This window comes from Mya arenaria, chromosome 13 (genome assembly GCF_026914265.1).
Source record: "Mya arenaria isolate MELC-2E11 chromosome 13, ASM2691426v1".
Lineage (NCBI taxonomy): Eukaryota > Metazoa > Mollusca > Bivalvia > Myida > Myidae > Mya > Mya arenaria.
In genome coordinates this window covers 65,876,952-66,021,130 of record NC_069134.1, presented here as the reverse complement: position 1 = coordinate 66,021,130, position 144,179 = coordinate 65,876,952, and the positions used below count along the sequence as shown (strand labels likewise).

Genomic DNA, 144,179 nt, shown 5'->3' with positions numbered 1-144,179 from the left:
TAAAACATGTTTTTAAGAATATATTGATAAGGATCTGTTTTGAATGTTCTAGAATGTTATAGTTATTACATGCATCGATGTTTTAATATACACACGATTTTTATAAAATTTGAGAGAATTTAAGTTCTTGAGGACTTGTGGTTCGTAAAATCTCGTTTAAATACACACGCTTGAGTAGTTCAGAATAAAAAAAGTAAACGTGCATCATTTGCATTTCTTAGAATACCAGACATGTAGATATGTGTCTATTGATGATAAAAAATCATCGCAGTAGGTATACATATGATACAAAGGATACAAAATTATGCTTGTGGTGGACGAGAACTCTCTGAAATATGAATTGGAAAATTATCTAGTTAGAAGTTTTGTTAAGTAGACTCAATTTGATATGACACTTGTGCTTAACAATGTAAACTTATCCAATATTTGAGTGTCATTTGTCTATCGAAGATGAATACGAAGTTATGTTTGTTTACGTATCGACGAGAACTCTCTCAAATATAAATTGGAAAATTATCTGGTTAGAAGTTTTGTTAAGTAGGCTCAATTTGTTATGACACTTGTGCTTAACAATGTAAGCGAACCCAATATTGTATTTTGATCTCCTTTCGATATTATTGGATTTGTAATTTGAATGTGAGCAGGCCGCATCGTTACGCTCTGTTCCTTGCCTGGATTGTTCATTCTCAGGAAAGCAACAGAGTTCCGGAATAACTAATACATATAGTTTGCTAACGATTGGTCTCCAATCCAGTCTAATTGAATATCAGGACACATGTACGTACAGTTAACCTGGGCGTCGACACAGAGGCAATCGTAGCTGCTGTTGTTTGAGAATCATAGAAACATTGAAACGATTCGGTGAGTCAATACTTTTGTTACAATTGATAATAATTACGTGTGTGTTGAAAAGTTCGAGTATTATCTGTATATAAAGCACCTGAAAAAACAACCTAATAGATGATAAGAGTAGACAGAGGACAGTTATCAAACCGTTGCCTGTGCATACTGCATGCGGGCGCTACGATAATGGAGCTGTTTTTGCTTCGTGGCTTGATAACAATGATGCAATGATATAAGAAAGCAAGATGTACAAGTCAGAATGCATATTGAACAAGACAGAATGCAAGATGTACAAGTCAGAATGCAAGCTGTTCAAGCCAGAAAGCAGTATGTAAGTGTTGCTTTAATGCCCTATGATAAATACAGGCGCAACGGGCATGGTGAATCGATCGCGAATGGTCTTAACAATAACTTGAAGAAACGGGCTCCTACGACAGTATCGCCTTTGGCTTTTCTGCATATTGATTGATTGATTGGTTGATGATTATTCAGGTAAAGCAAACCCAATATACAGTGTTGCAAGGCAAATAACAGTGTATTAGATGCTTACATTAAGCAGTTCTTAAAAAATACAACACACCAAATTCAAACAATTTATAAAATTTAAGAAAAACGCCACAATTATGGAGAGGGCAATCCGCCAGTTTATGCATGCTGCTTTATGATATGCTTTATCTTCGTTTAAAAGTGCATCCGTTTGATGTTAAGTGCCTACATGCGATTGCGCTGCGCATGTTTATAATTAACTTCCTATTAGTCTATGTGTACAACCTTGAATGTATTGCTAAGTGTTTACGTCTAAATGAAAAGCGCTATACGTGAATTGTTTAGTCTTAACTTACTTCTGTGTTTATCACAATACACAACTTTTACTACGACTACGACTATAACTACTAAGACTATGTCTACTACTGCCACTGCTACTACTGCTGCTGCTGCTACCTCAACTACTACTACTACTACTACTACTACTACTACTACTACTACTACTACTACTACTACTACTACTACTACTACTACTACTACTACTACTACTACTACTACTACTACTACTACTACTACTACTACTTCTTCTTGTACTACTACTACTGCTACTGCTACTGCTACTGCTACTGCTACTACTACTACTACTACTTCTACTACTACTACTACTACTACTACTACTACTTCTGCTGCTGCTGCTGCTGCTGCTGCTGCTGCTGCTGCTGCTGCTACTACTACTACTACTACTACTACTACTACTACTACTACTACTACTTCTGCTGCTGCTGCTGCTGCTGCTGCTGCTGCTACTACTACTACTACTACTACTACTACTACTACTACTTCTTCTACTACTACTACTACTACTACTACTACTACTACTACTACTACTACTACTACTACTTCTACTGCTGCTGCTGCTGCTGCTGCTACTGCTACTACTACTACTACTACTACTACTTTTACTACTACTTCTACTACTACTACTTCTGCTGCTGCTGCTGCTGCTGCTGCTGCTGCTGCTGCTGCTACTACTACTCTACTTCTACTACTACTACTACTACTACTACTACTACTACTACTACTACTACTACTACTACTACTACTACTACTACTACTACTTTCACCACCACCACAACCACCACCACGACCAAACCACCAACCCACCACCACTCTACCACCACCACCATTCTACCACCACCACCACCACCACCTTCACCACCACCACCTTCACCATCACCACCACTAAAACCACCACCACGTCTACCATCACCACCACCACCACCACTCTACCACCACCACCACCACCACCACCACCTAAACCATCACCACCACCACCACCACCACCACTACTACTACTACATCATCATCATCATCATCAAAGATTTTCGGCTGATGATTTTGACGAGATTGTCCACATCGGAAGGGATTTGTAGTCTGTAGTTTACGCTATATAGAAGCTGATATTTGAAAGCGGGGGAGCTGAATGCCTGACGATTAGGCCCCTGACCCATCTAACTCCTCGAAAGTTGTATTTGTTAACCTTTGGCGGCACTGCAAAGCATACACAAATGAATGCATAGTGATAATCACATGTTACCTCGCAACGACTGTGCATTATTCAGTTCGTCTTCATCTACACACTTAAAATTACATTACGCAAATCCTCTTCTTATGCTTCTAAGCTGACATATTGATCCTCGTAAATATGTGTGATAGTAAATACGATGGTTTATTCCTTTATTAAGAACAGCTTAAAAAAAACAATGATGCATAGCATCAAGTCGGCGCGAAAAAAAATCAGAAGAATAACGTGCATGAAGGTAACCAAAAAAAGGTTATTATTTCAATGATAACTTGTTGGGTATATATATGTCCGAAGGACATTATGTTTGATAATATTGGTACAATATTTTAAACCCGGAATTATAGATATTCTGGGTTTCCCAAGCTAATCCTCCGGTACAAACTAAATTATACCAACAATATACACACGTTACTTCGGAAGAAATAGAGTCAATGGTCTAATACATGATTTCAATAGCATGAAATTTACCTTTTATTTGTACCGGCATGTTATGTGAATTCCGGGCTTTTATATATTGTATTAGTTTCTGTGAACACATTTTACTCTATGAGTAAATAGCTGCTTAAAATACTATACATTAAAAGGGAATTATCTGGAATTCATTCTTTCGAATGACATTTTCAAAATAAACAATTAAGCTCAATGTTAATTTTTCAAAATTCGCAAACTTTTCAAAAAATGATAATCAGGGTTATTATAGTTTAAGGTTTCATTATCAATTAAAGTGTAAATTCTTATAAAACACATTGAACTTCACATTGTATCGTGCAATGTGAAAGATATCGTATGCATTGGTCTGCAATTTATGAAATGGTCCGTTAGTTGGAGCAATATCTTGAGTAATATCAAATATACTTATAATAAAGAAGGGTACATTTCAGATACGATGAAATCCCATTGTTTCGATCGGAAGTTTTAAGTGAGAAAAGTGTTTGGGGTTATAACGGCCATTCTGACTTTTAATGTACATTTCAGATAAGATGATATCACATTGTTTCGATCGGAAGTATAAAGTGAGAAAAGTGTTTGCGTCTATAACGGCCATTCTGATTTGCTGTTACGTGATTGTAAGCAACTGGCGATGGAAACTACGAGAAGAAACCGAGTATCCAATCGAAGAGTGGATGTACCACCCCCTTATTGCTTGTGACGGGAACTTGAGAGCATTTGGACATGAATTTGTCCGGATGGGTAATGTAAAGGTCCAGGGTATCAATTCAGCTAAGGATAAAAGTCATAAATTTACAAAATTTAGATTTGCCATACCCTGTAAGGACAAAATACCATACTATAGATTTAGATACATGGAAGAAGGCCCGTTACAGGAATGGATGTCAGAGTTGAGTACGTTTCCGACTGATCAGGTTTACTCTGTGTCAAGGACCAGACCAACATTTGTGATACAAAGGATAGAAGCTCACAACTTGTATCATACATTATGTGAGTGGTTTAATGTGTTTATGGTCTCAAAGTTTTTGGTCTTAGACCCTTCGTCAGTCGACATCTTGCTCCTAGATGATCGACCCCTGAGTCTTCTGGATAATACTTGGGATCAGTTATATGGAAGCATTTATAAGATTAGAGACATCTCCCAGGATGACGTCTTCAAAACTCTTGTTTGGAATATTATTGGATACAACAGCCCATTGAATTTTCACAATTTACGAAGAGTCCCACTTATAAACGAATTTCACAATTTTTTCTTGAAAGCTTATTCAATTGAAGAAAAGAGGAGTTTTGATTGTGGAAAATTAGATGTGACAATTATTTGGAGGAGGGACTATCTTACTCACCCAGAACGACAAGAGGAAACGCAAGGCTTAGTCCATAGAAAGTTTAAAAATGAAGATGAAATTTTATCTGTTGTAAAATCTGTATTTTCAAATGCTCACATTAAGACTTTGATTCTAGAAAATCTTACAATGAAAGAACAATTAGAAGTAATGTCAAAGACGGACGTTTTGATTGGCATGCATGGAGCGGGTATGGCTCATATAATGTTTTTACCTAAACATGCAGTTGTGCTAGAATTCTTTCCTACTTACTGGGGATTTTTAAGAAATTTTAAAGCAATTGCAGATTGGAGAAATATTAAGTATTTTGGATGGAAAAACAAAGATGAGGCAAACGAATATAAAGGATTTTACACAAGAATACCTAAGCAGATTGTACTAGAATATGCCACAAAAGCAAAATCACACCTTTGCCACGAGTAAAACAATTCAATTTAACTGTATAATTTTTATGATATATATATATATATATATATATATATATATATATATATATATATATATATATATATATATATATATATATACAAAAAAACGTTGTTCGTATCATTTATCTTTTTTTCTTCTTTTTTTTCTCTCTCTTATGTGTGTCGTATAGTGTAAAATACATGATTGTATGCATGATTGAAACAGCATAAACGTGAATGCTTATGTGTCCTCCATTTAAAGGCAAATTCTGATGGGGATAGAGCCATGATACACGTTTTTGACGTCTAGTTTATCTATTGCGTATTTACGTTTATTATTTACATAATCATCTTCTGTCGAAAATACTTAAATATTTACCTGACAAACAATTTTAATCAGACAAAAGTCACACGCTGCGTTTTCTGATTCCGTATAAAACCATGCCTACTTTTTAAATTATCGTACTTATTTGGCATCCACTCTGAATGTGTATGTGCATTACATTTAAAAACGTGAAGTACTGAATGGTGTGTTTGGCTGTCAGGCATGATGCTGAAACACCGTGTCCTTGTACCTGTCGTCATGCAAGAAACCTGTCCATCGTTTTTCTATCCTTTCTCAAATAGTAGACCCTTCCTTCACCAGTGAATAGGTAAACGTGGAAGCACCTGCCATTTCTGCCCTTTATTAAGTGATAATTCAATGTTGTTTTTGTTAAAAATATCATGTGTACTGTGTAAATAAACCCATATCTACGGTGGGGTGGCATAGATAGATAGATATATCTTTTATTTCCTCCAGATGTGAAGAGTATAACAAATGTACAAGAAAATGAACAAATTGAACGATGCATATAGAACAGATATAGATGAATACACTAATTTACACAACAATGGACCATCAGAAATATATTCATATTGTACAAATGCAAAGAAGGACATAATATAACCATATACGACTGTTTATATAACATACTTGCGCAGAATATATATGAAAATCACCCGTAAGTAAAGAGAAAGACTTTTTGTATCAAAAGAAAACAAAAAAGGATTTTATAACTATAGAGTGCAAGTCTTAGAAAGGAAAGACAACTCTAGATTTGCAATTTGCGTCATATTAATGTAACAACAACTTAAGTTATTGAATAATTATTTATAGTAGATTGCAAAATTAGAAAGCTATACGAAAGAGAAATTCTAGGTTTCAATTTGCATCCACGAATGCTTATATATAATATCACTTTAAGGGAAAACTATATCAAGATCTTAATTTATGTCTCCGGACTGCTCATCTATTGGAAATATATGACCAATTATAATAAATAAATCATACGAATATATATATATATCTATAAACAAACATGGCAAAAGATCACTATTACAGAAAAACCATTATTATATGCGCAAATATGCTGCTATTGGCATTTTAGACACTCTAATGCTAACATATTTTACATACTGCACGAGCCAGAAAGAGACAACTAGACGGAGTCGTGCATAGTCCACCAGTAACAACACGAATTATCATAATGCATTGTTCAAGGGGTGTACATTTCAGAAATGTCATGTATTCAATGATTCCAATTTTTTTCATACAAATACTGCATATATTTTGAAGATCGCTAAATTGTGGACAATAGCACAGGCGATGAACAACAAAATTGTCGTTAATGCAGTGACACTTTGAGCACTGATGCTGAAAAGTTCGCGATGATAATTTCCCCCACTACATATAGTACTCTTTTAGATAATTCAGCACTATTTTTGTCGTTTACTCTCGCAATTTTCCATAGCAATGAAGGTTGTTGTTCATTCATCACGTATGTGAGTAACTGTTGTAACGGCGGTATGCGAGCGTCTCGTCGTACGTTCACGTTTCTCAAACAAAGTCACACACGAATGCAATATTCTTTTCCAGACGTGCTTAGTAGGAAATGTTCCTTGTCTGATATATATGTCCAGATATTCAAGCAATCTATATTTTTGTAAGAGTCTGTATGACTCGGGGATATAACCCTTTGACTGGTGTTCATAGTTCATATATCTTATAAACCTATTATTAAACACTGTCTTTGGTAAATAATTGTTCGGAATTGTAATGTAATTCGTTCTACAATCGTACCTCAAACTTGAGTGCTTGTAAGTAATCGTCTGTAATCGTCTATAATCGTGCCAAGCTCTTTCCGTAATCGTGGTAATCGGAACTAGACTGTGGTTAATACATATAGGACGTATAGTAGTACAAGCGTACATAATCTGTCGTACCTACACCCATCTGCCGTCGTAAGACAATCGTCACTTTATATTAAGAAGGTGCAATAGGGGCCCATAGTTCTGCGACTTCCAACGAATAACCAATTTTAATTACTGTGTAGGCTACGATTCATTCCGTTTGATTGTAGCCGAATCAAACGGAATGAATCGTAGCCAATACCGTAATCAGTGTATGTATACCACGTGATAACTTACGTCATATATGCTACATCAGAAGTCAACATTTTGTTTAAAATGAAGACTTAATCAAAGATAACTTTTCTTTTACAAAACCATTTTAAATGAAACAAAGGGCAGTCTACGGCGCTTAAAGAGCCCCGCCTTCGATTTATTACCGGAGTTTGATAAGGCGATTAGTTTCATCAAACACTTCGACAAACCATTTTCCAAAATATTGTTTTGTCAGTGCTCCGTCAGACGGCCGTATTGTGAAAAAGTTTGTCGAAGTGATTTAAGAAACTGAACTCTCAATCAAACTCTGGTAAAAGACCGAAGGCGGGGCTCCGTAAGCGGCGTAGACTGCGCTATGTTTCATTAAAAATGGTGGAAAAATAGGAAAGTTCTCTTTGTTCAAAGTCTTCATTCGAAGCAAAATATTTTCTTCCGACGTAGCATTTATGACGCAATTAATCACGTGGTATACACACACTGGTAATAGATAGACACAGATTCAATACGATTTATACCTCTACGATTAGTCGAGGCGGGTGAAATAGGGATTTAAAATCACGAAAGTGACTCTCATGCTTAAAGATTTTTTATGTAACACCTCCTCTTTCATTCTAAAAACCCCGATTCATTTCAGAATAACCCATGAAGAATATTTATACTGATTTATACAAATATTCAAACCATTTGCTTAATTCTATAGTTGACATAACTGTATCGATCATCTATTACAAGAACAAAAACATCTCCCTTCCTCGGTCGATTTTGAAACAAAACGCCCGAGAAATTAAACACCTTAAAGGCATCGATCTGCCGACATCCGAGAGAGCACACCTTACAGATCTAGACTATTTATATGGCAGCTCCTGAATTATTAATATTGATTGGTGATGGACGACGATATCTTATTACCCATAGTTTAGATTTATTCGAATCTATTTTAGCTCTATCGTGAAGACAGCTGTCTTTTTTAAGAAGTCAAGGGAACTTTCCACGGGTGTAGCGCGAACCCTCGCCCTCTTTGTTAGGGAGCAATAACCTTAACTCTACACCACGCGCACAGTGCGCTTACTTGCTACTGAACGCATATAACGGCCGTCAACAACAGTGCAAAAAAATGGTTTTAAGGCCCAAAATATAAAATGTCTTAACATTTTATTTCAATCACTACTATATCTGTATGTATAATTCACATAAACGCTTAAGCAGCAATAGTAGTACTTATACCTTTATTTACAAGTTCTTCTTGAAAGGGTTTTTGTAATAAGGCAAATTAATTTTCACATAGCTTTAAGAAAACCATCTCATTGACGGCAGGTACGTTCTTTGTCTGTTTGTTGTTGTTGCTGCTGTTGTTACATAGTAAACATAGACGCCTTTAAATTGCTCTCCTATACCAAGCGTATCTTCATGTTATTTCTCTTTACAAAAAGTATTATACAAAAAACTATCTGCATCACGTCGACTAGAATATTATTTCATTTCAGTTCAGTAATATTTTTTCCAAGTGAAATGTTCTTTCAACTTATATATATCTAAGACGTATGTACGTTTTAAAATAGTGAAGTTAGGCCCATCTCTCCCATATTCGTATGGTTAATATTTGCTTAATGCTTTCTCTGCATACACTAGTATATATGTATTCTGCATTGACCTGATTTATCGAAACTTCTTAAGCTATACAGACTTTTAGTAGCTTGTTTTGTTTAGCAAAATTTCTAAATTTTAACCTGCTTTGATCAACAACATTTCGTTTTTCGTGATTATCGGACAAATAACTTACGTTTCCTGCATATTAGGACTTAGACCTTGCATTTATTTGAAAAAAAGAGTTGAAAATCAGTATGTTTTGTATAAAAGACGTGAGAAACGTGTTTGTTTGTTGTTGTTTTTTACATTTTTTTACTCGGTTTACCGAGTTTCCACAAAACACCCTACCATCGGGTCGGAATGAACCTATCTTATACTCTCGGCCATGGAAGATACTTATAATCTGTGGTTGGAGAACGCTATATCTCGTATTTCGCAAATATGACGATACAAAAACTATAGCACTAGGGCGATAATGTTTCATCAATTTCAGCAAATAAAAGAACAGAAAAAGTGTTGTTATTCTATGAAAGTTCAAAACATTATTTATTTGTGATACATCTTATCCAAAATAATTAAAAAGACCCGTGATAGCGTGAGAGAAATCAATTTTGACATCACAACCAAATTTCCCAGTTTCTCACGTCTTTTATACAAAACATACTGATTTTCAACTGGATCACTGCGCGCGTATCCATGACAACCACGTGCAATCGCATATCCACACGCAATTATTTTCACTAAGCACAAAAGAGTTCCAGCAAAAAATACATTATTTCTTGAAAGATGCGTGAAAACTGTTTTCTGGTGACATTTGAAGCGAGAAATAATAAACTAGCGTTCTAAATATTGCCGCAAGACAAGGTTTCCATGATGCGCTACAGACGACAGTCTTCAACAAGGGAGGTAATTACAATGTGGTGACCACTAAAAGAAGTTCCATACGGGCATTTTATCTTCGCCCTTGGGCAAGATAAGAATTTCTAGCATGGTTAAATTAATGGATCTACTTATCTGAGGTGGGAGAAAAGTAGATCCAAATATCTGGCCATGCTGGAATTCCTTTTCTTGCCGACTGCAAAGATGAAAGACCCTCGTATGTTAAAATCTAAAATACATTTAAACTATATTTTGTTCCACTGAGGGGTAAGAAAAAACATATACTATAGCCGCTCGTTTAAAGTAGGTTCCCTCGCGCAGTGTGTTGTGCGAAATCTCGGGAAACCTCGTCAGTGCATAATGGCGTGATATACACACCCCAATTAAAAAATAAGGACATGGCATCTCTAGAACAATTCAAGACACAATCACAAGAAAACACCATGTTGACCATTGACCCGACTGTCAAAATTGAGTTCAAATACATAACCCTTCCGCCAGGGAGTCAATCGGCTACAAACAACTAATTTTCAGACTTCCACAAGCTATGATTTTTCCAATATTTACATTGAAAACTATGAATTTCTGCATTTGAATGTCAAATTCAGTCAAGTTCTCTACAAAAAGAACATTTTTTGCTTCTTTTTCATTCAATTTTAATAAAATATTGATACTTGAACACAAGCACTCTTTTTTTCTGTATTCACATCCGGATCTTGGTCAACGGGGGGCAGATAACTGTGGTCTTGAGCCTAATACCCTACACTCTCAGCCATGCATGATACTTAAAAACATAGAGCTACAAGGAGCTCTTTGCGTTTCGTTCTGACGCATTTGCGTCGCGGCATCGCAGACTTTAAAATGAAAATTCCAAACATTTACGACATTTTTATCCATCGTAGTTTGAGTTAAAGGAAATAATTAAATATTGTTTCGAAATACCTGTTTCAGTTTTACGAATGTTGTTACAGTCATAATCTAATATACTGATTTTGCCTTTCACAGGAAAGAGTGTCCAAAAATATATTTTCCCATATTTAAAAACAAAGAAACGAAATAGGGGCTTTGGCTTAATTGTTTTATTTTGCATATCTGAAAAATAAATAGCTACTGTCGATCTTTTGAACAAACAAACTTGTGTGTGGCTATATGATATCAATTAAGAAATTAAATTATGTTTACTGTTTATTGCAAGCGCCTTTGTAGATATTTTAATAAGCGATTCGCTTAAAAAATACATTATTTCTTGAAAGATGCGTGAAAACTGTTTTCTGGTGACATTTGAAGCGAGAAATAATAAACTAGCGTTCTAAATATTGCCGAAAGACAAGGTTTCCATGATGCGCTACAGACGACAGTCTTCAACAAGGGAGGTAATTACAATGTGGTGACCACTAAAAGAAGTTCCATACGGGCATTTTATCTTAATGATAAATTAGGTGAAATAACAGCAGAGAAAATAATTTAAGAAAAAATAAATAAAATAGCAACAGTGTAAACTATTACACAGCAACTCTATTTCCTAGCACAACGGTTTTAACCTTTAACCTTTGACCTTGACTAAATATAGATTAAAATAGAACTCGCCAATTATAATACGTATGACAGAGCCCATAACTCTAGCTAAAGCAATGTTTATCGCGTACACTATTTTCAGCATATATTTATCAGGATTTGTTAAGAATGTTATAGAATTTCATATGAAGTCATTGCATAGAAATTTCAAAATAAACAAGATTCTTATAGAATTTAAGACAAAGTAATTGGGGGCGGTTTTTTTTCGTTTTATTCATACGCTCGTGGATTCTATTCTGATAAGCAGTGGCGAAGCTACATAAAGGCCTTGTAGTCCTGGGTGTACAACTTTTTTGAAAAAAAAATGACAACATTTAATGCAATAAAAACTAATAACGACTCAAACACTTTTAACAACTGAAAAGTTTGTTTAATTTTAACCAAACATTGGTGTTTATTTAAACTACATGTAGGGTGTATTGCTTAATTTTATTGTTATCATTGCAAAGTGAGTATAATGCACATACAAATGTCCCCAAACTCACAGAAAACCTTCGGGCCTACAAATTGTTTTAGGCCTAGCTACGCCCCTGATAAGCATGCAGCATTTGCATCCTGCAGAATATCAGACAAGGCGCCAATGTCTCATTATCGTAGGCATAAACGATACCAAGTTATGTTTGTGTTGAAATCAACTTAGGCTCTCTGAAGTATTAATTGGAAAAATATGTCGAGTTAAGCGATATGTTAAGTACACTTGATTTGATACTTGTGCTTGACAATGGAAGCTTTTTTAATTGTTTGCAATTTCCTATCAAAACTATTTGCTTTGCAATATGAAAAGAAGCAGACCGCATAGCTACGTTCTGATTTTTTAGGAGTTGAAATCTTAAAGAAAGCAGCATTGTTTTTAAATAATATATATATTGTTAACGATTATTCTACATGCACAGCCCACACGAACAACATGACTCAATACATTTTATTTGACCATCTATGTGTGCTATTGCAAAGCAAGTGGAAACAGCTGTTGTTGGCGCATCAAAGAAACATCAATACGATTCGGTGAGTAAAAACGTTTTTTACAACTGATAATAATTTAGTGCTTGTTGAAAAGACAGGATTTCATCTGTACATGAAACACCTGGTGAGAACAAATATTGATATAAATGTCAAGACAAGATTAGATAAGATAAATTGTAATTCCAAATATGAACCATGTAGTATAACATACTATAAATCACAGTTTACATAATGCAAGAAATAAATGACACAATATTTAGGCAACATTTTATTTCCATTTTCAAGTTAATGTAAATAAGGCTTACACTCGATTTAAAAAAAAAAAAAAAAAGAAATTTTCATTTTATGCTTTTCTGAATTGTATGTTTTAAATGAGATGTTTTATATTGTTCTGATCTAGTTTAATGAACGAAACTTTTTATATTGTTCTGATCTAGTTTAATGAACGAAACTTTTGGTCATCATGAATAAATGGTTACTTATATTCAAACTTTATAGTAAAGCATGATAATGACTACTGAGAATAATGTTTGTAATAAACCTTAAAAAAGGATTAGTAGAACTGTTAAAACTGGAAAAATAGCAAAATGAGTATTATAAGTCTTGAATCATCTATTGACAAACATAAATCTCTACTGATAACCTCTCAATTAGTATTAGAAGATATTCAATATGAACATTATGTACATGCTATTTATAAACTATTGTATTTATGTAATTAACATTGTTTTCTTAAACTGTGAGTAATCAGAACAAAGGCCAACCATACTGCATGCGAGCACTACTGGAGTGTGAATTGATCACGAATTGTCTTAGCAATAAATTAAAATGATTCCCTTGACAACATCCGTCAGTAGCCACTCTGCATATTAACTTATTAATTGATTGATTGTTTGATTGATTTATTGTTTGAAGTTTATTCAGATTAACACAAACTGTATATACATTTTGAAATACAAATAAAAGTATATTAGATGCTGCACATTAAGCAGTACTTGAAAATACAAGCCAATATATCTAAAATGCATTAAATTCAGGTTAATGCATGCAACTTTATGACTTGTATCATCTTTGTTTACAAGTGCATTTGTCTAAATGTAAAGTGCCTACAAACAATGGCGTTGTGCTTATTTGCAAATGACATCTGCATTTGTCTATATGTACAACTTATTGTTGCCTTCAATGTATTGCTTAGTGCCTACTTCTAAATGATAAAATCGAAGATTGTGTTACAGTGTAAGAACACTTTTACTGCAGGTTGGCTTCTATTTTGCTTCAATTTTGTGCGAACTATGGTGCCAGGAGTTTTTACTCCCGATTGGGACTTGTGCATATTTTGTTACACACACCGTTAGAACATTCTGGCACATGAAAATGTAACTGTTGTTTATAGTTCATACACTGTTACACAACAAAATTAATAAGCGCTTCACCACTGCATCATCATCATCATCATCATCATCATCATCATCATCATCATCATCATCATCATCATCATCATCATCATCTTATTATTATTACTATTATTATTATCATCATCATCATCATCATCATCATCATCATAATCATCGTCTCGTCATCGTCGTCATCGTGTCATCGTCGTAGTCGTCATCGTGTCATCGTCGTAGTCGTCATCATCATCATCATCATCATCATCATCATCATTATCATCATCGCCATCATCATCATCATCATCATCATCATCACCACCATCATCATCATTTTGTTAAAGTGATTCCAATGATGATGGTGATGTTTTAGAAACGATGTTGATTTGTTTTTCTCGGTTATTTCTATGTTTTGTTGTTGTAGCTAAATTTGAAAACGAGGTAGTCTTTGTGGCGCTTCAAAGCACTATGCGACGCTACAATGCTCACTCTGATATAAGCATACCAATATTAACATGATAATCCGCCCCGTTAATAAAAAAATCTTACATAACTATCAACAATTAACATACATAGTAAGAAAGTTGCGATCATTAAAATAAGAGTCTTTACAATCGTGTTTTATGATGGTTTAGAGATAGCGCTTTATGATTCTCGTAACGTACTCGCAGTATCATTGCAAAAATGAGTCGTACGAGACCTTATGCTTATGAAAGGTATTGCGTCGGTGAACTTCCCTCCCTTGCAATGAACAAGGGACAATTTAAACCACTTAATTACTCATAGACCATAGCGACATAAAATCCAAACAATTAACTTAAGTTTAACTTCAATGCATTACATCAATATACGTAACACTTAAAACAGCATTATGCGTATATGTTTATCCTCTCTTTGAAATTTTAACTGAGCGGAAATACTGATTCTCGTAAATTTGAAATGAAGTTAATGCGATGGTTTAGTTTATTATTATTAACAACTCAAAACCGCTTTTTATGCACATTTAAGGTAGATAAGATGAACTCCCCTGTGTAAAGTTAGGAAACGTGTTTTAGGCTTTAATGGCCATACTCACCTGCGGTAACGATTGGAAGCAACTGGGGGCTGAAACTACGAGAATAAACAAAGTATCCGTTCGAAGAGTGGATGAACCTTCCCTTGTTGCCTGCAACAGAAAATGTATTGTCCGACTGGGGAATGCAAATGTACAAGGCTACGATTCAGCAAAGGATAATCGTCATAACTATACAAATCTTAGGTTTGCCATACCTTGTTAAAATAAAATCCCACAGTATAAGTTAAGATGCATGGAAGAAGGCCCGTTAGAGGGAATGTATGTCAGAGTTGAGCTGGTTTCAGACTGAACAAGTTTAGATAGAAGCTCACTACTTGTATCATACCGTGTTTGAGTGGTTTAATGTGTTACCCTCAAGTCATCTGCATGATACTTTGGTAGCATCGATAAGACTGGAGACATCTCCAAAGCTGACATCTTCAAAACTAATTATTTGGAGTATTATTGGATACAACAGCCCTTTGAATTTCACAATTTATAAAAAAAAAATCATGATTACCTCTTGAAAGCTTATTCAATGGAAGAAAAGATGTTAAGATTGTGGAAAAATAGATCTGACAATCAGTTTGAGGAGTGACTATCATACTCACCCAGAACAACAACGGTTGATTAAAACCTTTGTCCATATAAAGTTTAAAAATGAAGATGAAATGTAATCAGATGTAAAATCTGCATTTACAGAGGCACACGCTGAAACAGTAATTCTCGAAAATCTGACCGAATAATTGGAAGTAATATCAAAGACGGACTTTTTGATTGGCATGCACGGAGCGGGTATGATTCATAAAGTGTTTTACCTAAACATGCAGTTGTGCTAAAATACTTCCCAACATACTGGGGATTTTTAAGAAACTTTAAATTTATGGCAGAGTGACTCTTATTCCCAAATTTAATATACCAAAATCGATACAATTGTTTTGATTTACCAAAACGGATGAATACATATTGAAAACTATTGTTTTAATGAAGGATATCGTGCTTAATTCAAAGAAAGGTGCCGAACACACGGTATTGTTACCTTATGAGACGATAGTTGATCACTGTAAATCTTCTAGGACTCACCAATCATTTAATGTTTGTGCGTTTTCAGCTATCAAATACACGGTTACAATCTTGTTATCAGTAGTGCATTATTTAGTCAGTAGGAAAAGGTTTATCACTCAAAAGTTAGGTTTGTTATACACGTGTTTGCATTGATTTTAGATACGAATGCCACTTGAAGAATTTTTGGTTGAAAAACAAAGATGAAATACATTAAAAATAACGGGTTTTACACAAGTTTGCCTAAGCGGATTGTACAAGAATATGCCACAAAAAGCAAAATCGCATCTAAAACTATTTCAATTTATTGTAACATTTTTATGAACACACATGTACAATAAAAGGTTCTTTTCAATTATGAAATTATTATTTGTCCTATGATTTGTTGTTCTATGGTGTATAAAACACAGGACTGTGTGCATTTATTTAGTTAAACACCATTAAGGTCGATGTTACTCCTCCAATTAAAGACACATTCTGATCTAAAGGATAGGAATTTTGTATTGCTTGTCTGACGTCCTTTAGCAAGTTCATACGGAACATATGCTGTTTATAATATACTGCAATATTCTAGCCATGCTGCTGTGACTCCGCCTACCTCATTCAAAATGACTGATAAGGCTTTGGCCTCTTTGATACCAGTTATTTGTTTGCTCTGCATGTATGCCTTAGTACATATTAAAAAAGGGTAACCATCCTTCGGGTTTTGTCTATTTATAATCACATTAAGGGTCTGTCTTCTTACGTTTTACATGTAAGCAAGAATATTACATATAACTACAAGGATAAACGAATTTACGCGTAAATAAATGATAATCAAAATCAGGGTGCCATAAAACAGAAACAGAATTGCCGCTTAAATCACGAAAAACATAAATATGGCTGGTTTACCTCCATTCCCGAGTTTTAGTTATTTTGATAACGAGACTTCCGTAGAGACAAAATAAAAAAGTAGGTCTCTATGTTAGAAAACCCTTTTGTAGGAATACATTCTGAATAAAATAATAAAAGGAAGAAGGCATTGTTGATACATTTTGCAAGTCTAAAGTCTTAACGAAACAATATATATATATATATATATATATATATATATATATATATATATATATATATATATATATATATATATATATATATATATATATATATATATGAGTTACACTAGTGACAATAACGATGCAACACAGGAAGTCTTTACGAACTACTTTCAGCCATAGCAAAACAATGACTTTGAACGAAAGCAAGATCTGTTTGCAAAAAGGCTTTGGCAAAAAGCTGAACTGTGCCTATTCATTAAAAAAGCAAGCGAAATTAAAATATCAATAATACCGTGTTGAATTTCAAGGTAGTTGCATGCAAAATGTCTTCGTGAAGAAAGCTCTTATAATGTTATCTTGACAATGACCAGAAGAAGTATGGACAAAGCAACACTTATGTCTTTTGTTGAATGTCTTAATTCTGCACTGAAGCATGCAATCATCTTGTGTTGATTTGTTATGTCGCATAGTTTAAGTCACGGATTTCGGGAAGAAAGTACCTGCTACATAATTTTATATATTCAACTATTATGTTGATTCAGATGTTTTCAGCAATTAGCCGACAACAATGCAATTATATAAAGCGAAAAGGTTGAGGTTCTATAACGTGGAACGCGTTTGTATATACCCGAAACGATATCAGAAATAAGTTAAAACTTTAGCCTTTGAGGACATTTAGGGTGAGTAAAGTCACAAGCTATTCTGCGGGGATCCTGGTGGTTTCTCTAGATGAACAATGTAGTCAACGAAATTTGTAAAAGCTGCATGGTCTTCAAGGCAACAACGAAAGACACAACAATGTATCCAATCAAATTTTGTCCATTCTTTGACCCAAATGGGTATAACATGGCCCTTATAGACGATTACAGCCGTTACACTGTCGTTTTAAAGTGACCAAATCTCACGGAAAGAACTGTTATTAGACATGTATACTCGGTGTTTGCGATGTTTGGAATAAGGCTAGTTGTGAGGACAGACAATGGTCATATCAAAGCCACGAATTTGCAGAAAATGCAGAGTATGCAGGATGTAAACATCGAAAACCCACCTATGCACTAAATGGTTAACGAGCTGGTTGGAACGTCCAGTCAACCACTTTAAAAAGCGATTCAGGGGGTCGTTCATATCGAACACAAATGCACAAGACGACAAATTTTTGCTGAACTGCAGAAATTCTTCGCATCAGACAAGTAAACTTTCACTATCAGAAATAATGTTCAACAGAAAACTGAAAACCAAAACTTCTAAAACTTCAAGTACCAGTCAATGATAAATAGATGAGAAAATAAATGATAAATCCTGGAAAGTTAGAAATAAGCAATATGCAGATAACACGCGTCATGTAAAAAGAGTTGGTTCAACATTGGAGTCAAGGTTTTGTTACACAAAACCCCAAACGCCATATCATTAAAAACGGGATAGGTGTCCGGAAAGATCTACACTTACAACCAATAGTATAAATTTCTAATCTTAAGTTGTTTTTTTGACAACACTGATTATCAACAAGAACCTGTTCAGCATAAGCGTCCTACCAATCAAGGCGTTGCATCGATGACTGATATAATATCATCCTGTGATGTAAGTCAATGCCTGGCATATCTAATATTAATGGGTCATATTAAACCGATAATTTTAGATAAGTGTTAGTTAGCCAATTAAAATACCCATTTAATAAAAGCAGAGAAAATTAAGTTTAACTCAGGACACCAAGCATCTTGTCTTATTCGAGTAAGCAACCGTGTTAATCAGAAATCCATTTCATGAGAATATAATTAATTAAACCCTCGCTCCAAGATTCCGACCTGTATGCGTGTCATGATAACACTAAATTGCGAATAAATTGTATTTGATGTTTACCTAACGTTCCATTTATCATTATCACAATGTGAAGCAAATAAACATTCGGACATTTTCTGTACTGCCAAGGATTGATAGATTGATAAGCATGACACCTGGAAAGTAAACATAAGAACGTTTCAGATGTCAGCCAGTGCCTAATAGTTTGTGTTAAATTGGGTGCAAATGGTCTGTTGTTTGGAATTGATTTATTCAAAACGTTAAAAAGAAATTGTTATGGCAGCGTGTAATCTCTGATGCCAGATTTTGAAGCATCCTGCTTTTTGTTTGCTTTATTTATTGTTTTATAAAGTTTGTTTGATGTACATTATAGTTTCTCGAACTTAAGACATATGGGGTGCAGTATGCTAGCCAGGCTGTGTTGACTCCGCCTACTCACCTTCAGTATGCATGATAAGGCTCTGGCCTCTTTGATACCATCCTTGGGTCTTGTCTATTTACAACTCTTTTAATATATGGTCTGCTTACAATATACAAGTAAGCAAGAACACTCAATTCATATATACATTTTCTATTGAAAATACTACATATTTAAACCTATAAATATAATTGGTCGGAAATTGTTCCGAACGAAGAAAAGTACCATTCTAAACACTACGTGTTTTGATTCCATGTCGAACACTGGACTATTGGCTGATTATTCAGAACCTAGTAACACTTAACAGCGTGATTAACGACATTGCTGAACGTGGAACATTTTCTGATATGCTGTCTTATTTTAATACAACCAAGTACAGCTGAAACAGCAGTCTCAACTTTTGTTAATTATAATATGATTATAGGTCACAGGTGTTTCTTTTTGTTTGAATTCATGTTAATTTTTATATCCTGTTGTGCATGCTATGATAATTGTTTTGATGATCATAAGCTGTATATGCTTGTATCTAAATAAATGTTCTGTTCTGTTCTGTTCTGTTTAATTCAATTTCAAGAGCAGTAACTTAAAAGTTAAAAATGATGATACGTTGTGGCTTTAACAAAGTAAAGAACAATAAGCCCAATCACACTGCACCGGATTTTCAAACTCAATCATTTTTTTTTAAATTTCAAAAAAAATCTTATAATTCAAAACTTTTTTTTTCACAATTTCGATATTATAATTTTTAGTTCGGAATTATAAGATTTTTTTTTATTGAGTTTGAAAATCCGGTGCCAGGGCCCAATCACTACTTTTTTATGATCATTCATTACCATATTTGTACAACTACTGCTCTCCAGGTACAATGTACATTACATTATTATCATTGTGGTACTGAATGTAGGTTCTGTGTTCTTGGTTTCTCAAAGCATTGCTGAAACACCATTTTATTTAAACTACCTCCAGTGAATAGATGTGGCATATATTTACAACCGCGGTCATTTCTCTTCTTACACCATAACTTCCTCCTAGGTAAATCAGCGACTTGTAAGAGACAACAGCTTGGTTAATTACGGTTCCACAGTCGCATATACAGCTCCTGCGATTATTGATTTGCCGACGAATATCGCATGTTTTATACTGATCAATTATAGAATGAATCTTCTCGTATTTCCACACACGTGTTTTTTATCAAAGCCAATTAACCTCAATAGTTATATAAGAATAAAACAATTGTTTCTTACGTTTCAATACAAGCTTTGTTCAAATTAAAATTCCAACAACAACACAAACAAGGAGCTGTCGTACATTCAGTGCACAAGGATGTTTAACTCGTTTAATTGACTTGGCGAATGGGTAAAAAGTCCAATACAATGTTTTTTTGATGTTTTTTTCGTTAAATTATTACATAATATTTTTCTTTACCATTTGAATGATATCAAAATAATCTAGGATCACCGGGCATCCGAAATCCAAATAAGACACTAACAGAAACTATTTTTCCAAAATGTTTTTCGTTGAATGCATACAGTGCCACAGACTTTTGTTGGAGACAATTTCAGGTTATTTATTGTTATTCTGAATTTTACCAGCTATTCAAAATATGTAGCATCGACATACTAGCTTTTATTTTAAAAGTAACATTGGCTTTCGGTATATAATTATTTATAATCATAATTAGTTACGATGTTGAATATGATAGTGATGCTAGTTTTGAAAGAGAACTGTATATTATTTTCATTTTCCTCCTGGAAAGAATTGCTTGATGAACTGTTATGCAAAACATTCGACTAGCAAGGGTGAAGTTAACATCGAAATAATAGCGTTTTTATTTCATTGTTGTGATTTTCATGAAAAAATAAAATACACATGTAGTTGTTTGTCCAGTACAATTAACGAATATCTCTGTTCATGTAACATGTTTACCATACCGTACTACAACACTTTCAGTGCTTGTATTGATGTTTGTGCTGTTTTGTTTACCAACATACGAGTGCAAAGTATGTTCCTGTTGAGGGTTGTGAGTGGCCTTGTTTCCGTATATTTCCTCAGAAGCACTAGTCATTCACCAGTTATGGCTACGCATTAGAGGAATCAGTGCATGTGTGAATATTTTAAATTGATATTATATTTAAATAAGTACTCCGCTGTTTGGCACAACTTAATTGTTTTGCTGTTTTAATTTCTTCCAGGTATAAACTATTTTATGTTTGGCATACGTGACATGAACTAGAAAACATAAAACTCCGACATGTGTTTTAAAATCATACCCAAGGGGTCAGGATCTGAGACTTGTTGTATAGTATAGGATTAAGGATAATATCGTGGCTGAAACCAGGAGGCAAAGGAATCGTGTCTTAACAATATCTTCTCACCTGTGCGTTTCAAATGATGTCAGTCAATTGTAACCACGCCCTCCCCCAGGTTCGGGGGTATACCGGAGATACCCGGGGAAATGGGCCGTGTTTTTACCTTTCAGGTGGCCCCACAGTGCCGGGTGAATGCGGTGGATTTTTCTTCGCGCAAAATATAGCGGGGAATGGGCCTTACCTAGGACCTAGGGTGCGGGGGCATTTAGCGGGGATTTTACCATCAGTTTGTCGGTTTACCGGATTTTACCCGGGGTTGGCTGGCCGAAATACAAAGTCCCCGCTATTCCTTGGACCTGGGGGGGGGGGGCGTGGTAACAATTGACTGGTGTAATAGAATTATGATTTCTGTTAACTTGGCTTTCTATCATTTCTATAGAACTACCGCTAAGTCTTTGTTCCTACATTTCAAGAAATTAAAGCTGCACTTTCACAGATTGAACGTTTTGACAACTTTTTTATTATTTGTCTTTGAACGAGCAAATGTTTGCGTTTATATCTGCAAAACAGATCAGATCGCAGATTTTCATATTTCCGCTCCAAAATTTATGTTTTATGCATTTTTCTTAAACCGTTAGTAACGGTTTAAGCCATAAAACATTAAATTTGGAATGGAAATATGAAAATCTACGATCTGATCTTTTGCCGTCAGTCTTATATCACTGTTTTGCAGATATGTACGCAAATATTTGCTAATTCTTAGAATAGAAATATAAAAGTTGGTAAAGCGGTACATCTGTGAGAGTGCAGCTTTAAGATATGGCAACCGCAGAGGTTACACAAATAGAAAATCACTTTTGTTAATAGATAACAATAGATAGTAAATATTGATATATATGGCAGTAATTCTTGGAGATTACTGTCTTGGAAATTATTGCGTTCAGATGTATAAAGTATAAACCACAACCGCTCTTTTGAATTTATTAACTAAATACGTTACACAATTCATGTAAGGGAAGTAATTCAGAACAAGTTAAACCTATTGCGCTAGAAGTTTTCGTTCTTGTAAGGTTCGAGATTGGTAATATTTACGTTGAAATGTATTCGATAATAGTGAACGTAGTTCGATAGAGATAAGTCGAATAAAGATAAAATCATGAGTTTAAAGTGACACTCTTATTCAAAATCAAATTATACACTTGTACAACAAATATAAGTGATAAACCTTTTCTTACCTACTAAACAATGCATTTATGGAAAATATTAATTACTGATAACAAGACTTAACCGTGTATTTAATAGCTAAAAACGCAAAATAAAAATGATTGGTGAGTGCTAAAATATTTAGTGCGATATACTATCGTCTCATAAGGTATACATACCGTTTTTGGCACTTTTCTTGTAAGTTAAGCTCGGTTTCCCTCATAAGAATCATTGTTTTCGGCCTTTGTTCATCCTTTCGTGATATATTAAAACAGTTCTATTCATTATGGTAAATCTTATTTAGAAGTAAGAGTGTTTCTATAAACGTACAAGAGAACTTTATTGAATTAAAATTGAAACTTCACGCTCCAGCACTGGGGCAGTATTCAATAGAATCATTATTCTAAAGCTTATCATTAAGTATGCCTCAGTGATTTCATTCGGTTCATTGGCCAGTTATTTTACAGTCCAGTCAAAACAAACAGATTCTACTGTTTGAGTATGTAATAACGTTGGTTATTGGATACGGCTCAAGGACTCATATTCATTGACGTATTGAGTCTGAGTTTGAATCACAAACTACAGAGTGGTGATCTTTTTCACTAAACAAAGCGTCTTTAATAACCTTCAAAGGTAAAATTAGTTTCACATTCAGGAACTTTATCATCAACACCGCTGCATATTCGTGACCGCTATTCAAACTTAAATGTGTCCCATGCCGGGAAAGCCGGTGAGAAGCGCGCTAACCGGTCGTCTAAGAGAAACGAGTGTACGGACCATTACGCTAAACGGACAACCCGTTGGTTAGAAGTAAGTGCGCTAACTACTCCATTTTTCGGACATCCGGTATTATCTAATGGCACTGAAAGCAAAAACACATGATAAAGATCATTTATGATGAATTTAACAAAATATATATATTGGTATTATTTCATTAGAACAGTAAATTCAATAATAATAATAATAATAATAATAATAATAATAATAATAATAATAATAATAATAATAATAATAATAATAATAATAAAGTTATACTACTACTACTACTACTACTACTACTACTACTACTGCTACTGCTACTACTACTACTACCACCTACCACCACTACCACTACCACTACTACTACTACTACTACTACTACTACTACTACTACTTCTACTACTACTACTACTACTACTACTACTACTACTACTACTACTACTACTACTACTACTAATAATAATAATAATAATAATAATAATAATAATAATACTAATAATAACAATCATAATAATAATAATAATAATAATAATAATAATAATAATAATAATAATAATAATAAACTAACATTATAATGTCTATAATATTGCATGTTTAAGATTTATCAAATGTACTCTTAAGATTAACACCAATACTTCACACGCCAGTAAAATAAGTTTGTATCAAATCATAACCTTCACCTTAGACCCACTTAGTCCAACTGACCTCAAAATAAGTAGGGTTCACTCTTTGGCCATAACTAACATGCCTACCAAGTTCATGTCTTCCGTTATTTGTCGGAAACAGACTTTCATCTTCAAGTCACCTCGAACATGACCTTTGATTAACTGACCTAAACATCGAAAGGGCAATTTTTCTGGCTTTGACCACTTTACCTTTTAAGTTTTACGTCCACGGACTTCGCCAACCGTAAATCCGTTGGGACGGGCGGACGGACGGAAAAATTGACGGACAGTCCGATAACGAAATGCCGTCCTTTACGGGCATAAATAATATGTGAATAACATTAATTACATTCGAAAGGACACAAACAGTTAGTAATATTAGAGAGATTAGGGAGGCTATAATTCATGCGAACTGTTTTGTATCGGAATTCCTTTAAGAATGCTCTTACGTATATAAATCCAGCTAGTGCCAGCTCAACTTATTTGAAAGGATTCACGGCTAACCTTGTGCGAGAAAGGCAGTTATAAATGGTTAGCTACGTGTGCAGAATGGGTGAAAACGATTCTTTATACAACTCTAGTGAATGTCTAAATTCCACTTCTTGCAGCGGGATATATCATCAAGGAGGATTTGATAACCCGTTTAATAATCCAGTAACGAGAGCAATATTTATTACGTGTTATATATTCGTGTTTCTATGCTGTGTATTTGGTAAGTATAATTTCATGCACGTTCTTAATATCACATTGACATGCTTTAGGTTCATGTTAAGTTATATTGATAAAAATATGGATCACTTGGAGTAATTCCATGAATAAATTTACATTTTTAATCATTTGTCATGTAATGTGTGACATGTAAATCACAGTATATACGTACATAATGTTTTCAAATCTCCAGAGGATGACGTTGGGCAAATAAAGCCTTATGTTTCCCATCCTTTATTTGTAATTATCAGACAATGTCTTAAACAAATACCATAAAAAATATATTTTAATTTTTATTTTTTTTTCACATCGTTTAAAATGCGGGACTTGTTTTAACTTTGATAAACATATTGAAGTACTGATTGTATCAAATAGATTCGTACCCGTTTTATTATTTAACTCTAAAAATTTATAATAAAACTTGTACTAATCAAACCATAACACTGTCGTAAGTCATATACTGATACTTGTAGACTTTTATGAATTTTCAAGATCGTATTCCATTTACTTACTAATTTAGAATACAAATACATCAAACTGTTCCATACTGATATTTGAAAAGACCGTTTATGGAAAAAAAAAACATGTGGAGATATTTTCCATTAGTATACATATATTAAATAGTACATTCACAAATGGACAAAAATCCAAACAAAATTTACATTTTTTATAAAAGAGAAAAGTCATCAAACATTTGATACTGATATTTGAATATGTCGCTGTCGTTTATTTCTGTAAAAGGAAATATGCACAACTTTGTAAAAAAGGGAGTCGCTGTAGCTCTAGTGATGGCGCTGTGGAGAAGTGTCGGCGCTTTCGAGGATGATTTGCGCTGAACGTTGATGTGATTAAACGACTTTGGAAATAATATAATAGGATGCACATTCTACTATGCATTGTTATGCTTTTTTACATATCTGTTGCGGAAACAATAGGATATGAGAGTTGCATACACTGAGGTGAATATCATCCCGAAAACAGTAGACCTGGTGCCGGTATTTCTACTATCTTACTGCCTCTTTCAGGCCCGAAGTCCTCGAAGCGAAATTGGATATGTTAACCTGTCATAAGAGTGCAGTACTATATTGATTTTAACATAGGTCAAGTCATACCGCGACAAACCTTTCCTGCCGCTCGAATACTCGTGGATTTATCTGATTTTGTTCATTAAATGAAATGAGTCCTAAGGCCACACCAAATTAATGTTTAGTTACTCGGATTTTTGCCAAAACAAATTGGAGCGAGCGAGCGAAAGAATAAAATAAAATAAAATTTTGTCAGTTTTCATAAAAACCGAAGCGAGCGAAGAGCGAAAAATATATTTTTCCTTATATTCAATATAAATAAGAAAGATTGTTCAAAATAATTGCCCTTCAACCCATTTTAATGCCATCTTGAACTGAACCTCTAATGGACATTGGGAAAATGTTGGAATACATACTATTTATTCATCCGTGTTTAGTACAAACATTATATGGATAAATCTAATTTCTTATATAATTAAAACGTACTTTAATATGACATTCATTCATAATAATAAATAACCCTGCTTTTAGTAAAAAGTTTGAAACGACTTATATAAATCTACCTGAATCAGTTTAACATAATATGCAACTCTATTTAGACATAACTTAGGATTGATTTTGGATTTGTAAAAAATGATCACTTACACAATGGCATCATCAAACATCAGACTCCATATAACATAGACTAAATTTTGTTTTTATTATCACAGGAAATGCAATGACATGTGCTTATTAAAACAAAAAGAACCAGGGTATTTTTCAGAGTACTTTTTTTGGTTATTTAGATGTTTTTATGCACCAGCCAATTGTATATGCCCCCCCCCCTAAGTCCGGAATAGCGGGGACTTTGACTTCCGGTCTCTCAAAACCCGGGTAAAATACCCGACCTGCAGGGACACACTGCTGGTAAAATCCCTGCCAAATGGCCCCGCAACCCTGAATACTATGTGAGGCCCATTCCCGACAATTTTCAATATGAAGACAAAACCACATTCACTAGGCACTGCAGGGCCACCTGAAAGGTAAAAACACAGCACATTGCCTCTGCTGTCCCCGGTTTACCCCTGGAACAAGGGCGAGGGGTGGGCGGGGCATTGGTTACAATTGACAAGCGCATTACAATCCCTGATTATGTTGCAAATAAAAACAAAATACAAGGTGATAAACTTAGGCTTACTTATGTTGAGGTATATCCAGACCAGTGTTTATATCGCTATTTGTGAAAAGATATTTGTTCAAAACTGTTGCTTTGTAAGAATTTGATAAAAAATGAGCTTGATACAATCATCAATTTGGACCAAACAATGACTCATGTTCCAGTTAAGTTGACCTGTGACATCTTCAGCATCGTCGTAACGAGGTAAAATGTTGGTCCCTTGTATTATGACTTGAATAAAATAGTAATAAGTTGATCATTCCGATTTCATAATGGTTGCTTTAAATAATGATCCTTTAGTGTATGAGACGATCAACAATGACTTCAAGCATGCTCAAAACATATTTATTGTCAAAAATAAGATTTAATTTCCAAACTTCGAGCCACATTGTTTATACCGGAAGCGGCCATTTTGATTGAATTTATTGAACCCATGCTAAACCGATCAATATACAGTATAAAAACACTACGCATCGGTAACTTCCCTTTACAAAAACACGAAAACTACCGTAGAAAAATTATACGTGATTATTTTTAGCCTTTTAATAAATTATTACCTGAAAAAAAATCTGCTTGGCGATCAAAATATTTTTTTTACATTTTCAAAAAAATAGGAGCGGTACGAAATATCAATTTGGTGTGGCCTAAGAGGAGTTATAGCACCGGTGCAATAGGTGGTCGGGTTAAACACGAAGTACCTTATATCGATATTGAGCTTTTTGTAATACAAATGCTGGCTTTTACTTTTATAATTAACCTTGTCGCATGTCTTTCAGGACAAACAAAGATGAATCAAGGGACACGCAAAATGTTCGCGTGTGATACTTGCGGCTCCCCATGCAGCTCTAAATGACGATGCACATTGCATATCAAATACTATTATCACAGCGTGTTCAGGCATTAAACTTAATTACAGTGCAAAAAATATGAATTGGAGAAATCGTGACATGCCTTCAAAGACGATACAATTAAATTTAAGATTTTTAATCGGATAATATAAGGAGTCATATATTTTAATGAATTTGGAGGCCTGCCATAAAAATTACAGGCACCTTGCATGACATTCACATTGATATACAGCTCCAGTGTACCGTGACACTGCTCACAAATAAAATAAGTACAAGTCAAAATCTTAATTTTACTTCGATTGCAAATAAATAATACTCGACATCGCCACCACTGTTTCACAACGCTATAACCAGAGCAACATTGCCACCGCCTTTAACAATATGTGAACGTTTCTTTTTTTCATAAGTTTGATATGTGCCGATGTAAGTACTATACATGACAGTTCAATTTGCATCCGCCAAACTGTTCTTACAGTGTATCTGTGCAACGAAGTGTAGAAGAAAGATAGCAGATCCCTAGATATGGACAAGACCGAATCGGGAGTAAAACTTCTAGCACTACATTTCGCATAATATTGAGACAAAATCGTAGCCAGCCCGTAATAAAAGTGCTATTACACGGAATGACATTCTCCGATATTCGATAGATGTCAATTAATTTTTTTTGGGCGCCCATTGGCTACTGTATCATATAATTTGAGAATTCCTTTTAAAGCCTGTTCACGCGCTTTGGCTGTTTTATGGTTGTCCTTGGCTGCCATGTGTAACGATTTAAAGTGCATTTTAAAAGCCAAAGCGACATCAGTTAAAGGTGATTGCAATTCCCAGTCAGATGGAAAATGCCTTTTAGTATTTGTCGAAGTGTTCGTTATAGTCCCAGTTGAGTTAATTCAACTAAAAATATGGTCCTATAATTTTATTTTGATGATCATTTTGTGAATGACTTTAAGGTTCGAATCATTGTATCACATTAACGTTGTTCCTCCTTTCTGCGTTAGAGACTTTTGATTTACACAATAGATGGAAGAAACGAGAAGGATATGAGAAGTCGGCGCTCTTGATGGAGTGGACTTTTTTGTATAGATGTTTGCATGTTACGAAAATATACTGGATTGTATATTGAGCTTAAAGTAACAATGCATATTTCTTTCCTTCTGGCCTACTAAGTTATACATTGACAGACAAATTCGTAGAAAGAGATTTTTGTTAAGTGGGAAAGGCAGGGAAGGGTATTGTAACCCTAGGAGTACCAACTTATATTTAACAACAATAAGAATTTCCCTCATGAGTTAACTGCAAATCATTGAAAATTACACTAAAGCGACAATACAATCTTGTCCTGAACTAGACAGACAATTGACAGGGACACCGACTTTGGGATACGGGAGTGTTATTTCACATATCGGGAAATGTGGGACTGAGTGTAGCGGTGCGGTAGAAGTTTCTTTTTTTAAATAAGCCTGGGAGGTTTAGCTCTGTTAAATTAATCAAATAAAGAAGAAACATGAATACCTTACTAGCCTCTATATTAAGTTTCTCTATATCTTGATATTTTCGTGTTTTATCTATAACTGCTGTGTTTCTTTTAATGTTTGTTGTTTCCATTGCCGCTGTGAATAGATAAAACATATATGAAAGCAAATACCAAAAACAAATCTACCGATCTCATCGCAAACGTTTTCGCCAGACACTAAACATATCAAGGATAGAATGAAATAATATCCCCGTTCCCTGATAACATCTTGTCAGCACTATTAGTTTATCATTTTCGGTATGCTCATTTCAAGGCTGTTTGCATCTATTTCTTTCGCTGTATGTGATACCCATCCGATGTCGTTCCGTTGCTCCTCGTCTAGTTCAATTATCATGTAAATGTTTATTTTATGTTGTTATTTAATGGCGTATCCGTCGAGTATTCACTGACAAAAATGTTTGCTCGTCCATGATTTAAAAAACAACAACAACATTTGTTCTCTGATCCGGAGATTTGGTTTTCCATAAGATGTTTCTTTTAGAAACATCGTACTCTATTACTCAGTGGTCTATTATTGCTAGTTTTGTGTTTATCCTCTAAATTTAAAATTGTTTGGTAATCTCCGTCTTTTGTATTATGAACCCCGTCGTTTCAAATGCCCCCGCGTCTCTAGTGGTGTTGTTGACACGGCTGGAGCCTGAGGTTTTTATGTCCCCGCGTCTCTACTGACATTGTCGTCATGGCTGGAGCCTGAGGGTTTTATGTCCCCGCGTCTCTAGTGGTGTTGTCGACATGGCTGGAGCCTGAGGTTTTTATGCCCCCGCGTCTCTAGTGGTGTTGTCGACATGGCTGGAGCCTGAGGTTTTTATGTCCCCGCGTCTCTAGTGGTGTTGTCGACATGGCTGGAGCCTGAGGTTTTTATGTCCCCGCGTCTCTAGTGGTGTTGTCGACATGGCTGGAGCCTGAGGTTTTTATGTCCCATCATCAAACACCTTTCATCGCGTCCTGTTTCTAAGTAATACGTCTGTAGTCTTGGAACATTTTTTTTAAAATAATGTCATCAGAAACACGGCACTTCTTACCAGACGTTAGGAGACAACCAGTCAGCTTTTATGGGAACTGAGTGTAAAAGCTAGACTCTATTCTCTAAGCTCAGAATATATGTTTAAAACTGGCATTTGGAAACTAACCTTAAGCATTTATTTATACACAGACAAAAGTGTAAATTAAGTTTATATATGTATATGAGATCACATGCACCAGCAATGGTATTAACAGGCAAGTTTTATCTTTACCAATATTGGCAGCTGTTTTTTGTTTTGATTATTAAAGCTGCACTCAGATTTACCGTCATGACAACTTTTTATATTTTTTTTGGTCTAGGAATGAGCCAATATTTGCGTAAATATCTGCAAACCAGTGATATAAGACTGCTGACAAAAGATCAGATCGCAGAGTTAATGATTTATGGCTTAAACCGGTTTAAGAAAAATACATAAAACATCAATTTTTGAATATAAAATCTTCGATCTATTTTTTTGTCAGCACTCTTATATAACTGGTTTCCATGGATTTTCGCAAAAATTGGCTCGTTCCAAGACAAAAAATAAAAAAATGGTCAAAACATTCAATCTGTGAGAGCGCAGTCTTCAAGTCAAATGAGTCAAACATATTCATGCATTGAACATTTAAGTGATATTTTGGAGCTTTTTAGCTAGGCAATTTGAGACCACGTAGCTGTTAATTGTTATAAATAGATAATTTACATTTATAAAGGCAATGGTTTATGTTAAACATAAAATTGCTTTAAAATTATTAGAAACATGAGCCCCTTTAATAAATTACATGATTAAAAATACATTTTTTTAAACTGTTGAAGGCAAATGTCATTGCATGTTTACATTAAAACTTATTTTTATAGGTTACATATGTCAATAGCTGATTTAGAGAATTGTAGAGTTTATACTTATTTACATGATAGTTTAAATAGGGTGGAAATAGAGATGCGAATATATATTTAAGAAATCAGGTGGAAATAGAGATGCGAATATATATTTAAGAAATCAGGTGGAAATAGAGATGCGAATATATATTTAAGAAATCAGGTGGAAATAGAGATGCGAATATATATTTAAGAAATCAAAAGAAGCAGTCCTACAGAAATTGTACATGACAAAACCAGTTACTCTTACAATGATCGCGAGTAAAGCATATTATACTTATAAATAAAAAGAAAGCGATGAATGGTTTTAGGCTCGGAACGCGTGTTTTTCTTTCTTTTAAAATTATGTTCACAAGCAATACAAAATGAATCCAAATATTATTTTGAGTGGCCCCAAACTGTAACCGATAGTATCTGTGTATTACAGGTGTCTGACATTATCTAAGAATAGGTAATGTAAATTGATGATATTTTAATACAATTAGCTGGTTTCGTAACAATATCTGATCAATCTATATATACTAGGATATATGAACATTGGTTTCACCAAGCAAATATATTGCTGTGTAAAGTTAGTCGCATGACACGCGAAATTGCCTGATGACATTTTGACAATTTGTACTAGGTAAAGTAACACATCTCCATTTTCTGATTAATTATCTATATTTATATATTCTCTGTGTTCCTCACCTAGATGTGTTTTAGATTCTTCGGCTTGTTTTCAAATTCTCGTTGACGTTGCAATCTAATGAACATCATTCACGATACCTGAATTTGATTAAAATTGCGGTACTAAAGTCTGTAGGCCTGTGGCCTGCAGCCTAAAACCGCAAAATCTACCTAACAACATGAACTACTCGTTTATTCAAGAACACACGTTAGAAATTTGGCTTGTTCCTGACAGCGCATATCTATAACACATTGTATTGAAATGTAGTATTTAAGTAAGTATTGCATGAAACATACTTTTATAAAACTAGTACAATTAAATATTAAAGACAAACAAATTGTTTCGAACTCATCACTTATGTTGCCTAATACCCTACACAGTATTATCCCCATTGTCGAGCTGTGGCAAAGGAAAACTTACAATATGCAGAATTCATTTACTGTGATTGCGTTTAATGGTTTGCTCCTTTTGCAATGTCATTTAAACGTGTTGATTCCATGATGTTTCCTGACCATGTTTTACCATTTTTCCAATTCATTTACTGAAATCAGTAAGGTGTTCAGAAAAACAATTGCCTAAAATTGTTTCAGTATACTCAACAAAAATGACTTTCGAATACTTGTAAACTAAGTATGTTACCATTAAAGAACGCAAAATCTTGTTGATAAAGATGCCTATGTTTTCCACTTTTTTGATCGCGCCGACAAAGCATCAACGTCTTATCTTGTTGCATTTTTTTATATTCTACATTCCACCCTGACAGACGAATGACACGAGGTGTATTACGAGTAACGCTATGTCACTATTTTAATCAATGTATAAACTACAAGTACAAGTAATTTTTATGTCATGTATTACAAAAAAGTAAAGATTTAAGTAAAGGAAATTACGAATGAAACAAATTTAGACCAAGGCTACCTTCCTTTAAATTTTACTACATGTACATGAACACATGAAATTATGACATGTTATAATGCATATATCGACTTTTAAGTGTGGACTTTTGCTAAAAACCAATTTGAATTAAGCGAAATTAAAGTGGAGAAACGCATTTGCATACTGTATTTCTATTTTCATAGCATTTAATTGAATTGCATATTGTTTGTGAGGCTCCTGCGATTTAAACATTTTTGTTATAATAGTAAAGCTGCTTGTTTACAATTATGCCCACAGATAATATAAGACATCTTTTCAAAAAGGTGTCCGCAATTATGGCCAGTGTGAGGTGTTAGTCGCCAACTACTAAAATGTGATGCACAATACAAATGGTCGACAATTTCATAGTCAACACGAACAAATGACCATTTTAGCGAGTCAAAACGAAATCTGCGATTATCGCAAATGTACAATGCAACAAATATTACTTAAACAAACCAATGGTACGTATCTAGATATATAACAAATCTAAAATACGATATTTCCAATTCAATTATGAATTCCGCCACCGAAAACGAGGCACCTCTTAAGGTGACACTCTTATTCAAAATCAGTACATACACATGTTAAACAAACATACATATTGAGTGATAAACCTTTAACTACTTACTAAATAATGCATTTATGGAAAATATTAAGTACTGATAACAAGATTGTAACCTTGTATTTAATAGCTCAAAACACAAATTTATTAAATGATTGGTGAGTGCTTAAATATTTAGTTTGATCTTCTTTCGTCTCATAAGGTAGAATTACCGTGTTTTCTGCACCTTTCTTCCAATTCAACTCGGTATCCTTCATAAGAACCATTGTTTTCAACATTTTTTCATCCGTTTTGGTATATTAAAACAATTGTGTTCATTGTGGTAAATCTTTCTTGGGAGTAAGAGTGCATCTTTAAGCAAGTTTAATTAATGTTTATGCAAATACCGATACCGAACGCCAACAGGGAAACGCATTAAACAACTTTAAACCATGTGCGGTAATATAATCACAGGATGAGAGCTTTTTTTTCCGAACACATCACTTATGAAATAGTTACCACAAGTAAGGATAAGACAGTTCGAATGACAAACGCTGGTATTTGAAGAATGAATCTTGCACGGTGTTTTAGAAATTGATCTGAACACGACCATGTCGTCCTGGAAGGCAGCACTAGTGAGCGGATCTATCGACGAGCCATGGATCCTATTATGCAGCGCCGGTGTTTGAAGAGAACGGATCTTGTGACGAGCCGGTGATCCTTGTATGCAGCGCCGGTGTTCGATGAACGGATCTGGCGATGAGCCGGTGGTCCTTTAATGCAATGCCGGTGTTTGATGAACGGATCTGGGAATAACCCGATGGTCCTTGAATGCAGCGCCGGCGTTTGATGAACGGATATGGTGACGAGCCGGTGGTCCTTGAATGCAACGCCGGTGTTTTATGAACGGATATGGTGACGAGACGGTGGTCCTTGAATGCAACGCCGGTGTTTGAAGAATGGATCTGGGGATGAGCCGATAGTCCTTGAATGTAGCGCCGGTGTTTGAAACCGGTGGTCCTTGAATGCAGCGCCAGTGTTTGAAGACTGGATCTGGGGATGAGCCGGTGGTCCTTGAATGCAATGCATGTGTTTGAAGAATGGATCTGGTGACGAGCTGGTGGTCCTTGAATGCAATGCCGGTGTTTGAAGAATGGATCTGGGGTTGACGAGCTGGTGGTCCTTGAATGCAATGCCGGTGTTTGAAGAATGGATCTTGGGATGAGCCGGTGGTCCTTGAATGCAATGCCGGTGTTTGAAGAATGGATCTGGGGATGAGCCGGTGGTCCTTGAATGCAATGCCGGTGTTTGAAGAATGGATCTGGGGATGAGCCGGTGGATCTGGGGATGAGCCGGTGGTCCTTGAATTCAGACCGTTGTTTGAAGAATGGATCTGGGGATGAGCCGGTGGTCCTTGAATGCAGCGCCTGTGTTTGAAGAATGGATCTGGTGACGAGCTGGTGGTCCTTGAATGCAATGCCGGTGTTTGAAGAATGGATCTGGGGATGAGCCGGTGGTCCTTGAATGCAATGCCGGTGTTTGAAGAATGGATCTGGGGATGAGCCGGTGGTCCTTGAATGCAATGCCGGTGTTTGAAGAATGGATCTGGGGATGAGCCGATGGTCCTTGAATGCAATGCCGGTGTTTGAAGAATGGATCTGGGGATGAGCCGGTGGTCCTTGAATGCAATGCCGGTGTTTGAAGAATGGATCTGGTGACGAGCTGGTAGTCCTTGAATGCAGCGCCAGTGTTTGAAGAATGGATTTGGTGACGAGCTGGTGGTCCTTGAATGCAATGCCGGTGTTTGAAGAATGGATTTGGTGACGAGCTGGTGGTCCTTGAATGCAGCGCCAGTGTTTGAAGAATGGATTTGGTGACGAGCCGATGGCCCTTCAATGCAATGCCGGTGTTTGAAGAATGGATCTGGGGATGAGCCGGTGGTCCTTGAATGCAATGTCGGTGTTTGAAGAATGAATCTGGGGTTGACGAGCTGTTGGTCCTTGAATGCAACGCCGGTGTTTGAAGATTGGATCTAAGATTCGGTGGTTCTTAGATGCAAAGCATACAGACGCGGACACGTGGAATAGACTCAACAATGTTTTTTCTTCGCTTTTTTCTTATGCGGACAGCAATGTACATGCACGTATTTCCAGCGTTTTAAGCAGCGCTCTTAATGACAAGAAAACAATTTACGGTGCGTGGAAAATACCCCATTATAAAGACATCATAGGCATTAGTAACAATTTTATATAAACGCCCTTTCGTATTTTTTCTTAGAACATGAAGGTACCAGACACAGTGTTGTGTTTTGAATGATAGTTCAGTGATTAAGGTACTCGTTTCAAGATTATGCTCCACAGCGCATGCGGAGCACCTGCGTCAAACATCGCTTAAGTAATAAATATGTGTTTTTATGATAGACGTTTTGATGCTGTTTAATCTTTTATTAACCGAATGCATTTCCGTCGATGGAGTGTTGTGCAAATTCACAAATTTAAACTTTGGCACATTCATTGATATCGTAAAAATGTGCTGAAATCAAGAAGGTGTCCAAACGCCGATTTTAAACGCTGCGGACAATATGCTGTTGTACAAGTATGCCTTTTCTCGCCATATGTCTTCTTAGACAGTTTCAAACAAACATTCTTAACCATTATTTACTATTTATTATTTAGTTATACATCAAGTTATAATGAATTAAAAAACAAAATAAATAATTTGTTGTTACATGTTTTATATTTACAAGAACTTGCTGGTATTAATAAAGAATATTGAAATATATTAATGTTAGAACACTCCTAAACGGTTCTGGTTTTGCATATATATTTGATGATGTTCAAACTATGAATTGCCTGGTTTTCTTCAAATCATAAAAAGTAGATTTATTGAAACATTTAAACACAAAATGAGTGGATCATTAAGTAAATGTTATGTACTACAATGTACAATAACTTAATAAATGCATTTTATTATTAATAACATTTGACAAACCAATGAAATAGCGCTCTTACATTTGTAGATTGCGAATTTCTGTCCATCCATTAAAAGCGTAAACAAGTAATTTACTCAGTAATGCAGTAAGATATAAAGAATTTTAAACACGTGTTTTGTTCTGTGGTTTACATAAATAGACATGAAAGTAGAGCGGCAAGCGCAGTATTGTACTTTTTCACTACGCTATATATAAATTTCTCGGGGACTTTTTTGCCGATAATTGGTAACCAATGATAATAAATAATAAGATGAAACGTCAATCATCAGATTAATCAAATTTAATTATGGTTTATAAGATGTGCAGCTATGATTTCCAGAACTAATTAGCTAGTTTCTGAAAATGATGCTGGAACAATATTGCACATGCTTTTGCACCGAGGCTACTCAGAAACCAGGGCTGGTATTCTATACTGGTCTTAACTGGATCTAAGAACGATGTAGCTAATCAGATTGCTTGTTATTTATGACTGACCAATACAGTGAATGAAGTCAATGTATGGCCATAAGATTGACTTAAGTTACAAATTGAATACCACCCCAGGTCTGCAATTTAGTACACTATCAGAGCAACTTTCTAGTGGATACTTCTCTGCCGATATTTAATCGTTAAAATTAGCGACAACAATTACCATTTGGGACATGGGTTCCAAAGAGGAACGGATTAGCACATTGCAAAATTAGATCATATTTCCTCAAAAACGAATTACACCAGGGTGACAACTTAATACAACTTTATTATTTGCCGCGTATATATAATGTCAATTTGATTATACATTTCCATTACTAAACAACATCTTAACCAAAATGAAAAATCACTAAAATCTGGCATAATTATACAAAATGAAAAATGTGTTGTTCTTTAATCTGTAAGACAATGTGAGAGCTTGTTCCATCTAAATCAAAAAGCATTCCTCAAAATATGTTGCAAATAATGAAAAGAAATATGTTTAAAAGATTCAACTGAAAAATGCAATATTACAATGTGTCGCCCTCGCAGAAATGATTTTATTATCGAGCTTCATGCAGGAAACAATCCATTGCTTTATGCTGTTCTTGTCAAATATGTCACTAAAACTGTGTCCAATGTACCGTCGTCTTTTAGTTGTCTTCTTTCCTCTTGCGTTAAATTCTAAATATCAAAGCAATGCCTTCGGTACTATGTTCGAGTACATTCCGATTTAAAATTAAGACTTCTGCACTAGTGGATTTAGGCTCGGGCGCGCCCGGCGCGTGCTCACTCTTCAATTGTTCAAGTTCACTGTGTTTTTGGTCAGTATTCTATTTTAAAACGAAATGACTGCACATAAATGCACTATCACAGACTAAAAGGGCTTAATCTTTCCTAAAGACCGTAAGCCTGCATTTACTATTAAAACAACCTGAGCTTGTATTTCTTTGGAGGGGTCATGCTTTCTTAGTTGCGCACACAAAGAGCGCTTCCTTTTATACCAAATCCTTATAAAGCCCCTGTTCTGGCATTTAAAACTGTGGTATTGCTGAACCTTGAAAAGTAGGTTACATCTAAATTAATCACGTAATGTATTTTTATCAATTATCGTTCAGAATGTTGCTCAGCAACGTTGAAGATTTGACTATACAGATGGATATGCACGAAGTGCTCGCTTTGTCAATGACGGCGTCGAGTTAACTTGCGGCTCTAGTATTTGTATAGTTGTGCCATTATTTCTACACTTTAGGAAATTAATACTCTACACAATTCACATGACTTGATACTAATTAGTATATTTTACCTAAAATGATTATACTAGTATACAAACGGAAAAATAGACATTCATTAGAAATTACATTATACATTGTCAAAACAGATGAAATTTTATTAAATATGTCAAATGTATTTACATGGTAAGTGGGAAAATAAGCATACATTTAGTATTTTATCAATAAGGCATAAGGTACCGTATAGATGTTTAAGACTTTAATGTATGTATATTTATACACAAGAATGTTGTTGTATAGGGAACAGTATGGTAATAGAGGATAAACAGTATCAATACGAAATATGAAAAGTAGTTTTGCAAATACCTAGTTATTCTTTACAATAAATGCACAGCCTAATCAGCTCCCATATATGTCCAAAGTTATTAAAAACGGAGCGGCATTCATAATACGAACGCTTTGTAAGCAGTGGAACTCAACTTGGTTACAACAAACACAATACTATCCATTGCTTTAACTATTTTGTACAGGATATCGTCCACGGGCGGTATTCATAAAACTTTATTTCCTAACACTAGCCACTTACTTAATTTTAGTATCTCTTAATTCATATGAAATAAAACTTTCAGAATTTCCAAAATTTATTATTTTATTGACCTCATTGAAACAAATCCATAATTGAATGTTAAAAAATAATACATTTCTTTTAACTTGAATATGAACATTTTAAGAAATCGACTAAAGCTAGGAAATGACTTCAGATGCTTTCAACAACAACAATTTAAGAACACCCATATCAACGCCACTAAAATCGTTTGTAATCAAGTACTCTTCAATGTCATTGAAATACATGGAAAATAAAAAGGGAGATAATGATTCCCCTTGACGTACATCATTAAAACTATCAAAGTCTTCCCTGATAAAATTATCACAGTTGACACGTGTTTTAACACTTATATACATAGTTATTATCATATCTATCAGTTTGCCCCTTATTCCCTGCTTTATAAGTTTATACCACATAACGTCTCTTACAACATATTCAAAGGTTTTAGTAAAATCAATAAATGATGTATATAATTTTGTGTTATTACTCTACAATCGTGAAATAATATCGCGCATGACAAATATATGATCAATAGTGCCATATTTTTTGTCTAAACCCTGCTTGCGCTTCTATGTATTCATGGTATTTTTCAGCCTACTTATTTAATCTTTCATTTAAAACGTCTGTAAATAATTTCCCAAAGATACTTATCAATGTTACCCCTCTATAATTACTAGTTGTGTTAAGATCACCGTTTTAATTAAGGGGTATAATGTATCCACTTTAAATTATATCCACTGTAAAAAGACCACTTTTCTAGGAAATAAATCGTATCAATTTATTGATAAAAATACATATAAAGTTTGTAAAGTGTTCATTCATTGAACCATATTTAAAAAATAACTTTCAGAAGATAAGAAGGTCCAGCAGTATTTCCATTATTCAGTTTTCTACATGCTTTTCTCTTAAAAAACGCAAGTGATATTATGTACAATTTGCAAAGCATATTCTAATGACGTTGAACCTCGGTAATTTATTTTCCTTAAATGGTCATATCATTGTCTAAATTCTGTATTTTAATCAGCATTATTGTATAAATAATCATAAGTCTTCAACAAATATAGAAAATAATGTTAGTGAAATCACCTCCCCTTCATGCAGGCCGATTGCTCACCTAAAAAAGTCAGAGTTTTACACACGATTTATCATTCTGATATATATTTCGAATTTAATGGATTTCTTTGAAAGCCACATTTATACAATTTTAACGTTTGTATAAATAGTATCAAAGCACGTCATCATTTCAACGAATATTACATACAGTCTTTTATTTTCATTTTTATAATTATGTTCTAATGGCATAAGTCAAAATATGGCATCAACTGTTGAACAACCCTTCGTATGGTATAGTATAAAGTATAACTGTTATTACATATAGATTTAATACGTTTAATCAAAACAATGGTAAACAGTTTCCAAAAAACAACAGCAACTTACTTAGAGCAACACTCCTATAATTGCTAACACAGCCGTTTTATACAATGATACAATAATCCATTCAGTCTTTTTATCTAGTTAACAACCCAAATTTAGAATACAGTAAAGTGCGCGGCTAATAATTATATCTGTACATTAATAAAGTATCTATTTAACACTTAAAGTTCATTCGTTTGCTATAGATTTTCACGTTTAAATGTATATATTGTTCAATGGGATTATAAGTATCTTCCATGACCGAGAGTGTAAGATAGGTTCATTCCGACCCGAGCGTAGGGTGTTTTGCGCGAGGGTCGGGATGAACCTATCTTACACGAGCGCCTATGGTAGATGCTTTTTCTCCCACCTCAGTTAAACAAAATTAAGTAAAAATGTATTTTTTTGCCGGAACTCTTTTGTGCTTAGTGATAATAATTGCGTACGGATATGCAATAGTTCGTGGTTGTCATGGATATTCGCGCAGTGATTCAGAGTATGTAAATGGTCTGATCGATCTTTAAATATTTCTATTATTTCTTGAAAGGTGCGTGAAAACTGTTTTCTGGTGACATTTGAAGCGAGAAATAATTAACTCGCGTTCTAAATATTGCCTCCAGACAAGGTTTCCATGATGCGCTACATACGACAGTCTTCAAGGGAGGTAATTACAATTTGGTGACTTTTAAAAGAAGTTCCATACGGCCATTTTATCTTCGCCCGTGGGCAAGATAAGAATTTCTAGCATGGTTTAATTAATGGATCTACTTATCTGAGGTGGGAGAATTGTCTTTCTAGTACCTATTGTATGCCTTAAATTCAACTAATCAGTGTTAAATTATCACAAAAAAAATCAGCTTCAAATTTCAATTTCTTAGCGATTTGGAAATTTGACATATTTTAGCGCTTGATCATCTTATATGAGAAGTCTAAGCAAGCCAAATTGTTCGAGCGTGAAAACAAAATTATGTGGGATTATGTAAGATTGCCGGTTTGAATGCGAGTGGTTGGTACAGGCGATTACAAAATTTGTTAGTGGTGGCAGTTTGTTCGAGCGCTCAAATATTCTTATTATAGTAAAGTTAAAAACAGTACGTACACAATCACAAATATGATGGATTTAGGTAAGAAATAGTAAACTTGAGAACTAAACATTAATACCAAGGGTCTGTGCCATGTGACGACAATGATAATTTTCAATCACATACTGATTCTGCTCAGTCATTGGAACAACCTACAATGGTAATGCTAAGGATTTGAGAAAAAGGTCGTTTACCGAAATATTATTCTTTATACTTTTTGATTAAAGCAAGTAATATAAACGCTGAACTTTCATCGCAATTATATTTGGGTCTCGCATGTGATTAATTTAGGTTATTTAAACATTTAAGGCCAATACGTGCATTATAATACAATACATCGAAATACAATACGCGGATGGCCAAACAAAAATAAGTTATTAGCTGGTAATGAGCGACAACATGCACATACAAATAGAAAACGTAACGTAAAACCCTTAACATGACCTAGAAGAATATTTGAAACCCCCACTTTCAGTCATACAGGGAACTTATTCAAGTAGTTTTTGAAAATTGCGTAATGAAATTTGAATTATATTGAATTCAATTTGTTCACCACAAAGCCGAATGGGTTTATAGAAATAGTGTCACAGATGTTATGAATCAAAATTGAAAAAAATATGTCTTTTTGGACTTTACTTGTAGCAAGATTAACGATTTATGTGTCTCTCTTTTATAATCCTTTCTGGAATGGTAATATATGACGATGCAACCTATTGTATCATGTTGCTACTACGGCAACCAAACATAAAAGAGTAGACGTTTAAAACAAACAACGAACAAAACAACAAGAAACCGTATTTACTATCAGTTTTACAAACTGTACTTTCAGTAAATAATGTTAATAAAGGTTAGATATGATTTAAACAATGAAAATAGACCACACAAATAAAAATAAAAATTTTAGTGATTCAACTTTTTTTAAGAATTTGGTGCAACTTAAAAAATTTCGTAAAAGTATGAGAACACGTTGGGTAGGTATAATGGTTCTTCGGTGTGTTTAAAAGATAAAAAAAACGAGGTTTTCCTGATATACAAATTCAAATTATCTATACTTGATACTTTGCGCAGTTGTTTAGCAGATAAATATTCGAATGGGATGTAGAAAGTATTTATAATCTTTTTTATTTAAAGAAAACAACATGCTTTTATTTTAATGGAATTGCTTTGGAAGAGTTTTTGATTATTTTCGTTTAGGCCACACCAGATTGATATTTCGTTCCGCGGATTTACCGCTCCTATTTTTTTCTAAAAAAATAATATATTTTTTGTGCGCCCGCACCTGATCGCCAAGCAGATTTTTTTCAGGAAATAATCGATTAAAAGAATAAAAATAATCAAGTATAATTTTTCTACGCTAGTTTTCGTGTTTTGGTAAAGGGAAGTTACCGATGCGTAGTGTTTTTATACTGTATATCGATCGGTTTAGCATGGGTTTCAACAATCGTAACAACTCGGCCATCTCCGGCAAGCTTCGAGATAGACCTCGTAAATAGTAGTAAGGATATACGAAAGTGCGATGCGGCTGCCGGCGATTAACACCGTTTTCAATCCGCGTAAAGAAGGCCCCATTGTAACAACAAGGAAATGGATTGTGTTAAATTAAATGTGCTTGTTTAAGAGAAATTATTTATTGTAACCTCAAAGAATGTTCGTTTTATGAATATTTAGATATTTCCTTATAGTTGAAGCACTCTATTTCCTCTAGAAAAATCGTGAGCACACAGAAAATGTACTTGACAGTCATTGAAATGATCATACGGTTCATGGCATGCATGAATCATTACATCGGATTAAATGCATGCATGGACTAAATGTCAACATTTTCTCAACAGTTATACCCAGCTAACACAATAACGTTGTGACAACGTTGTGACAACGTTATCACTAACGTTGTCATAACGTTGTGCACAACGTTGTATACAACGTTATAATGTATGGTTTTTTAAACGTTGTGACAACGTTATGACACAACATTCCCACAACGTTGTGACAACGTTGTTACAACATTCCCACAACGTTGCGTACAACGTTAATATAACATTCCCACAACGTTGTGTACAACGTTAAAATGTATGGTTTTTTCAACGTTGTGACAACGTTATGAGACAACATTAAATGAAAGGTTTGATTCCTGGCCTGGGTTTTTCCGGTTATCTTACAGTTAACACGCATTTTTAGTCAATTAATAACTAATGTACAATCGTTATAAAAGAAATAAAATAGAAATCTATAAGTACACTTTTGTCTTTATTTATTTCCTGAGAATGAGAAAAATGACAAACAATATATGCGAACTAGAACCATCACAGAATGTAACATTATGGGACTAGAATGATAGCATATTTGAAAATGGGGAGGCGCAGTGTGAAGGAATATTATCAAGTCTACTGGTATTCGGTCACCAGCAATCAAAATTAACATTAAGATCTATGGAGAAAGCTAGCTCAATTGTGGGTCAGATACCTGAAATTCATTAACATAACATGTGGACAAACAAATAACAGAGTGATAACAATCCACATTTTTTTTACATGTCCCATCATATTATCATGAAAATACCCAACAGAAACTCCAAATTATTCTTCTAAATAATCAAGTTAAGTAAAATATTGATTAATATTCTTTTGGTATGTTAATTACAAGTTTCAAAAACATTTCTCACTTCAAATGTTCACATTTTAAAATATGTCAATAATATTTTGGAATTACAGCAAAATTCCTTTTCAGTGTCAAAGCACAAAACTGAAATAAAATCTTTCAGCACTCTCATACACATCTGCAAATTTTCACTCTGGTACTGGATTCTCTTCCATAGCATCCATGTTGAGTTTCTGAAACATATAAATTAATCTCAAATGAAAAAATAAACAATTTTTAGCAATTAGTTTTGTTCAAAGGGATTCATGCATGTTCCAAATTGAGCAACATTAATATTGATTTAAACAAAGGAAAACCATCAAGAACGTTTTTTTACACTTTAATTCCTGGATTTATATCAAGTAAGCATAAACAATTCAAACAAAAATGGTGCTAAACGATACTAACTAAATATAATTTTAACTTTTAATTCCTGGCATGAAATAATTATTTTCATCTAAGCCTTGGTCGTTTTGTTACTCAAACTGTCATTCATAGCAATGTTTAGTGATCATGCCATAATAATAGGAAAGAAATACAATAAACCCTGACTTACAAAGTTACATAAACCTGTTCAACATATTAAAGCTTGTTAAATGGGTGGGTGGGGAAATATCAACAACTCATTCAACAGTTACAAATTACTAAACAATCAAATATTCATTCACATGATTTATTTCTGAAAACATACCTGCGTGATATGCTTGTCTGTGTGCTGTACTTGAATAATGATTAAGCCGATAAATGCAGCTTATGCTTTCTATTTTGCAAGTCTATTAAGTCTTCCTTTGTTTTCGCTTTCCGATTTAACGCGCACGCCAATAACAGATAGAGCTAGGTAGAGTATCAGATTCGAATTAATCAATATCGCATGTACTGCAACCAAATCATATTTTTAAGGGATTAATATGCATAAACAAAAATAAATGATTTTATTCAAGAGTAATTAATACATTATTTGAAAATATCAAAACTCCAGATTCAAAACTATGTCTATATATAAACACAACGTTCGTGCAACGTTGTCACAACGTTGTTAGGACTTGTAAAAAAATGTTTTCTTTACAACGTTAATTCAACGTTGTAATAACGTTATTTTGTAACCAAACTTTGAATTTTTTTTTTTTAATTGCAAATCATTTCTTATGCTATCATTTACATTATCTAAGCATTTTATGGACTATATGAACGAATTTAAACTATAAAAAATAATTGTAAAATCGTTTCTTAACGTTGTCCCAACGTTGCCACAACGTTGTACAACAACATAACATTTGTACAACATTGGCACAACGTTGTACTAACGTTATGTGTTAGCTGGGATAGGAATACCCTATAAAATGTAAGTTTTAAGTCATACTTTGCCGTGTTATTTTTCACACCATGCCTTGCCATTAAAACAACATTGCTATTCTGTAAAATCATTGATTGCTTTGTGCAGAGTTTTGTGGGTTGTGGTAGGATGGGTGTGAGCTTGGCACCCAAGTCAGCTTTACCAGCTGAAATCTATGCACGCCTTTACTTCAGCATTGTTGGGTTTGGGCTGCAGGTTTTTGTGTGTAAACAGTTCTGTGGGGTTGGGTGGGGCGGTGACTATCCACGCAGTAAGCTCAATTGTTAGAGTACCAGTACAACGTTCATGTGGATATGCACCAGACCATTGTAACCACGCCCCCCCCCCCCCCAGGTCTGGGGAATAGTGGGGACTTTGACTTTCAGTACAGCCAACCCCGGCTAAAATCCCCACCCTGCGCGGACGATCCAATGGCAAAATCCCTGCCAAATGCCCCCACACCCAAGGGACTCTAGGTAAGGTCCATTCCCCTCTATATTTTAAGCAAAGATAAAAGCACCGCATTCACCCAGCACTGCAGGGCGACCTGATAGGTAAAAACACGGCCCATTTCCCCGGGTTAACCCCAGTATTCCACCGAACCTGGGGTGGGGGGATGGGGTACAATTGACTGGTGCACTAAGTTGACAGAACTTGTCTTAAAATTGTATTTGTTCAAGGCAGATCATGCTTCACTTTACCTCATAAGCTGTGGATATAACCCACTCATTAGAAGTTTCCTTACACATTATATTTGTCTTAATCTATAATTATTAGTCTCAATATCTTTGAGTAAATTGTCATTTTTTATCAAAAACAACAGCACCAAAAGAGTAACTGAGAAGACCTTCAACTGATTTAATTATTTTGTAAATAAAAGCCTTAAACACATTTTATAACTCCATAAAATGCAAACAAGAATAATTACAGTTCGGATCAACACGTCTCTTAATTTTATTTTTAATATTAATCAAGTAATAACAGAGCCATCTGTATGCAATCCAATGTAAAATTAATGATAAATTAGGTTTTGCTCCCATTTTTTACTTTCATTTCTGTGCCAAGCCCTTTTAAATGCATTGAGTCTTTTGGGAGACTTCACAATATTTCTGGCGTTTAATCCCCATATATGGCTTTAAGTTGTCATACAAATTTAAGTCTTCATTATAAAAAATACTGTATGTCTCCACTTTAACCATAAACACACAATGAGAGGACTATTTAAAGCATTATCCAGTGTCAGAATTATAGATCTTTCTTTGCATTTTATTTGTCTAAATGTATTACCGGTCTCTTTAGCAATATCCTTGTACCTCTTTGAGTACTTGGCCTGACAGTTTGGTTTTTATTACATTGTTTTAAATGTTTTATTTGTACACAACAACGATGATGATGATGATGATGATGATGATGATGATGATGATGATGACACTATGCTATGCCAAAACCTCAACACAAAACAAAACAAAAAAGGACAGTCATTCAGAATAACTTTTATTACATCATTTGAGAAAATAAACTCATACAATCAACGAAATAAACATGCATTTGTAAAATCACAAGTCATGTTATGTGTTCGTTAAATTTAACTTAATAAAGAAAATAAATATTGGTTGCAGTAAGCAATGCGCATCACTTCTAATAAACATTCCAACAGACTGAAAAATAAATCAACACAAATGGAAAAACTGTTTGCACGTCAGCAAGTATCTTATGTTATGCCTTATCAGATTGCTATGCAAGCTGGAAGCTTACAAAATCATTCTTAAGTCTGTTGCCTAAGTAGAAACAAGAATGGACATCCTTTTCCAGAGGTCAAGAGAAAGTATCTTGAACTCACAACCTTGAATTTGAGGCTTATCCTCTAGACCACTTTCACCTTCTCACATTTTAATTTAAAGAGCCCAGTTTACAATATGGCATTTGCAAGGATGTGCCCTATTAACGGATTTTCTGAAGTCTTAAAAATTGAACTGAACAAAATAGTTCTCCTTTATTTGGTCTGCCGATGCCATCTGTTTCTGTTTTTGTAGTTATCTTCCCTCCATAATATAGGAAAACCACTTTAAGCGTAGATAAATCCTTTACCATATTACCCTTTTAAAATATATGTTCGGATTTATTTAATAATCACGGACCAACAGATGACTTTTATCTTCAACGTAACATAAGTATGTAAGTCATCAAATAATTAAGATGACAAGATGTTCCACTGAACGCTTTGTTTCCATCTTGCACTCATTTTTCCAAGGTAGGCGTTGCAGTTGTGTTAGATGATTTCCATGCATTGCATGTCAATCCTCATACAATGGCATTTTTGATTACATTCGGATTCCAGTGCCTGAAATAGAAAACAGAAAATACAACAATAATAGAAATTATATTTTCAGATCAATTATTTTAAAAGCCTGTACAACAACAGAAAAGTATTCACAAAACATTAAGTGCAACACCAATTTAAAGCTGCATCCTCATGGTTTTACTGTTCTGACACCTTTTTTTATTTTTATCTTTAAACGAGCCAATTGGCAATTATTGTGCAATTGTATGGAAACCAGTGATATTAGACTGCTGACATAATATCAGATCACAGTCTTTCATATACAAGTTTGAAAATTTGGTAAAAATTCCTTCAACTAGGCATATAAGGTCACACATAATAGAACAGATTTCAATTGTTTGGAAAATATTTTTTTTGCTATTGCTTTAAGCCATATAATTAATTATATGTGTAAATTTAATTTAATTACTCCTTTGGGCTTTTGAAGAACGACCAAGAAAAACTGTCAATCTGTGAGAGAGCAGCTTTTAGCTCTGGACTACTGGTAAATTAAAAACTATGAAATGAAATTCATGTTTAAATTCATCTACAATGTTGATATTTTAGTACTGTCAATCCTTGCTTAATTGTACAAACATGCAGTTACTTTTGGGCTTAAACATAGGATACTTGACTGTTAAATAATTGTCGAAAATAGTACAACCATTACCTCATCTGCCTTTTTTCATTAGAAGAAGCCGGGAATCAGAGTCAGCTGCACCCCTGGTACCATACACTTCTCTGAAAATGACAATAAGATTAAAATTTAAATGTCTGCATTTCATTGGCACAGTAAAAATGTCAGCATTTTCCAATGTTTCTGCATCACCACCACTGGTGGATATCATAGAATTTAGTCTTGAAAGAAATGTGTGCTGGTTTATGCGTTCAAACTCATTTTGTTAAACCGATAGAATGAAGATCTAATTTATTTAGAGAACTATATTAGTGAACAAGGCCGAGGCATTCAATTGTGCCATTACATTAAATTGTTCGATACCAACACTCACGGACATATAAACTATGCATCCTTGGCTAAAAGAATGTAAATTTAAAATTATAAAAAAATAAAGTTAATGATATGAAATGTATGAAATGTATGAGATAAATACACTGAGAAAGAAAGTCTAACCTATTATCGATCTAAGTAAAGTCAGATTCAGACTTATTTGTTATTACAAATAGAGTATTTGTTTTCTTAATTTTTGCCACTGATCGCTGGAGCTTCAAAATTGTTATTTACTATATTAGAATCTGTCAAATGAAAGAAGACTTTACCCTACCCACTAAGAATTAATGACATTTCCAATTAGTTTCTCATTAGGGCTCTTTTAAAACTATTTATATATTTTATTAAAATACAATAAGTATAAAAATAACGCTTACACACAAATAAGTGGTAAAAGTTCGCTCCTCATTCTGTCTTTGGACTAACATATCTCTTGGTTGTTTGAACATCTTCTTGGTCGGCCATGATGGACTATTTTCTTACGACCCGTATTATATCCGAGGCCATATATTGATTCTAGCCGAGGAGTTCCGATTGGGGTTTCAATAAATTCTATCAAAATGGCGGCTTCCGGTATAAACAATGTGGCTCGAAGTTTGGAAATTAAATTTTATTTTTCATATTTTTTTTAACAATAAATATGTTTTGAGCATGCTTGAAGTCATTGTTGATCGTCTCATGCACTAAAGGATCATTATTTAAAGCAATCATTATGCAATAAAGCATGTGCATCTGAGACTGGTAGCGATTATATTGCGTAATTAGTGACTCGTTTTGAATGGAAATCGGAATGATCAACTTAGTACTATTTTATTCAAGTCATAATACAAGGGACCAAAATTTTACCTCGTTACGAAGATGCTGGAACTTGAGTCATTGTTTGGTCCAAATTGATGTATCAAGCTCATTTTTGACAAATTCTGACAAAACAACAGTTCTGAACAAATATCTTTTCGCAAATAGCGTTATAAACACTGGTCTGGATATACCTCAACATAAATAAGCCTAAGTTTATCACCTTATATTTTGTTTTTATTTGCAGCATAATCCGGGATTGTAATGCGCTTGTCAGTTGTAACCACTCGCCTCGCCCTTGTTCCAGGGGTATACCGGGGACAGCAGAGGCAATGGGCTGTGTTTTTACCTTTCAGCCCCGCAGTGCCTAGTGAATGTGGTTTTGTCTTCATATTGAAAATAGTCGGGAATGGGCCTCTCATAGGTATTCGTGGTTGCAGGGACATTTGGCAGGAATTTTACCAGCAGTGTGTCCCTGCAGGTCGGGTATTTCACCCGGGTTTTGAGAGACCGGAAGTCAAAGTCCCCGCTATTCCGGACTTAATGGGGGGTGGGGGGGGGGCATATACAATTGGCTGGTGCACATATCATTGCATTTCCTGTGATAATAAAAACAAAATTTAGTCTAAGTTATATGGAGTCTGATGTTTGATGATGCCTGTGTAAGTGATCATTTTTTATATTATTTACATTTATTTGAGATTGTTATATGGGACTTAAGAATGGTCAGGAAATTGGGACACCAACTGACCATACTAAGTTACACCATGTTACATAAGTAACGTGCTATCAAAAAACAGTTATGTCATATTCATGTTTGTATTTGTATGAACGCCTGAAATTGTACATTTGATATGAACGAAAAACATATTTGCCGATTTCTGTCGGATTTATATAAATAATAGTTAATTCGCAAGGGGTCTGTTTACTCATAATTGTTGCACTTTGGCAAATTCATTGATATTAATATGGATAACATGTACCAAAGCTAAAACATATAAGGTGCTCAAGATGTGATTGGAAAAGCGGCAGTTTTGAACATGTGTTTTGACGGCGTCTCAGCTTTCAAATCACACAGCAGTTTTTTGCAGTGTGGTGATCGCTGCATTTACTTTAATTAAACGAGCACTTCTTGCATACGAATTAACGATGTTTGAACATGCAACTTTCCTACCCACTCCATCTAAGCTATCGGCATTATGAATTATATGAATGCTAACTTATAGTTCATGCTATGCATCAAGTTACGTATGATTTTTGTTTCGACATGCAACATCTTGCGATATTTGGAGCTTTTTTAACAGAGTTTGTAGCCAGCTATTAATTGGAAAAAAGAACATTTATAAGGGCTTCTATTTTGTTTAGCTGTTAATCATGATATTGATATAAAGGGAAAATGTGTGCCTTTAATGAAATTCAAGTATAATATTCCATTTTTGTTTACTAGTGAAGACAAATGTCTTTACATTTTTTTCTTTGCAAATTATTGTTGTACGTTATATATCGGTTAAATATGCCAATAGCTGATGCATAGAATTGTAGATTTCCTCCTTTTTAAAAGATCGTTTAAATTTGGTGAAAATAGAGATACGAATATGCTTTTAAAAAGTCCAAAGAAGCAGTCCTGCATACACTGTACATCACAGAAACAATTACTCTTACAAAGATCGCGAGTAAAGCACAAGGATATATGAACTTTGCTGTCATCTCGCAAATGCAATGTTAATCACATGAAACCCGATATTGGCTGAGGACGTTTTGACTTTTTGAATTAGAAAAAAAACATATTTCCATTTTCTGCGTAATTATCTATAATAAGTATATATTCCCCAAGGTTCCTCCCCGAGGTTTATAAAGATTCTTCGGCTTGTTTTCAAATAAACATTAACGTTGCAATCCAATGAACGGATTTGAAAAGAGTGATATTTTAATTTGGACTTTTTTAAACCGCCTAGAACGATACGTCTCATTCTAACGATACCTGAATTTGATTTGCTATTTGCTGTCCTAGAATTTTTTGGTCTGTATTAGGCAGCCTTAACCGTCATACACATCTAACAACATAGATTACACGTTTATTCAAGAACACACATTCAAAGTTGCGCTTGCTCTTGACATAGTATGCCTATAATACATAGTATTGGAATGTAGTCAGTAAATATTGAATGGAACATACATTTGTGAAACTAGTACAATTTATTTAAACAGACAAACGAACAAATTGTTCAACACAGAGTATTTGTTTTGTGTATACAAATTTATTATATAAGATAAATATTTCCCTCAATTCGTCCACAAAACTTTACGATTTAAATGACAAATTAACAACTTCACAACTTGTCATCAATTGTCAGTCTACGCAAAAATAAAATAAAACCGGAGATAAACTTATAATTATGAAATGTAAAAAAAAGTTTGGGAAACTGTATTTACCACACGTCAGTAACTAGATGTACCATTGAGATAACTTAACGGTTCTTAATGATTATTTCTTGTTAGTGGCTATTTATTTAAGTAAAGCGAAAGTAAACTAAAGAAATTCATTTGCATATTGTATTTCTATTTCCATTGAATTAAGTTGAATTGGATATTGTTTTGTTAGGCTCCTGCGATTTAAACTCTTTGACTTAATGGTAAATCTGTAATTATGACCACATATTATATAAGGCAGCTTTTCATAAACATGACCAAAATTCTGGCCGTGATATGGTGAGCTAGACACCGCCAGCGTTCTTTGTTAGTTGCCATCTCCCGAAGTAAGATCAACGCGAAACAATCACCATTATAGCAAGACAAAATAAATATCTGCGATTATCACAAAGGTACAATGCAGCACACATTGCTTAAAACAAAACAATAGAATGCATATAGATGCATTAAAAAGTCTTAAAGACCCAACTGGGTATAAAAGGGAGGTAATGGCGGGTGGGTGTTTCCCCCTGTTTTTGAAAGCATTTCAAATCAGGGAACCATTTTTTAAAATTTAAACCTTAAGTCAAATTTATATCATATCCCATAAAAATTGAGGCACGTAGTTTGAAAGTGTGTCCATCAATATGTATACATATATCATTGTTTTATGTTAAAAATTGGTCTTAATAATAAGAAATGCATATCTTCAATTTCAAAATTTGAATATTGTAGGAGGAGCTAACAAACTGGATTGATCATGTGATCTTGAACAGTGAAACAGGGACAATAAAATTCCAGTGAATATAACAGTGTTATGATTATGGTAATGCCAGCTGGATTTGGGAATTTTGATCTGACCAATTCAACTACACATCTTCGCAATATTTCACTTTGCATTCTGAAGACTGTCTCATCAACATTGACCCTTTGCATTAGTCTAGCTTTCTGTTTTAAATACTTTCGATTGTTTCATGCATTACTGAGATCTAACATTGACCAAAACTTTTTATATCCCACTCTGCAAGATGTTCTATTTTGTTCATGTGTTGCCTCTACAAAGAGCCATGCCTGTTCATGTGTTGTCATACATAGTGAACATAAACACTCTGTACATGTTCCATCTTAAACATCATTTTCATCAGTTTCTCACTTTCTTGTTTATTATAATATTATTTTTTAAAATGCTGCATCTGATGTCGAAGGCAATGTATTCTCAGCTGATGTTCATATTCTAAATTATTATGTAACACATCCTGTTGTTTGACTGTCCATCTACATCCATTTATTTGTAAATATTAACAAAATCCCAAATATTGTGATTGAATAATGCTTCATTGGTTATTTTATTAAAATTGACAGATCAAACTGCTTATTTTCATCCATATTCAATGTGATGTTATCCAAAAGAATGACTGTGAGAGCAATAAATTGAGCCAAAATCATCCCGCCAGAAATAAACTTCCTATTGAAATATAATGAGGTAGGTAGCTTATACACAAGTTAGTTTTAGAGTAATAATGAAAAATTGTGTCAATATAAATTAACCATTCTTTGAAAATGTTCAAGAACATAGATTGTAGATTTGAGTGTAACGTTTTAAAGCAATAAAAACACTTGATATTAAAATACAATTTTACTTCGTAAGAAATACCACCCAAACAATATATGAACTGTTCTTAATGGCATGGGTCAGTTGGTCAAGGCTAAGAACTTCACATTTTGGAATATTTCTATGTCAAAGGTGTTAACACTTTTTTTTATATAATATCTTAATTGAGCCGCATATATACCAGGCTTATTATCTTACATCTGAAAGCATTCCTACAAAGTAGCTACTCGCTCAGATATGGGTTATGTTTGTTTAGATTCTGGAGCTATAAATACTTCACAAGTACTGACCCTAACTGATAAGCCACCTCTCTTCTATAGCTCATTTACATCCGATAGTCTGATCGGTTGTTAGGGGTTTAAATGCGATACTTCATATTAAATTATGAATTCCGTCACCAAAAACGAGACACTTCGTAAGCGAGTTTAATTCATGTTTATGCAAATAGCGCTACTGAACGCCAGCAGGGATACGCATAAAACAACATTTATCCCTGAAAGGTAATTTGATTTCATAGTAAGAGCTTCGTTAGGAATATATCAATTATGAAATACTTACCAGAAGTGAGGATAAAACAGTTCAAAGGAGAAACACCGGTTTTTAACGTATGGATCTGGCAAACATTCAACTGTCCTTGAATGCAACGTCGGTGTTTTAGAAATTGATATGTAAACGATTATGCCGTCCTGGAATGCAGCAATGGTGTATAAAGAGCGGTTCAATTGACGATCCTTAAATGCAGCGCCGGTTTTCGAAGAATGGATCTGGTGACGAGCCGGTGTTCCTTGAATACAGCGCCGGTGGTTGAAGAATGGATCTGAAGACGAGCCAAAGGTCATTAAATGCAGCGCCGATGGTTGGAGCATGAATCTGGTGACGAGCCGGTGTTCCTTGAATACAGCGCCGGTGGTTGAAGAATGGATCTGGTGACGAGCCGGTGTTCCTTGAATACAGCGCCGGTGGTTAATGGATCTGGTGACGAGCCGAAGGTCATTAAATGTAGCGCCGGTGGTTGGAGCATGGATCTCGTGACGAGCCGGTGTTCCTTGAATACAGCGCCGGTTTTCAAAGAATGGATCTTGTGACAATCCGAAGGTCCTTAAATGCATCGCCAGTGTTTGAAGAACGGATCTGGGGGAAGCCGGTGGTCTTTGAATGCAGCGCCGGTGTCTGAAAAACAAATCTGGTAACGAGCTAGTAGTCCTTGAATGCATCGCTGGTGGTTTAATAATGGATCCGACGATCAGATGGTCCCTAAATGAAACGTATAGAAATGCTGACACATGAAATAGACCCAACAATATTTTCCATCTTCGTTTATGTATGCGGACAGTGGATATTGGCATGAAAAGCGGGCAAAGACAGCGTGCATACTTGTATTTTAGCAGCGCTTTCAACGACAGAAAACTAACTGTGTATGGAAAATACCCAGTTTAAAATTTAAAAGTACCAGACACAGTGTTGGGCTTTCGACAGATAGTTCAGTAATTTAGGAACTCATTTCAAGATTATACTTCACGACACATGCGGAGCACCTGCGTCCGAAATCGCTTAAGTAATAAACATTACTTGCCTGATAATGATTTTTTTTTGATAATGAATTCCTCATAAAATATATGGTTGAATATGGCGTCCTTACATTACTATGCTTTCAGTCCTTTGATTTTATTAAAATTTTACTGATTCGTGTTATCTTTACAACCGTTTTTGGCTGGCTAGGAATGTTTCAGCGTGTGACGTCACACATTTTACTTAGGGTATTCAGTCGGAAGATGATTTTAGCAAATAGAAATTGTGCTTATTTTATTCAATAATGTTTCTTTGTTTGCTCCCAGTTATAGTTCAATGATGCTTTTCATTATGAAAATCTATGATCACACATGTTTAAACCTTTTATATGCTAAGGCAGGCTGTGTGGGATTTTTACCCCTAGTGTTTTATAAAATGCATATGTACTGTGTTGTTTATGAAGTTTAGTGCCGTTGTTCTATGTTTCTGGTTTGTGATTGGTGTTTTTATGTTTTATGTCTTGGGCGTTTACCCTTTGCCATTCAACGGGGTTAGTGTTTAAACTTTCGACTACTAAGCTTGTTTCTGTAGTTTTTCATAATAATATAGATGATGTTTAAGCTAATATTGTCCGAACACATTTCTGTCTAATGAGTGTTCTGAAAATTCACAAATTTAAAATTTGAACGTCCATTGATATCGTAAAATTGTGCTGAAATCAAGAAGGTGCCCAAACGTCGATTTTTATAATTGAAGACAATATAGTATAATTATTTGGTTTCTCGCAATTATATTCAACGCAATGAACGTTAGAATTTTGTATGCCTCTCCGTTTTCAATCAACTTTTGACATACATGGGAGCTGATAGAGCTGTGCAATTTTGGTAGAGATGGCTATGTATTTGCTGTTACCATATATTTCTTTAACAGCGATATTGTACTTTATACATTGTTGATTGATACTAAAATGTCTGCTGATTCGTTTCCTTCTTATCATGTTAATGCGTTTGACGTATTTAATAAGATTGCATGTGTTTAGACAATGTACTTTAAATATTTATATATTTAATGAACGTCTATTATTTTCTGTATATACTGTTTTATTCATTTTACGGTAAAATATGCTAATAAGTTTAAAGTCGTGTGAACTTGTGTTAAAAAATATTTTCCTAAATTGTAGAAATTATGGCAGGACTATACAAAGAGTTATATTTACTGCAGCCGCAAGTTAATTTTACGCCGTCATTGACAAAACGAGCACTCCGTGCATTACCATCTCTATCGTCAAATCTTCAACGTTGCAAAGCAACATTGTGGCCGATAATTGATAAAATTGCATTACGTGATTAATTTTACGTAACGACGTAGTGCTAGTTTTCAAGGTACAGCAATAACACAGTTTAAATGCAAGAACATGGGCTTGATCAGGATTAGTTGTAAGAGAAAGCCCCCCCCCCCAATGGAATACGAACACTACGGTGTTTTGATAGTAAATTTGGGCTTCTGGTCGTTCCAAAGGAAACATTACACCCACTATCTGTGATAGTGCATCTATGTGCATTCATTTCATATTTAGATAAAATACTGACCAAAACATAGTCAACTGGAACCCATTAATCATATAAAAGCGCCGAGCGCCCACGCCAGAATCCACTAGTGCAGAAGGCTTAGCTTAAAATCAGATTGTATTCGAAAATAATAGTGAAAGCATTGTTTAGATATTTAGAGCTTAACAGTAATGACGTATAAGAACACTAAAACGACGACGGTACATCGAATATAGTTTAGGTTACATATTCGACAAGAACAACATATAGCTATATCAAGATCGGTAATAAAATATTTTCTGCTAGGGCGACACATTGTAATTATGCATATTTTAGATGACTCTTTTGATTATTGTTTTTTTTAAATTTTTTGCAGCATATTGTGAGACAAGTTTTTTATTTTTATTTTGATGATACAAACTCTAACATTGTCATAATGATTACAATAAACATTAGCACATTTTTCATTTTGTATAATTAGCCGACTTTCAGTGATTTTTACTTTTATAAAGATGTTGCATCTTATAAACCATAATCAAATTTAATTAATTTGATGATTAACTTTTTATCTTATTATTTATAATCATTGGTTACCAATTATTGGCAAAAAGTCCCCAAGAAGTTCATATATAGCCTAATGAACCAAGTACAATACTGTGCGAGCCGCTCTATGTTTAAGTCTATATTCGTAAACCATAGAACAAAAAACGATAAATATTCTTTATATCTTACATAACTGAGTAAACTACAATGTGTTTCTTTTAATGGATGTACAGACATTCGCAATCTACAAATGTAAGAGTGTTATTTCCTAGGCAACATATTCAACTATTTGTAATAATAAAATGCATTTATAACACTATTATACATGAAGCATATACCTATAAACTAATGACCCACGACGACCCACGTCGTTTTTGTTAAATTGTTTCTATTAATCTACATTATGTATTTTGAAGAAAACCAAACACATTCATCTTTTGTACAACAGCAAATACAATTGCCAAACCATAACCGTTAAGGAGTGTTCTAACACTAATAAATTTGAATATTCGTAATTTATTTCAGTCAGTTCTTGTAAATATAGTCTGTACAACACTTAACAATATATCTCTTGTGTTTAACAACAACAACAACAACCAAAACAACAACAACAACAACAACAACAACAACTACTACTTCTACCACTACTACTACTACTACTACTACTACCACCACCACCACCACCACCACCACCACCACTACCACTACCACTACTACTACTACTACTACTACTACTACTACATTTTGAGAACCCATATATAATTAAGTTTAATATATTGATGTCTTATAATATTGAAAATGTTGTGAAAAACACTGCACACTATTTATTCTCAGCTTTTGAGAAGAGAATCCTCTTTCCTAGGAATAAACATAATATGCTTGTTACAAGTTTTGACTGTTATTGTATATTGTATCGTGTACATAGTATATCAAAATAAGTGTTTTAAAATGTACTTCACTTACAAGCTATGTTTTGACAGTAAATATTATCTAATTCATGCTCACTTATTTGCACAAGTAGTTTTCATGTATGTATTGTGTGATGTTTGCATTGGCTGGTGGCCTTATAGCAAATAAACTGTTTGTCTTTGTTTTGTCTTTAATTATTTTAATTTTTGCAATTTTGACACATGTGTTGTAAAAATATATTAAACAATTCCGTAATAATAACATTTTAATAGTGCAAATTTAAACCCCACAGTCTTCAATTAAATATATTCATAAGATCGCAACGTTAATGCAAATTTGAAAAGGAAGCGGAAGAACCTTAAATAAATATTGGTGAGAACTCGAGGGGAATATATTATTACGCAGAAAATTAGAAATATGTTCACTAAAAGCCTTACTTAACCTACAACGAATATTGAAAACGTTCTCAACAAATACCGGGTCTCATTTGACTAATTAACCCAAGCAATAAACTTGCGAGATAAAAGTATTTTTATATATCCTAGTGTATATAGGTAAATCAGTTACTGCTATGAAGCAAGGGAATTATTTAAGGAAAAAAATCAATTTACATTACGTATTCTTAGGTAATGACAGACACTTATCGATTACAGTTAAGGCATCACAAGAGTTTATTTAGGTCCGACTTTTATTGCCTGTGATCAGGTTTGTAAAACAAGTAAAATCACTCATGTCGCGCCTACAATCTTTCAATGATTTAGGCGCTTCCTTTATGTTTTCAATCGATATTTAAGAACTGGTTCAGATTTTTAACAAACGTTGCATGAGATTCTTGCATGAGGAAATAAAGAAACAAAAATCCAATGTCACAGACTGCAATAGAGATTAAAAAATATTCCATTGCAACCCGGAATACTAGATTAGGCGAAATGGTTTAGTTGTCATGGGGTTCGTGGTACTGACAAAATTCAATGAAATATGTCTTCTAGCTAATGTGTCATTTCTATGGCTTTTTGCCATACGAACGCTCATCTCCGATTTACAAAAAGAGAGATTCTTAAGATTCACAACATTAAGTGTGATTATGATTAGAAGCCCTTAACAATTTCAACAATAATTTCCATAGCTGTTTTGAACTAAAGGAATCGTCTGGTTAACAGGTTATACAGAGATACTATCAAAATTACATTTGTAAATACATTTTCATCCTGAAATGTTAAATGCTTTATTCCAAGAGTTTACTGGTAAGGAAACTTTTATTACCGTTATCAAATATTTATGTGTTGAAATTAACATTCATATTTTGAAAAAATGCGCGGACAAAAAGTGTCCTTTTCTTTTAAAAACGTATATAAAATTGGACAAAAAACAGCGTACCATAAACTCTTTTTGAGTATCAATATAGTTCTCGTTCGTAAACGGGTTAGTAAGAACCAATAAAGCTGAAGTAATTAAGATTCAACTTCCCTTAAACTTAAAATGTATATGCCATTACAAGAAAGTTCGAATGGATAGAAAGCCCTGTTTCTGTCATTTCTTTTGTCATTTGAAATTAAATCCTAAGATTAAATGGAAATACTATATGTGCAGCAAGGACAAGGTTATAACATTACTAGTGAAATATCAATCTCATTTACTGTTATAGAAAAATAAGTTATCAGAAATGTAATTTCAAGCATTAAATCACTCCTGCATCCTGAAATGTTATGTACAAGCATTATATACATTCCTTAATGCATCATCAAATGCAATTTCCAACCGCTAAATACACCCCTAAATGTATCCTGAACTGCAATATCAAACAGTTAAATTAATTCTGTAATGTAATTGCACCGTTAAATACACACCTAAATGCATCCTGAAATGTCATATTAAACCATCATTAAATACACTCCATAATGCATCCAGAAATGTAATTTTCAATTTGCACTCCTCACTGCATCTTGAAACGTAATTTTCAACCATTAGATTCATTTCTAAATGCATCATGAAATGCAATCTCCAACCGTTAAATACACTCAGAAATGCATCATGCAATTTAATATTCAACCATAAAATACACCCCTAAATGCTTCTTAAAATGTAATTTCTAACCAATTCATACATTCCTTAATTAATTCTGAAATGTAATGTATTTTACAACCGTTAAATACACTCTTTAATGCATCCTGAAATGTAATTTCATACCGTTAAATACACTCTTAAATGCATCCTGAAATGTAATTTTCAACTTTCAACAATTTTTGTAGGTTGAAGCAAGTAATAATCGAACCGAGGTAATTTTGGTAGGCATTCGGCTGTTTATTTGGGATCTGTTAATAATGGATAGAGCGACGACGATTCAGTTGTAACTATAGCTACTGGGAATTTTAGTATTTTTGTGTGTGAATTGGAATTATAATTTTCACTTAACAATGTTCAGGCACATAATAATAAGTCAATCATAATTTTAAATACGTAAGCTATATATCTGTATAGAGCTTCGCCAGCTTGTTTTATAGATTCTGATGTGATACCATCATGCCTTTTCGTAGTTTCAAAGCACGCACACGAATTCGAAATCTGCGTAGTTAGATCAGGATCACGACTCCGATCTCCCGATGCTTTGAATTCGTGAACATGACTGTCTAAGATATCAAGATTCTCATTGTTAAAATGTGGTTTTCGTTTTGGAGGAAAGATCTTCAAAGTGCCTTCCGAACTCTCACGCTATATCGCAGTTTTTCGCATAAATATTGGCGTTCAGATCTTTTTTCGATTGAATTTCATTTGGAAATGAGTGATTGATTTTATGCTTGTAAGTAAGATTCAAAAACATTTTCATACCACATTAGGCAACCGGATGCAATTGATCAACATGTTTTTCATTCACTAAAGGTTGCTTCTTTCAGTTCGATCGCTCTTTTCGCTGTTTGGTATGGCGTGAAGTACACAGTTTCATGTCCTCTTGGTCTGCCCTCCGATATGCATTTCAAGCGACATGTACGCTGTAATTCATGCTATTGTTTACCCTTTGATTCTAATATGGTATGGAGTGCTTCTTAAATCAACTCAGACGAAGGCAGTTCTTAACAGCGCTTACAATCCTACATGATTATACAGTTTGTTTATGCTGCGTTTATTATGATATATTTCATTAAGATTTTAAGTTTTTAGTTTCGCCCTGTGTATTTCAAATTGGTCATCTCAGCATTTATTCTTTGCGATAAATGGTTGTTCATGTCATGCAATAACATACTCTATAACAGTTCAATAAAATAACATGTATGTGATTTTATATTAGACAATGTTTTTGAGAATGGATTAAAACTAATATATTATGGGGATCGCAATGGATTTAAAAAATCTTTTCAGTTTGGTTTAAGTTTATTTCCGCTTATACAAGTAATGCTGATAAATGTCAAAGTAATCCCTCTGTAGACATAGGGAACTGTTCTGTATGACCCTTAGGTTTGTAACGCTCGGTTCGACCATGTTATCAATGTTCTCCATTGTAATAGTTATTGTTGTCGCCATTTTTTACGGTCTGCAATGCACTTAGCAAATACCACTTTCGACAATATATATTTTACTTGGCCAAATGCGTCTACTTCAAATCCTCTTGCAATCATATTTATAAACAGCCAGGTTTGCGGCTAAGACCCCGCAATATGTGTTTATCAGCTTTACTGTCGGGGATAATTCCGTTTCAGTCAATAATTCTCGGCTGCCGACCCTTTTTGAATTTCTCAATATGCGATCAATGTATAAGCGTTTTGTACATCCCGGACGCACGCTTTCGAATACCACTTCATCTGGTAATTCGACTTACTGTCTTCGTTTTTTTTTTCAATGCTTCAATTGTTTCACCTCTGACTGTTATGCGCGCATGTGTTGACTGATTGTAAATGTTCGCCAGTATGATTGTAACCATCAGGTCTATTTGGATGCTTAATAGTTCTGCTAGTTGGTCTCTCACTCGCATGAACTTCAAAGTGTTGCACAATGCACATTGTCCATTGCATCTTATGTAGTGCTAATGTCGGTATGAAGAGTGCTTTGCGATATGTCAGACAATGTAGAGCAACAGCAAGATAGTTTGCATTTGTGGGTGTTAAACGGAAACTAATACTTGGACCTACGCTTCGATTAATTACTGTATTGCCCTTTTGCCTTGGGCAAGAGATGCGACCGGATGTTGTTTTTGAGGGGAATAAACTGGAAGTACGGCTACTGAGCGCGCTATTAAAAGCTCTGGAACATTTTGTTCTGCCTGCTGGTGCGAAGCTCATTGCACGTGTTTCTCGATAACTGTTTCTTTCGTTTTCTTCATAGGTCTGGTATTCGAAGAATCGTTGATGTGCTGCTGATTTACTTGGTCTGATTCATGACATACTGTACTCACGATGGAGGCGTATATTCAACGCATGCTAACGTTTTAATCCAACAAATTTAATCGTTATTTACTTAGTAATATAATTCCATATAGATATAGTTTTAAACACGTGTTTTATTTTGCGATTTACCTGTAGTAGGAAACAACGTATATCGGCTAGCTCAGTAGTGTACCGATTTGGTTCAATGAGCTTAAATGTTTATGGGATTTATCCGATAATTGATTCCAAATAAATATAAATAACTAGATGAAAGGTTATAATAAAGTTTAGTTATTGTTATGTATTGTAGGTATTATGGAATGTGTACTAAATTAACAAATCTTATCAGCCTATTGCCGACGATAATAATGGTACAAAAGTGAACAAACCTTTTTGGCTACTTATGAACGGGTGCGCAATTTAGTACGTCAATATAAAAGCAACTGTCTGGTGGATACTCTATTGTCGATGTTCAACCGTTAAAAACAGCGGCAAGATCGACAAAGTTGGGGGTTGGGTGGCGTTCGGGGCATTAAGGTTGTTGGACATATTATGAAAATTATCCAAGATTCTCGCCATTCGGGAATTTCTACTTGACAATATTCTTCTCTTTAAATAAATTGATCAAATCTTTAAACCTTTTCCTTAAAGCTGTACTCTCACAGATTAACCTTTTTAAAACGTTTTTATTTTTTGTCTTGGAACGAGCCAATTTTTGCAAAAAAACCCATGAAAACCAGTTATATAAGACTGCTGACAAAAATTAATTCGCAGACTTTTATATTTAAGATAAAAAATGTTGTTTTTTTTCATTTTTCCTAAACCGTTAGTAACGGTTTAAGCCATACAACATCAATTTTTGAACGGAAATATTCAAATCTGCGATCTGATCTTTTGTCAGCAATCTTTTATCGTTGGTTTGCAGATATTTACGCAAACATTTGCTTTTCGCAAGACAATTTTCTTTGTAAAAACGGTTAATTTGTGAGAGTGCAGCTTTCATAGACAATGTCTTTATCAAAATTACAAATAACTTTAAGTCAGCAGAAGGAAAATTGAAAACAATTCGTTTTATGAAGTTATTATGGAAATATGTAAAATTTATTACAAAATCATTTTTTTTGTTACTATATTCTGATAAAATACGAAAATGTGTTTTTGATTGGCAACTGTCCGTGAAGGGCAAGTTTGCCAATTTTTCATAGAAAATATCGTGACCCTGATCCACAAAATCATGAGCGCCCCAATTCTTACATTTACAACCGTGTTATTGCTCTATCTTGAAATTTAGCACTTCATCATTACATAAAATTTAATTTCACCATATAGTTTTTGTCAATTATCACCCATAATGTTATTTAGTAATGTTGACAAAACAGTCAGAAATGCACGTAGTTGTTTTGTAAATTACGGCGTACGAAAACATGCGACTGCATATCCGATGTTTGTAAATAGAATTATTTGCATAGTGATGCCCTTTTTTCTACAATTTATGACATTCATATTCTACATAAACACCATGTGACTGGAATCTAATTAGCATATTTTACCTAAAATGATTATAATATTATATAATCAAAACAGTGAAGACGTTTATAAAGACGTAAACATAAGTACATAGTAAACACATGAACTCATATTAAATTTGTATAAGTGTATGATGAGAATATATCATATATTCCATCAATAAGGTACTATATAGAACAGTTTAATTAGTTAACAATAAATATATGTATGTTTAAAACATAAAAATGGTGCTGTATAGTATGGAAACAGAGAATTAACAGCATCAAAACCATTTTTAAAGCGACACTCTTATTTAAAATCAATATATACACATGCCTAACAAACATAATTTTTTAGTGGTAGTCCTTTAATTACTTACTAAATAATGCATTATTTTATGGAATATAATAATTACTGATAACAAGATTGTAACCATGTATTTAATACCTGAAAACGCACAATTATGTAAAGACTCGTGAGTGCTAAGATATTTGCAATGTTTAATATCCCATAAGATAGAAATACTAGATTATTAATTATATATGCAATCATTCCCCTAAATATTTTTCACATTAATTTTAAATAATTTAACAGCATTTTTCATTACCTCAATGCTAATAGAATATTCTAATGCTTAATGATTCTCAAATCTCAGAACTGTTTTACTAAATATATCACAGAATGATTCGGCTCCCTCAGAGGAGCAGCCAACAATGTTTTTTTAAGATTACCGAAAACAATTCGACTTCGTCGAGCGTGATATTTTTCTTAGGATATTTTGTGTTTAATTTAAAACATTGATGATTCAACTGCGGGGCTCTAAACCATTTATTTTGTTTTCAAAAAATAATTATACTACGAGGGCTTCCTAGAAGCAATAACAGGACATACATATGAATTTGACATAGCAATTACGGGAAGAGTTAGAACCCTTTCACCACTGTGTATTGTCTTTGGCCACCGTAAATGTACTAGTAAAGCATAATCAGTTATTACTGTATTCTTTGTTAACAAGAACTTAGGATCTTTCAAATCTGCAACTTGGTAATCAATCTGATTTTTCGTGTTTACAGAAAAAAGGCCAAAAAATCCAATAAACACCAAAATGCACTAGCGTCGGCTTCAACGTAATGAGATTTGCTTGTGCTATTAGTTCAGCCTTTGTAATCTAATGTTTTTTGTCCTTTGTAATGTCCTTCAGAGGGAAAGTCAACAAATACATGATTATATCATTTACCTCGAAAAGTTATTAGAGATACACTGATCTGATTTAACACCACTTACATAATTTCTAATGGAAAACACCGACGTAAAACCCTGAAGAAATGAGCATATAAATGTAATGTTTCTGTTGGCACTGGCGAAGACATTAATCCAAAATATGTATAAAAAAACATGACATTTTCAAATTGATTCTTTAATTGTTGTCTTGAACTTTTAGCGTAAGCTTTTCTGTTTAACATTTTTTAATCTGAACCAAAAAACTTCAATTCATCCTCTGCGAATAAAGGAACAAAAACCAACTTCATTCATATTCTATAGTTTAAAATTAACATTAAAAACAAACGCCTACCAATTATTTCGAAATTTATAATCTTCATCGCCTACGACAATTTCTACTCATTATACTGAGCTTGACATCTCCACAAATTGAAAATTATCTGATATTTTAGATCAAGGACGTTGGTTTGAAAGTAGGCCGGGTTGAATTCCTGAGGGAAATGGCTTGTTTAAAAAACAAATTTATAAATAATGAACGTCATCCCAACATCCCTCCCGCAGAATTCTATTTTCTTCAAAACTGCTGCACAAAAGAAGGGATGCAAACGAATGGCAAGACCGATATTCTAATATTCAATCATTCTTTCGATCGAACATTCAAAAATTCAATTAACAAAATACATAGTTTAGAGGTTATAGTTAACTTTTAATATTATTTGCTTAATGTATTTTAACCATCCTTCGTCGTAGCCAGTACGCGCGGCAGACCCTGAATTTCCTTAAATGAGCCTCTGAGATTCCTGATTTTTAAAAAGAAAAAAGCAAAAGGTTATGAACAAACGAAAAGAATCTGTTTTTTTTTTCACTGCCTTCATATTTGTAAACAACGTGAAATTAGATCGATTGCTGGTCAAATGGCGTTATACGCCAAGGAAGGTCTTTCCGTAGGACGAGCTGCCTCGTTCTTGGATTGGCCTCTTCTAAATATAACTGTGGAAAAGCCATTGATTTGCGATTTGAGCAATGTTGCATAGAAGACTTCACATTGGTGTGAAGGTCGAATCCTGAAATCCTTAATTGAAAATATTGAATTTTTTTATGTCACTTGTCTAATAGCCAAATATTGTAAAATTAGTAGGGTCTTTTTATATAGTATCCGACGATATGTCCCTAAATGACATATGACGCGTGTTTAGTGTATTGTCATCATATTCACACCTCTGGCAATATGGGCCAATCGTTCTAAAATCAAGACAAACGAACTGTCTACAAAACAACAGAGATGTGGGCAAAATTATTATTATTCTATTTATTCACCAACAACAATCGAATATTCGAATACCGTTTTTGGCATTCGAATATCAAACGTTTGATCGAATATTCGTTTGCATCCCTATTAATTAAAACGACTTCAAGTTCTAGAAAGAGAAATGATAATTTTGGTACAAAATGTATATAAACAAATTTAATCGATCATTCCTTCCTGTACATATTATTGATATAACAGAAATGATTTCCAGCACGCCTGCCACAAACAAGTTAAATATTTAGTTTTCAAATTCAATGTTTTGAGTAAAAAACACATATTTCAGTTGAGAATGTTGATACTTTTGCGTAAGTTTAACTGTGTTTGCCGATTTTGCTTTAATGCCAGATATGTTTAACTCTAGTAATTATTTGAACCAACTTTCGCATTAGCTTTTGATTCTCTTATTACAGTATCCGAATTGGATAAGCAATCCGAATCACTTTCACCGATTTTCGATTCTGTCTTACACATCAAACCTAGCTTTTTCATTTATTTTACGGACCACCTTCTTTAAATTTGACATATATCGTAATGATATTATATTCACGACATCATTATGCAATTTGCGGTAATTTTGTGATACCTTTAAATAAGATTTAGAATTTGGTCTAACCCTTAGGACTTCCCTTTTTTCTTTTTTGTCCTCTAATCCAAGCCTCAATTCTCGCTGCCTTCTAGGCCGTGTCTTCGCCCAATAACTGCTTTAGCTGGATGCAGGTTAATCTGAATAAAATTATTGTATTTAGAAATGGAGGCCCATTACGCCAATATGAAAATTGGACACTTTGGTAATTTGGTAATTGGTAATTTTGTTCGAATACCATCGATATACAAATATATGGGTTTATTGTATACTCCAACATTATCCTGGTCTGCAGCTAAATCTAAATTAGCAGCTAAGGTAAGGAAAGCTATTTATATAATTAAAAAATGGTACGTTTAACCACAATGAATAATTGAAACTTTTTGATACAACGGTCTCCCCGCTATTGATATTTGGCTCAGAAATTTGGGTTTTCGATGAGTGTAATGAACGTGAAAAGGTACAGGTTTTCTTTTGTATTTTATTCTTGGAGTTAAGAGTTAATAGTTATGTTGCATTAGGTCAATGTGGTAGATAACCAATATTCACTGTTCATGCCATAATATGTGTTAATTATTTGTGCAAAATATTACAAATCGTCATCTTAGTGCAATAACGTAATAACTGCATATAAAAATAGAAGCAGATATTAAGTTCTTGCACTAAGGTGACGAAATGTTTGAAGAAGGATTCCCAAGAATTTTGTATATTATGACAAAACCTCGATAGTTCAGGTAGGCGTTGGCATCTTATATTACAAAAAATACTGTTTACATTTGGTATTGGCTACGCTTGGATTGACCAGGATGTTGCAGATATAAATATATTAAATTTTCATCTTAAAACAGGAATTGCTTATTGTTATAGACCAAAATGGCATGATTACGAAAATAATTTCTCACGTGGTGATACTTATAAATGCTTTAAGTCTTTATTGATTGTTAAACTATACCTTTATATCAATTAATCGTTTCCCGTACGGAAATTATTGGCTAGATTTAGAACCTCTAGTCCTAAATTCCATATTGAAAATGGTCGATTTTGTATTTATCGTCTATTGGACAAAGACATACTTGCAATTGTAGACGTTTAGCATGTATGTTTAAGTGTTCAAGATTAAATGACATCCGCCAAAAGTATTTGTTTTCGTGGTATCTTGAGATAGTGTCAGTGTTTATTTATAAGATCTGACGGCATCGGAAAATGTTACCCATATAAACCCACTGCTCTTTATGCTCATAAACTCATGTGAGCTATAAATAATACATAACATTATTTACTAAGAGACATAACTCTGATTTACTTAATTATAGGTGTTTTGTTTTATTTAATTTGCATGTGTTATGGGCCGATTCACTAATATTGTATTAACTATCGTTAGTTTGTTAGTTCGTTCGTTCGCAAACCGGAAAACACGAAATAATACTATAAACAAATTGAAATAAGTATAATTAATTATTTTATATTCAAAATATGCTGATAGCATTTTCCCGCTATTTTTACGTTGACATCTACGATATATCAACAGGTAACATTGTAATATACATTCCAAAATGGCGATTGTTGAAGAGAAAATGATACAAGATCCAAGATACAAGATACAATAACATTTATTTAAAGTCGGTAAGAATCATTACCTCAATGAGTTTTTTTAGATATAAATATCAAACATGCACAACATATCAAAACATATCAACGAGCTGGTGACCTAAAAATAAGATCATAAAGTTTTCAATAGGTTCAATATTAGAACAATTCATTACCAAGCCGTTTCGTAAAATATTCTTGTACAAAATAACAAAAAGTAAGATGTATTAGAGCACGGTGTACAATGGTATCATCAACTAGTTTTCCCGGCTGTACGGGTAATCCGCACTGTGAAGGTCACTTCACTGAAAACAAAACTCCTTTTCCGTGCAGACAATGGATAAGATATATTCAGTGAAACATCTTATATTTCTCAAATTCTTCTTATTTTCTTAGTTATATTTTTTTGCACATTGAGCATTTACTATAGAGACATGTCCAGATGCGGATCAGCCTTCTAAATTCCAGGTAGTTTGGAACATCTTTCTTTTGGCAGGTTGTTCAATACCTGATTGGCCTCAAGGCGGAAAAAGTTCCCCTCGTATTAAGTTGTTCTTACTGATGACACATTTACTCATTTTTCATATCTGACATTGAAATTACTTCTTTAAAAAGCTACAAAGTTTTAAACATATGCTGATAATAAGCGTTACAGACATTCGTACAGAAAGCTCTGCATTTCTAATATTTTCTGTGTTGATCTTGCTACAAGTGCCAAAGAACAGGACAGTAGTTGAAATTGTATCTGATAAAATATTTAAAGATAATAATCTTAGTGTCGATTGTCAAATATGCTAAGTCAGTAAAGGTTTTAACATGCCTAGCTACATTTAGGCACATTTTAAAATTCTTGAAATCAAAATCTAATAAAATATATACCCTAAAAGTTTAACTTACTTTCAATAGTGTGATAAATTATATTGCATTGTTTTATTTCTTTAACAGACTTTGAGCCAAATGAAATTGCATGAAATTTGTCTGGGTTATCTTTTATTTGAGTTAATTGAAATGTTCTTTTTGAAGAGTGGTTTTAACAACATCAGGAGTTTCATCACACACAGAACGTATTGATATCTGCATGATTATACAAGGCTGCCTTATTGATAAGTAGAAGATGTCAATGAGAAAGATTTCGAAGACTGGATTTAAAAAAAGGTAAGCCCTTTGTTTAAGGGTTGAATCTAAAGACTACTTAATGAACAAATATCATTTTAACGAAGGGAAATAATCCATATATTCTTAAGGGAGTCACTCAAAAATACATCAAACATATATACTGAGACCACTAATTGCTCAAAATGAGAGTTTCTACCGTAATCGTATAATTCTAAGTAAAAGCTTTCAATCCAGGTCACTACTGGCATGTAAATAATATGCGCAGTATGCGCTCACGATTTCAAAGGTCATGATCCGGATTAGATGTAAACACACAGAAGCAATACTTGTATAAGGACAAGGAAAATGTTTACGGAGTTTATATGAAGTCATTTTTGTTAAGTGGTGATGCGCATTGGTTGATAAAAAAGTCATTATAAATAATATATAATCTGGAGGACATATTTCATTGAATTTTCGTCAGTAACACGAACCACACGACAGCTACTCATTTTTGCCTTTTTGCCTTAGGAAGACGTCTAAGGAGAACAATGAAGTATTCATATTTACCCCTGTTGCCTCATGTGACATTGCTGAACTCTTTTAAGCGTGCATTGGACAATTGTTTCTTCGTTTCCCCATTCATGGATCTTATGAAACAGATTCCAAAAACAATCCGCCATATTAATTTGTCCTTGTTGGCATAATGAGATTTTCCAAATGTTTTGACTCAATCCATTATTTAAATAAAATAAAATGAACCAATAGGCATGTTAGTCGTTGTCTTTGGCGTGTGAAAATTCGCCAAAACACGTACACGGTTGATAAGTTAGTGTAATTTAGCAGAACATTGACTGGCCAGGCTCTGTAACCATGTGCATATTTCAAAAATTGATATAATTATTTTTTAACATTTTCATCATATTTTTTTTTAATTTTCAATGTTTTCATCATTTTCATAATTTGCATTAAAATAAATAAATATATTATTATTATTATTATTATTATTATTATTATTATTATTATTATTATTCTTATTATTCTTATTATTTTTATTATTATTACAGCCCGGGTGCGTAGCACGTAGCAAAGCATTTTATGATTGCATAAATACAACTAAAAGTAACGTTTGTGTTAAAAATAGGTTAAATGTCACGAAAATGCAAAAACAGTTAGTTCGAAATAGACTCCAGAACAGGTACTTGTGTGACGTCACGAGTGATGTCATTGAAAAAGTTTTACATTAAGCTCGATAAGGACCGCAACATAAGTCGACAGTTGCATTTTTGTTTCAACACCTTGTTTTCAGCGTTCAATCTATTGGAAAGTGTTTTTTTGAAATATACTTGATTACTTGGATTATTTACACACAATGCGTATCGGGTAATCGATGTATAACCGATATAGTTCTTAAATACTTAACTTCATTAGGTGTCAAAAAAGCTACTGGTTTAGATGGTATACCTTCTCGTTTTATCAGAGATGGATCCCCAGTTATTGCTGGTCCATTAGCTCATATCATAAACTTATCCCTTATCCAAGGTCAAGTCCCTGATGATCTTAAATCTGCAAGAGTTGTTCCCCTCTATAAAAAGAACGACAAATTGTCTGTTGGTAATTACCGGCCTGTGTCCATTTTAAATGTTGTATCTAAACTGCTTGAAAAGGTGGTTTATGACCAGGTTGAAGCTTATTTTAAGGATAAAGATCTGTTATATAAATTACAATCAGGTTTCAGGAGTGGTTTCTCTACTGATACTTGTCTAGTTCACCTTACAGACTTTATCAGGTATGAAAACGATAAAGGTAATGTTGTTGGTATGGTGCTGCTGGATTTGCAGAAAGCGTTTGACACAGTCGACCATTCCATTCTTTTAATGAAACTACAAGCATCAGGTCTTAGTATTGACGTCCTAAATTGGTTCAAATCATATTTATCAGATAGACAGCAGCTTGTAGATGTCTATGGTACTTATTCTTCCAATTCCAACATAACATGTGGGGTTCCTCAGGGCTCAATCCTTGGACCCCTTCTCTTTTTAATTTATGTAAATGATATGTCAGCTGTGGTCAAAAATAAATTGCTTTTATATGCTGATGATTCTGGTATCCTGGTATCTGGTAAAAGTTTATCTGTTGTTGAAAAGGCGCTGACAGATGATATGGATTTGGTCAGCCAATGGTTAGTGGACAATAAGTTGTCACTGCACTTGGGTAAAACCGAGTCAATTTTATTTGGGTCCAAGCAAAAGCTTAGGTCACAATCTAACCTGCATATAACCTGTTCTGGTACATCCATTGAATCAACTTCATCTATCAAGTATCTTGGGATTACTATAGACCAAAATCTGTCATTTTGCTCCATGGCCGAGTCTGTTCTTAAGAAGGCCAACTCTCGGTTAAAATTTCTTTACCGCAAGAAAGAGTTTCTTACTCAGCATACCAAGAAACTTCTGGTTATGTCTCTAATTCAGTGTCACTATGACTACGCATGCTCTGTTTGGTATAATAGCTTGACACAGTCTTTAAAAAATAAGTTACAAACTTGTCAAAATAAAATAATGAGATTTGTACTTGACTTAGATTCCAGAGCCCATATTGACCCATCCCACTTTAAGTCCCTTAGCTGGTTACCGGTCCACAGAAGAGTTGAACAGATAATGTTGTGTCATGTTTTTAAGATAAAAAATGGCCTGTCTCCGGATTACATGGGTGAACACTTTATTTCGCAAGATTCCGTACATAATTATAGTACAAGACTTAGTCAAAAGGGTGGGTATTGTCTACCTAAAGTCAAAAGTCATGGTTCTAAGTCCTTTGCTTTCTCTGGAATTAAACTATGGAATGATTTACCTGTAGAGTTAACATTGATCAACAGGTTACAAAGTTTTAAGGTTGCCATCAAAAGGCATCTTATGAACAGTATTTAAAATTGTTTTTACCTATTTCGGCTCAGGATTTTAAATTGTTTGCTAATATCTTTTTACAATTTTAGAAATGTGTTTTAAATCCTAGCTGCAAACAGGAGTGTCACTAAATCAAGATTTGACTGTGATATACATTTTTATGACTCAATAGTACTTTTACACATGATTATATTTAGGTCCGCCTCTCTGTGTCATGCCGCCAATACAAAGGACCACAATGGAAATAAGGGCTTGCCCTTTTTTGTGTTATCCTTGGTGTTGGTGTGTATGTCATAGTTTTCTCATATGTGATATAGTATTTAATAATGCTCATTATTTTATCCTATGTTATGTTGTTAACTATGTATATGCTTCCTATGCCGAAATAAATCTATCTATCTATCTATCTATTCCTACTTTTTTGCAAATAATTTAAACAGCGTCCATTTGTTGTGATGCGGACCCTGATAGCGCATATGTAAAACAAAAAGCCGGTCATTAACGGCACGTGAATTTACTGAATAATGCACGTTTTCTACCGATAGCGCCCCTGTTTTTACGTTTTAACACACAGACAGACCGATTACACACATTGTACGCAATAATTAAAGGTTAACAAGACTCCCCCGATGTACAACACACCAGTAATGTAAAATTAAATACAAGATATTTGTATATCAATGCAAATTCACATCGATAGCTTTTTTAAGTTTGCATGAAAACATGTGCAAACGTTCATTCCTTAATAAAGAAAATTGATTCGCACATTTTCGTCGGATAAGTATTTACAACACAGTTTTTAAATTACAACTGTTATGTATATTCATGTATATTGCTCATCCATTGATATTAAAATTGTTCATATGCGCCAAAGCTCAACCAAAGAAGGGTACAAAAACGATACTTTGAACAGCAGACAAGGTATAAAGAATATGAACTATTTTTAACTTTGTTCGAAACCTTCAAAGAAACAAATAACCGTTTTTTAAAAAGTAATCCAATATAATTTTATTATATAGAAAATTCTAAACTCGAGATTTGTTCAGTTGTTAACGTTTAGAGGAGAAGAAATAATCGTACATCGGCTTAATTAGTAATTTCCTTACAGGTTCATTGAGCTATATTGTGCTAGGGATTGGTTTGTCCGTTAATTGGTGACCAATGATTATTTCATAATTAGATTGGAAGATAATCATCAAATTAATCAAATTTAATTAAGGGTTATTGGAGGGGCAACCAAGGTTAATAAGCTTGTTCCTTCGATGATGCTGGTACACTTTTGCACAGGCTTTTTCACCGAGGCTACTCAGGAGCCAGGTACAAGTGCTCACTCCATTTGCCAAGTGTACTGGTTGATGTATGTTAGAAAGAATATAAACAGAATACATGTGATTGCACTCTTTCATACTTAAAGGGTTAAATCATTTATTGGGAAGTACTTCAATATTTCAATGAAAATTACAGGGACTAACCGAAAAGTCGAACATTTATAATTAAACCCCGTATAGAGGCCCAAGGCAAAGAACAATAACTGCAATTAGTTAGAGACACAAACGTCTCAACACCACATTAACAAATACAAACTCCACAAATAGACCACATGTTCATCAAAATAGCTTTACCGATTAATGATGGGATTACCGCCTTGGTACGGTCTGTAAAACACGAGTTTTCTGAAACACGGGTCGCCTTGGGGCTTAAGCCATAATTAAGTACTTGCAACGAACTACCTGTATTATTTGCATTTAATGTGTGCAATTATCGTCTAGAACGTTGCGAAGCAACATTGACAATTGAACAGTTTGAAGGATACGTAGTGTTTAACGACTGTGCGCATTCACCTTGCAGGTATATATCCGACCTCTGTGAATTTCATCATTAGATATCATTATTGTATATTGTTTTGTCTTTATTTCTTATATTTAGGACAATGATATTCTAGACAAAATAGTGTGACTTATAGGTATAATTTACCCTTAAAATGAGTATATAGATCGACTACAATTCTCATTTGCATTTCAAGGACTGTTTTTTTGGTTTAGACATTGATTCACTGCCTTCAAAAGAAAATTTATATAGAAACGAACGCAGAAAACGTTCCCTAACAAATATATTTTGTTCGCATAAGAGAGAACAAAAACTCAGTTATCATCTGTTAATGGCCGACAACATGCCAATTAGAATTAGAAATAGAATACGTGACCAGCAAGCACAATTATGTCTCGGGAGTTAAAGTAGCTAATTTTATTAATACCTGGATCTACATATTAACGAGCGATAACCTTATATCATATCGTTAAGAATTAATTCAACTATCAACATTTTAAAAGAAAGCGTTGAATTGATGTAGGCGCGGTAAGCATAATAGAATTTCATTTGTTTAATCAAAAAGTCGAATGAGTAGATATTAAGTAAGTGTCATAGATATTAAAAATCAATATCGATTAAACTTTGTCCATTGGGACCTTGCTTGTATGTGCCTGTCTCTTATACTTCTTCGACGACTGGCAATATATGGCAATGCAACATATTTTAGAATAATGTTACGAAAAGCAAGCGCAGCAGAGAACGAGAACCAGCAAGTGCTTTTATACAACAGCATCTTTTTTATAACAGTTTTACGAAATTAGAAAAATAACACTTTTTGTTAGCTACTGCTGAGTCGAAACGTACAAGTTATATCGGAAAAAGTTTGACACGATAGTATTGTCAAATTTTAGTCATTCAACCTTTCTAAAAAACTTTGTAAAAATGTTGATCAACAACAAAACAACATTAGTATTTCTGGAAATACTTGAGACCTTAAAAGTTATCCAAAAAATATAACAATAGACGACCCCATAGAAAGGTAGAATTAAATTTTAATCTTAAACATTATTTAATAGTGTAACGTTCTCAAGCAATCAGAAGACTCCAAAGAAGGACCTAATTAAATTGTCTACAAATACACTTCATCTGAGTTGCCATTAACTAGTAAACTGTTTTGGAATGAATTTCAAGGTTGGAAGTTACATTTCAGGATACATGTAGGAGTGTATTTACCGTTGGGAAGTTACATTTCAGGATACATTTAGGAATGTATTTATCGTTGAGAAATTACATTTCAGGATACATTTAAGAGTGTATTTAACGGTATGAAATTACATTTCAGGATGCATTTAAGAGTGTATTTAACGGTATGAAATTACATTTCAGGATGCATTTAAGAGTGTATTTAACGGTATGAAATTACATTTCAGGATGCATTTAAGAGTGTATTTAACGGTATGAAATTACATTTCAGGATACATGTAGGAGTGTTTTTATCGTTGGGAAATTACATTTCAGGATACATGTAGGAGTGTTTTTATCGTTGGGAAATTACATTTCAGGATACATGTAGGAATGTATTTACCGTTGGGAAATTACATTTCAGGATACATGTAAGAATGTATTTATCGTTGGGAAGTTACATTTCAGGATACATTTAGGAGTGTTTTTATCGTTGGGAAGTTACATTTCAGGATACATTTAGAAGTGTTTTTATCGTTGGGAAATTACATTTCAGGATACATTTAGGAGTGTTTTTATCGTTGGGAAATTACATTTCAGGATACATTTAGGAGTGTATTTACCGTTGGGAAATTACATTTCAGGATACATGTAGGAATGTATTTACCCTTGGGAAGTTACATTTCAGGATACATGTAGGAATGTATTTATCGTTGGGAAATTACATTTCAGGATACATGTAGGAATGTATTTACCGTTGGGAAATTACATTTCAGGATACATGTAAGAGTGTATTTACCGTTGTGAAATTACATTTCATGATTCATTTTGGAGTGTTTTTATCGTTGGGAAGTTACATTTCAGGATACATGTAGGAGTGTATTTATCGTTGGGAAATAACATTTCAGGATACATTTAGGAGTGTTTTTATCGTTGGGAAATTAAATTTCAGGATACATTTAGGAGTGTATTTATCGTTGGGAAGTTACATTTCAGGTTACATTTAGGAATGTATTTATCGTTGGGAAGTCACATTTCAGGATACATGTAGGAATGTATTTATCATTGGGAAATCACATTTCAGGATACATGTAGGAGTGTATTTACCGTTGAGAAGTTACATTTCAGGATACATTTAGGAGTGTTTTTACCGTTGGGAAGTTACATTTCAGGATACATGTAGGAGTGTATTTATCGTTGGGAAATTACATTTCAGGATACATTTAGGAGTGTTTTTATCGTTGGGAAATTACATTTCAGGATACATTTAGGAGTGTATTTATCGTTGGGAAATTACATTTCAGGATACATGTAGGAATGTATTTATCGTTGGGAAGTTACATTTCAGGATACATGTAGGAGTGTATTTACCGTTGGGAAGTAACATTTCAGGATACATTTAGGAGTGTTTTTATCGTTGGTAAGTTACATTTCAGGATACATGTAGGAGTGTTTTTATCGTTGGGAAGTTACATTTCAGGATACATGTAGGAGTGTATTTACCGTTGGGAAGTTACATTTCAGGATACATTAAAGAGTGTATTTACCGGTTTGAAATTACATTTCAGTGTGCATTTAGAAGTGAATTAACAGTTGGATATTAAAGTTTTGGATTCATATTCATAAGCGAGTGTATTTATAGGCTTAAACTGATTTTTTCTTTAACATAAAATGAGACATATATTTTACTTGTTAAATATCAGGAAAAGATCCTTGCACATGCAGTATTACCATTTGACTCAAGGATTTAGTAACAAATAGCTAACCAACCTACTGGTCGTCCATCCTGTAGACTTATCAGCACAACTGACAAGGGCGATACATCCATTCGAGCTTCCTTGTTCAGGCAAGCTACATGGACAGTTTTTCTGAAAGTTTAAGCTTAATAACTTCAGATAACATTTTAATTTGGGGTGACTTATCTGATAACTAAACGAAATAAGAGCTTGTTTGATGGAGCGCTGTTATTTGTAATGATTTCACATGCGTTCATCAAATAAATTTAATTATTAAAATATATGTTATTACACCGCAGGTTTAAAAAAATAAAAAATAAGTGTTCTTTGGACACATACCAAACTAGATAGCTGTAATAAGACATTCCTTACAAGTAAACACTTGGGATGAATAAAAATACAAATTCAGGTTGAAACAGTCTTTGAAAATGTTGTTTCATAGTGTCTCCTTAGCAGTTATCTAGAAAATTGTCTTAGTTCAAAAAAGCTATTGAAATTATTGTTCAAATTGTCATAGACGTCAGATCTTTATCACTGTTTATGTTGTACATCTGAAGAATCTCGGGGATGTGCTTACCAATGACAGAAACACTGTCTCATCAAACAGTTTTATCTTGAAAACATATTTAAATGTATTTTATCAGTATCATGAACTACACAACAGCTACTTTGTTTTGCATAAATTGGTCCTTTGAGAGCGCAATAGGATTTATATTTAACTCCGTTGCATTATATGATATCGCTGATATCTAGAGTTCAATGGATGTTCTTTATTTGCTCATGGAAGGATCGCAGGGGACGTAGTGTTGGCTGTAAAAACTAAACCGTAATTTCACTTCTATATTGTATGCATATATAATGAAAGCGTAGGAAGCGTTTAAGTGTTGTAGGTGCGGTAAGCATGATTTTACTTGTTTTACAATTCTGTTAACAGAATATTAAAATAATTTCCAAAATGTTTTTTGTTATTTAAACTGTACACAAGCCTTTCAATACCTAGGAATAAGTAATGCAAAATTAATGATCGTGAAATACAATTAGATGTAGCTAGTTTCATGATTGTAACTGATGAACCTATATACACTAGGACATATCGACATTGATTTTGCCTCGCATGTTTATGGCTTACTAAAAGTATATTTAATGAAACCCGATATTGGCTAAGGCCGTTTTTTATATTTTTTGTAGGTAAGAAGTATCGTGTAGACTACACATTTCCATTCTCGGCCTTATTCTTTATAATAACATATTTCCCTCGGTTCCTCACCAATATCTTTTTAAAATTCTTCAATTTGCTTTCAAATTGGCATTAAAGTTGCAATTTTATTAACACATTTAAATAAAGTGGTATTTTAAATCACTCTCTTCTAACTGTATTACATAAAACGTCTTTTTTGTAACGTCGGTGCATAAATTCATTTAAAATGTCATGCCAAACAGTAGATCTGTTGACATCTTATTTCGATTTTGCGGTACATAAGTCTGAAGGCTTGCGGCCTACAGTCTAAATATAATATGCAAATGTACTTGAAGAAAATAATTTTTGAATACGTCTTTGGTTCTTGGACGTTCATTGTTTTTGTAGTTAACAGAAATTTGCACCAAATACAAGTTTGTATGAAAACATTACATAAGTTAACAACAACAATATACTAAAGCATATTCTAAGGTAAGGGAATTAATTAAATCAGACTAATGTATAAGGTTGTAATTATTTTATAAGTCAGATACGCCAGGTGCATAGTTTTGGCTTCAAAAATAGCCTTCTGCGCAAATACGATAATTATAACAGACGGAGTAAAAAAGTCATACTTTGTTATCTTAGTTAAGAAGATATTACAAGAAATTAGATATTTGCTGATACAATTGTATGGAGAAATATAAGATGAAACTAAACGTATATAAGTCAATGTCGTCAAACGCTCCATGCAAAATGCGTTTGAATGGTCGGCAAAAGAAATCATACACAAGTTATTTCAGAAGAAGATGAATGGCCATGCACTGTGAATTTACCACGTATAAATTACATTAACAACACGATGTTCTCGAGAATTTAGCGTCATATTACAAACAGCATTTATCAAACTTCAACTTTACTCTTTGGACATATGTTATGTTAGAAGCAGATAGGATTTATTACGGTTGTTTGCATTTGATGTCCCTTGAGATCTGTAAATGTCATTTTCTATAAATTTAGTCCGAACGTAAATGACACCAGACAGTCCCTAGTTATATTCTTTCTGAAACACTCTCGATTTAAGTAGACTCAATTCCGTAATATACAGGAATACTCGGTTAGTGCTGGACACTGTTGAGAAAGTGTATCTAGCAAGATGGAGGAAATAATCTAATAAGCCGATCACCTATCTAGTATTCTATTGATCCAGTCATTTTTTTATAAACAAAACGAGACATTACCTGTCAATTGTACTGATTTTCTTCAACAAACAACTGATCGTGATGATACAACAGCTTGATTACAAACATGTTTGTTTATTGTGTGGATTGAAATAAAGTGGCTCTTGTGGAAACTTTGCTATAATATATAGACTAGGTCATGCTTATTATTGAATATATTTCATGTATATTTATAAAATGATTCTTCTTATCGCGGTCAACTGACCAACAGAATGTAAATAAAATGCCACGGTGTCAACATACCTAATTAAGCAAAAATTAGATGACGACGGCTTGTTTTTAAACCGATTTGTATGCAAGTGACCTAAGAGAACTGGTTATTTAAGTTCTATGTATGTCCTATTTCGATTCTTTCGAGAAACCCATGCATAGATGACAATATCAGTTAGAGATGACGGCATATATAAGTTTCTATATAATTATATTTATTATGTTATTATCTATCATTTTTAGTGATGATTATGTGTATTATATGTTATGTTAATATCATTCTAGAAATTGCGGCTTATTAAAAGGCAGTTACGAATGTTCAAGAACTGGAGCGTTCACGAAAGAGTCCAAACTGTTAAACACATCCGTGACTTGAAATTAAACACCAGCGAAATTTTGTACAGACTCCAAACGATACATTTAAGTTTTTATGCTATAAAATATCTGTGTTATGAAGGAATGAAGGAATAAGGATTACTATGCATACAAAAACTGTGAATTCACTAGTGCTATATATTCACAATTTTTCGACAACACTGCACACAAATGCAATGATATTGATACCGTTAACATGTGCCAACGCATACACCACGAATGTACACACACTGCGATACTTTGAATTGCACACAGTGTGTAAGGTATGTATTAACTCGTTTGATGTCTTCTTAAAAGGGTCAAACGCATACAATTAATCGTTATTTACTAAGTAATATAATACAATATAGATATTATTGAACACATGCATTCAATGCATTATTATCTGTGGTTTACGTATAAACGAGCAAACATAAACTCGCAGCGGCATGTTCAATATTATACTTTTTGGTTCTTTGACTTATATATAATTTCCATTGGGACGGTTTTGTCCGATAATTTGTAACCAATGATAAAACTAAGAGATGAAAAGTGAATTATCGTATGAATCATCAATATAAATGATGGTATATTGGATGTGCAAATATGATTACCAAAACTAATCAGCAAAATACTGAAGATGATTCTGGTACAATATTACACAGGTCTTATCACAGAGGCTACTCTGGTACCAGGTCTCTAATATAAGTACCATATTATTAGTACAATATAAGTGCAACTATGTAGTCGTATACTTCTCTGTCGATGTTACGCCGTTTACATCAACGGAAATAACGAAAATGTTGGAGTGGGTTTGGTGGGAATGTTAGGCTATGGTGTTTATTATACGAAGTTGCCAATATTCGTGCCTCTTTTGCCTCCGTACCTACGCCTCTAATGTTAAGTTCTAAATATATAATCACAGTTTTAATCACAGAAAATATAGGCTCAAGCAGTGTAGTAGAAAATTCAAAATAAACCCTGTATAGGGGCAAATAAACCCTGTATAGGGGCACGAGGCAAGGGGCCAAACGACACTGAACTATAGAAACAAACTAAGACTTCTACACTCGTGGATTAAGGCAAGGTTGCATTCGGCGTTTGTCCCTTCTAAATTTGTACAATTGTACATGTGTTCTCGTCAGTATTCGATCAAAATATGAAAAAAGATGCACTATTACGGAATTAAAGGTCAAAAAGTTTCCTAGGGAAACACTTCAGGCCCTAATTTACTTTTATAACCCGTTGTGTTCTATTTCCTGTTGAGATGGTCGTGTATAAATTTATGTATATCTATGTTGCTTATTGGGAACAGTATGGTAACAGACTACTTACGAATAGTATTGCGATACATAGCTATTCTTTATCATAATTGCAGAGGTTAATTCACCTTATTTTTTTCCAGAGAACTCTGTTATATATTTTTGATAATACTAACGTTATGTGTTTTTCTGCCTGCTAAGTACATAGCATTGGCTTTTACGCACAGTGGACCCCAACTTGGTTACACCAATTACAATAACGTTCAAATCGTTGAATTTCATTTAAGCATTTCATCCAGTTTAATATTTGAATGGATGCACAGACATTCTTTATGTACGAAAAGAGTGCTTTTAGCCTATTCTAATATTATTAATACTGGAATCCATTTTTTTAAAACTCTTATATATGCACATAACTATATCTTGATAATCCATGCCATTTTTGTAACAATATATGTAGATACATTTTATGTTTGAAGATAACCAGTTAAATAATATTTTGAACACCATCAAATACATATGCAAACACTGTAACCGTTAACATTTCTATACATGCGTAAATTGGAATATTCTTTATTAATATCGGCTTGTTCTTGTACATTTACAATTCTCAACAATGTTTTATCTGTGTTATTTTTATTTCCCCATTACTTAATAACTCGTATCTACTGATATAAAAATGAGATTTACCAAGTCTTCCATATACACTAGCAGATCTCGTGTTAGTTCTGACATGTCATAACCGTTCACCAAAAATCCAACTTAAGACCTCATGTATTAAAGACGTATTTGTAGTATGTACCAAGCATATCTAAATGATGCTTTACCACAATAAGTGACCATTTTTTTTTAAAATGGCCATATCACCAGCAAACGGAAACACATAATTACAACATCGTGTATAACTTAACCAGAAATAACGCTTTTTTTTATAAAGATAATTGTAAGGCTTCAATAAATAAAGAAAATACTTTCGGAAAAATCATCCCCCACCCGTGGAGTAGACGTTGCATTCCTTAAATAGTAAGAGATTTACTCACGAAATATATCATTCTGATACATATTTCAAATAACATTCAATTTAAATGTTTCTATAAAAAGTATCACAAAAATTATTTAGACGAACAGATCATATGTTGTTGTTTTTTTTTTCATTTATATACCTTTGAACTAATTAAAGTTAAAATATGGCACTATTTTTTTGGAACCCGGACCCCTTCGAAATCCGAATTGGGAATCCAAAAAAGTTTTAATGTTACCACATATAGATTCCATGCGTTTATTCAGTACAGTGGAAAACAGTTTCGATAATCCACTATGAGAGTAATACCCAAATATCTGTAAATATAGTTCACTGATCCCTTCAATCCATTTACTTCGATAACAACCCGAATACGAAATTCATAAACGTGCGCCGCTAATGTATCTGTACATTCAATAAGGCTTTCATTAATCAAGCAATAGATTTCAATAGCTTTTCCACGTTTTAATAATTAAAGCGAATTTTATCTTTCCTCAGTGCTTATTGATTATCTAAATCCAAATATTTTTGGGGTGACTGAATTGTTATTGTTATCTCAGAACGATTTGGTTCCCTCATTAAATCAGCCAACATTGTTATTGCTATCGAAAACAAGTTTAACTCCGTCTAACGAAATTTTCTTCTTAGCATTTTTTGTCTTTCGATTAAAATATATTTAATACAAATGATGAGCTTCAGTTTCTCGGAAATGTTTTCGGGTTAGTAAGTGATTAATAAATACGTTAAGACAAAGAATGCTAAACCGTACAAAACAAAATGGCTTAAAAGAGAAGCAAGCAGAACACAATCCAGAACAAACATATTTTGTTCGCAGACAGCAAAACAAAAAGAAATCATTTATTATCTGGTAATGAGTAACAACATGCAAATACAAAAAGAAAACGTGATGTGAAAGCGCAGAACTGACTCAGACGATTGTTTGAAACGTCCACTTTCAATAATACAGGGACCTTCATATCAACGTGCGGACAACCAGATATCATTACGTCAAGAACCCAATCAGGACAATACTATTTATTGTTTTGAGAAAATTGCTACACGAAATTTGAATAATATCGAACTGAATTCGTTTCACCACAAAGATTAATGTGTATATCAAATTTGGGTCATAGATATTGAAAATCAAACTCGAATAAATTGTGTCTATTGGGACATTTGTCATAACATTGTCTAAGATATATATGCGATTTTTCGTTTTAACGGTATGAAATTACATTTCAGGATGCATTTAAGAGTGTATTTAACGGTTAGAAATTACATTATTAAGATGCCTAAAAGAATGTTTTTAATGGTTGGAAAGTATATCCTTGGATGCTTTGAGGAGTGTTTTAGGGGTTGGAATTACATTTGCCAAATTACTTTTCTATAACCGTAAATTAAACACATATTTCACTTGTTAACCTAAATTGTAAAATGTCAGAATTACATTCTTGCTGTACATTATTATCTAAAGAATTATTTGGATTCAGTAGCTTTTTGGTGCTTTATCAATAACATAATTCATTTAGGAAAATCAAAATGCATGTTGACTAACAAAGGTTACATATCAAAACCCATCTTCTTGACACTGCTATTCAATTTTACGGCTATTGAACGAGTGATAAGCCATACAGTTTTTGGAGTTAATAATTTATAACCAATTGAATTGGAAAGAGCAAGTTTTCAATGTTTGTAGGAAACTGAATTCTAAAGTAGCACTTCTAAAACGAACTAATTACTTCTTGAGCTAAGACATGAAAAATATTTTACAATGCGTTTATGTTATCCACAATGGAATATTGTTGTTCTATATGGATCAGATGTATACATTTACACATAATGAAAATTTCTATTTTTCAGAAAAAAGCTGCAAAAATAATTTAACGAACACCTGCCAAAACGTCATCCAGTCTATTGTTCGAAGTATTAGGCTGGTTATCGATTAACAATATATGTAAAGTTAATGTTGGACTTATTATCTATAAGGTTTTGCATGGTCGCATGACTGAATACTATGTTAAGTAATCATTTATCAATACCACAAACTACTCATTGCGGTCTGCCACCAATAATGATTTAGCTTTCCTTTGCTACAATACTTACTATGGTAAGAAGTCATTTACTTATTTTGCCTAATCTGTATGCAATTCTATACCGCTTTTTTCGGGAATCATCATCGGCATTTGTAATTAAAAACACAATTCAAAAAAAACCTTATGACAAAACAAAGACTTAAGATAATAATTGTCTGTTTAAATTGTTTGTATAAATGCGATTTGTTTTTGTCTTTTATAATTTTGAACATAATATATGTTGTGTTTGAATGTCGTCGGGTTTGTTACTGTTTGAATAAGAAATAAATACTAACACGTTTGTAGAATCCACTGAAGACCAAATTGTAAAGAAGATACATATGCTACTTAATGTGTTATCTTCATGAAATAAAGTTATTATTAGTATTATTATCCCATTGAAGCATTTATTGTCATATTGCTTATCAACCAATTAGTTCTTCATCTTCTAGGCTTATAAGCAACATTTACAAAAAAATGACAAAAGCAGGGAGTTTAATCCATTGAACTTTCTTGTAAAGGCAAGACACATATAGAGTGTATAGGAAATATGATGCTTAATAACTTAGGCTTACAGTCGTATTGGATCTGACTTACCTGATGACAAGAAGGTCTTTAAGGTTTTTTGTGATTTTTATGATTTCATATAGTTTCTCAAAATTCGTTTAAAAGCATTTTGTCCCCATGCAACTTTTTATCAAAAATTAATTTTTGCTACAACAAATACAAACTTGATAACATCAATACTGAAAGACTTGGAATAAATCATTTAATCATTCAGACCTGCGGTCTCGACGGATACGCGTTTACACACCGAACTCGACGTGATACAGGTCACCAGAAAAGCGTCCTATCATAATATTCCATTTATTATTTACCTGCCTAATTACTTGTTCCTTTTTATTTTTCGGTTTCAATTTGATTTAATTTTACCGCCCTCTGTAAACGGCGCGTATGAATTCGAATGTGTAACATATAGTTTTGTGTAATGAAGTCAAGGGAGGCTACTAAAGCGTAACGAAGTCAGAAGTAACAGAATTCACTTTATTGAGCAAAATAAAAACAAAATGTTTTATGTTTTAGCAAAATTAATAAATTGCTTATACGAAAACAATAATTAAATGTCACAGCCCAAAAAACAAAACAATAAAAAAGCGGTACTTATTTTACGAGTATAAACTAATCGTCATTTCCTGTAGACGTGACGCGGCCATTTTAAACGAAGTAAATATTCGTGTGTTTTTTTGACGATCATAATATGCAGAATTGAGGGAAGTTCGTGAGTCAGTCGCTATTTCTATCGATGACGCGAATTCGCCTTCTTTTTTGTATTGGCGAGCTGCTCATATTTATGATAATGAACATGGATAATGCAACAATTTATGAAGTTCAAAATGACAAACAACTTGTTCACTGAAGCATGTGTGAAGTAGCAGTCTAGATCGATTGGAAGTGTTTTCTGCTTCGTGCTTATCCTCATGGTTCTTAAAAAACATGAGAACCATGTTTCTGAATATAAACATGCTTATGGTGCGTGAGTAAAGTTAGTTAATATAATGAATTTAAAAGTTGACAGGTTTGACCGGCTTTTTTGGTCACGCTGTTTTTAGCAACTTGGAAGTAGTACCGAGATTACACACGGTACTCGCATAATACGGACTCAGAAAACGACCGTATGGTGATACGGATGTTTTCAATACGGCGTGCTGTATTTTCATTGTTGGATATTGAAAACGAATTTGATATATACATATACAAAAGATTGTTATCGCTGTCAATGTTCTGCATCTTAAGAATCTCGGAGATGAGCATTGGTATGACAAAAAAACTGTCTCATAAAAAAACATTATCTGCAGTTTATGTTCTGCATCTAGAGAATCTCTCTTTTGTAGATCGGACAAGAGCATTAATATGACAAAAAACTGCCTCATTAGAAATGGCTCTATGCTGGCAGACATATTCCATTGCATTTTGTCAGTATCACGAACCACACGAAGACTACTCCATTTTGCATAAGTACGTCTTCTGGGAGTACAACGGAATCTAAATTAACCTCTGTTGCATTTGTGTGGCATTCCTGAACAGGTTCTACCGTGCATTGAATATTTGTTCTTTTTTTATCTCATGCAAGGTTTCCAGTCTGTCAAAATCTATACCGGTAGTTCATTATTACATGAATATATGATGTAAGCGTTGAAAGGCTTTCGGCGCGACAAACATGATTTTATTTTATTTTACAATTCTGTTCACGGGCAACGACAATCGATTTAAAAAAAATAATATCTTGAGTGGATCCCAACCGTAACCCCTAGTTCCTTTTATAAACTAAGAAATAGTGATGTAAATTGAGGATTGTTTAATATAATTAGCTAGTTCCATAACAGTAACTGATAAACCTATATGTACTGAGTTATATAAACATTGATTTCATCTCGCAAATAAATTGCTAATATAAATTAATTAAATGAAACCCGTCTTTTTCACCAAGATCTATTTAAGATTCTTGGGCTTTTAAAATTCGCATTAACGATGCAATATTATGCATTTAAATAAAGTGTTCTTTTAAATTGTAGTATTTTTATCCACATATAATCATATGTCACATTATGAAGCCCCGGTAAATTAAACCATTTAACATGTCATGCCAAAAAGGAGTTCTGGCGATACTTATGTGAAAAAACTACAGAAACAAGCTCATTAGCCAAAGATTAAAACATGAACCCGGTTTATTGGCACAGGGTTAACGCCATAGATACCTGATTTTGATTTGTGGTACTAAAGTTTGCAGGCATATGGACTACAGCAAAAATTAGTGATGTATGCAAGTGTATTGAATAATGTTTTTTTTTTTTCAAATCCATTTTGGTTCCTTGTATCGTGTTCATTGTTTTTGAAGTTAACAAAAGTAATTTGCACCAAATATAAGGTCGTACGGAGACATAACTAGTTAACAACAATCAATATAAACACATGTATAACACACATAAATTTGGAGTGATGAACCTTTAACTTCTTACTAAATAATGCATTTATGGAAAGTATTAATAACTGATAAACGAGATTGTTACCGTGTTTTTTAAAAACTGAAAACACACATATATTAAATGACTGGTAGATCCTAAAATATTTACAGTGATCAACTGTCGTCTCATAAGGTAGAAATACTGTGTTTATTGCACCTTTCTTTCAAATAAAATAGGTATCCTATTGAATCCTAAGAACCATTGTTTTTTTAAAGCAATTGTAATAATTGATACATCTCAATGAATTATGCAGGTTTTAATTGCTTATATGGACATTTCTTCCGTAAACACTAATTTGGAATATAGTACAGTCTTTAATGGGGGATATGGATTTTTAAAAATATATTTTGAAAACATAAATCATTTGTTCAAGTTCGCATAAAACACATGATTCAATTAAGGATGTTCAAATCTACCATTATATTCTTTGGGTTATTACTTAAAAATAATTGAATACCACAGATGACATTGCACTAATATTTAAGTGCAATTAACATATCGAATGTACGAACAAATTAACAACAATATGATTGGTTAAATGGAATAGCTTTAACGTGTAGCTCGATTAAGCATGTTTTAGAATGAAAGGTGTTCAAGTACCTTTAATATCGGATTAACGTGTTTATTCTATTTGCTGAATCACTATTTTTATAAGCTAGCTCGTAATGATTCATCTGTTACCAATGACAGAGTTAGGGAAGGAAGCCATTTATCCGAGACAATGATTGCCTGTTAGAATAATGAAATTACTATTTTTTCTCCAAATAACTGTGAGTAGGGGTCAATTATTTTATTGTGAGGCTAACGAGATCAAATTATTCCTAAATTTTCAGTTAGGTATATAAGGTACAAGGGAGATTATCGCTGCCCGAGTTAAGAAAGTATGTGATTTACCATCAGCTATTGTTATCTGGTAGAACCATTAATCGACAATTCAATTATATTAAGCAAGGCTAACGAGATGAAATCGTATGAAGTCCCTAAATTCACTAAGTAAATAATGTTCAAGCGAGGTCAAGTCGTATAGAAAATATGAGATACATGCTGTAAATTTCAGCTAGGGCCAAACTTAACTCTTGGAACATTAACTCGTTAGGGGAAAGTGTTGACATCTACCAACACAAACACTCGAAAACAACCGCTGAAGATAAATGCTGGCTATAGAATGAGCCAAAATACTCGACATTGAGAGACAAATATAGTAATTAAAACGAAACAAAACGTTTACGTCTACAACCTTAAACAATCTACAAATGGCTTATGCGCAAGTACTAACACACACCAAAAGCATAGGGAGAAACTATTGCACATACAGCATCAATACCAATCGGTCACGTCAAGTAACTGCTGCAAGAGAACGAGGAAAAGACACCAGCTCATCTATAACAGCAGAACCTTCAAGGGGCCGTACAAATGATTCAATTAATTTGATGCATTCCCTATTCGACTCAATTTAGGAAAAGCAGAAAGGAAGCGTGACTTCATCACAATCACAATATGAACAACAGACGTGACAACATATAATAACAATACTTTGCCTAACAGATTGCCATCAAAACCTCGCTGAAAGGTGAGCAATGACGATAATACCACGACTGCAGCAACGGAAGGACGTATAAGTGACTAGAACTCTACTTCACGAAAGCATACGGCAGTATCTACCGTAAACGACGGCAACTGCACGGCATACTTCGAGTCTGTATGGGGCGATACGGAACGAAGTATTGACACTCGAGGGCCACAACAACCAGTGTGTGAAAGCGTCCGTTCAAAGTGAACTCTGCGTTACTTCATAGGAGGTGTCTCAATGAATTTGAATTACGATGACCTTCTGGAGTTCCTCAAACTTAGTAAGATCGAACTTGTTTCTATGGAATTGATGAACACCAATCGTGGCGCAATTGCTCTTAAACTAACTGTTTATAAATCTGACTGGTATATACCTACGTGTAATGTTCGAGGTATAATTACGTCTGCCAGTTTCCTCGGATACTTACTGGATAAAAATGATATTGATAAAGCATGTATAACGAAATATAAAATGAAGCCTAATAGTGCCTCATTTCCTCATTCTGTTCCCAGTAATTAATAATCAATAACTATATGCGAAGCCATAAATAAAAACCAATTATTAGGTAAAGGTGTTGTGAGCATTTTATAAGTTTTGTGTACATTTTTAACAAGGATAACATCGAAACGTTTTGTTTGGAGTCATTTTTTCATAATAAGAAAAATATTGCCCCAAATGATATATGCTGTATCTATCTTCCATCCGTTAACTACACTCATGAGGAATAGGTTGAATGTGTTGATGAATTAAAAGGTATATATGACCTTTACTCAACTTTACCAACTGGCTGTAGTGTCACTTGTGGCGATGTTAACGTTGACATATGTGAGCATGCAATTGATCTTCTGCCCTTAAGTATTTTACGGAGTACAATAACTTGTTTTGCGTTTGGCCAAAAGGTTAACAATAAACGGTTAGACCAACCAAAACTATCTAGAGATTGTTTAATTGGGTTCAAATCTGAAATAGAATTAATGATACCATAAACGATGTAATAGACATTGATGTATGTTATGCTTCTCACTAATGGCCAATATTGTGTAAGTTGATTCCACCAATGACAGAGGTCAAATTGTAAGGGAAACTTTTATGGCATAGGACAAATGCTCCGAAGATATGTATGTTTGCTTATTAATTAATGCATGCTAATGGGTGAATTGTCTAAAGCTAGAACTAGAAAATTTAGAATGTCCAAAAATAATGTTGATTTTTTGTATACGTGTATTGTCAAATATAGCATGTCTTGTTCACTATCAACATTTCATGTACGCAATGTTAATACGCACAGTAGACCCTATTGGACCGTTGACGTCAAATCCACCTACAAAATACAAAAAGATGCAAGGGAACGATTGCTATAATCTAGGCGGCACATATAGGAGGACTTTGCTGAATACAAGGAATATAAAAAATCAAAACGTAATAAGCTGCCAAACAAGCAATATCACAGACTGCACAAATTGCTATGTGCACCTGTCGGGGTTCGAACCCACGACCTCTCGCTCTGCAGGCGGACAGTTTACCGCGTCGCTATCAAAGCTAGCTCTATAGTGAGACAGTATAAGTGCCGCTATATACAAATCGTACACCCGGTTACACATTCCCCCCTCCGTTTTGAAATTAGGCAAATCGTCCAACACGGGCCCCTCGTTGGGCGCCAAACGTCACAGACTACACAAATTGCTATGTGCATCTGTCGGGGTTCGAACCCAAGACCTCTCGCTCTGCAGGCGGACACTCTACCGCGTCGATATAAAAGCTAGTTCTATAGCGAGACAGTATAAGTGCCTCTATATACATATCGACTACCCGGTTACAACTAGATAGATAAAACAGCCGGTTGGGATTTTAAACTTTTCTGGAGATTACTTTTGAAAAAAAACACAGCATTCCAGATAATATAGTAAATGAACTATCATATGAAAACACCCAAACAAGATACCCTTTTGTTGACTTATTCAAAATATATAATAGTAAAGTATTCAGACCAGAAGACAAATTCACTTTTTTATGGTCTTTAACAAGTCAATATATACAAAATAATAAAGTGACTGAAAGTCCAATTTTGACGAAGTACTTTAGTTTACATAAATCAAATATTGCCATCAAATCATTAAAAATACGAAGAGCACCAGGACATTACCATATTATTGCGAAGAACATCAAACCTAGTGGACAAGCACTACGGACGCATATGCTACATCTATACAATATGTTCATATTCTGGACGGGCGGAATACTGGAATCAAAGTGCTTGAACATAAACAAGGCAAAACAAAAACTGAACCAAGAAGCTACAGAGCAGTGACTCTTCTTCTGTTAATCTATACACTTGAAATACTAATGCACACCCGCTTGCAACAATGGTGTACCTTCAAAGATAGAAATTTCATAAATGTTCAACAAAATGCTGAACAAACATGGTTAGGCTCCGTCATTCAGCGTACAGGAAGTAGTTTGCCAGAGACTTGAACTTGATTCCAATGTTTATGCGGCATTTCTGGACACAGCATGTGCCTTTGACAATGATGGGCATTATGGGCTTTTGATACGCTACGTGAACCTGGCATTCACTGTAAATTCCTTGAATTATTGCTAGACTCAGATTGAGGAACATCACAGTTTCCAATATTACAAGGCGGCATACAGGGTGAGGTAATGTCAACCCGGATCTATCTCCTTTTCATTAATGACTTACTGAATGAACTAGAGAGAACAGGAAATGTTATACATGTTAAAAATATACATTGTGGTAACCTGACCCTAGCCGATGACTTGACACTGCAAGATGTGCCCTATAAAAACAGCTATACATAACAAAATAATGTGCAAATATATATGGGACTTCAGCTTTTACAAAGAAAAGTGTAAAGTTGCTGTCTTCATATGTAGTAGAATAAACACGGTACATGTTGCATTATGTGATACAACAATACCGTCAGAATTCACGTAGGAATAAATCAACACTCATCATTAATGTCTTCTAAAGCTGTAAAATCATGCATTATTATGATTACTAAAGCATGCGCATCGTTGTTCTCTACCAAGACGATAAAAGACTCGCCATGTGATGTAAACCCATTATCATAGCGTCGATTGTACGAAAAGTTACATTACCAACTGCACTTTACGGCGCTGAGCTTTGGCAGCCTCTTTGCCAAAAGAATTCAACACCTCCCTGTTGTCACCAGAACTGATATGGCCCTGAGGATGCTTGCCTAGCAAACAATGGAAAGTGAAGTGGACAGCATTCTATCAATAACTGTGTTCAGTAAACTGCATACACAAATAATATTTAGTTACCGCCATCATTTATTTGCTGCCAAGAATTTAAAAATTAGATGGATTTTATACCGGACATTCTCTTTCGTTTGATCTAAATACAGGCTAATAAAAAATGTATCTTTCAACGTCTGATATACCAAATAAGAATGCATGGAAACTCATAACAGACCGAGCAATTCTTAGTCATAACGAAACTTGGTGGACTGCTTGGACCCAAAATGATCCAGATTTCGACCGCATCATGAAAGTACTAAAAATCCGTCTGCACCTTAAGGCTCACCGCGAATACAAAAACCGAAAGAGAGTGTGCAGTAAGCGGTGCATATGCCCTAAAATAAGAAAATACAGAACTGTCACATGTCAGCTATGTCAGTTTAACACAAATGATATTATATTACATATTCTATGTGAAGTGAATTTTGCGCCTTAAAAGACTTGCTTTTATTGAACCCATAGATATTATGCAAACTACCGCATTTTACAACGTCACTGTATTATCTTGTTTCGCCTGGCTATTTGACCATCATTTTTTTTTACAGAGTTGCATTTACTTCATACACGAAATAATGCAGATATATACAGAATCAGGTATTAAGCCCTATCATAAACATGTAGTAGATTTTTAGGCTGCCTTTTGTCAATATACAGTAAAATGCTGTCTTTAATTATTGTGTAACTTAAGTTTCGTTTTCGATTAAGTGCCAAAATCTTAAAGGTAATATACATATGAAGACAACCTCTGGTGACAGACACCAAGAATGATCTTTGTTCTCGTTTATATTTGCCAATATGTTGTTATTACACATGACAGATTGAATTTCTCATCATTTCAAACCTTGCATTTCTATATGTAAATTGTATATATGATTCAATATTTCTAAACATACATACATCTATTTGTTCAATATGATAATGGAACGTGGAAATAAAGGATATATAAAAGTAATAGTAGTAGTAGTAGCAGCAGTTGTAGTCAAATAATACATATAAGTATTGTAAGGCTAGTGTAAACGTTAATGTAATGAGTAGGATAATTCTTGCTGAAATGAGAAGTGTAGTTCTTGTTGCAAAGAAAATTGAAATTGTAGTTGTGGAAAAAGGTGTAATTCTTGCTGCAATGAGTGGTGAAATTGTTGTTGTAGTAAAAACAGTGTTGTTCTTGATGTAATGGGAAGTATAGTTCTTGGTGTGATGAGTATTGATATAGTTGTTGTAGTAAAAAGTGTAGTTCTTCCTGTAATGAGTAATGTAGGTGTGGCTGAAATCAATAGTGAATGTGTTGCTGTAGTTAGTAGTTAGTTAGAGGTAGTTTATGTTTATGATGAAGTTGTTGCTGTAGTTTGTGTTTTTTGTTGTTGTGGTAGGTTATTGTAGTGGTGTTGCTGTGGGTATAGGTTTTGTAGTTACAATCACTTTATTGTTATTGAAAATAGTCATTCGCGAATACTATTGCGTAAGATAATGTACGTATAAATTGTTATCGGGTTTGATGCAATTATCGTACTGGTACGATGTCAATGATTTATAAATTTCTTCTCTAGTATGATAGAGTAATATACTAAGCTTTGAATGTTAAAATTTGCCGAACGCTCCGGAAACCTAGGGATAATAGGTGACGTAATTGAAGTCAGGCTATTGAAGAGTCACTGACCACATCAATTTTGGTTGTAAGTCATCAAATGATGAGCGTTGCGAATTAACGATGTACGGCGGTACTTGACACGTTCTTACTGAATAGCCTATGAATAGTTGACAGTGTGTTATGAGATAAATACTCAATTGAGGTTGTAAGTTATCTAATAACAGGGGCATTGTGAATAAGCGATGTAAGGCGGTACTTGACGCTTTCTTACTAAATAGCCTAGGTTGTAAGTGGTCCGTATGTATAAAGTAATTTAATGTTTTACCGTACGCAAAAACAGCATTGACCTGTTTAAAACATTAAAAAGATTCCAATTGCGATTTGTGTACGATGAGATAATTTAAGACGTTGCCTTTGGTAATAACACTATTAAAGTCTAATACTAAAGAAATAAGCAAATGTAAACTTGAACTGATGATATTTTTTTCCATAAATGTTTATTTTTTATTTTATTGCACTCCTGTTGCTATATGTTTTAGGTTTGATAAGACAAATGCAAATGAACTTTTCAAAGTTCCTTTTTCTTGCAAATAAGAAGTACATGATAAGGAAATGTATTAAAATGACGTAAGCTAACATTTCTTCAGATATCGTAGAAGTCCTCGAACTAAGTGGCACGGATTATACAAATGCTGATGTACCGTTGATGCTGAGAGTGAAAACTCATGAACCTAGTTCCAATACGCCAGAAACATCATTTGCAGTGCTGGCCATTAAATATAATTGCATGCAGTGATTTCTATTGAGGTGGACACTTGTCGTTCAACAGCCCAACCGCCTGTGGTATATTACAGTTTTATATTAATTCATAAGGCATCCGCCTGGTGTTGACAATAGTTGTCTTAAAATCCAATCTTCGGAAATAAATAATCAGAAGTTATATAATAGATAAACTGTGATAAAAGTATTATGGTAAAGCATTACACGTACGCGTATGCACGCAGATAAACAGAAGTCAAAAGACGAAATATTGTGTGAGCAAATAATAAAAAAAATGAAAATAAATGTACCTTCAAGATTAGAAGAAAACAAACAAAATCTAATCGATCAGCTATGCTAAGTATGCAAATAAACGCGGATAGTTTTGCTTTGCGAAAAGTGAGCGAGAAATAACATGGTTCTTCGCTATTCGATATGTAGGACGCTAATGTACCAGACGAGGACAGAGCCGATGATAATATATCATAGTATTGACACAACAATTATGTAACGTTCTAATTTGGAGGGCATGTAAGAGCTTATTACGCGGTGTTTTCTTCTATATTATATTTGTATGTGAATGCTGTGAAAAAGTTTACTGTGTACTTCTTTATTTTTTAATAGTTAAATGCATGTATGACCAAAATTGTCCTTGGGACTGGTTTGTCAGATTATTGGTGACTTATGATTATTAAATTATTGGATGTAAAGATAATCATCACAATTTTCAAATTTAATTATAGCTTATATGATTTGCAACTATAAAAACCAAATTTCATTAGTCAATTCCGACTATGATGATTGTTCAATAATGTTTATCTCTAATCCTGGTTACTTAGGAACATGGTCTGCTATAGGAACAACTATATAGTGGTCGTTGTTCAGCCGTTTTAATAGGCCGCCAAACGAAAACGTTGCGGTTTGTGTGGCGCCGGTAGAAAGGTTAGGTTGTGGGTCATATTATGAAAATTTGCCAAGATTCGCGCCTTTCTCTGGGCATTCGAGGAGCCGATTAGTCCTACTCAAAACAAAGATCGAATTTTATTTATAAAGACACCAGATTGAACATCTTAAAACACTTTATTGCGCTTATCTATAATATCTAGTTACTGTTTTATGAAAAAAAAATGATGAAAGCAAGGCTAGGATTCACTTTCTCATAGGAATGATTTTTTGATTAAGTAAATTAACAAATTGAATGATAATTACATGCGAACCAAAAGCATTGCCTTAAAGAAAACCAATATTTCCGAACCACAATCCGCAAAATATTTCTTTGGTTAGACGGCTAAAAAGAAATTAAGTTTTTGTCTGGTAATGAGCGATAAGATGTCAATTAAAATTAAAAATAGACAATGTGACGAGAAATAAAAATTGTCTTAAGATGAAAGATATAAATTTAATTTGCTTCAACCCAGTGACACAGTTATTGAAATGAAAGTTGAATAAATTGTGTCTATACACTTGTATGATAGTATTGTGTATGCTGAATATGCACTTAGAAACATTATATTTACTAACAGTTTTCAAAACTGTTTTCATATAATTAATGTTTAGACCTAGATTTATATAAAAACAATGTCCAAAGTCAAAACGTATACAGAAATTATTCACTGATCCATTTCTTCAATATTCACATAATGAAGTCCACATGCTGAACACAGTAAATGAGTTTCAAACCATCAACACTTTCAGAATAATATCACAAAATGAACTGCAATCCTTAAAGAATATATTGATGAAATAAAAGCTTTTAGAAATGATACCGTAATTGAGAAACTAAATAAATACTAAACTTTTACCAAAAGACCTAAGGTCAGAGAGATATTCCATAAGTTCATAGTTAAAATTCCGACGAACTTGCTTTTAAATTCTACAAATTTCTTGTTGTTTTTTTCTTAAAAAAACATAACTGAAATTCAAATATTAAATGTACAACTAGCTTTGTTTTATTTAAGTGATATTAAAAGTACATGACCTTTTGTTAGAACTTGTATGCGGTCATACAAAATTACAGGTGTTTCAAAAAAAAAAATGTTCGACACAATTCGCTGGAATTTTAATTCTAATTTAATGATGATAGTAATTTGCGCAAAAAAAGTTTCTTTCAACAACAAAAACATACTTGAAGCGTTAATAAGACTTTAAAAAGTTGTCGAAAGGAAGTAGAGCCTCTTTAAGCGATAGCGTTGTTCCGGGATGTGATTGTTTCCTGGTTTATTTCGACAAGTAAACTCAGCAAGTAAGGTTCTTTTCCTAGTGGAAAGTTCCACTGGATTTGTTTCTGTTTTTCAAATACATATTTATAAAATTATGAAAATCGTCTTTTACTCATTGTTTTGCTTGGGTTTCAAAACATTTTTGACTTATTACTCAATATTTTGCTTTGGTTTCACAACATTTGATTGTTACGTGTTGTGATTTGCTTAAGACGGACTTGCCAGACTTGTAGAATTATTATCAACATTTAAATAAAATGCGGTCTATTGTTGTGTCGGTATTGTAAGAAGAGCTAAAATAATGTAAAACGAAATGATTTAACTTTAGATATAAAAAAATCATGTAAAACTGGATTAATTACATTTCTATATGCATAAAGGAGTGATGTCATAAAGGCTGGAAATAACAATTTTTATTATTCTGTTCTCCTAATCATCTATTTTTCATATGTAAATTTATGACATATTTCACTTGTTGAACTTAAATGTCAAATATATGTTCTTGCTGCAAATGAAGTCTTACTGGCTATCAGTACCATATAATCTTAAGATGTTTTATCTAAAAATTGCTAATCAATTGATACAGGCTAAGTTTATAGGAGAGCGGTAATGGGATGTGTTGAGAAAAACATTATCGGGAAAATATATCATTATTTTGTCGTTAGACATATCACGAACAGCACGCCATCTACTCCAATTTTCCAAGTAACACGTCTGGGAGTACAATGAAATATACATATTAACCTCTGTTTGTGACATTTCTGAGCGGTTATTAAATCAAAACAACAGCGCCATCTGACGTTTTGGCATGTCAAAAACTACACCAGTAGTTTCATAGTGCGTGTGTATAATTTCTGTTCCTGGACGGCATTGTATTGTAATCCTTGTCTATGACAAGCTGTTATCGACATGATCGTTGAATTGTATTTTATAAGTACACAAGTCATGGATAACACAGAAACAATGGGTCACTCGTTTCAGTTGTATAACCCTTATTGTTATACTGATTGAGAATTATGCAAGTGAACTGAAAGTGAAAATTGTTTTTTAATATGGGTTGGTTTCCTTAAATCATGTTCATTGTGCATTGCTTTTCGTAATTAAGTAAACTAATTTGCGTAATTACAACGTTAATGATGCATGGCATTAGTTTACGGCATCAATGTTATTAAACATAATTCTAAGTAAGCTACTTTTTAAACTTTATTGGCGTATAAGGTTTTAAACCATTTTTATGTCGAGATGGTTAATTTTTGAGTCAAACTCTACACAAATACTTGATGTAAATCAATTTTATACGCAAGATTAGTTAATTATGTTATCTAAGTTTGCATAATAAAATATTGCAAGAAATGCTAGTCCTGCTTATAATGTTCAAATAGAATTATACGTATGCAAGTCGCTGTCGTCTAAATGCTTGTGAACAATCGGCGAAAAGTTTAGAGATGCACTCTTACTCACAAATGAGATTTACCACATTTACTACAATTGTTTTAATAAACCAAAAAGTATGAATAAATGTCGACAACAATGGTTTTATGAAGGATACCAATATAAATTTGAAAGAAACATGCTGAAAACACGGTATTTATACCTTATCACACGATAGTAGATTACAATAAATCTTTTAGAACTCACCAATCATTTAATATTTTTGCGTTTTCAGTTATTAAATACACGGTTACAATCTCGTTGTCAGAAATTAATATTTTCCATAAATGCATTATTAAATAAGGAGTTAAAAGATTATCACTCAAAGTTTGTTTTAATGTGTTTGTATTGATTTTGAATACGAATATAGCAGATCAATGATATGCCATGCTCTGAAAAATGACCATGCATGTATTGAATCAACATCAAAATTGTCTACAGCATTTAGTTACATGTTATTATTTTGAAAATGTTAAAAGTTCGTCAGTTAGAGGTGACAATATTCGCAAGATAAAATGGTTATTTCTAGGTTTAATACGTCGTTATTTTAGAAAAAATAGTGATGTGCCAACATATTTCCAAAAAAGCATGGGAAAATTTACTCTTGGAACCTATATATCAACAATTTTAATCATTGTTTTTGAACATCGCTCTCGAACTGTTCGTATTACTTGGGAAGTGACTGTACAATCTTAGTGGCACATTAAATTTGTGCATCCTTTTACGCCAAAGCCTTAAACCTTTTAAATGGTTGGTGTATTTAGAAAATAATCACTAATATATTAAAAACAATTAAATCTCTTCGTATATTTTATACTTTATCGGCTAGATCGTTGCGAAGCAACATTGATCATTTTAACGTTGGAAGGATACGTTGTGTTCAATGATGATGTGCATTCAACATGCGGGTATATATCCAACGTCTGTGGATATTATTAACATATATCAATATTGTATATTATAATGATATCATCATTCCATACATTTAAGACAATCAAAATCTTCACAAAATATTGTGACTTATAAGTATAATTTACCTCAAAATATCATACATATAATACTAGGCTACACCTCTCTCATGAATGTCTATGAATGATATTTTTGTTAACCATTGATAAATTGTAATAATTATACAGTGCAAAGAAACACGATTGCCTGAAAAAGAGAAGCTATATTTCCACGCAGGAAAACCCGTCCCTAACAAAACAAACAAAAAAAAATAATATGTTATGTGCGCAGACGACATGACAAATAATCAGTCATTATCAGGTAATGAGAGACAATATGGCAGTTAAAAATACAAATAGAAAACGTGACGTGAAATCACAAATTGTCTAAGGAGGTTGGTTGAAATATCCATTTTCAATAAAACGAGGACTTTCACATCGACGAGCGATCAGGTATCATTACGTCAAGTATTTTATCATCTATCAATGCTCTATTTATTCAAGTATTTTTAGAAAATTGCTATATGATATTTGAATTATTATTATCACATAGGTTTATTTGTTTTACAATTAAGACAAATGGCTATATCAAGTTAGTCTCACAGATATTGTAAATTAGATTCGAAAGCATGTTGTCGATTTTGACCTCACTCGCATGGTAACATTGTGATTGTTTCATGTGCCTGTTAATTATTCCAAGAATAGCAACACATGACAGTTCAACATATTGTTAGGTACTGTTACGACCACCAAACGCAACAGAGAAACAGATCCAGCAACACATCTTAAAGTGGCACTTTTATTAAAAATAAATACATACACATGTAAAACAATTATAGTGATCAATCTTTAACTACTTACTAAATAATGTATTTATGGAAAATATGAATTACTTATAACAAGACTGTAACCGTATTAAATGATTGGTGAATGCTAAGAGATCTACTGCGATCTACTATCAGCTCATAAGGTAGAAATACCGTGTTTTCTTCGCCTTTCTTTAAAGTTAAACTCAGTATCTATCATTAAGAACCATTGTTTTCGATACATATTCATCCTTTTTTGGTATATCAAAAAAAATTGTATTAGTAATGGTAAATCGTTTTTGGGAGAAATAGTGTATCTTTAAACAATAACAACATGTATTTACGAACAGATATATACAAAAATATTTCAATATAAATGGGATGCTTAAGTTCAACTACATTGATTGAAAATAAAATCCAAAGTCCAAAGTCTACAAAATATCTTCACTGTTGATCCTGTGTTTTTATTGTTCACGTTATGAACAACACTAGATGAGCTCCCTTTAAATACATTATTACTTTTAAATGTTGAAATGTAATCCGCCCAAAATAAATACAATAACTAAATAAATGATTTTAGACATTTTGTAGCAGTGGTAAAACTTGACCAATGAGAAAAGTTTGCCATTATACAATATATAAAAAGGTTGTACTTAAATTTCTTAAAGAAGTTGCGCTCAGAGTATTCCAGAATATTTCCTTATTAATTATATACATGGTATAAAAATATATAATGTACGATTAGCTAGGGTTAGCAAAATCAACATTCATTGTAAAACACATGCTTCTTGTTTAACTTCATAAAAATTACATCAGAACATTTACAACACAGAAGACTTCGGTGACAAATGGGACGGGTCAGAGGTCATCCGCAAACTAGGGAAGCGTGGAAAAAAGTGATTCAAAATTTTCAAAAACCTGCCTGTTAACTAAAGATATACCTATATCGAAACTCAATCAGATCTTGTTTTAGGGCACGCTGTATTTTGTATGATTTCATATACTTTTATAGAATAATTTTATCCTATTTTGTTCTCATGTTTTTAAATTCTATCTGTTTGTTATCAACAGATGAGAATTCATTACAAGTTATTTGATAGGTTCTCGATAAAAACTAGACGATTGTACCGAAAAAAACTAATGAAATTATTGGCTTGTTATGATCTTCTGATCTGTATAACAGTTCATGTTGTGGATCTATATAATCTCTCTTGTAAGGCAATTGTTAGTATCGGTATGAAAAAATTGTGTCATGAAAACATTGTTTTCAGTAAGACATGTTCCATCTTGTCTGTACCACGAACCACACGACATCTACCCTGTTTGCCTTAGTAACACCCCTGGTAATTCATTGGAATATATATATTAAACTATTTTGCATTTTAAGATATTGTTGAACAGGGTCTAGTGTTCATTGGACATTTGTTTCTTTATTTGCTGAAGACATTACGCACACATGTTATAAAAGCTTTGAAAGCGACAAGTTATCTTTAATGGCTCAAAACTGTAGCCGATAACTGCCTGTCTTAACACAAGAATAATTATGTAAATGAGTTGTATTCCAGTTAGCTAGTTTCATATCAGTTACTGATATATACTAGGATATTCAATATTGCTCTTCCCTCGCAAGTTTTAGCTAGTGATGAGGGTTTTTTTAAATGAAAACCGATATTGGCTAAGGAAGTTTTGAATATTTGTTTGTTGAAGGTTTTCACTATGTATAAATGTTTATTCCCCTCGGTTTTTCAGCAAGATAATTTTAATATTTAAATAATTAAACTTGAGTTGGTATTTGGTCTTATTTTCTTAAGTCAACTACGCCAGATGCATAATCTGTACTTCAAAAACTGCGCAAATACAATTATTTTGATAGACAGAGTAAAGTAATTTTAGAAGCTCGATTATCAATAACACTGTGTTATCTTATTGAGATATTCCAAGAAATAACAAATTTACTTAGACAATACTCTTGAGGAATATAAGCTGAACTTATACGTATGTATGTCGACAAAAAATATATGCCAACGGCTTTAAACGGTCGACAAAACAATTAAACACACTTGATACGTTAGTGTAATTTTAGCAGGAATAGCATGCTCTGCCATATGTATATTACATGACAAACACAACTTTTTCGGGAAATTAATTACATAATACAAAAAGTTTTAATCACACTTCAACTTTACTCTAAAGACCTATGTAAGGCTGAAGCTGACATGATATTTACGGCTCTTTGCATTGTCAGTCCCTTGAGATCTGTAAATGTCATCTTCTATACATTAAGTCCGAATGTAGATTTCCCTCCTTCCATTCTATCTAAAACATTTAGATTTAAGTTGGATCGATTTCGTAATATATAGAAAACACGAGGATAGTACCAGGGATTTATCAGTTGAGCCGAAGGTACTAATTTCGCTTTCTATTTACCCTGCCATTCAAACAACGCAAGATATAATCTCTAAATGGGACTGATTTTTTCAGCAAACAATTGATCAACATGAAGCAATAATATATAATGATAAAATTGAAACAAACCTGCTTTTTCTTCAAATGGCTTTACTGAAATGAGTTATTAGCTAGGAATTGTGGAGATAAAACTTTAATATGAAGGGAATGCCATAAGTTATATGAAACACTACATAATCAAGCCTAGAAGCAAAAAGTTTAAACATAAACTGCGTTTTGTGGCACAAGGTAAACATCAAAGACATAAAAAATCACAAGCAAGAAACATGGAACAACTCCACAAACAACACAGTGCTTATATGCTATATAAATTCTAGATGCTATTATCATGTGCATTATTGAATATATTTCAAGTACATACTAAAAGTAAAAAATAGTCCGTCTTTGTGTCTAGCATCTGACTGTAAATACACATAACGTGGTCAGCTAATCTTATACGCAAAATGTAACTTGTTTTTAGATTTGTATTTATATTACAGGATATAATTGGTTATTTTAGTTATTTCCAGAAACAATTGAATAAATGACGGTATTAGTCCGAGATTTTAAAACAAATATGTCTCTATAGAGTTATATTCATAATGTTATCAGTCATGATGAATACGTAAAATATAATTATAAAGGTATACGTTTATAAATATTGAAGATTGCTAGATGGAATTTAATAATGTTCGAGAAATTTGGGGCATAAACGAAGAAGCACATAATGTACAACACGTCAGTTACTTGAATTTAAACACACGTGATGCTATGTAGACTCACAACGATATATTTATTAGAAAAAAATCTGAACGAAAAATAAACTAATCTTAATAACTTCTTCTCCAAACCTAATTAAAAGTACATAGAAAGTGACGGATATTTGTACAGCTGGCAATTCAGATGATACAGGAGATTGACATTCATTTGTTGACATCATTAAAGTTGTGTCATTATAGTTTACTGTAAAATATGATTTTAATTTATTGAACATTATAATATTTCCATTATGATATTTACTTAAATCATTATTTTTTAAAGGAAATTATTTACAAGCGACTTGCAGTGACAATAAAGTAGTTCAAGATAGACGCAATTTTGTGTATTTTACATTGTTTAAGTAATCATAGTTCACTCTCATATATCGAATTCAAAAGTCGTTGATTCTATTCGGGAAGAGAATAAGAAAGTTAAAAAGGAATAAAGAGGTAGAAAAAGGGTAGGGTGGTTGGTTGAATGGAATACTTCCAGTGTCAAATCTTCCACTGAGCCCAAATCGTTTTGGCATTTGAATAAAGTTATTAACTGAATCGAACAATTTCTTATTTTGCTCTTCTGAGTAGTATCACCGAATGGTAAACTGCAAAGTGTTACGTCAGTCCAAGTTATCACATTATTGAGCATAAGTCTCCCATGAGCAGATTATGTTGACAGATGAGACGAGTCTGATACGCTGTCGTCTGATTTCCACAGAGCAGAGGGATGAGGGACCAATATTTCTAACGAAAAGCTGATGGTTCAATGAAATGCATTCGTTCCGTAAGCGAGTGTGAATGACCTGAAATCGATAATAAAACATATTAATAGACAGGTAATCCATAATTGTTTGGTTTTGGATTATCCTTTTTCATTACATCTTGAAATCCAGAAACAGTTTCAATGATAAGTGCTACAACTGGGCGATTATTTCACGTTGACATTGTTGAAGGAACAAATGAATTGATATAGAGTGTGGGCACGAAGGTTAGAACTATAAGATTCGATTCTAAGTGCTCTTGATAAAGCTTGACCTACTGTCTACGAAACCAAATTAGAATAGTCAGGAGAGACCATTTTTCATTTTGATGAAGAGTAAGAGCTTGTGTATTTCTCGCCGTATCTAAACCCTTCAATCAAGATTCAATGTGAAGCAGTCGCAAAGAAACAAGGCAACTAAAACCAGTAACAATTCATTTGCATTAGGTTTGAATTGTGTCATAATCATTTTTTTTTATTCTGTGAACAATAATTCCAGATGACATCCGCATACACAAAGATTGGCCAAATGAAAAACAGATATAACTTCTACTATATTTAAGTTTCGATGAAATAAAAGCATCTGACATCGAACTTGTCTCAGAAAAACGTTTTTCATAATTCTGTCAGATTAGTATTCATAAAATGTTTGTAAATTCACTAGTTGTCTGTGTATTCACAGTTGTTCCGCAATATCACACGCCTAAAAATTGATATTGATAGCACAATCGTGTGCCAACGCCAACGGCATCGACGTAGTTTTTTTTTGGCTTTACCGGCTTGCATTCGCACCCTTCTAAATCCAAATACTTTATTATACTTAAACTTAATTATGTGCACAGGAGCAATCATAAACGTGCAGCGGCTGGCTCAGTATTTTAATTATTGGTTAATTGTCCTTTATCTAAATTTCATGGGAACTGTTTAGTCTAATAATCGGTAACCAATGATTATAAATAATAAGATGAAAGGTTATTAATATCTAATTAATCCAATTTAATTATGATTAACATGATATGAAACTATGATTAGCAAATGTCAATCGAAAGAGCTGTTTCAAAATTGCCTTCGCCTTTTAGCGTTTTTACTTAAGAACCAGGTCGACAACAAAATAGATTATAAGAGAACAATTGTCAAGCAGTTTTTCCATGCCGATGTTCAATCGTTGACATCAGTTACAAGATCGGCAAGTTAAGGGTTGGTGTAGTTGTTGGGACTGGTTCTAGGAAATAATGATTCTCTTAAAGTAAGTTCCGCAAAAAATAATATAAGAACTAAAAATTGATTTTATAATGTCGGCCTTCGTCTCAACCGATAATATCCTCCGCCTTGCCAGATTAATTTCCTCCTTCCACGTCACTAAAATAGTATTCTCTATAAAATATGACAATTAACAAGTTTCATTATAATTTGACAAAACAGATTGGATGACTGGTAATTTATTCCTAAGATTTGACGCACTTTTTGACATGAGGTGATTCATATTCATAGTTGGTCGAGAAAACACGCACCCAAGTATTCCGGCCAAATTTCATAACAATTTGTTTAAAACTGTTGAATTTGTTACGGGATCTTTCTTACCTAAAAATCACCTAGTGACCTAGTGTCTGACCTGAGTGTCTGTGTCTGACATTGTTTTTGAACTGACCTCACCCATTTTTCAAGACAACATTGAGACAAGTTTCAATTCAATTGCATAAAAAGTATTGAATTCATGACACTCACTTGTGACGTATTCCATGAAATTCAAATGAATAACTTGAACGGTCAGTGTTGACTTCAGGTGTACTTTGTGACATTGGTGAACAGTTTTTTTCTCAAAGGACTTACGAAAAGAATGATTACTGACAAACAACAAAACACTAATGTGTAATATGTTTTTATGCTATCAACTGCTTAACCGGTACTTATGTATTACCGGTAAATATAAAAAGGGTTTAACCCATTAATATAAAAACGTTTTCATTTCAAAGCGTCATTCTATAGCTTATAAGTCAGGCATTTTTTTATATTTTATTTTAAGTTCAAAGATTTTAAAATTACATTGAAACTACAGGGACTATCCCAGTTGTCAAAAAATAAAAAAAAATAAATCCTCTTTGGAGGCCCAAACGTCAATGAACATAAACATACAAACATCACATTCACAACAACAAACACCACAAACAAACCTAACACCCAATTTCTTTTACCGATAAGTGCTGAGATTACCGCTTTTAAGGTTTGTATTGTATGAAACATTCTGTAACATACTGCTGCCATCGTCCATATCGTTATCGTCACCCTGATTATCATCATCAACTTTATAAAAGTAGTTGTCGTTGTTTCAGCAGCAGTGGCAGCAACAAGTATAGTAGCATAGTAATGTTATAAACTTTTAGATATGGTCAAGTATATTGCAAGAAATTAGTCTCGAATTGTCCTGGGTTAATTGCATCGTGCTGATTTTTTCGTGCAGACAATAAGAATGCGCCAAATACTAGTGAGTATGTAGGCGTATGTTAGTCTACAACAACAATCTAATTATAAGTACATCACGGTAAACATATATTTTCGAAACAAGTTTCCAATAAGTGAATTTAAAAGTTGTAACAACTGACTGAATTCAATTTAAATGATTAGCTAGGGACCTATGTAATTTTTTAACCAGATGGGAACCATTACAGTTCTTTTTCCCATTTTCCCTCTAGAATTCTGTAAAGATCATCTTCTATAAATTAAGTTACCAGACAATTCCATTTTTTCTTCTTTTCTAGACCACTCGATTTAAATGGCACAATTCCATTTTTTTATTGAGAGTTATTGTTGTATAAACTCATTATATACGGCACGAGTAGTACAAGTACGGCTAAATATTTATACCTAAATAAGTATATATTTTGGTGTTCACAACGTAAAATACAGTTTGATTTAACTGTTAGTCAAACACCTTTTCTTTATATTAATATAATATAAAGGTTAATTGTGGATATTCGGAAAATCCCGCCAAATAGTATGCGAACATATCATAATATCGGATTTGACGTCGCTTAATTCGTGCTCAGTAATAAAAAAAATAAGTTTACTGTGATGATTATTTAATAATTACATTTTAAGTGTCCCTTTATGAGATTAAAACACAACTGGCACCAACAGAAAAAAGTCGGGTCGATTAAAAGGGACTTGTTCGAGAAAATAGTTATGAAGATTTTGAATTTGGAAAAAAAATACCTGAGACAAACAACAGTGTTTAAAGGATTTCTGCTCGGCCAAGACAACCAAGTTAATTTTGGATCAAGTACCCTATCTATGGCCTGTCATTCGACTTAAAACATGACAGAAAACCAACGTTAGCGATTTGACAAAATATTTTATTTTACCTCTAAGTGGTACTTACTATTTTTGATGTTTGCCAATTACCACGCTAAGCATCCATTTATGTTCTTTTTGAATTTTGGTCACTTCAACTGGCCATTTAACCCGTAGCTAAGACCGCAAGAACGACGACCGAAATACTTTGAAGGTTTATCACCCCTTCGGTGAAAATCACTTTTGCGATCGTTATTTTTTAAGTCATTGATGAGTTCGTTTTGCTAGTTTTTCACAAACAATATGGGCATAATTATACATGATATCTTGACTGAAACTATATAGCTCCAAAGCAATCGTTAATTGCTGACTAACATCTTGTGATCACTGAAAGTAGAACACCGCCTTGTAACAAGTGCTTGGTGGCGTTTACAGACGATGTCAATGAACCATCAAACCGAGGCTTCTATATTAGAATCTTCCTTTGCTTACGAAATATCCGTCGATCAGTATATTATGGGAATTACATGTACAATAATACATTGGAAACTACAGGAACTTGCCAAGTAGGCCTCGAAATGACCTTCTTTAGGGGCTCATGGTTCAAGGTCTAACATACTCTCAACAATAGACACATCACCTTACAATGCAACAAGTTATTCAATACAAATTAAATTTGTAAAAATAAGTGAAATAATAGTATAAAAGCATACGTTTTTGCATTTTATGTTATATTTTTCTTTAATCAGCTTATATAAATGTTTTTAATAACAGTTGTGTTTTATCAGAAAAGAACAGAACGGAACAGACAGCTTATTCAACCATTACATGTCTGCATCGTCATAATTCATATAGGTATATATAAACATGTCACGTGTCTAAACTTAAATATATGAAATATGGAATAATAGAGGAAAAATAGTTGATGGACATTGTATACAAGATTACTCTTTTGTACACATTAGACGTGAGGGATATTAACAAACAGCTATTGATCAAAAATCTTTTATAGCTGTATTTCACAATAATATTGTTGGCTGGCAAATTTTGATCCCATAACCTTCCATGGTTCAACATTAAAACGTATTCAATAAACCCTCTTACGGGAAGCATTACGGGCGTCATGGCTCAAGCGTAACTCTACCTGTAACATGTCCTCACGGAGACCTTCAACTGTGTAGAAATCATTCAATTGCAATACTTATCCTAGCATAATTTGTTCATTTATAAATACTTTTACACGTGTCAGGCGTTTTACCAAATATATCATATGCTTTAATCATTCATTTGGTAAGAGTTGTAACTAGGCCAGTGTAAATGTTTTGAAGTTTAAAGTATTTTTAGTAAAGTGTTTGTCAGACTTGCGATTTATAAAAATGAAAACGATATATTCGAAAAACTTGACATGTTCAATGATATCTCGACTCTGTTGCATTGTTCCAACTACTAAATAAATGAAGATCTTTCTTATGAATACAACAATCTATAAATTGTATACTATCAAAACAATATAAAGTATTGCCAATCAAAGTATGAGTAATAAGAGACTATATTAACATCACAATACTTTAACAGCATATGAAAGACACTTTACGCTGACCTATGACTTGGAGGCATCATCAATTTCAAATAGTTTTAACAGGATATATCATTTCTTTTTTTTTGCAATAGTTGCTTAGCTTATTTTTGCCCGTTTCTTTTATACCTATCCATTGAATTATGCCAATCACTTATATATGCTAACAGTGGAGTTAGGTACATCATTATCAAGATTATAAATATATATCTTAATCAAAACTTAAAACATTCTCATTTCTTTACATATTTTGATGTTTGCCAAGAGTGCTATTTGTTTATTTACGAGATACAGGCGTGTTACACTTTCTGGACCAGAATCCCGCAACACAGTTCCAACGACTAATAATCGAGGGTACCTTTGCCATTTTAAAAACAGCATAAAAGTATAATGATGTGTGAAAGAACATCCCGTCAATGCCCGTGCCAATTAAAAGGAGTAACTACTTCAAACTTTGCAGATATGCGTTTTGTAGCGATATTTTAAATATATGTTTATACAACGTGTTACCTCCTTTCAGGGAACGCAGCGGTTCTCTTTGCCATCGCAAGAAGCACTCGCTTACGCAGCATGACGAATGTATTTCTTGCCAACCTCGCGATTGCCGACATCTCGGTAGGAATATTCTGTGTGTTGCCAAACCTGTCCACATTTCTGCAACACGACTGGGTTCTCGGCAGAGTAAGTACTAAAGGCCTATTCAATGTGAAGGTGAACAAGTTCACGATATTCCCTAAATATCCTGCTACGTTTTCATTCGAAATATTGATAAAAGCCACAAATGTAATTTTACACGCCATGTGGACGTGACAGGTCGCATTACCTTTTGATGGCAAATAAATATTAAGCAATACAATTTGCGTAAAAAATAATGGAATTTTTTTCCGGCGCCATGGACTTAATTGCGCCTTTTTGAACTATTTTCTTGCCAGTGTACACCATAATCGCCTACATTTATAGACGGAATGTATTCACACCATTACATCATGGTTTTAGTGGCTTTTGGATGAAAACGATTCAAATATTGATATTTCAATATTTGCAAAATAGAGTTACTTATAAAAAGAAACTATAAAGACTCGTCCCTTTGTAATGTTTGCATTAAAAGTAATTGCATAAAGGTCATAGAAACTCATAAACATAGACCAAGGCGGCGATATCTTGTAAGTTCTATCTCGCCGTATGGTTCGGGATGTCGGGAATAACAAAATTTAAGTGGTGCTGTTTTTCGGCACGTAACAAAAATGAAATACGGTATGCTTAGGAATTATTTGTTACAAAATTAAAAAAGGAGACCTTTCTTAGCCCAGCAAACACCATCAACAACACAATATACCTCTATTTATAGGAACCATTTTGTGTTCTTTCAGGTAATGTGCAAGATCTATTATTACATCTGGAATGTCAGCTACATCGCGAGTATCATTATTCTCACAGTGATCGCAATGGAGAGATACATTGTGATAATGCATCCACTTCGGGCCAAGCACTCCTTGACTAATCAACGATTAGCCATCGTTCAATGTGTCATGTGGTCGATAGCCCTGTTGTATAACATTCCCTACATCATATTATACGACACCATTTCTTTCGGAGACAGTGAATTCTGCTACGCATCATCCAGAAGCACCTTTTATCTAAAGTGTCTCAGTTTGGTGAATGTAATTGTTTGGTACTTTTTGCCTTTAGTTCTAATCGGTTTTCTTTATTACAAAGTAGCCAGGGTTCTGTCGCCGCATACATCGAACGATTTGTGTAATCGTAATAGTCGTTCGTATTGTCGGCAGTCGTCTCCAAAACTAGAAGTTGATCGTAAACAATCCTTCAGGTCTTCATCGGATGGTCCTGAAGAAACGATGGAATTAAACCTTCTTGGACGAATTGGTGACAGCAAATCAAAAGGAACAACGTATCAGAAGAGACAACAAGCTTTGCGGCGACGCTCAGTTTTCAAATCGCATAGAGTAACAAGAGAAAGACGAAAGGTGATTCGACTATTGATAGCAGTGGTCGTGTCATTTGCCGTTTGTGTCCTTCCCCATAATTTGAAGGTTATAGACCATTACTGGATGATATTCAGTTTATCGAACGATGTGATGTTGATTTTTTCACCTGTGTCTTTTATCATACTTTTCATGAATTCTGTTCTGAATCCATTTCTGTACGCCATGTTTTCTACAAATTTTAGGAAAAGCTTTAGGGACTCCATTGTTTGCTGGAGATAAGTTTTTTCATTTAGTAAATATTCATCACTTGGTTGCTTATCAGTCTTCATATTTAAAATGTGAATAAATCATGTTAGCAATTGAAGACATACGTGCTATGTGTTGTAGCTAGAGTATATCATTTTAACATGTTCAAGCCATTTTCAAGCCATTTACCATTGTTATTTAACTTGATTACATTTGACATTTTTTTTTCTAACCAAGTTGAATTATAGCTTAAAGGCATGAACGATTTTGCCTATCTTTGCAACATAATGGTGTGAGCGGGTAAGGAGGAGACAGGTTGTCCCGGTAGAGTTTGTCTTAGACACGTTCAGAAAATGTTACCTAAATGCACTTTGTAAATGTTGTTAGTCAATAAAGGAGTTCATTAATGATACGAGTGTTATTTGATGGTTTTTGACAATTACCAGTGTACATCTTTATGTAACGAATATAGGTATTTTTAAATTCAACTCAACTTTAAAACCGTCTTAAGTGAAAATGAAAGAAAAATTCATCAACAGCGGTTTGTTGATTTTCAGACTTAAAGGATTTTGCGTCATCCTGATACATGCATGTAGACATGTAACACGGTCTAATCACATTAATAGCATTTTCATAAGCAATAAACCTATTTGACATTGACAATAAACGTGTTTACCAATGTTGGCTAATATAGTATGTCATTTTAATTTTATTCATTAAACATATGTCATGTGTTCTATACTTTATACATGTCCATTTTCTTCAGATATAGAAGCCAATTTGAAGGTACATGAGTCCTTAATTAGTTTTATTCCTCATCATAAAGAAATTCCGGGCACTGCTATCTAAGCTTGCTGATTTTTGCATTTTAATAAACAAAAAATCCGCCATTTTGTTTGCCATGAATTTTTTTTCTCATTTTATGTTTGCATGAAACGAAATTACGTCCTCCCCCTTGAGTACGACAGACATGTACTGGTAATAGAACACATTGCAATAATACGTTAATTTCAATTTATAACCAGGTTAGGTAAAAAGTGTTATCTTCAATTAAAAAATAGGTCCGCAAGCATAATTTTATGTCAATATAATATATGTTATTTTCTTGAGAGAGAGTCATCTACGTTTTACCAATAAATAAAATTCCTAGAATTTCCGCTGAAAATTTACGTCAGTCTCTCAAATTATGAAAATTAATGGCACTTTGGAAACTGGTTTGACAGTGTGTGAAACATTTAATTCTGAAAAAAGCCTCTAAAATCTATCAAAAATACCTCGTCGTTTATATTAACTTCAATAGCAGACGACACCGCGACTGCTTCCTGTTCGGTATTCTATAAATGTGAAAATTCCCTCGTTATAATCCTTAATTGGGAACGTTGTATGTCTCGATATATTTTTGGATCGTTGATTTAACAACACGAATACATCGAAAACTACAGTTGAGGTAAATGCTTCTTCCAACAGGTTGCCCGCCCAGATTCACAATTCAAAAGAGTTGTTACAACCAAAATTTCATTTAGCTGATAATAACCGCCATGTTTTGGAATCGAAAACAACCACCAAATTCCTATCTAGTAAATAAGTGATTTCATCAAGTTGAAAGTGAGTTAAACGCTCGCTCATGCGCACTTCAACAATTAAAATACAATTATTCTACAAGAAATCAATCTAGAATACTTGAATGAATATGAGACGACACATAGGACAACATAAATTGCGATTAGGAATCATAAAAATAATTGTTTCCATTGTGGCTTGTGAAATACACGAATGACACTATATTTAATACCTCCTCCTGCAGTGCAAAACGTTTACTCTAAACTCTCTTGAGTGCCTAAATCAATTACCGTGTAAAGAATAAAACTTTGAAAAATGTTCTACTTTAATCGTCAATATGTAATGGAATCGTGTTCCAATCTTCTATAACAGTTATTATACATCTTTGTTTTGCGTCGAGGTAAAATATTGGGTAGCGATCACTCACTGATAAGGATGGTACATAAACATTATCCATATAATCAATTATCGATGATGTCCTGTTTGTTACCCTAGTAGGCAATTAACAAGTTGTTTAATTTCATATCTTAAGGTTATATCCGACAATTTAGTATTATCGTTATGTTCATGATCATCCAAATATTTATTTTTTACATTTCTTATTATATTATATTCTTCATATTGTGGTGTCTGCGACCTCTAGCCCGGAATCGTACATGTCAATACACTTGTAATTAGAGTTTGGAGTACGATAAACACAATTAACCAAAATTTCAGAGTTTCCCCAATACTAACCACAGATATTCAACATCAGAAGATTCTTAAGCATGTCCCCTTTATATAGCTTATGTACTCATTCATATAAACTTAAAGTTTCTCAGAAAATGTATGGAAAATATCTCTCCTTTCAACAGCATAGTTGTTTATTTGTAACAAATACGTTTGAACATCATCAGTTATAATGTTAAAATGTGATTATTTTTGAAGTGAAAATTGATATTGTCTTGGAAGCAAATGCTGTTTATCTCAAAATGAAGCACATCTCTTCTGAAGTTAAAGCTTGCGTCAGTTATACCAGATGAATACAAATGCGCATCCGTACTCGGTGTATCTTGAGTACGTTTATACACATTGAGGAAAATTAGAAACATTAATGATAAGTAAATCAATGCCATCAGTTCATAAATAGTAGTTGCATCACTGCAAACTTACCAAATATTGTAGATGTTACACTGCAATCGAACCAAAATTGGTACAAATATCACTGCAAACGTACAATAAATGATAAGAGTATCACTGGCAACGCATGGGAAATGCTAAGCGCATCAATAATTACGGCCAATAAATGGTAAGTGCATCATTTCAAATGGCTAATACACGATATGTGCATCATTGAGAACGCGCCAGAAATGGAAAGAATATCACCGCCAACAAGGCAGAAGTGGTAAGGGCTTTACTGCTGACGGTAAATAAATGATAAGTATCAAAATTGATAAATGCTCCACTGCCAATGGCCAATAAATGATAAGTACATCACTGTCAACGGCCAATAATTGATAAATGCATCAATGCCCAAACTTGTATATGAGAATTGCATAACTGCTATTGGCTCACAAATGTCCAACACATGGCTGTCAACGGCCCTTTAATGATAATTGCATCACTGCCAACGGTCCAAAAATGATAATTGCATTTTTCTCAGCGGCTTATAAATGATAAGTGCATCATTGCCAATGGCTCATAAAAGTTAAGGGCATTACTGCCAGCGGCTCATAGATGATCAGTGCATCACTGCCAACGGCTCATAAATGGTAAATGTATCACAGCTAAGGGCTCAAAAACTGTAAATGTATCACTGCCAACGGCTGATAAATGGTTAATATATCACATCTAATGGCTCATTAACTGTAAATGCATCACTGCCAACGGCCAAAAATTGGTAAGCGCATCACTGCAAGCCCCGAAATTGTAAGAAAAGGACTGCAAACAGCAAAAACATTATACGCGCATCACTGTTAACGGCCTATCAATGATAAGTGTATCACTGCTAACAGCCAATTAATGATTAATGCATGACTGCCAACACCCCTTACTACCAACGTTCACGGTGTACAAACTCAACGAATAACAGTGCCATTCAATATTTTCGATTTAACTAAAAATAAGCATCTATGCCTCGAATGACGTTACATGGTCGACACACTCTGTCCGGGTGAAAGGCCGAAAATTTCATCTGTTTAAGAGAAAAAACAATTCGAGAAACGCACTGTCGATGTAGTTTTTCTTTGAAATGATGGCAGTTTAAAGCGTTTTGCCTATTTTATGAATGGCATAGCCCCCTTTTCAACTTTTTGGAAACTTACCGAACGAAAGATGGCTCGGAAAAAAAATATCTTTGTTTATGAAATGGTATAATTTTATCGATACACACGCTGAGATTTTATGAGTGTTGCTAATAGAAAGACATAAAAACATCAAAGACATGTAATTTTGAATTTATTTCTAAATTTTTAATTGCTGTCGATTCAAGATTTTGAAACGTTGTTCTGAACGCAAAGTGTCAATTTATGGTTTAATTTTGGCCTTGTCATGAATACGGAAACTAACTTTATTCGTATAACTGGTAACAAGAAACGCCACAAGGAGAAGCAACCAGGAGATTTATGATTGATAGTAAAATATGACTCAGTAGAAAACATGTTTCGACCAGTTGCAATGTTAAGTTAAAGTATGTTTTACAATATTCCAACCAAACTTAGATAATCAGTTTACACCGTTTTTCAATTTGAGGTAACTGCGACCCTGACATTATCCCAAAGAGGACCAGATCGGAATCGCATAGAAGATCTTCATAAACTCGTCTTGGATAATAAGATTGATGTCAAAGATATCTACCTACAACCATTCATTATATCATAACCAGTCAACTACGTCTCGGGGCGTTATGAAACACTCCTGGCTCATAATTACGCAACGGCCAAACCATTGTTAAAGCTACTAATACAATCGTGTTCCTCCTATTGTAAGTTTGGTAGATATATAGGTTTCAACCACAGTTGTATTTCTATCGCATTCGGTGTCGAGGCTTGAAGGCCATGTGCAATCTAAAACTCTGAAAATGAATGCTTTTTTGAGAGTCAGCCGTTTTATAAACCAGTAGTACCTATGTTACATTTTATCACAAATTTGAATATAGCCCTTGCAAAAATATTGATTACAGAATATAAACAAAATATAATAGCCATCTACGCTACATATGGCACTGATATTAAGCAGTATGCATTATGAAGCTGTGTAATTGAAACTGTCCCAACCTTTAATTGAAATCTAGGTTTTGATTCTTATTACAAGCAGTATCTTAAGTTCTTTTTAATTGAATGTCTTCCCAAAGTGAAGTAACGTATACGCCGTGAAGGTATATGTTCACACCAGCATACCCGTTGTATGTTTTACATCCCAACCAATATAGGACATAAAGCAAACATGATTTTCCTTAGGTTTTCTGAATTGAATGTGTTATATTCATTGTTGAGTAGAACATAATAACATGATTCATTTTGCCCTACCAAAAGCTTTTGCACTAGTTTTTCTACTGAAAACGGCGTTTTGCTAACGGTCGCATATTTCGTAAATGATTCGCTTTGGTAATATTATGAGATCCAGACGAGTTTGTATGCATATTTCATCTTTTCACTAAAATGTACCAAAAAAGGTTACATTGCAAATGCCAATCATTCGTCTTCATTGTACGTCTGGAAATTTCCTATGCAATCATCAAGTTGCTGCTTTCTCGAATACCCATTAATTCCCCTCTGTTAATGTCACAGTATGCTGCAATCATTGGTATTTGTGAAAATTAAGTGCCATTGTCCTTGATTGATGTTTAAAATGGCTCGTGTTCAACGATTAACTTAATCATGTTTCGATTCATATTACAAGCAGCATCTTTAAAATGGAATGTCTTGAACAAAATGAAGTTACGTATACGTTGCACCGGCATATGGACACACTATCATGCCGGTTGCTTGTATAATAATACAATAGTTAACCTCAAATTTCAGTCCTTAAATGAACTGCCTTTCTGTGATTGCGGTTTTCATCCGATGAACGCAACACTTTCAGAAGTGTTCAAATCGCAAATCATCGCTTAACAATATACATGGAAATGTTTTAACTTGTTATTGTTTGTATTTTGTCAGCAGGTCCGGTTGAAAATATTACATCAATTTAGAAAGTGTAAAACTATGATATATTAAATGCATTGTTGCCATAAGTGTTTCGATTTTACGTTAAAAGGTGATTTCAAGTGGTTATATTTTCTTGCGTTAATGTGATGTCATTTGATAGCTGTTTCCGGTTACGGTCGGGCTGTTATATTTACATAATGGATGAAAAAGGATTACTGTTAGGCTAACTTTACCTAAATTAAGCATGTTTTAACTATACTAGAATGTAACTTTTGTCGTAAATATGAGTAATGAATTGCGGGATTGATGTCATTATCGGGGTTATGAACGCAATTGGGCAGGTCAATGTATGCGTGTATGGTCAGGGCTCTACATTGTTTTAACCTCTTATTATAAAAATACTAGATGAGTGCAATTGCGATGCAATATTTATAAAACGAAAATAAAATAAATTTGGTATAACATAACCTAGATGCAAGGGTATTACCGCGAATGAAAAAACAAACATAACTTTTCCTGTACAATCATTGCACGTGTAAATATAATTCAGCAATATTGACTATTTGTATGACAAATATCAGGCTGTTTTATCTGCTTTGAAATAATTCGCACTGGCTGATTCATTCAAAACAAACACATCATTTAAACTTAAATGTGTCTAAAGTCGGCAGTACATCAACCTACTATTGTCCATGTTTTATTATAGTTTTTAAACTCTTGCTACCATTTAAAAAAAGAAAAGAGTTTACAAAGTCTACAATACCAGTAAAATGTTTTAGTTTGTGCTGTCGTTTAACCAATGAAATGTGCCGATTGTCATTTTTTAAAATAGCAAACGTTATAACTACAACTATCAAATCGTCGCTTCTGGCATGTTTTCCGCCTGCTTTACTTGTTTTGCATAAAGGGCACGTTTATTAAATGTAATGTGTCCGTATATGGTGCGGGATGCGCTCTCTGTATCTAACTTCCGACCTAATATAAATGGATTACATGTACTTTCACTGTGCTTTACATCAAAGTAAATAAATGTTTATGAGAAACACGACATGTCTTTTCATTGCTCCCAGTCTACACTCCCCTCTCTACATTTATGTTTAGAGGAAACGCGCTTATCTTCTCCAGACCTTCAGCTGTCATTTGTTAAAGACATCGTTCTTACAGCCTGCGCACTTAAATTTATTTCCTTTTCTGACGCAATTGACTACTGCATACAAATATATTAAGTTAGCCCATAAAAATAATGTAACATTGTGTTATATTATCTTTAGTCCATCAATTATGTCCATGTGTTAAATGAAAAGGTTTAATTTCATATTTGAAAATATTCATTTGTACACACACATGCAAAAAAACCATCCAACGATGCTAAACACGGAATGTTATTGCACAACAATAAACGAAGAACGAATACTATCAATACACACCATATATAGTTTTGGTATTCAAATAACATTTTTATTGCACGGAAATAGAATGTTACCGCTGTAATAAGTTAATTAGGTATATCAATGATTTAAACGCACCATACACGGTAACTCCTTAATTATTTATGACCTGGACAATTTTGTCATCAAAAAGTCGAATGCGTAGATATTAAGTTAATGTTCAAGATATTAAAAATCAAAACCGAATAAACTTTGTCTATTGGGACCTTATTTGTATGGCAGCATTTGCGTAAGCTTTATGGGCCTGTCTCTTATACTTCTTCGACAAACGGTAATATATGACAATGCAACATATTTTAGGATAATGCTACAAACAGCAAACGCAACAGAGAACGAGAACCAGCAACTGCTTTTATACATCAACATCTTTTTATAGCAGTTTAACAAAATTGTAAAAAAATATCAAGAAAAATAACACTTTTTGTTAAAGTACTTTTGGGTCTTAACTTATAAGTCACATCGGAACAAGTTTGACAGAATAGGCTTGAATGTAAATTTTAGTCATTAAACCATTCTAAAGTATTTTGTAAAAAAATGTTTTATCAATAACAAAACATGATTGGTATTTCTGGAAATACTTGAGACCTTGAATTTTTTTCCAAAAGATAGACGACCCCATTAAAAGGTAGAATGAAAATAAAATTATTTTTTTTCCCGGTTTGCCTAAACTAGAATACGCAGCAAGTTTATATAGAATCAAATCCAGATTTTTACAAAGAATATATAGTGTATATATTTCATGCAATGGTATGTCTGATTATGATCTAGCACGAAGGTTTTTACTTATTTTTTCTATAAATTGACTTTGTTTAGATGGAGTTGTAATTAAAAGCTAACTTTCTGGTTTTGGATCATTTGTTTTATGACTTAGATTTGTTTGCTTGTGCTTTAAAGCATTTGAATGGACCCAATTATGAGTTGCGTAAAACTGGACTGACCGGACGTATAATATAGTATGATTTAATCAAAAACGGTCTACTTATAAAACATTTTTTTTTTAAACAAAGACGAGCGAAATGTTACCTTAAACGAATTTTGATTAAAATATGTAAAACTTAATTTCTACTAAAAAAAACACGCTCCTCTGATAGATCAGTGACATTCTTTTTAATTTTAGAGTTGCAACTAATGTTCCTAGTATATTGTACAATGTAACGTTCTCAAGCAAACAGAAGAGTCCAAAGTAAGGGCCAAATTGTATTGTCTACAGATACATTTCATCTGAGTTGCCATTAGTAGGTAGAATTTTTCGGAATGAATTTCGCGGTTAAAAAACAGATTTCAGGATACATTTAGGAGTGTTTTTAAAGGCATTAATTTATTTTTTCTTTAACATCAATTGAGACACATTATTCATTTATTAAACTAGAAGGTGAACTATCAGAAAAAGGTCCTTGCACGTGTAGTATTACCATTTAACTAAAGGATTAAGTGTCAAATTGCTAACAACCCTATTGGTAATCCATCCTGTATACTTATTAGCACAATTGACAAGGGCGATACATCCATTCGAACTTCCTTGTAAAGGCAAGATACATGGACAGTTTGTCGGAAAGTTAAAGCATAATTACTTCAGCTAACAGCTAAATTGAGTCTGTCTTATCTGATAACTAAACTAAATAAGAGCTTGTTTGATAGAGCGCTGTAATTTGTAATGATTTCACATACATTCATCAAATAAATTTAATCATTAAAATTAATTTTGTTACTCCGCGGATTTTTTAAAAAATAATAAATGTTCTTTGGACAAGTAAACACTTGGGATAAATCATTTAAAAATTCAGGTTGAAACAGTTTTTGAAAATGTTGTTCTATAGTCTCTCTTTATTAGCAGTTATCTAGAAAATTGTCTTAGTTCAAAAAAGCTATTGAAATTATTGTTCAAATTGTCGTGGACGTCAGATCTTTATCACTGTTTATGTTATGCATCTGAAGAATCTCGGTGATGTGCATGGAAATGACAAAAACACTGTCTCATAAAACAACATTATCTTGAAAACATATTTAAATGAATTTTATTAGTATCATGAACAACACGACAACTACTTTGTTTTGCATAAATTGGTCCTTTTTCCAATAGGATTTATATTAAACCCCGTTGCATTTTGTCATATCGCTGATATCTAGCGTTCAATGGATGTTCTTTATTTCCTCATGAAAGGATCACAGGGGACGTTTTGTCGGCTGTCAAAACTAAACTTTTATATTGCATGCATATAAAATGAAAGCACAGAAAGCGTTGAAGTGCTGTAGGCGCGGTAAGCATGATTTTACTTGTTTAAAAAGTCTGTTTACAGACAATAAAAATCATTTCAAAAAATGTTTTGTGTTGTTTAAACTGTAAACGAGCATTTCACTACCCAGGAATAAATAATGCAAATTAATGGTTGTTAAATTCAATCACATGTAGCTAGTTTCATGATTGTAACTGATAAACCTATATACACTAGGATATATCGACATTGATTTTGTTTCGCAAGTTTATGGCTTACGAAAACTAAGTATATTAAATGAAACCCGATATTGGCTAAGGACGTTTTCTATATTAGTTGTAGGTAAGAAGTGTCGTGTAGACAACGCATTTCCATTCTCAGCCTTATTATTTATAATAACCTATCCTATCGGTTTTTCTCCAAGATGTATTTCAAATTCTTCAACTTGCTTTCAAATTAGCATTAAAGTTGCAATTTTATTAACGCATTTAAATAAAGTGGTATTTTAAATCACACTCCTTAAACTGCATTACATCAAACGTCCCTTTTTGTAACGTCGGTGCATTAATTCTTTTAAAATGGCATGCCAAACAGTAGATCTGACGATATCTAATTCCCATTGGCGGCCTACAGTCTAAATTTGAATATGACATGCAAATGTACTTAAAGAAAATATTTATTGAATACGTCTTTGGTTCTTGGATCGTGTTCATTCTTTTCTTAGTTAACAGAAATAATTTGCGCCAGAATAAGTTCGTATGGAAACAATACATCAGTTAACAACAAAGCTATAATCAAGCATAGTCTAAGGTAAGCGAATTAATTTAATCTGACTAATGTATAAGGTTTTATTTTCTTTAACTCGAATACGCCAGATGCATAGTCTTGGCTTCAAAAATATACTTCTGCACAAATACGATAATTATAACAGACGGAGTAAAAGGTCATACTTTGTTATCTTAGTTAAGAAGATATTACAAAAATGAAATATTTGCTGATACAATAGTATGGAGGAATATAAGATGAAATTAAACGTATATAAGTCTTTGTCGTCAAAGGCTCCATGCAAAATGCGTGTCAATGTTCGGCAAAAGAAATCACACACAAGTTATTTTAGAAGAAATTTAAATGGCCATGCACTGTTAATACACCACGTGTAAATTATATTTAAAACACGACATTTTCGAGAATTTAGCTTCATATTACAAATATCATTCATCAAAATTCAACTTTACTCTTTGGACATATTTAATGTTAAAAGCAGATAGGATTAATTACGATTCTTTGCATTTGATGTCTCTTGAGCTTCGTAAATGTCATTTTCTATAAATTAAGTCCGAACGTAAATGCCACCAGACAGTCCCTAGTTAAATTCTTTCTAAAACACTCTCGATTTAAGTAGGCTCAATTTCGTAATATATAGAAATACTAGGTTAGTGCTAGACAAAGTTGATAAAGTGTATCTGGCAAGCTGGAGGAAATGATCTGATAAGCCGATCACTTACCTATTTTATTGATTTAGTCATTTTTTTATAAACAAAACTACTATTACCTGACAATTGTACTGATTTGTTTCAACCAACAACTGATCGTGATGATCAAACAGACAAACATGTATGTTTAATGTATCGGTTGAAATAAAATGGCTCTTGTGGAAACATTACTATAATATATAGACTAGGTCATGCTTATTATTGAATATACTTCATGTATAAATAACCTAAATAGCAGTCATTCTATCATTCTATCGTGGTCACCTGACCAACTGACTATAAACAAAATGTCATGTTGTCAATACACCTAAATAAGCAAAATTTACATGACGACTTGCTTTTTAGATCGATTTGTATGCCGGATAGAACAGGTTATTTTAGTTCTCTGTCCTATTCCGCTACTTTCGAGAAGCCCATTCATAGGTGACAGTACCAGTCAGAGATGGCGACATATTTAAGTTGCTATATAATTATATTTATTATGTTATTATTTAGCATTTTTAGAGATAAATATGCGTTATATGTTATGTTTATATCATTCTTGAAATTGCGGCTTGTTGAAAAGGCACTTCGAGAACTGGAGTGTACTCGAAGAAGCCCAAAATGTAAAACACATCAGTGACTTAAACACCAGCGAAAATTTATACAGACTCCAAACGTTATATTTAAGTTTGTATGCTATAAAATATCTGCCATCGAATCTTTCTTATGAAAGAAAAACGTTTTGCTCATATCGGTTGGATTATTATTTATACAATAATGGTTAATTCACTAGTGTTATATATTCACAATTTTTCGACAACATCACACACATATGCAATGACATTGATACCGTTATCATGTGTCAACGCTTACACCATGAATGTACACAGACTGCGATACTTTGAACTGCGGGCAATTTGTATAGTATGTATTGACTCATTAATACAATACAATATAGATATTTTTGAACACATGCATTCAATGCATTATTCTCTGTGGTTTACGTATAGAGGAGCAAACATAAACTCGCAGCGGCTTGTTCAATATTTTACTTATTGGTTTCTTAACCTATATCTAATTTCCATCGGGACAGTTGTGTCCGATAATTTGTAATCAATGATTAAATTGATAGATCAAAAGTAAAATATCGTATGAATCATTAATATAAATGAGGGGACATAGGATGTGCAAATTACCAAAAGTAATCAGCCAAATGCTGACAATGATTCTGGTACACTATTACACAGGCCGTATCACCGAGGCTACTCTGGTACCAAGTCTCTAATTTAGTACAATATAAAAGCAACTATGTAGTGGTATACTTATCTGTCTATGTTCAGCCGTTTACATCAACGGAAAGAACGAAAACGTTGGAGCGGGTTTGGTGGGAATGTTAGGCTATGGTGTTTATTAAATGAAGTTGCCAATATCCGTGCCTTTGTTACCTCGGTACCAGAGGAACAGATGAGCCCATTGGAAGATAAGTCCCCTTTTCTTTATTAAGAATGACATCTCAATAAAACTTTACTGTTTGTCGCCAATCGATTCCTTTCGTTTGAGTGTAATTTTCATTAATTATATCAATATTATCTGCTTAAAACCTTTACATTAAGAAACAATATAATTACCAAAATTGCAAATCACTTAAAGTCGACAGAAGTATACAAAATCGAAGAAACTAAATTTATAAAACCATTATTGCAATCTTTTGTGTTTCCATACAATATTCTGTAATGAAAATACAACAACAATAAAAAATAATTATAAACCATCGGTAAAGTTCAATATAGGAAAATCTTACCTTCGCAATGATATTTTAAAATCGATATTTTCGCAAAAGAAATATATGGCTTTATGTTGTTCTTGTGGAATATATAAATAAAACTGTGTCCAATGCACCCGTCGTCGTTGCAGTTGTCTCCTACGCCTCTGACGTTAAGTTCTAAATATATAAACACTGTATTTATTATGATTTTCGAGTACATTCGGGTTTAAAACTAATTATACAAAAGAAAATACACGGACATACCCAGAAGTAGAAATTTAAAAAAATAAACCCTGTACAGGGACACAAGGCAAGGGTCCAAACTACAATGATCTGTAGACACAAGCTAAGCCTTCTACAGTCGTGGTTTTACGCAAGGGGGCATTCGGCGTCCGTTCCCTCAAAATTTGGTCGATTGTTCATGCGTTATTGTCAGTATTCGATCAAAATTTGAAAATAATGCACGTCAATGCACTATTACGAAATTAAAGGGCTTTCATAGGGAAAGACCCCAGCGCAAATTTAACTACTTTCGGCGAAATCCCCCCACCCCCCATTGGCATAGACGTTGCATTCCTAAAATCTTTACTCACGAGATTTATTATTCTGATTTATATTTAAACATTTTATTTCAATCTTAATGCTTTTATAAATAGTATCAAAAACATCATTAAGACAAATATATCTATACATGTATTTTTTCATTTATATACCTTTGAACTAATGACATTAAAGTTAAAATATGGCACTATATTTTGGAGCGCGGAAAATCAAAAAAGTATTAATGTTATCACATATAGATTGCATGCATTTATTCAATACAGTGAAAAACAGTTTAAATTAGCCACTAATGAAAGTAATACCCAGATTTCTGTTAATACAGTTAACAAAGCCTTTCGAATGCAATGAAACACTGATCCCTTCAATCCATTTACCTGGATTACAACCCGAATTCGAAATTCATAAACGTGCGCCGCTAATGTATCTGTTAATTAAATAAAGCGTTCAATAATCATGCAATAGATTCCAATACATTGTCCACGTTTTAACAATTAAATAGCAATATCCGTCCCTTCCTCAGTGCTTATTGGATTATCTAAATCCGGGTATTTTTTGGGTGACTAAATTGTTATTGTTATCACAGAAAGATCTGGTTCCCTCATTTAATCAGCCAACATTGTTATTCCTAGGCTATCGAAAACAAGTTTAAATCAGCAAAACGAAATGTTCTTCTTAGTTGTTTTTTTAATTTAAATATATGTAATACAAATGCTGGGCTTCAATTTCTCGGAAATGTTTTCGGGTTAGTAAGTGATTTATAAGTACGTTAAGATAAAGAATGCTAAACTGTACAAAACATAATCTTTCCCTTAAAAGAGAAGCAAGCAAAACACAATCCGTAACAAACATATTTTGTTCGCAGACAGCAACACAAAAAGAAAATCAGTTATTATCTGGTAATGAGTAACAACATGCAAATACAAATAGAAAACATGACGTGAAAGCACAACAATGACTCAGAAAATTGTTTGAAACGTCCACTTTCAATTATACAGGGACCTTCATATCAACGTGCGGACAACCAGATATCATTACGCCAAGAACCCAATCAACTATCAGGACTCATAATATTCATCAATTTAAGAAAATTGCTACATGAAATTTGAATGATATCGAACTGTATTCGTTTCACCACAAAGACCAATGTGTATATCAAATTTGGGTCATAGATATTGAAAATCAAACTCGAATAAATTGTGTCAATTGGGACATTTGTCTAAGCATTGTATATGATTTATATGCGATTCTCCTTAAATCCTTCCGCGAATGGCTATATATGACAATGCAACATTGTTTAACAATATATTACGGCAACCAAACGCAACATATTAAAAGAAACCAGCAACAATTGTGCTTTTGATTTGATGGAGTTTCTATTGAAGAATTTCCGTAGGTATACTGATTCGGTATTTATTTCACTGTTGCAATAAGTAGTGCTTTTCACGGTTCAAGATACATCAAGAAGATGAATTTAACAGTTAAAATAACGTCTTATGATGCATTTAGGAGGTTATTTAACGGTTTGAAATAGCATTTCAGGATGCAAAAAGGAGTGTTATAAACGGTTGGAAAATATCATTTCAAAATGCATCAAGGCATGTACTGAATGATTGATTATCTTTGGATGCTTAGAGGAGTGTTGAAATCGGTCTAGGTTACATTACGGTTCACCAAATTACTTTTCCTTAAACGTTAATCAGATACATATTTCACTTGTTAACTTAAAATGTAAAATTTCAGAATACGATCCTTGATGCACATTTAATATTACCATCTAATTGAAGCATTTGTTTATTTGCTTAACAACCAATTGGTTCCCCATCTTCTTGACTTATCAACAAAATTTACAAAAAATAATTGACAGAGAGAGGGTCTTCAATCCATTCGAACTTCAGGCAGAAAGGCAAGATACATGGAAAGTGCATAGGAAATATGACTCTTAATAACTTAGGCTAACAATCGTATTGGATCTGACTAACGTGTTTACTTGAAGCCCCAAAAGTGTTTGTTTTATGACAAGCTGTGATTTGTATGATTTCATACAATTTCTTGAAATAAATCTAATCTTTAAAAGCATTTTGTGTCCTTGCTTTTTTATCAATTATAAATTTTTGTTTCAACACACACAAACTTTATAACAGCAATAACGAAACGCTTTGAATATTTCATTTCACCATTTAGGCTGAAAATGTATTCACAAATGTAATTTGATGATGTCCCTTTATAAGCAGTTAAAGGGACGTTTGATTTTGTTCCAAACAATTATTGAGATTATTGTTGAAATTGGTATGGACTTCAGATCTTTATCGCTGTCAGTGTTGTGGATCTGAAGAATCTCCGTGATGAGCATTTGTATGACAAAGAACTGTCTCATAAAAAAACATTATCTGCTGTTAGTGTTGTGCATCTAGAGAATCTTTCTTTTTGTAAATCAGGCATGAAAATTTGTATGACAAAAACTGTCTGACAAATTAGCTGGAAGACATATTTCATTGCATTTTGTCAGTATCACGAACCACACGAAGACTACTCCATTTTGCAAAAGTACGTCTTCTGGGAGTACAACGGAATATAAATTAAACTCTGTTTCATTTTGTGGCATTGCTGAACAGGTTCTACGGTGCATTGAATATTTGTTCCTTCATTACCTCATGCAAGGTTTCCAGGCTGTCAGAATCTAAACCGGTAGTTCTTTATTGCGTGCATATATGATGAAAGTGAAGGCTGTAGGCGCGACAAACATGATTTAACAATATTTTACAATTCTATTCACGGATATGAAAATCGATTTTGATTTGTGGTACCAAAGTATGTAAGCATGTAGGCATATGGACTACAGCTTAAATCAGAAATGTATGCAAGTGTATTGAAAAGTGTTTTTATTCGTTTTTGGTTTCTTGTATCATGTTCATTGTTTTTGAAGTAAACAAAAATAGTTCGCGCCAACTACAAGGTCGTATAAAGACATAACCGGTTAACAACGAAAATATAATTAAACAAAATTCAAGGTAAGCGACATAATTAATCTTGAATTATGTAGATACAATTGTTTAACCATATTTTTTAGTCAAGCACGCCTGATGCATAGTTTCTTATAATAAATGGATTAACGTGATGAAAGAAGCACGATAAGGAATCAGTCGTACTTTGTAAACTAACTTAATCAGATATTCCAAAAAATGCTAGATTTGCTTTAAACAATTATCTTGAGAAATATCAGATGAAATTTAAGGTATGTAAGTCGCTGTCGTCAAAGTCTACATGCAAAGGGTGTGTGAACGGTCCTAAAGGACATGCACGGTTTATTAAAGTGACAATCGTATTTCAATACAATACATACAAATGTATAACAAACACAAATTTTGAGTGATGTACCTTCAACTTCTTGCATACATGCATTTTTGGAAATCATTAATAACTGATTACATGATTGTAACCGAGTATTAAATAACTGAAAACATGCACATTAATTGACTGGTGGATATATACATATTTAAAGTGATCAACTATCGTCTCATAAGGTGTAATGTTTTTTTGATATATATTCAATCTTTTACAGTAAATTAAAACAATTAAATTAATTATGGTACATCTCATTTTGGAGTAAGGGTCCATTTTAAAGTAATTTTAACAGAACATTGAATGGCGATGTAAATTTAAGAAAAAGAGCAATTTTCCAAAACAGTTTCCGAAAGCAGTTGATAGTTGTTATGTAACACATTGGCCCCCGCCAATATGTATTCATATCTGTTTAGGTCATCATTCTATATTTAGCTACTAAGTTGTCAAAATGCCATAACGTATATTTTCATAGCTTCAGGAGCTTCATATCTGTTATTACAGGTGTCGATTAGATATTCTGAGAATAGTTTAAACAGTAAACATCTCAGGCATATGTTAAGGATAGCCCGAAGACTTGGATAATTATTGTCGAAGGACCTGCGTTTTGCTAAATTCATAACTTACCTTGTTTCATCGAAGAGCAATCGACTTCAACCCTAGGTCAAGCGCTAATGGCTAATTTAAGTACTGTCGAAAACGTAGTTTAATTACACTGTTTTCTAAAATTCTGTAAAAGAGTTTGGCCTTGCTAAATATTACGTCACTCTTTTTTGTGACGATAGCCATTAAAATCAGTACATTATTGTCACGTGAGGTAAAAGGTATCCCCCTCAAGCCATTAAACTATTTAAGAAGCACCTCTGAATGGTCAACTGCAATTGAGGTCAATTGCGGAGTATAAAGTACTCACTTGGAGATCGATAGTTAGTTAGTGAGTTAGTTAGTTAGTAGAGTCTGTGTCTGCTTCTGATTGAAAATCTAGATATTCTTATCTGCAAAGTAGTTTAAACCTGAATTAATGTAATTGTGTTGAAATCGTGAGGTCTACGGACCGGGTTCAGGCAGTCTGCTTCAGGTAAGGATTCTGATAGTCTACCTGGTTAAGACATGAGAGTCAGCTTTGCTTTCGTGTAGTAGAACAAATTAATTGACAACTAATAAATAAACAATTTCTCATCATAAAACTTGTATTATCGGACGGCGTTGTATTGACTTTATAAATGTAAGAATAAACGGCTTAGCGTATACGATGCATGTTTTCTTTTTATTAATGTATCATTCTCTTGTGTCAATATAGCGTGGAAAAATCAATCATATAAGGATATTTATCGTCAATATTATTTTAGTACACAATACACATTGACTTCTGTTTTATCTAACAATTAACAGCATACAGATAATCTTAGCACATCGATAGTATTCCTTCAAGTAGGAAAACAATCTGTTCAAATAAAAATGATATTGATAAAGCACGTATAACGGTTCATAAACTGAAGCCTAATAGTGCCTCATTTCCTCATTCTGTTCACAGAAATTATAATTCAATAACTATATGCGAAGCTATAAATAAAAAAATTAATTAGAAGGTAAAGGTGGTGTGAGCATTTAATATAGTTTTGTGTACAATTTTTAACAGGGATAACATCAAAACGTTTTGTTGGTGTTTAATATTTCATAATAAAAAAATAAATAATGCTGCAATATATATATTCTGTATCTATTTTCCATCCGTTAACTACACTCATGAGGAATATGTTGATAAATTACAAGGTATATATGACCTTTACTCACTAAGTGGCTGTATTATCACTTGTGGCGATGTTAACGTTGACATATGTGACTCCAGAGCAGCAATTGATCTACTGTTCTGAAGTATTTTACGGAGTACAATAACTTGTTTTGCGTTTGGCCAAAAGATTCACCATATACGGTAAGACCAACCAAAACTATCTAGAGATTGTTTTATTGTGTTCAAATCTGAAATAGACTTGGTACCAAACGATGTAAAAGACATTGATGTATGTTATGCTTCTGACCACTGACCGATATTGTGTAAGTTCATTCTACCAATGACTGAGGTCAAATTGTAAGAGAACCTTTTATTGCATGGGACAAATGCTCCGAAGATATGTATGTTTGCTTTTAAGTAATGCATGCTAACGGGTGAATTGTCTAAAGCTAGAACTAGAAAATTTAGAATGTCCAAAAAATAATGTTGATTTTCTGTATACGTGTATTGTTAAATGTAGCATGTCTTTTTCACTATCAACATTTCATGTACGCAATGTTAATACGCACAGTAGACCTTTTTGGACCGTTGACGTCAAATCCACCTACAAAATACAAAAAGATGCAAGGGAACGACTGCTTTCATCTAGGCGGCAAAGGGAGGAGGACTTTGCTGAATACAAGGAATATTAAAAAGCAGAACGTAATTAACTGCCCAATAAGCAAAATCGAACTTAGATAAGAAATTATATGACTAGATAGATGAAACAGCCGGTTGAATTAAAAACTTTTCTGGAGATTACTTTAGAAAAAAACACAGAATTCCAGATAATACAGTAAATGAACTATCATACGAAAACACCAAAACAAGAGACCCTTGGCTAGGTATATGTTACATCTATACAACAATATCCTGACAACTTTTCGTATTCCGGACGGGCGTAATACCGGAATCAAAGTGCCTGAACATAAACAAGGCAAAACCAAAACTGAACCAAGAAGCTACATAGCACTGACTCTTCTTCAGTTAATCTATACACTTGAAAAACTAATGCACACCCCTTGCAACAATGGTGTACCTTCAAAGATAGAAATTTCATAAATGTTCAACAAAATGCTGATCAAACATAGTTAGGCTCCGTCATTCAGCGTACAGGAAGCAGTTTGCCAGAGACTTGAACTTGTTTCCAATGTTTATGCGGCGTTTCTGAACACAGCTTGTGCCTTTGACAATGTTGGGCATTCTGGCCTTTGTGATACGCTACGTGAACCTGACATTCACGGTAAATTGCTTGAATTATTTCTAGACTTAATGAGGAACATTACAGTTTCCAATATTACAAGGCGGCATACAGGGTGAGGTAATGTCAACCCGCATCTATCTCCTTCATAAATGACTTACTGAATCAACTAGAAAGAACAGGAAATGATATACATGTTGAAAATATACATTGTGGTAACCCGACCCTAGCCGATGATTTGACAGTACAAAAAGTGTCCTATAAAAAACAGCTATACATTACAAAATACTATGCAAATATATGGGACTACAGCTTTTACAAAGACAAGTGTAAAGTTGTTTTCTTCATTCGCAGTAGAATAAACACTGTAAATGTTGCATTTGGAGATACAACAATACCGTCGTCCAACGTCAGAACTCACGTCGGAATAAATCTAACTTCATCATTAATGTCTTCTGAAGCTGAGCAATCATGCATTACTCAAGCACGCTCATCGTTGTTCTCTACATCTACGATAAATAACTCACCATGTGATGTAAACCCATTATCATAGCGTTGATTGTACGAACAGTTACATTACCAACTGCACTTTAAGGTGCCGAGTTTTGGCAGCCTCTTTGCCAAAAGCATTCAACACCTCCCTGTTGTCACCAGAACTGATATTGCCCTGAGGATGCTTGCCTGGCAGACAATGGAAAGTGAAGTGGATAAGAGTAAATTAGCATTCTTTCCGCGAAGAAAACCGAAAGAGAGTCTGCAGTAAGCGGTGCATATGCCCTTAAATACGGAAATACAGAACTGTCACATGTCATATATGTCAGTTGAACATTAATGACATTATATAACATATTATATGTGAATGTGAATTTTTGCATCTTTAAAGACTTGCTTTTATAGAATCCATTGATATTTTGGACAATACCGCATCTAGTTTCACCTTGCTATTTGACCATCAAAGAAATTACTACAGAGTTGCAATGTATTTCATACACGAATGTATGCAGATATATTGAATCAGGTATTAATCCCTATCTTCAACTTGTAGCAGGTTTTAAAGCTGCGCATGTCATAATACAGTTAAATACTATCTTTAATAATTGTTTAACTTCCGTTTCGTTTTTGATTAAGTGCCAATATATTAAAGTAAAGTAAAGTAATATACAAATGAAGACAACGTCTGATGACAGACACCAAGAATGATCTTTCTACGCGTTTAAATTTGCCAATATGTTGTTATTACACATGATAGATTGAATTTCTCATTTTTTCATACCATGCATTTCTATATGTAAATTGTATATATGAATATTTATGCGAAAAGCTACAGAAACAAGCTCAGTAGCAAAAAGTTTAAACATAAACCCGGTTTAATGGCACTGGGTAAACGCCAAAGACATAGAACATAAAATCACAAACAAGAAACATGGAATAACAGCACAAAACTCCACAAGCAGCACAGTGCATACATACTATATATAAAAAAAACTAGGTATGTTTATCAAGGACTGTTAGGTACCGCCTTGGAATGGTCAGTAAAATGTAAATTTACTGGGGGTTTAAACAAGTTTAAGTGCACTAACCTCACTCTTATTCCAACAATCCTAAATAAAGATAACATGTTGTTGTTGTTGTTGTTGTTGTTGTTGTTGTTGTTGTTGTTGTTGTTGTTGTTGTTGTTGTTGTTGTTGTTGTTGTTGTTGTTGTTGTTGTTGTTGTTGTTGTTGTTGTTGTTGTTGTTGTTGTTGTTGTTGTTGTTGTTGTTGTTGTTGTTGTTGTTGTTGTTGTTGTTGTTGTTGTTGTTGTTGTTGTTGTTGTTGTTCTTGTTGTTGTTGTTGTTGTTGTTGTTGTTGTTGTTGTTGTTGTTGTTGTTGTTGTTGTTGTTGTTGTAGTAGTAGTAGTAGTTGTTGTTGTTGTTGTTGTTGTTGTTGTTGTTGTTGTTGTTGTTGTTGTTGTTGTTGTTGCTGTTGTTGTTGTTGTTGTTGTTGTTGTTGTTGTTGTAGTAGTAGTAGTAGTAGTAGTAGTAGTAGTAGTAGTAGTAAGGTAAGAAGAAGAAGAAGAAGAAGAAGAAGAAGAAGAAGAAGAAGAAGAAGAAGAAGAAGAAGAAGAAGAAGAAGAAGAAGAAGAAGAAGAAAAAGAAGAAGCAGAATGAGAAGAAGAAAAGCTCTGCAGACATTCATGTGTTATCTGGTAACGATCGGAAATCTCTGTCATCTTCCATTTGTCTTCAAGTAATTTGTAGTGTGGTTGTTACTTCAATAAGTAGTATAATTGTACTTGCAGTTAGAAGAATAGTTGTTGCTGCATTGAGTAGTGATATTGTTGTTGTAGTAAGAAGTGTAAATGTTCACGTAATGAGTAGGATAGGTTTTGCTGAAATGAGGAGTGTAATTCTTGCTGTAATGAGTATTGAAATTTTAGTTGTGGAAAGAGGTGTAATTCTTGCTGTAATGAGTGGTGAAATTGTTGTTGTAGTAAAACAAAGTGTTGTTTTTGATGAAATGGGTAGTATAGTTCGTGCTGTAATGAGTATTGAGTATTGAAAATGTTGCTGTAGGACAAAGGTGTTGTTCCTCCTGTAATGAGAAGTGTTAGTGTGGCTGAATTCAATAGTTAGTGTGTTGCTGTAGTTAGTAGTTAGTTGTCGGTAGATTATGTTTGTAATGAAGTTGTTTCTGTATTTTTTTGTGGTAGATAATGGTGGTGGTGGTGTGTGGTATAGGTTGTGTAGTTAGAAACACTTTATTGTTATTGAAAATAGTCATTCGCGAATACTATTTCGTAAGATAATAGACGTATAAATTGTTATCGGGTTTGATGCAGTATCGTATTTAGTGATACCATATAAATGATTTAAAAATTTCTTCTCTTGTATGAAAGAGTAATATGCTTAGATTTGATTGTTAGAATTTGCCGATCGTTTCGGAAACGTAGGGATAGTAGGTGAAGTAATGGAAGTCAGGCTATTGAAGAGTCACTGACCACATCAATTTAGGTTGTAAGTCATCATATGAAGAGCGTTGCGAATTAACGATGGACGGCGGTACTTGACACTTTGTTACTGAATAGCCTATGAACAGTTGATTACGTGTTATGAAAAAATGGGAGAAAGCTACGAAATTAATATAGGTTGTAAGAGATCCGTACGTATGAAATAATTTAATGTTAAACAGTGCGCAAAAACAGCATTGACTTGTTAAAAACATTAATACGATTCCAATTGAGATTTTTGTACGATGAGATCATTCAAGACGTTCCCCTTGGTAATAACACTGTCAAAATCTAATACTAAAGAAATTAGCAAATCTAAACTTGAACTTATGACATATGTTTATTTTTCATAAATGTTTTTTTTTATAAGTGTTATTATATTATGACACTCCTGTTGCTATTTATTTTAGGTTTGATAAGACAAATGCAAATTTACTTTTCAAAAGTTCTTTTTCGGCTAATAAGAAGTCCATAATTAGGAAATGTACTAAAATGACGTAAGCTAATATTTCTACAGATATCGTAGAAGTCATCGAATTAAGTTGCACGGATGATAACAATGCTGATGCATCGTTGATGCTGAGAGTGAATACTCATGAACCTAGTTCCAATACGTCAGGAACATCATTTGCAGTGCTGGCCATTTATTATAATTGCATGCAGTGATTTCTATTGAGGTGGGCACTTAAATAGGCCAACCGCCTGTGGTAAATATCAGTTTTATATAAATTCATAACCGCCTGGTGTTGACAATAGTTGTCTTAAAATCCAGTCTTCAGAAAAAATAAGCAGAAATTATATAATAGATAAACAGTAAGAAAAGTATTCTGACCCTAATACAGGTACGTGTATGTATGCTGACTAATTGGGTTTAAGAGACAAAATATTGTGTGAGCAAGTAATGTAAAGAATGAACAGAAATATACCTTCAAGAACTGAAGAAAACAAACAAAAACTAATCGATGAACTATGCCAAGTATGCAACAAATCGCGGAAAGTCTTATTGCGAAAAGTAAGGCTCGCATTCACTTTGAGTTAGAAAAACATGGTTCTTCGCCATTCGATATGTAGAGGACGCTAATGTACCGGACACTAGGGACGCTCGGAACGACGAGCAACACCGACGACATTGACGGCAAGGAAACAGACGTGGACAGAACCAATGATAAAGCTATCCATGTATTGACACAACAATTATGTAACGTTTTAATTTGGAGGGTATGAAAGAACTTATAATGAGGTGGGTTTTTTCTGTATTATATTTGTGTGTGTATGCTGTGAAATGGTTTACTGTGTACTCCTTTATTATTTCTGCATATGTTATGACTTGCATGCGTTTTTAAATTTGTATATTCACGCATGTATGACCAAAAGGACTGGTTTGTCCGATTATTGGTGACGAATGATTATTGGATGGAAAGATAATCATCAAAATTTTCAAATTAAATTATAGTTTATAGGATTTGAAACTATAAAAACCAAATCTCATTAGTCAATTCCCGACTATGATGATTGTACACTAATTCCCATCTCTAATCCTGGTTACTTAGGAACCTGGTCTGCTATAATAACAACTCTATAGTGGTTACTTTATTGTCGTTGTTCAGCCGTTTCAATATGCGGCCGAACGAAAATGTTGCGGTGTACGTGGCGTCGGTAGGAAGGTTAGGTTGTGGGTCTTATTATGACAATTTGAAAAGATTCACGCCTTTCTCTGGGCATGCGAGGAGCGGATAAGCCATATTCAAAAAAAGATCGAATTTTATTTAAAAAGACACCAGGTTGAACATCTTAAAACACTTTATGGCGCTTATCGATAATATCTAGTACTGTTTTATGAATAAAGAAATGAAGATAACAAGGCTAGGATTCACTTTCTCATAGGAATGATGTTTTTTATTAAGAAAATGACAAGTACATTAACACATTGACACAAACCAAAATCATTGCCTTAAAGAAAAACAATATTTCAGGAACACAATCCGTAACAAATTTCTTTTGTTCGCAGACGGCTAAACAGAATTAAATTATTCTATGGTAATGAGCGATAAAATGCCAATTAAAATTAAAATTAGACAATGTGATGAAAAATAAAAAATAATCTTAAGATGTTGGTTAAAAAGCCTACTTTCAGTATTACACTGAACTTTATATCGACGAGCGGACTACCAGATATCACTGCATTAAGAATTAAATCAAATATTAGAATGATATAGATTTGTCTCAACCCAGTGCCACAGATATTGAAATTTAAACTGTGTTTATTCACTTGTATGGTAGCATTTTGTATGATGTTTGTGCCTCTCTTATACTTTTTCCACAGATAGAAATATATCACAATGCAACATATTTATATATAGTGTTTCGGCAACCAAACGCAACAGAGAGAGAGAGGGAAACCAGCAACTTACCCTTAACAATATTATATTTACTAACAGTTTTACAAAACTGTGTTAGTTTTACAAAACTGTTCATACCTGTTCAAATACATAATGTTAAGACCTATATTTATATAAAACAAAGTCAAAACGTAAACAAAAATTATTCAATAATCCAGTTCTTCAATATTCACATAATGAAATCCACATGAATTACTGAACACAGTAATTGAGTTTTAAACCATCAACATTTTCAGAATAATGCCCACAAAATGAAAAGCAATCCATACAGAATATATTGATGAAATAAAAGCGTTTAAAATGTTACTGCAATTTAGAAATTAAATAAATACTTAACTTTTACCAAAAGACCTAAGATCAGAGAAGTATCCCATTAGGACATAGTTAAAAATCCAAAGAACTTTTTTTTAAATTCTACAAATTTCTTGTTTATTCTAAAACAAACCTCATAATTGTAATTCAAATAATAAATGTACAACTAGATTAATTTTATTTAAGTGAAATTAAAAGTACATGATTTTTGTTAGAACTTATATGCGGTCTTATCATACAAAAATACATGAGGGCTGGTATTCTATACTGGCCTTAACTGGATCTAAGAACGATGTAGCTAATCAGATTGCTTGTTATTTATAACTGACCAATAGAGTGAATGAAGTCAATCATGTATGACCATAAGATTGACTTAAGTTACATATTGAATACCACCCCAGGTGATTTATAACGTTTGACACAATAGGCTGGCATTTTAATACTAATGATGCTAGTAATTTTTGCAAAAAAATAAGTTTCTTTCAACAACAGAAACATACTTTGACGTATACGTTAATAAGGCTTTTTAAAATCACCTAAAAGTAGAAGAACCTCTTTAAGCGGTAGAGTGGTCCCGTGATGTGACTGTTTCCTGGTTTATTTCGACAAGAAAACTCAGCAAGTAAGGTTCTTTTCCAAGTGGAAAGTCTACTGGACTTGTTTCTCTAGTTTTGCATATACATATTTATAAAATCATGAAAATCGTCTAGCTAGAACGGGTTTTATTTTTTGTTTTGGAAAAATGCCTTGGTATTGGGTGAGTTTCTTAACATTCGACTGTTCGATTTTGTCTTTATTTTCATATTGATTTTTTACTCATGTTTTGCTTTGGTTTCAAAACATTTGACCGTTACGTGTTGTGACTTACTTAAGACGGACTTGCCAGACGTGTAGAATTATTATTAACATTTAAATAAAATGCGGTCTATTAATATTGCTGTGTCGGTATTGTCTTTAAGAAAGAAAAGCTAAATAATCTAAAACAGAATGGTTTAACTTTAGATATTAAACTATGTAAAACTTGATTAATTACATTTCTATATGCATTAAGGAGTGTACTTAAAGGCTGGAAATAACAATTCTGTTCTCCATATAATCTATTTCTCATATGTAAATTTAAGACATATTTCAGTTGTTGACCTTAAATGTCAAATATATATTCTTGCTGCAAATGCAGTCTTACTGACTATCAGTACCATATAATCTTAAGTTTTTTTTATGTAAAATTACTAATTAATTGATACGTAGTCCTTTTCTTAGACTTACCAACGAGGATGACAACACACTTATTGGCAAAAATACGGCGTGCAATCCATTAAATCTTTCTTGTAAAGGCAAGAAACAAGAAAAGATATAGGCGGTAATGTGCATGTGTTGACAAAAACATTATTGGGAAAATATATAACATTGTTGTGTCGTTAGACGTATCACGAACAGCACGACAACTACTCCAATTTTCCAAAGTATCACGTCTGGGAGTACAATGAAATATACATATTAACCTCTTTTTGCGACATTTCTGATCGGTTTTTAGCGTGCATTTGATGTTTGTTACTTCGTACCCTCACTTAGTTTTCATATGAAATGATTTTTACATACATCAAAACAACAGCGTCATATGACGTGTTGGCATGTCAAAAACTGAACCGGTAGTTATATAGGCGGGTGTATAACTTCAGTTTTGGTACGGCATTGCATTGTAATCCTTGTCTATGACAAGCTGTTATCGACATCGTCTTAGAATTGTATTTTATAAGTACACAAGTCATGGATAATACAAAAACACTGGGTCACTCATTTCAGTCTTTTCACACTTATTGTTATACTGATGGAGACAGTTTTGGTTTTTTAATTTGTGTTGGTTTCCCTTAAATCATGTTCAGTGTCCTAGTACCTATGTATTAACATTTTACTTTCTTTTTTTAAATATATATTTGTCACATCTTTCTCGTACTGCTTGGGAAGAGACTTTACATTCTTAGTGGCACTCTAAATTTTTGCATCCTTTGACTCCAAATCCTTAAACCCAACTGGTTGAGTACATTCAAAGAAGCACTAATTTATAACAAACAATTTAACCAGTTCGTATATTTTTATACTTTATCGGCTAGAACTTTGCGGAGCAAATATTCATCCTTTTAACGTTGGAAGGATATGTTGTGTCCAATGACGGTGTGCAGTCAACATGCGGGTATATATCCGACGTCTATGAATGATATTTACATATATCATTATTGTATATAGTGATATCATCATTCCATATATTTGATACAATTATATTTTTCCCAAAAAATTGTGACCAATAAGTATAATTTACCTCAAAATAATCATACTATTATATTAATAGTAGGCTACACTTCTCTCATGTATATATATGAATGATGTTTTTGTTTACCAATGATTAATTGTAATATTTATACATTGAAATCTTGTTCGTGCAAAGAAACACAATTGCCTGAAAAAGAGAAGCTATATTTCCACGCAGAAAAACCCATCCCTAACAAATATGTTTTGTGCGCAGACGACATAACAAATGATCAGTCATTATCTGGTAATGAGAGACAAAATGTTAAAATACAATAGAAAACGTGACTTGAAATCACTAAATTGTCTAAGGAGGTTGGTTGAAATATCCATTTTCAATAACATGAGGACTTTCATATCGACGAGCGATCGATCAGATATCATTATGTTTGAGTATTTTATCAACTATCAGGACACTATTTATTCAAGTACTTTCAGAAAATTGCTAAATGATATTTGAATTATTATTATTATTATTATTATTATTATTATATAGGTTTATTTGTATTGCTATAAAGACGAATGGGTATATCAAGTTAGTTTTACAGATATTGAAAATTAAATTCGAAAACATTTTGTCGATTTGGACCTCACTCGTATGCTTTATGTGCCTGTCAATTATTCCAAGAATTGCAACATATGACAGTTCAACATATTCTAGGGTACTGTTGCGACCACCAAACGCAACAGAGAAAGAGATCCAGCAACACACCTTAAACAATAACAACATGTATTTACGAACAGATATACAAAAATATATCAATATAAATGAGATGCTTAAGTTCAACTACATTGATTGAAAAATAAAATCCAAAGTCCAAAAGTCCACAAAATATTTTCACTGTTTATCCTGTGTTTTTATTGTTCATGTTATGAACCACAATAGATGAGCAATTTTATTATTTTAAATGTTGACATGTAATCCTCCCTGAACAAATACAATAACTAGATGAACGATTTTAGACATTTTGTAACACTGGTAAAACTGGACTTAACCTTTACCTATGAGAAAGTGTGCCATTATACAATATACAAAAAGGATTGTTCCACATCATACTTCAATCTCCTAAATAAATTGCGCTCAAAGTATGCCAGAATATTTTATTTTATCAAACGTCTATATATGATATAAACATATTGAATGTACGATAAGCTAGGGTTAGCAAAATCGGCATTCATTGTATAAAAACACATCCTTCTTGTTTACCTACATAACAAATTACATCAGAACAGTTATAACACAATAAGCTTGAATGAAAGTTGTGTTGACAGATGATACGGGTCAGAGGTCATCCGTGGACTAGGGAGGCGTGAAAAGTTATTCAAAATGTTGTGTCCCAAGAATTGTAATGATTTAATTTAAATGCGGTGTACTACTTTCGATATTTTCGTTGAAACAAAGAGGAACGAAAATATATCTAAAGCGAAATATATTGCAATATAATAGTTTAAAGGCTAAAATTTGTAAAACTAAATAAAGCATAAACAAGCTCGGGTAATAAATCAGACACGCCTTTGGCATTTCTTGAACATTTTGAAATTTAGATTTAACAGTGATGTCTTATGTATGTACTAGTGTATAGTGTAAAGCACAGAAGAGAGTCCTTAAGTGTGGGCAAAGCTATATTGTATACAACTACATTACACCTGAGTTATCAGCACATGACTGTTTCATAATAAAACTTGATTTTGGTTTTAATTTCCAATATTAAAAGTTTTTTTTTTTTTTTTTTTAAATTCTACAATGTCTGAATGCATTAAAGAGTTTATTTCATGTTTCAGGATTGATAAAAAAAATTTACCGATGGAAATTACATTTCAAGATGCATTAAGGAGTGTATTTAAGGGCTGAAAATTAATTATATGTCTGATTATTCTGTACAATTTTTTTTGCCTTAATTATAAATGAAATATATATTTCACTTGTTACAATTAAATGTAAAATGTCGGAAATATGTCCTTGCAAGGAACCAACCGACACCTACTCTCTTTTTTGCCTTAGTAAGACTTCTGTTAATTCAATGGAATATACATTAAACTCCTTTGCATTTTGATATATTGCTGAATAGGTTCTAGTGTGCATTGGACATTTGTTTCTTTATTTCCTCATGATATTACGAACACATGTTATGAAAGCGTTAAAAGCAACACAAATAGTTTGAATGGCCCAAAACTGTAGCCAATAAGTGCCTGTCATTTCTCAGGAATGAGTTATGTAAATGATTTTTATTTCAGTTAGCTAGTTTCATAACAGTAACTGATAGATACTTGGATACTAAATATTGCTCTTCCCTCGCAAGTTTTTGCTATTGACGAGTCCATTAAATGATCAAAGCACTGAAGTGCTGAGGGACGGTACTGCATAAAGCTGGCAGCAGGAGTGTTAAAACTGGTAGTATAACTGTAATATGCGTGGCAAGAGATGAGTGAATCAGACCGTACAACACTTATAGTCTGTGTTTTTTGTAGGGGAAAGTTTTTTATGTGGAAATTCATGACCCGAGCTATGATTAAAGAAGACAGGGTGCTAGATTAGACATTCAACTTTTGATGCGCATTGAATGAGCCCTAATGGGGCATTTGCAAGGGTCAATGTTCAAAAGATATTGTGCAGTTAGCTAGTTTCATAACAGTAACTGATAGATACTTGGATACTCAATATTGCTCTTCCCTCGCAAGTTTTTGCTATTGACGAGTCCATTAAATGATCAAAGCACTGAAGTGCTGAGGGACGGTACTGCATAAAGCTGGCAGCAGGAGTGTTAAAACTGGTAGTATAACTGTAATATGCGTGGCAAGAGATGAGTGAATCAGACCGTACAACACTTATAGTCTGTGTTTTTTGTAGGGGAAAGTTTTTTATGTGGAAATTCATGACCCGAGCTATGATTAAAGAAGACAGGGTGCTAGATTAGACATTCAACTTTTGATGCGCATTGAATGAGCCCTAATGGGGCATTTGCAAGGGTCAATGTTCAAAAGATATTGTGCATGAGTAGTAACTACTCTCAATACCAATACAAATGGTAAGGGAGGCTGCTGTCATAAATAAGTATCACAATTATGTATCTGTATTATTTTTAAACTTTTTTGAAATGACATTTTGAATATCAAATATATCAGATTTTTAATGATTGGCAGTAGAGATTCAGTTTCAGCTGCTTTCGTCTATTTTTGTAACAGTGACCTTGATCCTTAGTGTCCCACTTAATTTATTCAATACCAACCCCATTTGTGTTATTTTGACCTTGATCCTAGTGATCTCAAATGCATTCGTATAAAATGCCTCCATAAACTCGTAATAACTACAAAGTTTGGTATCTTTATGTCAAACCTAGCTAAAGTTATTCTATACATAAGGTGACTTTGATGCTGCCCTCACACACCAGCCCGCCCGAACAATGGCGCCAGTCATTCAAATAACTTGTTTCCCCTCATGAAAATTTGGTCAAGAATATAAAAATGTGCCTGTCAAAAGGAATTAAAAGTAAAATTAAAACAACAACAAAACAAACAAAAACAAACAAGGGTCATAATTTGTTTTTAGAGTTAAAATAGAGCAATGTGACCTTATTGTACGATGGCCGTCATGAAGTGTGCAAAGAATTAAGTGCATTGAATGAAGGACATGGATTTTTTAATTAAAAACCAACTTGCCCTAAACATTATCATGCCCTTTAATTTTAACCGAAGTCAAATATGGGGCCATAAAGGATACTATGGAGTTAGTTTCCTCATTGTGTTATGGTCCTGAACAATTGTGTAAAGTATGAAGTCAATTGAATGAAGGGTATAGAAGTTATCAATTAATATTCCAACCTGCCCTAAAACTTTAACCTAGGTTCCAGAGTCAATCAGTGGCCATAACTTGTATAAAGGACAAAAAGAAGTTATCTAACCTCATTATGTGATGGCCCTGAACAACTGTGTGAAGTATTAAGTCAATTGAATGAAGGGTATTGGACTTATGAGTGACAACTTGCCCTAAAACTTGAACCAGAGGCTTAAGCTGACGGCAACACTTGGGCGAGTAGTATAGCCCTCCTTATTCTTCGAATAATCGAGCTAAAAATTGGGCAACAACTAATAGGATAAGACAACAACTATTTTGGCTTTAGTAAGATGAAAACCATAAAACATGAACACTGTAGTGCATACTTAAATAAATTTTATTGTGAGGTTGTAAATGTTTTAATGAATTTCAAAGGAAGAATGTAATTAAAAACATTTAAACAATGAAATGTTGAATATAACTTATAAATGGCAGCTAATATAAGATTAAAGCTATTGGAGGTTCTTCATTAGGTGTAGCAGCAAAATATGCTGACAGTGGTGTATTCATATGATGTTGTTATCATAGCTGGTTTAAATTACGCATCAACAGTCAACCACACCTGTCATAGACCAATGCCTTAACACCAGAAGTTCAATTACAGGAAAGAAAAAAGAACAAGGTACATTTGTACATGAAAACGGTTCTCTTTTGAGCGTTTTTATAACTGGTCTATGATTAAAAGTTATAGTCCAGTATCTTATTTCATAATCAGAATAGGTCTGAAATTGAGCCCAATTAACATTTCAAATGAAGCGCCTCTTTATCCCTCGATAATTATCAATATTATACCAGGGTTTATAAGATCAATTGGGGATGAACCAAAAGTCCATCAACATCAGCCAATTCAATATTTCCTCCAAAAAGAAATATCAATTTGGGCTAGTATGAGGTAAAAAAAACAAAAACTTATAAATTAAAAAATAAAAATCTCTATCCCTGTCTCAGCTGTGTATATACACTTAATAATAGCATGTGAGGATCCTGTGATGTTTACTCAGAAGCTAATTTTTAAAAGTAACTGGGATTTACTCGGTTCAAAAACTCAGTTAAAATGTACACAAGATATAAATTCCATTAAAGTCTTCGACAGTTTTTTTTCCATCCCGCAATGGTATCATCTGGTGTCTAGGCCCTTGAAATGAATTTCAAGCATGCTTGAACTAGAATGGGCTTTTGAGAAAAGCGCATGTCTCCCCCGAAGGCTTAGTAAGACTTAGAGGTGTAAAGTACTGATACATCTGGCTGGAAAGCAGGGTGTGAGAATTCAATAGGGATTTCCACACAATAAGCCCTAGTTAATGATCTGAAAACTATTTTTCATCTTTCAAGCACTTGACCTTGACATGTGACCCCAAAATCAATAGGGATCAATTACTCAATTTTAGCTGGCTAAAAATTTAAAGGTCCGATTATTAAGTGGAGTGTGAACAAATTAGATTGTTGCAATGGACTAAATCAGCAGGTGGGCAGAGGTGAAAATAAAGTAAGCAACAGTAAGAACAAATTAGTAAATATATTTCATAAGTTATTAAAATTTTTGTTGTGTAGATAGAATAGATGCTTACAACATTTTCAGCGGAGTATTCATCATCACCTTTTGTGTCATGGATTCATCATAGGTTATTGTAAATGTTCCAAATTGGGATTTGCGAAAACAGCAAATGTCATGTCATGGTAGCTGTAA

The 144,179-nt window shown here is 33.5% G+C and overlaps 2 protein-coding genes across 3 annotated transcripts; both read left to right on the top strand.

Moving 5' to 3' along the window:
* The first annotated feature begins 430 nt into the window (after window positions 1-430).
* On the top strand, window positions 431-5,161 carry LOC128214320 (uncharacterized). Of its 2 annotated transcripts, XM_052920731.1 has the most exons (3): window positions 431-861; window positions 1,210-1,335; window positions 3,890-5,161. In XM_052920731.1, the coding sequence occupies exon 3, from the start codon at window positions 3,895-3,897 to the stop codon at window positions 5,128-5,130; it is 1,236 nt and encodes a 411-aa protein (XP_052776691.1). In that variant the 5' UTR covers window positions 431-861; window positions 1,210-1,335; window positions 3,890-3,894; the 3' UTR covers window positions 5,131-5,161. The 2 variants fall into 2 exon arrangements, with proteins under 2 accessions (XP_052776691.1, XP_052776690.1); XM_052920730.1 differs by lacking the exon at window positions 1,210-1,335.
* Window positions 5,162-24,872: 19,711 nt separating this feature from the next.
* Window positions 24,873-111,590, top strand: LOC128213076 (trissin receptor-like). The gene is made up of 3 exons (XM_052918592.1): window positions 24,873-24,967; window positions 109,526-109,686; window positions 110,376-111,590. Exons 2-3 carry the CDS (start codon window positions 109,576-109,578, stop codon window positions 111,228-111,230), a joined length of 966 nt encoding a protein of 321 aa, XP_052774552.1. The 5' UTR covers window positions 24,873-24,967; window positions 109,526-109,575; the 3' UTR covers window positions 111,231-111,590.
* Window positions 111,591-144,179: the final 32,589 nt, after the last annotated feature.

Coding starts and splice junctions, on each gene's coding strand:
- LOC128213076 (XM_052918592.1), top strand. CDS start 109,576: ATGACGAATGTATTTCTTGCCAACCTCGCGATTGCCGACATCTCGGTA. Junction 109,687..110,375: donor ACGACTGGGTTCTCGGCAGA/GTAAGTACTAAA, acceptor GTGTTCTTTCAG/GTAATGTGCAAGATCTATTA.
- LOC128214320 (XM_052920730.1), top strand. CDS start 3,895: ATGATATCACATTGTTTCGATCGGAAGTATAAAGTGAGAAAAGTGTTT.